At 43.0% G+C, this 111,699-nt stretch overlaps 4 protein-coding genes and 1 long non-coding RNA gene across 9 annotated transcripts in view; 2 read left to right on the plus strand and 3 right to left on the minus strand.

Annotated features, from left to right (window-relative positions):
* Positions 1-2,368: 2,368 nt before the first annotated feature.
* Positions 2,369-18,028, minus strand: LOC124033593 (glucose-6-phosphate isomerase-like). Its single transcript, XM_046345672.1, has 18 exons — positions 17,847-18,028; positions 16,977-17,067; positions 16,719-16,787; positions 16,402-16,521; positions 16,105-16,188; positions 15,803-15,949; positions 15,258-15,329; positions 15,123-15,167; positions 14,954-15,007; positions 11,891-11,951; positions 11,686-11,729; positions 11,437-11,589; positions 10,953-11,082; positions 10,667-10,743; positions 5,084-5,212; positions 4,732-4,807; positions 4,550-4,616; positions 2,369-3,609 (listed from the first exon to the last, which is right to left on the minus strand). The coding sequence occupies exons 1-18, from the start codon at positions 17,963-17,965 to the stop codon at positions 3,486-3,488; spliced, it is 1,662 nt and encodes a 553-aa protein (XP_046201628.1). The 5' UTR covers positions 17,966-18,028; the 3' UTR covers positions 2,369-3,485.
* A 944-nt stretch (positions 18,029-18,972) lies between these two features.
* On the plus strand, positions 18,973-63,453 carry LOC124033594 (granule associated Rac and RHOG effector protein 1-like). Its single transcript, XM_046345673.1, is given in 15 exon segments — positions 18,973-19,033; positions 45,254-46,598; positions 52,015-52,227; positions 54,061-54,201; positions 54,536-54,631; positions 54,757-54,918; positions 55,746-55,811; positions 55,813-55,905; positions 57,290-57,387; positions 57,729-57,854; positions 58,069-59,141; positions 60,215-60,380; positions 60,673-60,810; positions 60,934-61,012; positions 61,622-63,453. Coding segments are annotated over 14 exon segments (3,270 nt in total). The 5' UTR covers positions 18,973-19,033; positions 45,254-46,094; the 3' UTR covers positions 61,937-63,453.
* A 5,861-nt stretch (positions 63,454-69,314) lies between these two features.
* Positions 69,315-72,112, minus strand: LOC124033093. 3 transcript variants are annotated; one of them, XR_006838311.1, is made up of 3 exons: positions 71,851-72,112; positions 70,287-70,412; positions 69,315-69,705 (listed from the first exon to the last, which is right to left on the minus strand). It is a non-coding gene; the product is annotated as an uncharacterized LOC124033093 (long non-coding RNA). The 3 variants fall into 3 exon arrangements; XR_006838310.1 differs by lacking the exon at positions 71,851-72,112 and adding an exon at positions 70,978-71,238; XR_006838312.1 differs by lacking the exon at positions 71,851-72,112 and adding an exon at positions 70,727-70,969.
* A 773-nt stretch (positions 72,113-72,885) lies between these two features.
* On the minus strand, positions 72,886-83,191 carry LOC124033595 (protein LSM14 homolog A-like). Of its 2 annotated transcripts, none has more exons than XM_046345675.1 (9): positions 82,893-83,191; positions 81,067-81,230; positions 80,815-80,962; positions 77,311-77,499; positions 77,012-77,086; positions 76,632-76,811; positions 76,273-76,444; positions 75,854-76,133; positions 72,886-75,633 (listed from the first exon to the last, which is right to left on the minus strand). In XM_046345675.1, the coding sequence occupies exons 1-9, from the start codon at positions 83,011-83,013 to the stop codon at positions 75,613-75,615; spliced, it is 1,350 nt and encodes a 449-aa protein (XP_046201631.1). In that variant the 5' UTR covers positions 83,014-83,191; the 3' UTR covers positions 72,886-75,612. The 2 variants fall into 2 exon arrangements, with proteins under 2 accessions (XP_046201631.1, XP_046201630.1); XM_046345674.1 differs by having other exon boundaries at positions 72,886-75,636.
* A 778-nt stretch (positions 83,192-83,969) lies between these two features.
* Positions 83,970-111,699, plus strand: part of LOC124033596 (transcription initiation factor TFIID subunit 4-like) — a 71,782-nt gene continuing 44,052 nt past the window's right edge. The window contains exons 1-7 of one of the 2 annotated variants that reach the window (XM_046345676.1): positions 83,970-85,269; positions 92,746-92,906; positions 107,125-107,199; positions 107,755-107,913; positions 109,783-109,905; positions 110,538-110,627; positions 111,375-111,572. In XM_046345676.1, the coding sequence (XP_046201632.1) occupies positions 84,003-85,269; positions 92,746-92,906; positions 107,125-107,199; positions 107,755-107,913; positions 109,783-109,905; positions 110,538-110,627; positions 111,375-111,572 (2,073 nt within the window). In that variant the 5' untranslated portion in view covers positions 83,970-84,002. The remainder of the gene's footprint in view (positions 85,270-92,745; positions 92,907-107,124; positions 107,200-107,754; positions 107,914-109,782; positions 109,906-110,537; positions 110,628-111,374; positions 111,573-111,699) is intronic. The other variant, XM_046345677.1, reaches the window with a different exon arrangement.

Here is a 111,699-nt window from a genome sequence, read left to right on the forward strand (position 1 = left end):
CAAACAGTGCAGCTATTCCCTCCGCAAGGCTATCAAACAAGCTAAGCGTCAGTACAGAGACAAAGTAGAATCTCAATTCAATGGCTCAGACACAAGAGGCATGTGGCAGGGTCGACAGTCAATCATGGACTACAAGAAGAAACCCAGCCCAGTCACGGACCAGGATGTCTTGCTCCCAGGCAGACTAAATAACTTTTTTGCCCGCTTTGAGGACAATACAGTGCCACTGACACGGCCTGCAACGAAAACATGCGGTCTCTCCTTCACTGCAGCCGAGGTGAGTAAGACATTTAAACGTGTTAACCCTCGCAAGGCTGCAGGTCCAGACGGCATCCCCAGCCGCGCCCTCAGAGCATGCGCAGACCAGCTGGCCGGTGTGTTTACGGACATATTCAATCAATCCCTATACCAGTCTGCTGTTCCCACATGCTTCAAGAGGGCCACCATTGTTCCTGTTCCCAAGAAAGCTAAGGTAACTGAGCTAAACGACTACCGCCCCGTAGCACTCACTTCCGTCATCATGAAGTGCTTTGAGAGACTAGTCAAGGACCATATCACCTCCACCCTACCTGACACCCTAGACCCACTCCAATTTGCTTACCGCCCAAATAGGTCCACAGACGATGCAATCTCAACCACACTGCACACTGCCCTAACCCATCTGGACAAGAGGAATACCTATGTGAGAATGCTGTTCATCGACTACAGCTCGGCATTCAACACCATAGTACCCTCCAAGCTCGTCATCAAGCTCGAGACCCTGGGTCTCGACCCCGCCCTGTGCAACTGGGTACAGGACTTCCTGACGGGCCACCCCCAGGTGGTGAGGGTAGGCAACAACATCTCCTCCCCGCTGATCCTCAACACGGGGGCCCCACAAGGGTGCGTTCTGAGCCCTCTCCTGTACTCCCTGTTCACCCACAACTGCGTGGCCACGCACGCCTCCAACTCAATCATCAAGTTTGCGGACGACACGACAGTGGTAGGCTTGATTACCAACAACGACGAGACGGCCTACAGGGAGGAGGTGAGGGCCCTCGGAGTGTGGTGTTAGGAAAATAACCTCACACTCAACGTCAACAAAACTAAGGAGATGATTGTGGACTTCAGGAAACAGCAGAGGGAACACCCCCCTATCCACATCGATGGAACAGTAGTGGAGAGGGTAGCAAGTTTTAAGTTCCTCGGCATACACATCACAGACAAACTGAATTAGTCCACTCACACAGACAGCGTCGTGAAGAAGGCGCAGCAGCGCCTCTTCAACCTCAGGAGGCTGAAGAAATTTGGCTTGTCACCAAAAGCACTCACAAACTTCTACAGATGCACAATCGAGAGCATCCTGGCGGGCTCTATCACCGCCTGGTACGGCAACTGCTCCGCCCTCAACCGTAAGGCTCTCCAGAGGGTGGTGAGGTCTGCACAACGCATCACCGGGGGCAAACTGCCTGCCCTCCAGGACACCTACACCACCCGATGTTACAGGAAGGCCATAAAGATCATCAAGGACATAAACCACCCGAGCCACTGCCTGTTCACCCCGCTATCATCCAGAAGGCGAGGTCAGTACAGGTGCATCAAAGCTGGGACCGAGAGACTGAAAAACAGCTTCTATCTCAAGGCCATCAGACTGTTAAACAGCCACCACTAACATTGAGTGGCTGCTGCCAACACACTGACACTGACACTGACTCAACTCCAGCCACTTTAATAATGGGAATTGATGGGAAATGATGTAAATATATCACTAGCCACTTTAAAACAATGCTACCTTATATAATGTTACTTACCCTACATTATTCATCTCATATGCATACGTATATACTGTACTCTATATCATCGACTGCATCCTTATGTAATACATGTATCACTAGCCACTTTAACTATGCCACTTTGTCTACATACTCATATGTATATACTGTACTCGATACCATCTACTGTATGCTGCCCCGTACCATCACTCATTCATATATCCTTATGTACATATTCTTTATCCCCTTACACTGTGTATAAGACACAGTAGTTTTGGAATTGTTAGTTAGATTACTTGTTGGTTATTACTGCATTGTCGGAACTAGAAGCACAAGCATTTCGCTACACTCGCATTAACATCTGATAACCATGTGTATGTGACAAATAAAATGTGATTTGATACCTTAGAGTCCATGTCCGATGAATTAAGGCTGTTCTGAGGGCTAAAGGGGGTGAAACTCAATATTAGGAAGATGTTCTTTAATCGTTTGTACACTCAGTGTATTCTTGCATACAACATCATGGTAATGTACTTGCTGTATTTATGATGAGACATATGTGCATTGCACAGCAAAGTAATCTGTAATGTACAAGCAGAAATTAGGATGAGACATGGTTTGTTTGAAATTCAGAGTATTTTGTTTAATGGAGTTTTAGTCACATATCATAGAGCTTAATGATGATTAAACTGTCTCACATTGAGGGGCCTGCATATCACATGATGTTTTCCAGATGTATTTCTGCCTGCTGTTTGTTTTTCTCTGAGTATGGATGCTACTTAACAGTCTGTGATGTCTGGGGATTTGTGGGGATGGAAAATATAGGAGATAGATTGACCTCTGACCTTGTGTTCCAGAGAATAAGCACAGCAGTGATTTGCTCTGAGGCTGGTTTGGTTTATACTGGGCCAAATCTGGGGTCCTCTAATGCCATCTAGTGATGGTTTGGACATAAAGGAACACTTACATTCCCCTATGAGTAAAACTCATTGGATTTATTGAGAGTGTGGTTTGAAAGTGGTTTCCATTATTCATACATAAATTCATCATTATCCTCTAGGATTGTCTGCAACAGCAAACTTCTGAACAGAATGCAGGCTAGAATCAACTAAGGACACAGACAATAGATTGGTGTAAAGATGTTAATTAAAAGCTTTACTCCCCATAAGTGGAATGGGATAGTCTGGGATGTAGTTTACACTCCCCTCCACAGGCTCACTCTACAGTAGCGTTCCCCTTTACAGTGGTAACCCCATAACTATAAACTGGGTGGTTCAAACCCTGAATGCTGATTGGCTGACAGCCGTGATACATCAGACAGTATACCACGGGTATGAAAAAATATTTATTTTTACCCTTCTAATTACGTTGGTAACCAGTTTATAATAGCAATAAGACACCTCAGGGATTTGTGGTATATGGCTAATATACCACAACTAAGAGCTGTGTCCAGGCATTCCGCGTTGCGTATCGCCTAAGAGCCCTTAGCCGTGGTATATTGGCCATATACCACACCGACTCAGGCCTTATTGCTTAAAAATACAACAGTACGTAAAATACAGTCCGATGTCACAACAAACAGACAGGATGCAGACAGATGATTACAGACATAGAAAGTGCTTCTACTCCTCTGCATGGTGACTGATGCTGCAGTGAGTCTACCTTCACTACAGCCCAGACACCCCCATCAGCAGGGGGGCAGGACAGGGAGGATGGATGATGGTGGTGGGCAGGTTAGGCGTGGTTCTTCTTGATAAAGTTAATGAGCCCGTTGGTGGAGGAGTCGTGAGAGTGGACCTCGTTGGAGCCATGCAGCTCAGGCTCGATCTTCTTACACAAAGCCTTACCCAGCTCAACTCTGAGATAGAGAGGGCCAGAGAGAAAGAGAGAGAGGGCCAGAGAGAAAGAGAGAGAGGGCCAGAGAGAAAGAGAGAGAGGGCCAGAGAGAAAGAGAGAGAGAGAGAGAAAGAGAGGGCCAGAGAGAAAGAGAGAGAGAAGGAGAGGGCCAGAGAGAAAGAGAGAGAGAAGGAGAGGGCCAGAGAGAAAGAGAGAAAGAGAGGGCCAGAGAGAAAGAGAGGGCCAGAGAGAAAGAGAGAGAGAAAGAGAAGGCAGAGAGAAAGAGAGGAGAAAGAGAGGCCAGAGAGAAAGAGAGAGAGAAAGAGAGAAGGCCAGAGAGAAAGAGAGGCCAGAGAAAAAGAGAGGGGGCCAGAGAGAAAGAGAGAGAGAAAGAGAGGGAGAGAGAAGAGAGGGCCAGAGAGAAAGAGAGAGAGAAAGAGAAGGCCAGAGAGAAAGAGAGAGAGAAAGAGAGGGAGAGAGAGAAAGAGAAGGCCAGAGAGAAAGAGAGAGAGAAAGAGAGGGCCAGAGAGAAAGAGAGAGAGAAAGAGAGGGCCAGAGAGAAAGAGAGAGGGCCAGAGAGAAAGAGAGAGAAAGAGAGGGCCAGAGAGAAAGAGAGAGAGAAAGAGAGGGCCAGAGAGAAAGAGAGAGAGAAAGAGAGGGCCAGAGAGAAAGAGAGAGAGAAAGAGAAAAAGAGAGAAAGAGAGAAAGAGAGAAAGAGAGAAAGAGAGAAAGAGAGAAAGAGAGAAAGAAGAAAGAAAGAGAGAAAGAGAGAAAGAGAGAAAGAGAGAAAGAGAGAGAATAATGGACGGAATATAATGTCACCAGAAAACTCACCAGAGTGGACAGAATAGAATGTCAGTGAAACATTTTTTTTGTACAATTTCATAGGATAAAGGCTCTGTGTGTAATATGTCATAGATTACACATTATCGAGAAGCTTGGTTTCAAATAGTCACACTTACCCCCACTGGTCAAAACTGTTGATCTCCCACATAACACCCTGGACAAAGATCTTGTGTTCATACATGGCTGTGAAACAAACACCATACATTGTTACTGGGAGCATAACAAGTAAATACATTATTTTGATCAATATTTGAAATATCATCGGTTGTTGGTTCACAGGTCCATATTCAGCTCTTACCAATAAGTGCTCCCAGTGTGAATGGGTTCAGCTTCTTGAAGACAATAGAGTTGGTTGGCTTGTTTCCTTGGAATACCTTACAGCAGAACAAGAGGAAATTTTATAACCACACAACCTGTTGTAAGACAGTTGTTGCATACTTGTAATTATACAGTGTTGCACCCTGTTTGAAGCTTCTTCCATCCTGATGCAAAACTTATTTTGTCCACTAGGAGGACGCACATCCCTATCAGAGCGACAGAGTCTGCCCGAGCAATAGACACACAATCTCCCCAGTATAACAACAGGATTTAAGCCCAGCCGGACTGGGGCTGTAGTGGACTTGCGCCATGAGGGATCTGCTCTCACTAACTTTGTGTGGCAGAATGGTTTCCAAAGCCTCTCCTGTCAGGCCGCCGGCCTCCAGTTCCTTCTTAGCCTCCTCTGTGGTCTTTCCTTTCATCAGAGCCTCAGTCTGGGCCAGGAAGTTGGCCATCAGGATCTACAGACACAGAGGATACAACAGCTAAGGCATTATCCCATTATCCCTGAGCATTATCCCCAGTATCACACAGCATGAACACTGCATAGGTTCCTTTGTCAGATAAACAGTAAAAGTAGGCATCACTTGAATAACTGAATGATTAGCTCAGTCACTGAATGGGAAGGTATTTACTCCCAGATTATTCCCACTGACACCACGTCATTTCAATGTGGATAATTGGGTAATATTCGGTTGAGATGTTGATCAATTAGATTACAACCTATATTCACCCACTCAAAAAGACAACCAGAGGTTTGTTGAATTTCCAAAGTGTTATCACTCTGCTTTCAACCATCTATATAAAAGCTTAACAAAATTCCAATAGAAAAAAAATCAGTTTTTTGGTTTAGTTGTCACCCAAATGTCTGTCATTGCGCTTTCATCCGTTTAAAAGCACAGGAAATTTCAAATTAGGAATACACTGACATATATTGTGTTTATTTATACAACAGATTAATGTGTTATTACTATGCTTCATCTAATAGCTGAACCAAATGGCCTGGATGGAAGTTGAGACTATTTTAAAAGTGCATGGTGCAAGTGATCAATGCCGTTTGAGATTCTATATAGATTATTACAGCAACATGCATGTTTTATATGATTACATACAGTAAGAAGAAATGTATGGTGACAGTAACTTCATAATGTGGCCTTGGATGTGTTACTCATTTTAAGGTTGAATGTTACATTAGTTTGTAAGAAAGCCTTAACTTTAAGCTATTTACTATATGACAAAAGTAGTATTGAATTTTGTTTGGTTGACAACGCAACCAAAAATCAATATTTAAAAAGGAGATGTATCTACTGCCTGGATAGCGCCATCTGAGCCACTGTCTTAATCCGATTCTTGAACTTTTTGGCTGAGTTGGAGACGAGAATGCAACATTATTTGTTAACTTGTCGACAAGTTAATAATAGGCTACAGTATTTATTGCATGTGAAAAGTGATGTTGAATTGTGTTTGGTTGTCAATGCAGCTTGATATCAACATTTGAATGAGACTTATCTTCATTGCAGATAGTTCCATCTGTGCCACTACTTAGTCTGGCTTTAATTTTTGTTTGTCTACAAATGAATAATTGATATGCAGGATTACATCTCATCTCACCAAAAATCTCAATTAATGAATTGGACTAAATCAAATAAATTCAAACTTTTAATGCTTTGAAATAAAGTTGGATTTGATTTAGTCCTATTCTTTAACTCCAATATATCAATTATTCATTTGTAGACAAGCCAGACTATGTCAATGGCACAGGTGGAAGTATCCAAGCAGAAGGTACATCTCCTTCAAAATGTTGGAAGCGTTGACAACCAAACACAATTCAATATCACTAAATATCATTACATTTGAAATCAACCACTGCTTGAAATCCAAGGCCTATTGTATAGTCTATTTTTAGTTGAATTCTGGATTTGAATTAAAACAATAGCTGTTTAATATTTTGAGAATGCTATATAGTCCTAAATAGCATCATTGATGATATATGAGTGGTAAAGTATGGTCACATTTCATACGCCTCTGTCCCGAAGCAAGAACCAATTAGCCTGGAGCTTGCCTTGCTAGGCCCAATTCCCGGCTAGCCGAAGAAGTCCATCAGACACTCCTTGGGCTTCAATACCTATTTTGCCGATTGGCATGGACCCCCACCGACCTATCACGACTGGACTACCGACGTGATTCGCTCGAGGGGGTCTCTCAACTGGCTCCTCTGTCACGACGTCCCCTGAATGCCCATCTGCTATCCGTGGCCTGCTAGCTGTCTAGAGCACATCAGACTGTTAGCTTAAGAGGCCCATTGGACAAATTCTTTGGCCACTATACCTATTTTGCCAATTGGCCTGGTTTACCACACGGAGCCCTGCTGATCCGTCTGCCGACGTAACAGCACGAGGGGGCCACAACAGACTTTCTTCCGTCACGACGTCCCTCAAAGGCCCTTCTGCTAGCTTGCTAGCCCCGGCCCGCTAGCTTTTCTAGAGACAATATCTCTTTCATCATCACTATGTACAGGTTTACCCCCACTGTATTCACAACCTACCATACCTTTGTCTGTATATTATGCCATGAATCTATTCTACCGTGCCCAGAAATCTGCTCCTTTTACTCTGTTCTGAACGTACTAGACGACCAGTTCTTTTAGCCCTTAGCCGTACCCTTATCCTACTCCTCCTCTATTTCTCTGGTGATGTGGAGGTTAATCCAGGCCCTGCAGTGCCTACCTCCACTCCCATTCCCCAGGCGCTCTCATTTGTTGACTTCTGTAACCGTAAAAGTCTTGGTTTCATGCATGTTAACATTAGAAGCCTCCTCCCTAAGTTTGTTTTATTCACTGTCCTAGCACACTCTGCCAACCCGGATGTCCTAGCTGTGTCTGAATCCTGGCTTAGGAAGACCACCAAAAACCATTAAATTTCCATCCCTAACTATAACATTTTCCGACAAGATAGTACTGCCAAAGGGGGCGGAGTTACTGGGATAGCCTGCAGAGTTCTGTCTTACTATCCAGGTCTCTACATGTCTCTTACCGTTGCTATAGACCACCTTCTGCCCCCAGCTGTGCCCTGAACACCATATGCGAATTGATTGCCCCCCATCTATCTTCAGAGATCGTGCTGTTAGGTGTCCTAAACTGGGACATGCTTAACACCCCGGTCATCCTACAATCTAATTTTGATTCTCTCAATCTCACACAAATTATCGATGAACCCACCAGGTACAACCCCAAATCCGTAAACACGGGTACCCTCATCGGTATCATCCTAACCAACCTGCCCTCCAAATACACCTCTGCTGTCTTCAACCAGGATCTGAGCGATCACTGCCTCATTTCCTGCGTCCATAATGGGTCTGCGGTCAAGCGACCACCCCTCATCACTGTCAAACTCTCCCTAAAACACTTCAGCGAGCAGGCCTTTCTAATCGACCTGGCCCAGGTATCCTGGAAGGATATTGACCTCATTCCATCAGTAGAGGATGCCTGGTTATTCTTTAAAAGTTCTTTCCTCACCATCTTAAATAAGGCTACCCCTGGCTACCCCTACCCCGGTCAACAGCCCTGCACCCTCACTGCAACTTGCCTCCCCAATTCTCCTTCACCCAAATCCAGATAGCTGATGTTCTGAAAGAGCTGCAAAATCTGGACCCCTACAAATCAGCAGGGTTAGACAATCTGGACTCTCTTCCTAAAATTAAAAGCTGAAATTGTTGCAACCCCTATTACTAGCTTGTTCAAACTCTTTCGTATTGCCTGAGATCCAAAAAGATTGGAATGCTGCCGCGGTCATCCCCCTCTTCAAAGGGAGACACTCTAGACCCAAAAAGCTACAGACCTCTAACGATCATACCCTGCCTTTCTGAGGTCTTCGAAGGCCAAGTTAGCAAACAGATCACCAACCATTTCGAATCCCACCATACCTTCTCCGCTATGCAATCTGGTTTCCGAGCTGGTCATGGGTGCACCTCAGCCACGCTCACGGTCCTAAACGATATCATAACCACCATCGATAAAAGACAATACTGTGCAGCTGTATTCATCGACCTGGCCAAGGTTTTCGACTCTGTTAATCACCACATTCTTATCGGCAGACTCAAAAGCCTTGGTTTCTCAAATGACTGCCTCGCCTGGTTCACCAACTACTTCTCTGACAGAGTTGTGTGTCAAATCGGAGGGCCTGTTGTCCGGACCTCTGACAGTCTATGGGGGTGCCACAGGGTTCAATCCTCGGGCCGACTATTTTCTCTGTATACATCAATGATATCGCTCTTGCTGCTGGTGATTCTCTGATCCACCTCTATGCAGATAACACCATTCTGTATACATCTGGCCCTTCTTTTGACACTGTGTTAACTAACCTCCAGATGAGCTTCAATGACATACAACTCTCCTTCCGTGGCCTCCAACTGTTCTTAAATGCAAGCAAAACTAAATGCATGCTATTCAGCCAACCGATGCCCACACCTACCCACCCGTCCAGCATCACTACTCTGGACAGTTCTCACTTAGGTATTTGTAGTTGTCCACATATTCTAGGTGTCTGGTTAGACTGTAAACTCGCCTTCCAGACTCACATTAAGCATCTCCAATCCAAAATTAAATCTAGAATTGGCTTCCTATTTCGCAAACAAAGCATCCTTCACTCATACTGCCAAACATACCCTAGTAAAACTGACTATGCTACCGATCCTTGACTTTGGCGATGTCATTTACAAAATAGCCTCCAACACTCTACTCAGTAAATTAGATGCAGTCTATCAAAGTGCCATCTGTTTTGTCACCAAAGCCTCATATACTACCCACCACTGTGACCTGTATGCTCTCGTTGGCTGGCCCTCGCTTCATACTCGTCGCCAAACCCCCTGGCTCCAGGTCATCTATAAGTCGTTGCTAGGTAAAGCCCAGCCTTATCTCAGCTCACTGGTCACCATAGCAGCACCCTCCCGCAGCACGCACTCCAGCAGGTAAATTTCACTGGTCACCCCCAAAGCCAATTCCTCCTTCAGCCGGCTTTCCTTCCAGTTCTCTGCTGCCAATGACTGGAACGAACTGCAAAAATCACTGGAGACTCACATCTCCCTCACTAGCTTTAAGCACCAGCTGTCAGAGCAGCTCACAGATCACTGCACCTGTACATAGCCAATCTCTAAATAGCCCATCCAACTACCTCATCACCATATTGTTATTTATTTGATTTATTTTGCTCCTTTGCACCCCAGTACCGCTACTTGCACACTCATCTTCCCTACTTGCACACTCATCCATCACCCCAGTGTTTAATTTGCCATACTGTAATAATTTCACCACTATGGCCTATTTATTGCCTCACCCCTCCTATCCTACATCATTTGCTCACACTGCATATAGACTTTCTCGTATTATTGACTGTATGCTTGTTTATTCCATGTGTAACTCTGTGTTGTTATTTGTGTCGCACTGCTTTGCTTTATCTTGGCCAGGTCGCAGTTGTAAAGGAGAACTTGTTCTCAACTAGCCTACCTGGTTAAATAAAGGTGCATTTTTTGACAGCAACAGTAAATCTAATTAGTTTTTAAGAGGAGATCTCTCAACAATCATTCTCACAATAGCATATTGGTAATTGTCCATAACAAATATCATAGCTAAGCTGTGCTGGGCTTGATTAAAACCCTGGATGGGAGGTCAAAGGGTAGCTGCAGGTAGATGCATTCTCCAGTAGGAGGGGCTGCCCAGCCTATTGTTTTGAAGAAGATCTGACGTTGTTTTAAAAAAAGGTACAAATTCAACATATTTTAGATCCAATATATTTTACATGTAGAATACACATCACAATACCTTGACAAATTGACAAATTACATTGAAACATGTTGATTTAACCAGTTGGTTCCCAGTGGGTTGGTAGTGCTGGAAGATGTGTCCTGTAGGGGTAGCCTACCTTATGGTGCTTACTTTCCCTAATGGGGTGCTGTGTCTGGGCAGGGATGAGGAAGTCAGCGGGGACCATGCGAGTTCCTGTGGAGGACACAGCAGTAACACTGCATCTGTGACTAATGACATATTACTCTTCCATAACATACATATTCATCCATTTCAGCTGACCATTAATCAATATGTTGAAGAGCTTATGGACCAGTCAGCAACATTATTTGGGTATGAGTTAAGAGAATATGAACTTTTAAAAGTCAGATTTTAACTGGACAGTTCCTTTAAGGAGGCAGTACCTTGGTGAATGAGCTGGTAGAAGGCGTGCTGTCCGTTGGTGCCAGGCTCTCCCCATACGATGGGGCCAGTATGGTAGTTGACACGTTTGCCATGAATAGTGATGTACTTTCCATTGGACTCCATGTCACCCTATAGACATCACATGAATTGAACATCTTCGGTGTTCCGTTTCTGTTCAATTTAAACGAATACTAAAACAACATTATCATCAGGCTATTTAACCTTGACTTAGTATGCACAGTAAAACACATTTCCATTTGATCAATACAAATCTGACAATATATCCGACCACAGCCTACCTTCAGGACAAGGAGTGGGTGTATACATTTTGATAGTATTTATCGTAAATTGCCAGTAGACTGACACATTCTTCACTGTGTTTTGCTTTGGCAGTTTACTTATGTTACACTCAGTCATGTCTTAACTGTGGTAGTGACTCTTAACCCTGGTAAAGGCTCTTAACCCAGGTAGTGACTGACGGACCTGCTGGAAGTAGGCAGCGAATCGGTGCATGTACTGGTCATAAGGCAGCATGGCGTGGGTCTCGGCCTGGAAGAAGTTGATGTACCAGACACCCAGCAGAGCCAGGAGCATAGGAGCGTTCTTCTCCACAGGGGCTGTTTTGAAATGGTTGTCCTACAGAAACAACAGGGGGTCAACTCACACGTATTCATCTGACCAATAGAAAAGTTTCCAAGTCTTTGGACAGTGAGAATAATTGGCTGTACTTACCATCCAGTGAGCCCCTTCTAGAAGCTTCTCAAAGTTGTCATAGCCTGGGAAGAAAGAAAAGACCAGAGACTTTGAGTTATACTTCAAATATCTCCTTTTAACAACTGATTACCAAGGTTATTCTACACAGATAGAGTACAGGCAGCTGATCAAAGCATTAGAATATCTAAACCAGGAGAATAAACCTACAACATAATGTACATACCGATGTGCAGAGCAATGGACAATCCAATACAAGACCACAGGGAATAACGTCCACCAACCCACTAAAACACAGAAACAATCTGGTTAGAAATGTGCACAATATCAAGAAACATTTCTTGAGCTTAATCATTTTCACAGTACAACTTTGAATATGCAACATGTATTCCCCCCCAAATGTAGTGACCCTAACACCAATGTTATGTAACTGAGAAACGTGACTCTTACTGAAATTACTTTACTATTTCAGTGCTGTGCATTCTGGTCTATGTATTTTATATTAATTGGTGTCTGGTGGTGTCCTGAGAAGATTCAGAAACCTCAGAGCACTCTGCAGCTTACGTAATTGAAAGTGACACAGAGACGGGGAACTGTGCCCAATCTCACTTGGCCCTACATCTTGCCCCAGAAAGAGGCCCCAAGCCTCTAAAAATGCCATACCATTGTCTTGAAATTCCTTACCATTAACCCTTATCTATCTGTGGTGACACATTTCAGCCCACTGCAGAGAATGAATCCCCCATTGTCACGCCCTGACCTTAGTTATCTTTGTTTTCTTTATTATTTTGGTTAGGTCAGGGTGCGACAAGGGGTGGTTTGTTGTGTTTTTTGTCCTGTCTAGGGTTTTTGTATGTTTATGGGGTTGTTTACTAATCTAGGTGTTTTGTATGTCTATGGTTGCCTAGATTGGTTCTCAATTACATTATTCATCTCATATGCATACGTATATACTGTACTCTATATCATCGACTGCATCCTTATGTAATACATGTATCACTAGCCACTTTAACTATGCCACTGTTTACATACCCATCTCATATGTATATACTGTACTCGACACCATCTACTGTATCTTGCCTATGCTGCTCTGTACCATTCATATATCCTTATGTATATATTCTTTATCCCCTTACACTGTGTATAAGACAGTAGTTTTGGAATTGTTAGTTAGATTACTTGTTGGTTATTACTGCATTGTCGGAACTAGAAGCACAAGCATTTCGCTACACTCGCATGAACATCTGCTAACCATGTGTATGTGACAAATAAAATTGGATTTGATTTGAATTAGAGGCAGCTGTTTATCGTTGTCTCTTATTGGGAACCATATTTAGGCAGCCATATTCCTTGGGTAATTCGTGGGTGATTGTCTATGTATTAGTTGCCTGTGTCCACACTTATTCTATATAGCTTTGCAGTTTTTGTAAGTTTGTTGAAGTGTTCTTCGTTTCATTAAAATAGAAGATGTATTCACATTATGCTGCGCCTTGGTCTCATCTCTATAACGAAAGTGACACCCATATTACACAGCACTTCATTTGGGTAATAATATAATAAACAGTGTGTAATAAGTCACAAATAGCCGGGGAGGCCTATATATGAAAAGGCAGACCCCAACTTCTAAATATTCTCACTTCTCATTATTATTTTCAATGTGAATGCCACCTTTAATCAGTAGTAGTGCATGGGTAAAATTAATGGGAAAGCCAATCCAGAAAAAAAGCCATATTACAATCTATGTGTTGTGATAATTGCGTTTTTTTGCTTTATAATCTGGTAGTTCAAACATTTTCGAACTACTAAACAACTATTGATTTAGAACACAGAGTTACTGCAAGTCGTAAAGAAAACAGGATCTGCCTCCACTATTCCAGCACCATTTCAACTTCAACATCATCGAATCACCTATTCTTAGTATAATAAATTGACAACTAAAAGATACACGAAACGATTAGTCCAATCAACGTAAGTTGATGTCCATGGTGCCCCTGTGACAACAATTTTGGACCCCCATGTGGCCCCCCTAAATGTGGAGTATGACATAATTTTTACATAACTAATTTTTACTATCGTTGTGTTATTAGACAGTGGCAACGATGATGATTATGAACATGGTCTTTTGCCTGCTTATGCCTGCAATGCAGTGAAGAAAACAAAATGACAACAATAACGTCTAATGTAATTGGCCCCTCTAACAGTACAACTGGCCCCAGCTGCCCCCCCCCTCCCCCAGTTGAAATGGTCTAGAACCACCACTGGTGTGTGTGTGTGAGTATAAAAAACATGTTGACTCACCTTACGTGTTGAGAAACGCTAATGCCATCCTCCTCTTTTATGTTGCCTAAGCAGTCTATGACAGTACACGCTTTTAGTTTGTTGTCCTAGGCTACCTAGCTAACATACTTGCTCACTAGCCTAACTTCCTTTCATGGGCAACGATATGCCAGGCCAGCTAGTTAACATTACCATACTACATCTAGCTACATGTTGAACTTCCATCCTCTCAGGCCATGGGAACAATGTATGAATTTATGATTGGGTCAGAATGGCTGTTATAGTCATTGACCAGAACGGAAAATTAAGTAAAACCACAAGTCCAAATCCCTATTTTCATCGATGGCTAATTTAGGAAAGGGATGATTTTACCTAGCTATCTAGCCACCAGAGGACAACAGGACAATGAGATGCCACAATTCAAGATTTTTCAGAAAAATGCTACACATGCTGAGACAGAGGGGGCGCTGTTTCGTTCACTCGGATGCTTTCTCAGCCTCTTGCAAATTGAAGGAAATTTATGAAACAAAGAGTAGAGTAAATATTTTCTCTTGGTCCATTTTTGGGGAAGCCTGGCTTCCCTTGGCATCCATGAATACACACCGCTGCCTTTTATACATATTACTTCTGAGAGCAAGCAGCTATCTTTACTCAGACGTGAAAGGGCACGGCATGTTAGAGCCGTTACCCTTTAAATACCAACAATGTAACTAAATGTAGCTTTCTGACCTTTGATGTGACCCAGCCTTTACAGTAACCTCTCCAAGGGAGAAGGTCGCTACCAATAATATAATACTCTTTGAGGGCAGAGCTGGAGAGTACGGCTTCTGATTACCCCACAGCTGCCAGCCTGTGAGCCCAGGCACCTACTTCACAGGTCAGAAGTCTATGCTATTTATAGTTGTTGCCTAAGTCCCCCGTCAAGAGCCGGTGATTGCAGGAAGAGCACTGTACTACCCCAAATGCACTGCACACATGACATATTCTGCATCATCAGATAACATGCACTCACATCCCAGAAGCCAAACATGTTGTCAGGATCAATGCCAAAGGCCTTCACTAAAGGCTGCAGAAGAGAGGAGATAGAAAGAACAGAATTAGAATGTTATTTTATTTTACAGAAACACATGCAGAGCATATCACTGCATTTATGATGGTGTGTTGCAAAAATAAGAACTTACGCCGGCAGTGGAGAGCGCCACAAAGTGCTTGGCAACAGCAGATTTCTGTAAAGAAGACAGGGTTTAATTTAACATACTTTGCATTCATCTTCGGTAATAGAATTCAACTCCTTTCCCTGTAAAAAGGTTACCCACATCTTTAGCGTGCTCAATGAACCATTCCTTGGCAGACTCTGCATTGGTGATGGTCTCTTGGGTGGTGAAAGTCTGAAAAAGGACAGAGAGTTAAACCACTACAGTAACACCAAAGACATTGCATTTCTAATGTGTGTTTAGGCTACTGTGTACAGTACTAAACCACTAGCAGTTCATGCTAATCTCTCCACCCAGTCTCAGGGCTGGGTGACAACAGGAAAGCCATTCAGACATAATTTTGGCTACCACTCTACAGAGGCATAGGAGAGAAGGCACGACATGGCATGCAGCACCACTGATCCCTTTGTTTCAATGGAAACATCCATTGTATCAAACAACTGTTGCTGCTATAGCTGAATGGAACTTTAGGAGTTTACATATTATCAGATGCAGTTTCTTTGCTCTTTGTCAATGTCTTTTTGTATGTCTTTCTTGTAATTTTTTTAGACCAATATTGAAGAAGAATATCTCTCTCTCAAGTGTTCAGACAAAACAATAAAACCAGTGAATGCACTGGTATGGTAAAGACAATTAAAAGCAGGCACCTTGGAGGCCACGATGAACAGGGTGGTCTCAGCATTGAGCTCAGCAAGGGTTTTGGCGATGTGTGTGCCGTCAATGTTGGAGACAAAATGCACACGGGGACCTCCCTTGGAGTAGTTCTTCAGAGCCTCAGTCACCATTAGAGGACCCTGGCAAAGAAGACAAACAAATACACAGTGATGGCAGAGGTAGCTTTCACACCTAATAGTGAAACATCATATTGCCTAGTTAAATAAAGGTTAAATAAAAAATATAAATAAAATATTGACACTTTAACAAATGATACGTTGAAAATTTTACTTACCAGGTCCGATCCACCAATGCCGACGTTGACAACGTCTGTGATGGACTTTCCAGTCCAGCCCTTCCACTCGCCACTGCGAACTTTCTACACCAGACACAAACGTGTAGACCATTGAATAAAGTGCCTACACAGTTCAGTCAAATTTAATTTGTTATGCCTTGAATGCCACAGGGAGATAGCTAGCAATTCTATGTATAAGCGGTGCTGTAACTATTCAAATTGGAAATACAAACGGTCTCACTAAGCGATTTGGGGGATTGCTACGAAATTGAGACCCTTGGGTCAGCTCCCACTCACGTGGCAGAAGCCCTTCATCTTCTCCAGGACTTTGTTGACCTCAGGCATCACATCATGTCCATCAACCATGATGGGATGGTTGGAGCGGTTCCTCAGAGCCACGTGGAGCACAGCACGGCCCTAACCAAACAGGAGGAGAAGATACAGTAAGGACACACACACTGATATAAGAATTACAGCAAATGTATGTAGTGCCATTGATTTGTTTCAAGCCTATTTGTGAGGAGGTGTCAGGTGTGTTACATTTGGCCATTCAGTATCACAATGATAATAACATTGATAATAAACCACGCTCAGGCTAAAGCTCAGATACGCACCTCAGTGAAGTTGATCTTGTCTCCATGGAACATCTTGTCCCTGGTGGCCTCAATCCCCCTCGACTTGCCCTAGAGAAAACATATATACATCTATTGGTGGGCAAATGGGCCTTCCATGTCAGAAAGGTTGATATGGTACTGGACGCACAGCAGAAGAAGACTGTTTTTATAATGACTGTAGGTAAATGCCAAATACAGTATGGCTATTTGTAATTGTTGTGTTATTTGAATCATAATGATAGAGAAGCAGTGATTTACCAGTTCGACCAACATCTTCATGACATCCTCAGTGATGAGATTCTTAGAGTAATCAATCAGAATGTCTCCATGATCTGTCTTCAGCGTTGTGCTATTCAGACAGAACATTTGACAGGGTGAGTGATCTGTTTCCACAGATATCCTATTAAATGAGGGATTCTATATGTAATTCTGTCTGTTTCTGGATTTAGGCAATTAACTCAATAACCTTTTGCCCACAAGTTACAAAATCAAACAGTCCTTTACCACGAAACAAATATAAATCTGTTCTGTTTCACCACAAGCATTTTGTAGTGAATTTGAGGGGTAGCCCAATCGAAACCTGAAGCCACTTATTTCTAATTCCAAGGCAAGCAGGGTATCCCAATTCTACTGTTTGCTTGTGTATGTGGAAGTGCTTGTAATGCACTTAAGGTTAGGGTTATTACAAGAGACAGCAATACAGACAGACATCAGACAACAAACCCGCACATCACTAGCAGTACATGAAGAGAGTTCAGAGTTCACATGTCTACATACAGTGACAGTGCTGTGCATTTTTTATGGTGTGGAAGCCCATAAGCTACTCTGATAAAAGGCACTACTTCATATTTTGGGGAAGGAGACAGTTGCACCTGAATGAATTGCAAATATCTCAAATTGTATGGTAGTTTTTTATTGGCAGTGGCATCTGTTTATGATGACACATTATGTGCTTTTAGCCTATGTCTAAAGATAATAGCCTGAAGTGAAGACAACATTTTCTGATGGACAGCATTTAAATTTAAATCAAATTTTATACTGGTAATGTTTTTGAGAATAAGGATACTGTGTGTATCTTCAACAAATTAACACTGACAATTTCAAAATAAATGCCAACCATAAAGATACCTGAATTTGTGGAATCTCTCCTTGTCTTCCTCAAACATCTTCCTCATGTTGAGGTGCAGAGCATGTTCATGGTACCATTTCTCCAGTTTCTGGAAGTTTGGGTCGTGTGTGAGTCCCATGGTGTCGAGATGTGTTGGGCGCGGTCCTTTCAGCTCAACTACCCTGGTTGAGTGAGACCGGAAGGTGCGAGAGGAGAGGCTTTTGAAGGGCAACCAACCCGCTACACTTGCCCCTCCTATAATAACACGATACCTCGGATCGTGCAGCACAGCCACACATACTGTATCAGTAATGCAGCGATCAAGACTATGTTGTGTAGCTAAGTCCATAACATTACCAACCGACTGAACTTACAATTCATGGCATAGAGTAACAAATTCCATGACAAAAAAACGTCACACTGTCATTTATAAAATGGAGTGACAACAGTATCAATGAATAATTGAATACAACTTCTAAAGTTACATAAACGTCAGTGCACACCATTAAAATCGATTAATAAACTCTAATTGCCTCCAGATGTGATCCTATTTTTTTGAAATTATGTTTTTAAACATAGGACCAAGGGAAATCTCAATTCATGCTGAATATTGTAGCTCCGGGTGATAATTATATTATTAGAACAGCATCAATGTGTGGACCACCTTAAGTGCGTCTCGTCCAGTGGGAGACATGTTAGTGTCGAATCTTTGTCGCACGCTAGTGTTTGATAAGTGATACTTCACCTATTCAGTTTAAAAAGACCACTAGAGGGCGGATAACTCCACGGAAAATACATAAATATTCCTTGTGCGACAATTCGATTCTTGTAACAAAAACATGTTTTACTGTTTCAGTGGGATTGTTTATAAATACACCTAAACGATTAAAATAATGATAACGTTAGTTATGAAAAGCGTAATGTATTGTTCTTCCATACTTGAATTTGTAACTGATGTCATGCCATATTATCTACATAAAACATAATCTTTGTGATGAAGTAATGATGTTATAAAAATATTTGTATATCTGACGCTTTCATTTTAGCATTCACTTCAGATCGAATTCGAGGTTTTGAGTGTGTCTGATCCGTGTGATCAAGCGATGTTCGTAGTTAAGCTCACGCGCTCTGGTTTTTATAGAGAAACGTCACATCCGTTGTATACAGACTTCATTCGCTGTCAAGAGGGTGGATGCCTAGCTAGCTGGTAAGTGATGCGCTTATCAACTGCACTTTGATTAAAAACGTTTTTATCTGAAAGCTCTTAACAAATTTACTCCCTTCACGAACAACAGTTGTTGTAACAAGGAATAGTATCCTAGTGTAACAGTTGTATTAGGTTTGTTTTTTTGTGTTCTAGCTTTTAAGAAATCGTGTCGCAGAGCGCTAGCTACAGTACCTATATAGCTAACGCTTACATTGGTTGTCAATAACTAGCTAGTTCGCTGTGGTCTTTGGGAGTTATGTGACCGTTCAGTAGCTACTAACCAGAAACCTACAATTTAGTATCCGTTGCAAGAAGTTCTAAGACATTCAAACTATGAATGCTTGGTAGTGAACTGGCTTTTAGTATTTATTTTAAGATATCCCTGAAATAATATACATGTAGACTAGCTAACGTTACCTAGTGTGATATGATTGATTGGTTTTGGGACATTATTTTTGCAAATATGCTGTTTGCCCTTCCAGCGAGGCAATTTAAGTTAGTGTCTTTCGAGGGTCAGGGTAACTAAGATAGGTAAACTTGTCTAAGGAGGGGGCAAACGTGTTTACAATGGGTATGGAACCCTTCTAATAGTCTATGGTACTCTGACAATTCACAGCCTACTAGTTACTTGGCTGCTAACGTTAGATCTTTGGGTGTGGCTTATGGGGGTTAGTGGTTAGCGCGTTGGGCCAGTAACCGAAAGGTTGCTGGATCGAATCCCCGAGCTGACAGGTTAAAAATCTGCCGTTCTGCCCCTGAACAAGGGGCAGACCCGGGTAGGCGGTCATTGGGTAGGCGGGCATTGTAAATAATAATTTGTTCTTAACTGACTTGCAAAGTTAAATAAAGGTAAAATAAAGCATGCTTTTCCAAACCGAATAGCGTTTGTTACAGTGATATTCTCATGTATTTTGTGTAACTATGTTGCCGAACTTTTTCTCCACTCGAGCCTGACAGGCGATTTCGTTGTAGTTTAGGGCGTTAAAGGGCCGTATTAATAGCTTGCAACATAGTGCCCCGTGTTGTCTGCATGAGTTTCGATGAAACCGGCGTACTGCGCTTGCGGAGATTATGTTGCACCTTCCTGCTAAATAGTGATCAGATTCATAAATACTAGCCTACGAGCTACGTCTATGCATTTTTCTATGCTTCAAAGGTGGATAACTCGGCTCACTTGAACTGACCACACAACCGACTAGTACCAAGCTGGTCGGATTTGAAAGAGGATCACCGATTTATAGTAGGTAAAATCTAGTGTAATTAGCGAGCCGGGTGGGCAATTTTGCGACCTCTTTACTTGAAAAAAAATCTACCTCCCACAACTGGTCTTCCGAGCTCATATCTGCTTACTGTAGTTAGTTATCTAGACTTTATGCTCGTGATCTATCGGTATTTAGACGTGCTAGTATATCTAGGTTGCATTATGTTTCGCTTTCATCAACATTTGCTTGTGTGTTATAGCAAGCTAACCAGTGAGGGACAGCCGGAGCAAGCTTGCTGCATCCTCAGAACGGGAGTAGCCCTTACTATCCTTTGCATTTGGTCGCTTGCTTGATAGATGACATCAATAATGCTGCACCGTTGTTTTCGATATTCTACATTGATCTGGGTATTGCATGATTAGTTGGATTGAGAATTTGGCAAATTTTGCAAAGATATAGGCCAGTAGTACAGTATCGAAAAACTGGAATCAAATCGTATTTGTCACGTGCCAAATACGACTTTACGGTGAAATACTTGTTTGCTTAGGAGTCCTTCCCAACGATGCCGTTTAATAATAAAATTATAAATAGGAATCAAATACACACGAATGTCGATACAGTATTTACAGGGAGTACCAGATCAATGTGCAGAGAGGTACGAGGTATTTTTGGTAGATATGTACATGAAGGCAGGGTAAAGTGACTAGGCATCATGATGGATAATAATAAGAGTATAGAACAGAGCAGCAGGAAATTATGAGTGTTTAAGTGTGTGTGGGGGAGGTTTTGTGGGAGTGTCAATGTAGTGTGCGTGCTTGCGTATAGGGTCAGTGCAGATAGTTTGGGTACCATTAGTTGGCTATTCGGCAGTCTTATGGCCTGAGGGTAGAAGCTGTCTCGGAGCCCGAACCGATGCTCTGGTACCATTTGCCCAACGGTAGCAGAGTGAACAGTCTGTGGCTTGACTGCCTGGACTGCCTGGAGTCTTTGCCAATTTTGCATTCCTGATATAGTGGCCCTGGATGGCAGGAAGCTCAGCTCCAGTGATGTACTAGGCTGTCCACACCACCCTCTGTAGCACTTTGAGGTCAAGGGTGGTGCATTTGCCATACAGAGTGGTGATGCAGCCAGTCAAGATGCTCTCGTTGGTGCCGTTGTCGAAGGACCCGAGGGCCCATGCCCAAACCTTTCAGCCTGAGGGGAAGGGGTGCTGCCTTGCCCTCTTCGTGACTGTGTGGGTGTGTGTGGGCCATCCTTAGTGATGTGGCCGCCAAGGAACTTGAAGCTCTCAACCCGCTCCACAACAGCCCCGTCGATGTTCATGGGGGCATGCTCTCCCCTCTTTTTATGCATTTATTTAACCAGGTAGGCCAGTTGAGAACAAGTTCTCATTTACAACTGCGACCTGGCCAAGATGGAGGAAAGCAGTGCGACATAAACAACAGAGTTTATCCCATGTGTAACAAACGTACAGTCAATAACACAATAGAAAAACCTGTGTACAGTGTGTGCGAATGAAGTAAGGAGGTAAGGCAATAAATAGGCCAACAGTGGCAAAGTAATAAAAATGTAGCACTTTACACTGGAGTGATATGTCCAGATGGAATGTGCAAGTAGAAAAATAACGGTGTGCAAACGAGCAGAAAAAGTGGTTGCATGGGATATTTACAGAGGGGCTGTGTACAGCTGCAGCGATCGGTAAGCTGCTCTGACGGCTGATGCTTAGTTAGTGAGGGAGATATACGTCCAACTTGAGTGATTAAATGTGTGTGTGTATTTATATTTATTTTAAAGTTTCAATTCGTTCCAGTCATAGGCAGCAGAGAACGGAAAGGAAAGGCGGCCAAAGGAGGTGTTGGCTTTGGGAATGACCAGTGAAATATACCTGCTGGAGGGCGTGCTATGGGTGGGTGTTGCTATGTTGACCAGTGAGCTGAGATAAGGCAGAGCTTTACCTAGTAAAGACTTATAGATGACCTGGAGCCAGGGGGTTTGGTGACGAATATGTTGCGAGGACCAGCCAACAAGAGCATACAGGTCGCAGTGGTGGGTAGTAAATGGGGCTTTGGTGACAATGGATGGTACTGTGATAGACTGCATCTAATTTACTGAGTAGAGTGTTGGAGGATATTTTGTAAATGACATCGCCGAAGTCAAGGATCTGTAGGATAGTCAGTTTTACAAGGGTATGTTTGGCAGCATGAGTGAAGGGTGCTTTGTTGTGAAATAGGAAGCCAATTCTAGATTTAACTTTGGATCGGAGATGCTTAATGTGAGTCTGGAAGGAGAGTTTACAGTCTAACCAGACACCTAGAATATGTGGACAACTATAAATACCTAAGTCAGAACCGTCCAGAGCAGAGATGCTAGTCGTGCGGACAGGTGTGGGCCACGATCGGTTAAAGAGCATGCATTTATTTTACTTGCATTTAAGAGCAGTTGGAGGCCACGGAAGGAGAGTTGTATGTCATTGAAGCTCGTTTGGAGGTTAGTTAAGTGTCCAAAGAAGGGCCAGATGTATACAGAATGGTATCGTCTGCGTGGAGGTGGATCAGAGAATCACCAGCAGCAAGAGCAACATCTTTGATATTTACAGAGTAAAGAGTCGGCCCGAGAATTGAACCCTGTTGGGACCACCATAGAGACTGCCAGAGGTCCGGACAACAGGCTCTCCGATTTGACAAACTGAACTCTGAGAAGTAGTTGGTGAGGCAGCTATTAGAGAAACCAAGGGTGTTGAGTCTGCCGATAAGAATGCAGTGACAGTCGAAAGCCTAAGCCAGGTCGATGATGACGGCTTCACAGTACTGTCTTTTATCGATGGCGGTTATGATATCGTTTAGGACCTTGAGTGTGGCTGAGGTGCACCTATGACCAGCTCGGAAACCAGATTTCATAGCCGAGAAGGTACGGTGGGATTCGAAATGGTCAATGATCTTTGTTCACTTGGCTTTTGAAGACTTTATAAAGGCAGGGCAGGATGGATATAGGTCTGTAGCAGTTTGGGTCTAGAGTGTCTCCCCTTTGAAGAGGGGGATGACCTCGACTTCTTTCCAATCATTAGTAAGGTTGAACAGACTAGTAATAGGTGTTGCAACAATGGCAGCGGCTCATTTTAGGAAGAGAGGATCCAGATTGTCTAGCCAAGCTGATTTGTTGGGGTCCAGAATTTGCAGCTCTTTCAGAACATCGGCTGTCTGGATTTGGGTGAAAGAGAAGCGGGGGGGTCTTGGGCCAGTTGCTGCGTGGGTGCAGAGCTATTGGCTGGGGTAGGGGTAGCCAGGTGAAAGCATGGCCAGCCGTAGAGATTCTTATTGAAATTCTCGATTATCGTGGATTTATCTTTCTCCTATAGTGCACGATCATCGCCTTGGTCTTATTGAGGTTGTTGTCTTTGCACCACACTGGAGGTCGACCGATTAATCGGAATGGCCGATTTCAAGTTTTCATAACAATCAATATTTTTGGGCCCCGATTTGCCTTATTTATTTAAAAAAATAAGTTTTTATATATACCTTTATTTAACTGGTCAGGTCAGTTAAGAACACATCCTTAATTTTTACAGCGGCCTAGGAACGGTGGGCTAACTGCCTTGTTCAGGGGCAGAACGACAGATTTTCACCTTGTCAGTTCAGGGGTTCCAATCTTGCAACCTTACAGTTAACTAGTCCAACGCAATAACAACCTGCCTCTTTCCCGTTGCACTCCACAAGGAGACTGCCTGTTACGCGGATGCAGTAAGCCAAGGTAAGTTGCTAGATAGCATTAAACTTATCTTACAAAAAACAATCAATCATAATCACTAGTTAACTACACATGGTTGATGATATTACTAGATATTATCTAGCGTGTCCTGCGTTGCATATAATCTGACTGAGCATACAAGCAGGCAAGTATCTGACTGAGTGGTGGTAGGCAGAAGCAGGCGCGTAAACATTCATTCATACAGCACTTTCGTGCGTTTTGCCAGCAGCTCTTCGTTGTGCATCAAGCATTGTGCTGTTTATGACTTCAAGCCTATCAACTCCTGAGATGAGGCTGGTGTAACCAAAATCAATTTAGCCTCAAATAAATAATGAAACATGTTCAATTTGGTTTAAATAATGCAAAAACAAAGTGTTGGAGAAGAAAGTAAAAGTGCAATATGTGCTATGTAAGAAAGCTAACGTTTCAGTTCCTTGCTCAGAACATGAGAACATGAAAGCTGGTGGTTCCTTTGAACATGAGTCTTCAATATTCCCAGGTAAGAAGTTTTAGGTTGTAGTTATTATGGGAATTATAGGACTATTTCCCTCTATACCATTTGTATGTCATTAACCTTTGACTATTGGATGTTCTTATAGGCACTTTAGTATTGCCAGTGTAACAGTATAGCTTCCGTCCCTCTCCTCGCTCCTCCCTGGGCTCGAACCAGGAACACAACGACAACAGCCACCCTCGAAGCAGCGTTACCCATGCAGAGCAAGGGGAACAACCACTGCAAGGCTCAGAGCGAGTGATGTTTGAAACGATATTAGCGTGCACCCCGCTAACTAGCTAGCCATTTCACATCGGTTACACCAGCCTAATCTCGGGAGTTGATTGGCTTGAAGTCATAAACGGCACAATGCTTGAAGCACAGCAACGAGCTGTTGGCAAAACACACAAAAGTGCTGTTTGAATGAATGCTTACGAGCCTGCTGGTGCCTACCACCACTCAGTCAGACTGCTCTATCAAATCAGACTTAATTATAACATAACACACAGAAATACGAGCCTTAGGTCATTAATATGGTCGAATCCGGAAACGATCATCTCGAAAACAAAACATTTATTCTTTCAGTGAAATACGGAACCGTTCCGTATTTTATCTAACGGGTGGCATCCATAAGTCTAAATGTTCCTGTTACATTGCACAACCTTCAATGTAATGTCATAATTATGTACAATTCTGGGAAACTAGGTGGCCCAAACTGTTGCATATACACAGACTCTGCGTGCAATGAACGCAAAAGAAGTGACACAATTTCACCTGGTTTAATATTGCCTGCTAACCTGGATTTCTTTTAGCTAAATATGTATGTTTAAAAATATATACTTCTGTGTATTGATTTTAAGAAAGGCATTGATGGTTAGGTACACATTGGAGCAACGACGGTCCTTTTTCACAAATATGCACTGCATCGATTATATGCAACGCAGGACACGCTAGATTAACTTGTAATATCATCAACCATGTGTAGTTAACTAGTGATTATGATTGTTTTTTATAAGATAAGTTTAATGCTAGCTAGTAACTTGCCTTGGCTTACTGCATCCGCGTAACAGGCAGGCTCCTCGTGGAGTGCAATGTATTCAGGTGGTTAGAGCGTTGGGACTAGTTAACTGTAATGTGGCAAGATTGAATCCCTGAGCTGACAAGGTGAAAATCTGTCGTTCTGCCCCTGAACAAGGCAGTTATCCCACCGTTCCTAGGCCGTCATTGAAAATAAGAATGTGTTCTTAACTGATTTGCCTATTTAAATAAAGGTGTGTAAAAAAAATATTTAAAAAAGTTGGCAAAATCAGTGTCCAAAAATGACAATTACTGATTATGAACTTGAAATCGGGCCTAATTAATTGGCCATTCCGATTAATTGGTCGAACTCTACTTAACAGTAGTTTGTTTTACTGCAAGCAGTTTGAAGAAATCTTCCTCTATGGAGTGACTTGACTTTAACCTTGTTTTTATGCAAGTAAAGTCTCTGTATAATTTAATCAAAATAATCATAACAGCTGTGATGGAAACAGGAAAGTTAGGTACAATTGTTTGACATGGTGACATGATGCTGTAAGTTTGGCACACCTCTATTTGGGGAGTTTCTCATTCCTCTCAAGCTCTGCTAGGTTGGATGGGGAGTGTTGCTGCACAGCAAAAAAAAGTTTTTACATTTTTTTCAGGTCTGCTGTTCGATCCGGTTTGTTGCTGGGCCACTCAAGGACATTCAGAGACTTGTCCTGAAATCACTCCTGCATTGTCTTGGCTTTGTGCTTAGGGTTGTTGACCTGTTGGAAGATGAACCTGAGTGCTCTTCATCAAGGTTCTCTCAGTACTTTGCTCTGTTTGTCTTTGACTCGATCCGGGCTAGTCTCTCAGTCCTTGCCGCTGAAAACATCCCCACAGCATAATGGTGCCACCACCATGCTTCACCGTAGGGATGGTGCCAGGCTTCCTTCAGACGTGATGCTTGGCATTCAGGCCAAAGAGTTTAATTTTGGTTTCATCAGACCAGATCTAGTTTCTCATGATTGGTGGAGTGCTGCAGAGATGGTTGTCCTTCTGGAAGGTTCTCCCATCTCAAAAGAGGAACTCTGGAGCTCTGTCAGTGACAATTGGATTCTTGGTCACCTCTTTGACCAAGGCCCTGCTCCCCGATTGCTCAGTTTGGCCGGGCGGCCAGCTCTAGGAAGAGTCTTGGTGGTTCCAAACTTCTTCCATTGAATAATGGGGGGCCACAGTGTTCTTGGGGACCTTTAATACTGCAGAAATGTTTTGGTACCCTTCCTCAAATCTGTGCCTCGACACAATCCTGTCTCGGCGCTCTATGGACAATTTCTTCGACCTCATTGCTTGGTTTTTGCTCTGACATGCACTGTTAGCTGTGGGACCATTTTTATATAGACAGGTGTGTGCCTTTTCCATGTCCAATCAATTGAATTTACCACAGGTGGACTCCCAAGTTGTAAAAACATCTCAAGGATGATCAATTGAAACTGGATGCACATGAGCTTAATTTTGAGTCTCGTAGCAAAGTGTCTGAGTAATTATGTAAGGTATTTCTGTTTATTTTTAATACATTTGCAAACACATCTAACCCTGTTTTGTCATTGAGTTTTTTTCAATTTTATTTAAAACATTTTAGAATAAGGCTGTAACGTAACAAAATGTGAAAAAAGTGAAGGGGTCTGAATACTTTCCGACTGCACTATATGTGAAATGTCACCATGCGCTGATTTTTATCTGCATCAAGTCAGTTTGGCGGAGACACTACTGGGTGAAAATGCAGTCGTTTTCTTTATGCAGATTTTGGCAATTGGCCTAATAGTCACCTGGATTTGTTTGCCTGTAGAGAGAGGACTTTGTCAGACTGCGTCTTTCTAACACTTACTGAGAAGCTCTGGTTTGTTGCATCATGTTTGTTGCATCATGTTTGACATAGATAAACCCTCTTATCGCAGATATCCCTGTTGATTTATGTCACAGCTCTGTTGCTATGGAAAGAAATGCATTGCTCTGCAGATGTCTGTGTACACTCCCTGACCACTAATCCAACTCCTGACCAGCCCTGTCCCAGACCATGGACCAGTTGTTAGTTTTTGTTGTCAGTGTAACTAATGTATTGATCAGCAGATCCCTTTTTAATTTTGTTTCCTGTAACATGTGAGCAAGTCAGCCCATGAGCCCAATAGTCACAAGATGATCTATTTTTGACTTTTGTCTCATGGCTTTGTCTATTCTTTCAACTGGACGAACCAGAGTGATATTTCCATTAACAAAGCATTCTAGTGTTGCTCATGCTGCAATGCTTAGAATATGCTGTTCTCTCAGACTCTCATCAGAGTTTAGAATGTCACAATGGAATCTTTGATGGGGGAGGGGGGATGTAATGAATCCCAGATGAACAGGAATGATTCTAGTGTTCCATGGTTTTTTGTTTTCACCTAATTCTGGCTATGAAATATAGACTACCACTACAATGTAAGGTAAGCATGAAGAGGTTTCTGTGTTAAGTTTGATGGCAGCTTTTAGCAAAAGTGGCAGGACTTGTTTTGCAATTTTTCACTGGAGTGTCTGATTGATGGCCCCTGAGGGCTAGTTTCTCAGATAAATTCCTAGATCCTGAGGGAAGCAGCACTCAAGAATGTCATAGAAAAAACAGGTGTAGCAGGAAGGAACAACTAATGCTACCCAGGTTTGAACCTCTTGAAAACTACCCCTAGAAAGACAGTAACCAGGTCCCATTTCAAACCGCATTCCCTTCCCCTTGGGTGTTCACAGATCTGCAATAGCTTGATAGATGATTTGTTCCATCTAGTCCCTCCAATCAGCTAGGTTGAGGGTCTGACAATCATTCAACTTCCAATGTCTTTCAGACATGTGAAGGCTGGGGCTTCTGGGTCAGAAATGAAGCCATACAAGTGCAATTTATCCTCACTTGCTTCATCCTGTATTTCTCAATGACATATATTTAAACCTCTGCCCTCTAATCAGTGCTAACCCTAAATTAGATTTATCTGGAGACCAAACAATTCATTTTTGCTCTATTCCCATATAGTAGGCTAAGTAGACTACATCAAATTTAACTGTAATAGTATTTTTTTGTCAGGAGAATGATTTTCATACATAATCTGTGCTTCATATTTGTAGATAATTAATGTTAGGCATGTCCTATACATGGTACTGTGTATTTGTGGCTTTTCTGTTTATTGGCAGAAAAATCACATTGAGGAATAGGCTGCATGCATGCCACAGCCACATTGCCTAGGCTCTGACAGTGGCAGTGCCAATAACAACTTTCAAAATGTCTGAAAGAGAAGTCCTAGGACTCTTTTTGTGGAGGTTATACGTAGGCAGAGTAAGTGTCAACAACATCCCTTCCTTGGATATTAACAGTTTCCTGACACCAATACAGATGAATTAGGCCTATTCCTAAACAGCTTATACTTATACCTTTTGAACAATAAATCTTACTTCATGTGTGTCTGGGCATCATTCCAGCTATTGAAAATCAAAGGCTAGAGCTGTCATTCACTTTCAGGTCAGGCTTAGTACAAGATGCTACAAGGCTATTTTCCCCCTTTGACTTACCCATGGACTGTTCAAATCTAGGCCAAATAGAAGGTACAACATTTGCGTCTCAGGAGGAATTTCCATTTGTCAGACACACAGCTAGTCTTGACCTGATAGCTTTCTTGGTCTTAAATTTAGCATTCTTGGGGGAATTGATCATTCATTGATGTTTTTGATACATTAGTCTAGCTAGTAGCAGGGAATCTTTCAGAATGCACAAGCAATTTCCTGAAGGTTCCATATCAAGCGAAATTCATGATTCCCCAATTACCTTTTTTGTAGTTACACATACTTAAGATGGTTACATAACACAAATGTACAGTGGCAAGAAAAAGTATATGAACCCTTTGGAATTACCTGGATTACATCAAATCTTATCTAAGTCACAACACTAGACAAACCTAGTGTGCTTAAACGTCTTAGGGATCAAATCCTGTTAACGGGATCGATTTGACAACATCCTGTGAAATGGCAGAGCGCCAAATTCAAATTAAATGAGAAATATTTAGCTTTCATACAGTCACAAGTGCTATACACCAAATTAAAGCTTTACTTCTTGTTAATCCAGCCACTGTCAGATTTCAAAAAGGCTCTACGGCGAAAGCAAATCATGCTATTATCTGAGGACAGCACCCCATCAAACAAACACCAGGCGTGACACAAAACTCAGAAATAACGATATAATTCATGCCTTACCTTTGAAGAGCTTCTTCTGTTTGAACTCCAATATGTCCCACAAACATCAAATAGTCCTTTTGTTTGATTAATTCCGTCGTTATATCTTCAAAATGTCCATTTATTTGGCGAGTTTGATCGTGAAAAACACTGGTTCCAACTCGTGCAACATGACTACAACATATCTAGGTTACCTGTAATCTTTTGTCCAAACATTTCAAACAACTTTCCTAATACAAATTTGTTTTTTAAACGTAAATAATCATTTAAATTTAAGACTGGATAAACTGCGTTCAATAGCTGATTAAAAACAAAGTGGCGCGAGCTTTCAGGTCGCGCTCCCCAACCACAACAGTATACTAGATTCGACCATCGTTCTAAACAGCCCTACTTCATTACACAAAGGAAAAACATCAACCAATTTCTAAAGACTTGACATCCAGTGAAAGCGACAGGAAATGCATAGTGCCTTAGTACATAGAAAAGCATAGTACATAGAAAACACTGTCACCTCAAAAAAAAAAAAATCCTGGATAGTTTGTCCTCGGTTTCACCTGCCAAATAAGTTATGTTATACTCAGACGTCATTCAAACAGTTTTAGAAACATCAGTGTTTTCTATACAAATCTACTAATAATAATATGTAGAGTGGGGTAAAAAAGTATTTAGTCAGCTACCAATTGTGCAAGTTCTCCCACTTAAAGATGAGGCCTATAATTTTCATCATAGGTACACTTCAACAATGACAGCCCCATGCTTCACAGTAGGTATGGTGTTCTTCTGGTACAACTCAGCATTCTTTGTCCTCCAAACACGACGAGTTGAGTTTTTACCAAAAAGTTATATTTTGGTTTCATCTGACCTTATGACATTCTCCCAATCTTCTTCTGGATCATCCAAATGTTCTCTAGCAAACTTCAGACGGGCCTGGACATGTACTGGCTTAGGCAAGGGGACACGTCTGGCACTGCAGGATTTGAGTCCCTGGTGGCGTAGTGTGTTACTGATGGTAGGCTTTGTTACTTTGGTCCCAGCTCTCTGCAGGTCATTCACTAGGTCCCCCCGTGTGGTTCTAGGATTTTTGCTCACCGTTCTTGTGATCATTTTGACCCCACGGGTTGAGATCTTGCGTGGAGCCCCAGATCGAGGGAGATTATCAGTGGTCTTGTATGTCTTCTATTTCCTAATAATTGCTCCCACAGTTGACTTCTTCAAACCAAGCTGCTTACCTATTGCAGATTCAGTCTTCCCAGCCTGGTGCAGGTCTACAATTTTGTTTCTGGTGTCCTTTGACAGCTCTTTGGTCTTGGCCATAGTGGAGTTCAAACGGGTTCAAACAGGTGCCATTAATACAGGTAACGTGTGGAGGACAGAGGAGCCTCTTAACCCCTTCAACCTATGGGGGCGCTATGTCATTATTGGATAAAAAAACGTGCCCGTTTTAAGCGCAATATTTTGTCACGAAAAGATGCTCGACTATGCATATAATTGGCAGCTTTGGAAAGAATATCTTTGCAGTTTTGAAAACGTCAGTGTTTTATCTGTGAGTGCCACAGAACTCATGCTACAAGCGAAACCAAGAGGAAACTCAAACAGGAAATGAGCAGAATTTTTGAAGCTCTGTTTTTCTATCGTCTCCTTATATGGCTGTGAATGTGCCGTGAACGAGCTTACGCTCTGCCGTTCGTCCAAGATGTCTGCAGCATTGTGACGTAATTGTAGGCATATCATTGGAAGATTGACCATAAGAGACTACATTTACCAGGGGTCCGCCCGGTGTCCTGTGTCGAAATTATTGCGTAATCTCTAGGTCCATGTGTGTTCCATTTCTTCAGAAGAGAAAGTCAACTGCCACGATGGATTTATCGTCGATAGATTTGTGAAAAACACCTTGAGGATTGATTCTAAACATCGGTTTGCCATGTTTCTGTCGATATTATGGAGTTAATTTGGAAAAAATAACCCAAACGTGATGGAGAAAACGGAGAGATTTGTCAACACAAATAATATTTTTGTAAAAACTGAACATTTGCAATCTGAGAGTCTCCTCATTGAAAACATCTGAAGTTCTTCAAAGGTAAATTATTTTATTTGAATGTTTTTCTGGTTTTTGTGAAAATGTTGCCTGCTGAATGCTAACGCTAAATGCTACGCTAGCTATCAATAGTGTTACACAAATGCTTGTTTTGCAATGGTTGAGAAGCATATTTAGAAAATCTGAGATGAGTGTTGTTATCAAAAATCATCTAAGCTTGAGAGCTAGCATATTGATTTAATTTCATTTGTGATTTTCATGAATAGTTAACGTTGCGTTATGGTAATGAGCTTGAGGCTGTATTCACGATCCCGGATCCGGGATGGCTCGTCGCAACAGGTTAAAGAAGAAGTTACAGGTCTGTGAGAGCCAGAAATCTTGCTTGTTTGTAGGTGGCCAAATACTTATTTTCCACCATAATTTGCAAATAAATTCATAAAAAATCCTACAATGTGATTTTCTGGATTTTTTTTCTTATTTTGTCTGTCATAGTTGAAGTGTACCTATGATGACAATTACAGGCCTCATCTTTTTAAGTGGGAGAACTTGCACAATTGGTGGCTGACTAAATACTTTTTTGCCCCACTGTATATCCTAGCTTCTGGGCCTCAGTAGCAGGCAGTTTACTTTGGGCACGCTCTTCATCCGGACGTGAAAATACCGCCCCCTTGCCTAGAGGTTAAACTAATAACGCACAAATTATTGTATTCAATATAGACAAGAAAAATACATACTTTTTACAACCTACACTGAATGTTTAAATTACGTGAACCCCTAGGCTAATGACTTCTCCAAAAGATAACTGGAGTCAGGAGTCGGTTAACAGTGAGTCCAATCAATGAGACGAGATTGGAGTTGTTGGTTAGAGCTGCCTTGCCCTATAAAAAAAACACTCAAAATTTGACTTTGCTATTCACAAGAGGCATTGCCTGATGTGAGAACCATGCCTTGAACAAAATAGATCTCAAAATACCTAAGATTAAGAATCGTTGACTTGTAACCCTTTCCAGCTTTATACAAAAGTATCTCTAAAAGCCTTGATGTTCATAATTCCATGATAAGAAAAATAGTCTATAAATGAAGTTCAGCACTGTTGCTTCTCTCCCTAGGAGTGGCCGTCCTGCAAAGATGACTGCAAGAAAGTAGAATGTTCAATGTGGTTAAGAAGAATCCTAGTGTCAGCTAAAGACTTACAGAAATTTCTGGAACATGCAAACATCTTTGACGAGCCTACAATACATAAAACACTAAACAAGAGTGGTGTTCATGGGAGAACATTGCTGCACGTCTGAAGTTTGCAAAAAGTGCACCTGGATGTTCCACAGCTCTACTGGGAAAATATTCTGATGAAACTAAAGTTTAGTTTGGAAGGAACAAACAACACTATGTGTGGAGGAAAAAGGCACAGAACATCAACCTCATCCCAACTGTAAAGTATGGTGGAGGGAGCATCATGGTTTGGAGCTGCATTGCTGCCTCGGGGCCTGGACTGCTTGCTATCATGGACAGAAAAATGAATTCCCAAGTTTATCAAGACATTTTGCAGGAGAATGTTAGGCTGTCCGCCGATTTGAAGCTCAACAGAAATTGGGTGATGCAACAGGACAACGACCCTAAACACAAAGTAAACCAATAGTATGGCGTCAACAGATGAAAATACACCTTCTGGAGTGGCCCATTCAGAGTCCTGACCTCATCTCGATTGAGATGCTGTGGCATGACCTCGAGCGGTTCATTCTAGACATCCCAAGAATATTGCTGAACTGATAGTTTTGTAAAGAGGAATGGTCCAAAATTCTTCCTGACTGTTGTGAAGGTCTGATCCGCAACTACAGAAAATATTTGGTTGAGGTTATTGCTGCAAAAAGGAGGGTCAGGTCAACCAGTTATTAAATCGAAGGCTTCACATACTTTCCTCACCCTGCACTGTGAATGTTTACACTGTTTAATGAAGACATGAAAACGTATAATTGTTTGTCTTATTAGTTTAAACAAACTGTGTTTATCTATAGTTGTGGCTTAGATTAAGAAAATATACAATTACATTTTTATTTATGCAGAAATCCAGGTAATTCCCAAGGGTTCACCTACTTTTTTTGTGCCACTGTAGCATTGTAATATGTCTCAGACACCTCAAATCCAGACTGTTGCGCAGTCAGTCTCTAGTATGGGGGATGGTGAACTGAGGGTAATGGACTGTCATAAGGGGCTTCCAGAGGGGAAATCTCAGCCTGCTGAATCCTGGGAAACCAGTGCAAGCCTGCTCAGCTATTTTCCTCCCTGTGAGTCTGTCAAGAGGGGCTAAAGTTCTTCGGCACTGCGACTGATTTCCTTCATATGGATTCTGGAGAGGTCGCTTCTTTTGTAGATGACATAGAACAACCATGCTTCAGTATGTAGTGTGTGCGCTGAACTGACATCCATGATTGTTTCTGACACTCCATTTTTCAGATGAAGGGTTATTAAATTGTCTAAAATGCTCAACTCAAACAGCGCTGTATAGCCTACTGTTGCGGCTGGCGATGTAATTCAAAGCCTGTACTTCATCACTCAGGATGTGACTTTCCATTGCTCCTGTTTTTACCATGTAATGTTATTAAAACAAAATCCGACAACAGTTGACCTATTTACCTAGTCTGCTTGTGTGTTAGAAATATATTATTCTCAAGGTGCATTCAATTTGCGTGAGCCAAAGGGAGGGAAACATGTATTCTGACAAGCAGTCATTGTACAACAGTTCTTAATGCAATTGCGGGAAGACACTTTTGAATAAGTTTTGGCCTTTGTTAAAAGGAGGGGGATCCCATTTGCTACTATGGGTGTGAACGTTAGAAGGAAATTGGGATCCTTAATGTTAAAAATCCCAAACTGAAAAACAGTTTTTATTATTAATTGAATTATTAATTGCAGTGTAGTTATCAAACCATATTTTCCATGTTAGTCTAAGTAGACGATAGGCCATAAAGGCCTGGGGAAATTTGAGGACCAGAGGAAGAGGTGAATTTTAGGTTACTTCAGTGAATGTGTGAGTCAAGCAAGACCAATTTGACCAAGATGAGCTTTATATACAAAAGTATGTGGACACCTCTTCAAAATAGTTTATTAGGCTATTTCAGCCACACCCGTTGCTGACAGGTGTATAAAATCGAGCACATAGCCATGCAATCTCCATAGACAAAAATTGGCAGTAGAATGGCCTTACTGAAGAGCTTAGTGACTTTCAACGCGGTCCTGTAATAAGATGCCACCTTTGAACAAGTCAGGTGGGCAAATTTGTATCCTGCTAAAGCTGCCTCGGTCAACTGTAAAAGTCCTATTATTGTGAAGTGGAAACGTCTTGGAGCAACAACAGCTCAACTGCAGAGTGTTAGTCCACACAAGCTCACAGAACGGAAGCAACGTTGGCACAAAAATTGTTCGTCAGCTTAATGAAATGGGTCACCATTGCCGAGCAGCCGCACACAAGCCAAAGATCACCATGCGCAATGCCAAGCGTCAGCTGGAGTGGTGTAAAGCTCACCGCTAATGAAACGCGTTTGGAGTGATTTTAATCACTCTTCACCATCTGCCAGTCCGACGGATGTATCCGGGTTTGGCGGATGCAAAGAGAATGCTACCTGCCTGAATGCTTAGTGCCAACTAAGTTTTGGAGGAGAAAAAAAAGTGCCAGTGAAGTTAAACCTTAACGCTACAGTATACAATGACATTCTAGACAATTCTGTGATTCCAAGTTTGTGGCAACAGTTTGGGGAAGGCCCTTTCACTTTATCATCATGACAATGCAGAAAGTGAGGTCCATACAGAAATGGTTTGTTGATCTGTGTAGAAGAACTTGACTGGCCTGCACAGAGCCCTGACCTCAACCCCATCGAACAACTTTGGGATGAATTGGAACGCCAACTGCGAGCCAGGCCTAATCGCCTAATCGTTGCTTCATGATTCCAAATGTGTATTTTTTTCCATTAGTTTTGATGTCTTCACTATTCTACAATATATAAAATAGTACAAATAAAGAGAAACCCTTGAATGAGTACGTGTGTCTAAACTTTTGACTGGTACTGTAAGTATTCAGACCTTTCCTATGGACCCTGAAATTGAGCTCAGGTGTATCCTGGTTCCATTGCTCATCCTTGATTTTTCTACAACTTGATTGGAGTCCAATTCAATTGATTGGACATGATTTGGAAAGGCACACCTGTCTATATAAAGGTCCCACAGTTGACAGTGCATGTCAGAGTAAAAACCAAGCCGTGAGGTCCAAGGAATTGTCCGTAGGCCTCCGAGACAGGATTGTCGAGGCACAGATCTGGAGAAGGGTACCAAAACAACATTTCTGCAGTGTTGAAGATCCCTAAGAACACAGTGACCTCCCATCATTCTTAAATGACCAAGGCTGGCCAAGGCTTTCAACTCTATCAATCACTACATTCTTCTTGGCAGACTCATCAGCCTTGGTTTCTCAAATGATTGCCATGCCTGGTTCACCAACTACTTCTCTGATAGTTCAGTGTGTCAAATCGGAAGGCCTGTTGTCCGGACCTCTGGCTGTCTCTATGGGGATGCCACAGGGTTCAATTCTCGGGCAGACTCTTTACTCTGTATATATCAATGATGTTGCTCTTGCTGCTGGTGATTCTCTGATCCACCTTTACGCAGACAACACCATTCTGTATACTTCTGGCCCTTCTTTGGACACTGTGTTAACAAAACTCCAGACGAGCTTCAATGGCATACAACTCTCCTTCCGGGGGGCCTCCAACTGCTCTTAAATGCAAGTAAAACTAAATGCATGCTCTTCAACCGATCACTGCCCTCACCTGCCCGCCCGTCCAGAATGACGACTCTGGATGGTTTTGACTTAGAATATGTGGACAACTACAAATACCTAGGTGTCTGGTTAGACTGTAAACTCGCCTTCCAGACTCACATTAAACATCTCCAATCTAAAATTAAATCTAGAATTGGCTTCCTATTTCACAACAAAGTATTCTACACTCATGCTGCCAAACATACCCTTGTAAAACTGACTATCCTACCGATCCTTGACTTTGGCGACGTCATCAATAAAATAGCATCAAACGCTCTACTCAACAAATTGGATGCAGTCTATCACAGTGCCATCTGTTTTGTCACCAAAGCCCCATATAATACCCACAACTGAGACCTTTATGTTCTTATTGGCTGGCCATCGCTTCATACTCGTCGCCAAAGCCCTGCCTTATCTCAGCTCACTGGTCACCATAGCAGCACCCACCCATAGCACGTGCTCCAGCAGGTATATCTCACTAGTCCCCCCCCAAAGCCAATTCCTCCTTTGGCTGCCTTTCTTTCCAGTACTCTGCTGCCAATGACTGGAATGAACTGAAAAAATCACTGAAGCTGGAGACTCACATCTCCCTCACTACCTTTAAGCACCAGCTGTCAGAGCAGCTCACAGATCGCTGCACCTGCACATAGTCCATCTGTAAACAGCCCATTCAACTACCCATACTGTATTTATATATCTTGTTCCTTTGCGCCCCAGTATCTCTACTTGCACAGTAATGTTCTGCACATCTACCATTCCAGTGTCTAATTGCTATACTGTAATTACTTCGCCACATGGCCTATTTATTGCCTCCCTTATCTCATTTGCACTCACACTGTATATAGATTTTTATTTTTTACTGTGTTGACTGTTTATTCCTTGTGTAACTCTGCATGTGTCGAACTACTGTTCTTTATCTTCGCCAGGTCGCAGTTGTAAATTAGAAAATGTTCTCAACTAGCCTACCTGGGTTAAAAAATGTAAGAAATAAATGGAAGTAGTTTGGAACCACCAAGACTCTTCCTAGAGCTGGCCACCTGGCCAAACTGCGCAATTGGGGGTGAAGGAACTTGTTCAGGGAGGTGACCAAGAACCTGATGGTCACTCTGACAGCTCTGGAGTTCCTCTGTGGAGATGGAAGAACCTTTCAGAAGGACAACAATCTTTGCAGCACTCCATCAATTTGGCCTTTATGATAGTGGCCAGACGGAAGCCACTCCTCAGTAAATGACACATGACAGCCCGCTTGGAGTTAGCCAAAGGGTACCTAAAAGGACTCTGACCATGAGGAAACAAGATTATCTGGTGAAGCATGGTGGTGGGGATGTTTTTCAGCGGCAGGGACTGGGAAACTAGTCAGTATCGAGGGAAAGATGAACAGAGCAAAGTGTAGAGATCCTTGACGAAATCCTGCTCCACAGTACTCAGGACTGCAGACTGGGGTGAAGGTTCACCATCCAACATGACAACGACCCTAAGCACACAGCCAAGACAACACAGGAGTGGCTTCAGGACAAGTCTCTGAATTTCCTTGAGTGGCCCAGCCATAGCCCGGAGTCGAACATCTGTGCTTCAACAAAGTACTGCATAAATGGTCTTTAATACTTGTGTAAATGTCACATTTCAGTTTTTAAATGAGCAAATATAAAAAATACTCTCTTTTTGCTTTGTCATTATGGGCTATTGTGTGTAGATTACTGGGGGGAAAAAACTATTTAATCTATTTTAGAATACGGCTGTAATCCAAAGGCAGTGTGTGTCTTTTAAACGGTAAACTTATTAAAAAATGTAATTTGGCACATCCCTACCGTTACCGCATTTATTTCTTTGCTCTTAAAATTGCTTGCAGCATCATTATAAAAATGCAGTTACAACCAGAGGTTTAAGCATGGTTTACACATTGATCACGCTGATTAGCATCACTGCGCAAAATGGTACACAGCATCTGGATATCTGTGCAACAAATGTTCAACATTCACCTTCTGCTACCATTTCTGTCCATCAGTCTACGCATGCAGTTTGACGCAGCGTATGCACCACACAGAACGCACTGCTGCTGCAAGGCAAACAGTGTTCCAGACTCTGTCGGTGTGATCGAGGTGTTAGGCACAGCGCTCTTAAATTACATACTTAATATGTAATTAGAAACCCATAAAATGTATTGGAGTGAATAAGAACAGAATATGAATATGTGTGCAATGGGTTAAGTAGAGATGGATAAGACCCATGCTTCAGCCTATGTATTTATAGCCACTATGCTGCATCATTTGGGCTACAGGTGATAATGTTTATTGCTCATAGCATGCATGGTCCAATATGTTAATGTATATATTTTAACCAATATGTTATTGGGCTCATTTCTGGAGGGGGAAATTCAATTTTAGATGGTGTTGACATTTAATTTTTATTTCCATTCTTTGGAATATGTCCTTTTTAAAGTCTCTAGAACTGAGCTCAGCAGTCCTCCTCCGACATACAAATGATCACAGGAAGGACCCTGGACACCCTAAGGAAGGAGACTAGAGTTAGTCAAACTCGCAGTTTCATACATGTACAAAATTATGCACTTTCCCTAAAAGCAGGATGTTTTTATGGGAGGTTTACATGAAAGGGGAGGTTTACATGGTCCTAGACAATTGATCTGAGACCGACTTAAGTTTCATTCATGTATGTTTTGTTTTTTGCTTCATCCCCAGTGTGATGCATGGAAGTGTTGTCAATGAAGTTACTCACTGTTAGTATGTACATCATGTACAAATTTAATGGCAGATGTTTGTCATCTGTAAATCATGGTAGGTAACAGTTGTGAGAAGGGTAGTATTGGCTACATAAGTATACGGTTTATTTACCAAAGGGCAGTAGGTTTCTCATTCTGTGTAGTAAGAGGAATGATATATCAGATTTTTCTCAATGGGAAATCTGTGAAAGTCAATAAATGGGCTCTGTTTCCATAGGAACCCCATATCCTGTCCACTCCTGGAGTTAAATAGAAAATCTTACTTTTGTCCTGGCTAAAAAGAAAATGGTGTTTGGCAAATCATAACCTTTTGACCTTACTCTTTTTAAGTGAGCCATTTGTGTCTTCCATGGTATGTCTTGAATGGATATGACATCCAATTTTGTGCTTCTGTAGCCTTCAAGTTGTGCCATTTTACATATGGGGATAAAAGTAGCTTCATGTGACACACATTCCCCCTTTTTTAAGAATAACATTGCCTTATTCAAGGAGGCTTACAGATGTCATGCTGCTTATGTAGAAGAGAAACTCAAACTCCATCCGCTAGGCTAGCCAGCAGAACTCCCTCCAATGCTGTGCCTCGAGGTCTGTGAAATGTGAGCCCGTTCGCTATTGGCCTGTTGCTGAAACGGAGCTGTAGTTAGAAGGCTTTGAATAGGAAGCTGCTCGAGTCAGGAGGTCACTGTCGTCTCCAGGACAGGGCTAGGTGTTGTGCTTCTATCTATGCCCAACACAGTTCATGAGCTTTACTCATGACTACCATTGATAAGAGCTTTATCTGAGCATGCCTCAATTCGGATCTTTGTTTATTTTTATAACTCAGTTGTAGTGAACTGTAGGAATCCTTTTATAAAGTAATTTTGGTTTCTCCATACATCCTGTAAGTAGTTGTTGGGTTGAAGTTGCCTCTGACCGCTTGTATGAATTACGTTTGCGTTTTGCCTTCAAATAGTTACCCAAGCCACCTATACCAGTTTGTCAACATTGTGAAAGGGAAGTTCCGGTATGTGTGAGACGGTAGGACATTTTTAGTTAACAATTTGAAAATGAGCATCTCCTTATTACTTGTCTAGGAAACGATTAAACACCAGGGCCAACATTTTGTCCTTCGAGCTACATAAACAAGTGCACTGTTGGCGACGGAATGTAAGATTACATAGTTAGGAGTCTCAGACCTTTTTGGTGTCCAAGCATATCCCCTCCTTTGTTTCAGCAGCCAGCCTGCTATTGTTACAGGCATAAACTTATTATATCACATGTTATAATATCTAGGCCTACTAGCGTACAGCCAGTTAGCCAACCTCATTTCAGAATGGGACTCTCCCGTATACTACGTATTTTGAAGATAAACATTCAAATCATAGACTGTATTTTGCCCTTTTTTCTTAGATAATCCTGCTGCAGCTGGCTGGGACTCTCCCGTATTCTACGTATTTTGAAGATAAACATTCAAATCATAGACTGTATTTTGCCCTTTTTTCTTAGATAATCCTGCTGCAGCTGGCTGAGGGTGTTATTATTTTTTGTTGTGGTGGTGGTATGGAGGAGGCCGGTGCTTGCCACAATGCCCTCCTTGTGTTTTCTGGGCAGGCAGAGCCTGACTCTGCTCCTGTCACACAGTTGCTTGCAGCACTTGTCCTGCCACTTGGCTTGACATTTGACCTGTCTGCTGCCACGGAGTCTGGGGCTAGGCTACCCCATATCCCATCCATCTACAATGTGACTATGTAAGAATGTTTACCTACAAAATACTAGTAATATCTTCTATTTTATTGGTTCCTGCTCATTTTAATTGTTGTAGAGCAATTTGTGCTTATTGCTTTTTTTTGAGAAATGTTTCCTTGTCATATTAGTTGCATATTTAGGTTGATACCCATTACCTTAGATACTATAAATGTTTGAAGTAGAATCTCAATGAAATGGGGCACATACTTATTAAAAGGGTACAATGGGATTGAAATGGTCGCTCTACCTGTTTTTAAAGTGTTCTTCTTTGAATCCACATAAGAACATTCTGGGGGAAAAGCATTCCTTTGCTTCATTGGCAACAGATGTAGAGAGAATTTTTGAGCTGAAACTTTGAGTCCTAAAAGCGGTATGGTACTGTCTAGTGTATGGCAGCTGTTTGGCCGAGTAGGCTGAAATAGACCTCATGAGCGGAGACTGAGGGGTTGTCTAATGGTGGCCATGTGGTTGTACCCTGCCTTCAGTGGGCCTGGTGCCTCAGTGGCAGAAGGAGCTGTCAGCTTGAGGAACAGCTGCCCTGTCCACCACCATGAGGCTACCTTTAGTCGTTGATGTTGAAAAGAGTAATGGATACACATTTGTTATATGCTGCATGTGCCATTATTTTACATTTCAGTTGACTTTTTATTTTAGTGCTGACAAATTCCTTGAAGATCTATGACAGGTAACTCATACTTGGGAGCTCATTTTGTATCTGGCGACAGAGCTTGCTTCAGGAAACCTAAGCTCCTTGTCCAAGTAGCAGCAGCTGAGATACACAGTGAGGGGTGGAGGCGGCACTAACATTAGCCCTGAGTGCACCCTGCCAAAGGAAGGACATTAAACCGGGCACTGAGCCAGCAGCACAGACTGGGGACCCTCCTATTACGTGTTTGTTTGGGTGTATGCTCTAATACTTTCCGCATTGGAACAAGAAGCTTGGCTGCCAATAGAGAGGATAGTGGGACGGGTCACATCAATATTGATGCCGTGCCCGGCCTGACCTGCTCATCTTAGCCAGACCTTAGGCAGGCAGGTCAGCAGTGTTTCACTTGGACACAAATGTAACTTTTTGTTAATGTTGTGATGGCTGGCTGGGCGTCTTATCTTGTCAGCAGGACACCAAGACCCACAAACTCACTTTTTGGAGTCAGAACAACAAACCTGACAGCCTACACTTCATGGTTTTATAAGTCAAAATGAGAATATCAGAGGCAATATTGGCTTTGTTTATTCATCACAATACTTGGCGGGCTCTGCCTCCTTTTGTTATGACCTGAGTCCTACTGTATTTCACAACAGTTTCCTTATTGGATTCATAGACCTCTGATGTAACTTCCCTTTTCTGTTGAGCAGTTTCTAGGATTTAGGACCTTTTTGGGCTGGACCCGGCTAGTCCGGTTCCTGTTTCCTCCGGTAGCCTTAATATCCTTATTTTAAGCAGCAGGGAGTGTGGGGCATCTGGCAGTTACCGCAGTCACTGCAATCCATGGGATTTTGCGACAGGAGAGACTGCTCATTTCACTAGTTAGACTACCTCTCTCAAAGCACCATGTTTGAAGTAGACTGCTCGTCTCTTTTTTCCAAAAGAAAACATAAGGAGCTAAATTTGACCTTCGGTTATAATGAGAACTGTTAGGTGTAATGGTTTTTGGAACCAGTTTGCTCACTTGGAAATTGAGGTACTGACCTGTTTCATCCTTTATAACCTCTGTGATTATTATTTGACCATGCTGGTCATCTATGAACATCTTGAAGAATAATCTGGCTTTAATGGCCATGTACTCATAATCTCCACCCGGCACAGCCAGAAGAGGACTGGCCACCCCTCAGTCTGGTTCCTCTCCAGGTTTCTTCCAAGGTTCCTGCCTTTCAGTTTTTCCCTTGTCACCGTGCTTCTACATCTGCATTAGACTGATTTTTATGATTTTTCAACGCTGATATTTGTTTGTAATAATGACAATTACAACAATACTGAATGAACACTTTAACTTCATATAATACATCAATAAAATCAATTTAGCCTCAAATAAATAATGAAACATGTTCAATATGGTTTAAATAATGCAAAAACAGTGTTGGAGAAGAAAGTAAAAGTGCAATATGTGCTATGTAAGAAATCTAACGTTTCAGTTCCTTGCTCAGAACATGAGAACATGAAAGCTGGTGGTTCCTTTGAACATGAGTCTTCAATATTCCCAGGTAAGAAGTTTTAGGTTGTAGTTATTATGGGAATTATAGGACTATTTCCCTCTATACCATTTGTATTTCATTAACCTTTGACTATTGGATGTTCTTATAGGCACTTTAGTATTGCCAGTGTAACAGTATAGCTTCCGTCCCTCTCCTCGCTCCTCCCTGGGCTCGAACCAGGAACACAATGACAACAGCCACCCTCGAAGCAGCGTTACCCATGCAGAGCAAGGGGAACAACCACTGCAAGGCACAGAGCGAGTGACGTATGACACGCTATCTACCTAGCCATTTCACTTCGGTTACACCAGCCTCATCTCGGGAGTTGATAGGCTTGAAGTCATAAACAGCGCAATGCTTGACGCACAACGAAGAGTTGCTGGCAAAACGCACAAAAGTGCTGTTTGAATGAATGTTTACGCACCTGCTTCTGCCTACCACCGCTCAGTTAGATACTTGTATGCTCAGTCAGATTATATGCAACACAGGACACACTAGATATCTAGTAATTTCATCAACCATGTGTAGTTAACTAGTGATTATGATTGATTGTTTTTTATAAGATAAGTTTAATGCCAGCTCGCAACTTACCTTGGCTTACTGCATTCGCGTAACAGGCTGTCTCCTTGTGGAGTGCAACGAGAGAGGCAGGTCGTTATTGCTTTGGACTAGTTAACTGTACGGTTGCAAGATTGGATCCCCCGAGGTGAAAATCTGTCGTTCTGCCCCTGAATGAGGCAGTCAACCCACCGTTCCTAGGCCGTCATTGACAATAATGTGTTCTTAACTGACTTGCCTAGTTAATACTAGAGTGAAAGATGTGCAAGTAGAGATACTGTGGTGCAAGAGGTTAAGGTCAGTGGAACATTGTAGATACAAACAGTGGTGGAATGTTTGTGGTTGATAAAGGCCACGTACAATGCACAGGCTGTCTGAGCAGCACACAATGACGGGTGTCTTGGTGTTATCCTGAGGAAAAGCTGTGGCTTGTTTTTTTTTTTCCACGAGTTGCTCCCTCATCCCCAAACAACATTGTAGCTGTAAGCATGGGGCTGAGTGATAACTCAGAGCGTTCCACAACAGAATTAATAAGAGGCCTACACAGTGGGGCTGGCCTATCCAGTATGATTTACTTTTATTTTTGCCATTTAAGGTGTGATCTCATCAGGGGATTCTAGTATCAAGAAACAGTACAGCAACACCCCAGATAACAATTGTAAATGTTTTAGTATTGCTTACCAAATTGCTTTTGTCTGAATTTCCTAGCCTTATGCTAGCTATGGCCTACATCTAGAAAGGAAACGGGTACATTTCCAAGTATTGACATGGACATCTCTCCACTACTGTGGCGTATTATCACCATTTCTTTCTCATGCTAGGTAATGATACATGCTGGCATTTGTTTCTCCTAAACATGCAAATAGGATTATGCTTATTTACATAATTACATAACTACCAAGGAGAGAAACCGGTTTCTGTTGACAATTTGCTGCTTAGATTTTGAAAGGGGATATTGTTAACTCCCCCGTGTGTGTGTGTTCCATTAAGACAGATCACCACTGTTTTCCAACAATGAGCGCTTGCAGACATTTGTCTGTGGCTGTATTTCCTTTTGTAGAGGAGTTATTAGTGAGTGAGGTACAACGTTAGTACCAGTCTAGAAGTGTTGCTTGTGTATGCAGGGATCTACAGTGCGGTCATGTCTATCATTTATTTATGAAGGCTAATATGAAATTAGTCTAATGGGATAAAGAATTAACACCTGATTATGCGAAACCCTCAATTTTCTGTTTTATCTTGTTCGGTTTTTTTGGCTGTTGAGTTGGGCTACTGTAAGTAGTTGCACAATATTGTCACAACCTAGTGTAATTCATTAGACTAAATGCTTACTTGAGTTTATAAGCATTCACAATTATTTTTATTATCTTCCCAAGAACTGCTTCAACTGCCATGTTTTATTGGAAAAAACAGAACATTTGAATCCTTCCTCTGAAATCATTGTTACTTTCTTTTTGTTTCTCCTTTTTCCTCCCTTAGGAAACGACCTAGAGGCCTTACAGATACATTTGTTCTTTTGTCGCTCTTCTAATCTGCATTTTGTGGAGGAGAAGCGGCGAGATCTGGGAGCACATTTTTGTTTCCGCAGTGATTAACTACCTCAGCCAGCAGAAGGAAACGGCGAGGACGTTGAGGAGGCCGGCAAAGTTTCCAACAGCAGTCCTATCAGCTGGCTTCCTTTTAACCGCCACAGACAGTGTGAAGAGAATCTCTGACGGACTGGTTGTCTGCCCTCCACTCTGCTCCATACACACAGAGAGGAAGTGAAGTGACAAGGCACCATTGTCCTACTGGATAACAGATTTTGTCTCTCTTTGTCAGACTCCTTGCTGTTGACCAGTGCCACATTTCTTTTCAGATTCTTTGCTTTTTTTGCTTACAGCTTTTAAAGATTCTAACTATATATGTTATACAAAAGTACATTTTCTGCTTCTATTTGAAGGAATTGTTATGCACATGAATCTTGTCTTGGAATGAGAGAATCGTGGAGTGTTTTCAGTTTTTTGCACTGTCCTCTCATAAACCATTGACTCCTTTTGAGTCCAATTCGGGAATTTGCATTTCTACCTTTTTATTTTTGCTGGGACTGTCCACCGTGACCTGCAGCAGGGCTGCACATAAACATCACACTTAGTCAACAATTCTCTACCCTGCATCACTCTGTTAGTTACAAAGCATTTTGAGATGAATTTCTGGTAGATGGAGCCCTTAAGTTGTCTTTTTACATAAATTCCAGGACTATTGGTTTGTTGTATTCTATAAGAGAGAGAGAGCTTCTGGTTGGCTGAAATCCGGAGCTTCCAGAGTCAGCCTGACACTTATGTATTGTTGTAGTGCGCAGGAAAGTAAAATGGACTACAAGCGGCGCTTTTTGCTCGGCGGGTCCAAGCAGAAAGTGCAGCAGCACCAGCAGTACCAGATGCCTGAGCTGAGCCGGACCCTCAGCGCCCCCCTGGGCTCCACCTGCTCCCCCATGGGTGGCTCCACCGGGGTGGGTATGCCCGGCAGCTGCCAACCACCTCCCTCCACCCCCAACACCACTGCGGTCGCCGACATCCAGCAGGGCATCTCCAAGTACCTGGATGCACTGAATGTGTTCTGCAGGGCCAGCGCCTTTCTCACTGACCTGTTCAGCAGCGTGTTCAGGAACTCTCACTACTCGAAAGCAGCTATGCAACTTAAGGACGTGCAGGAACATGTCATGGAGGCGGCCAGCCGGCTGACTGCAGCAATAAAGCCAGAGATCGCCAAGATGCTGATGGAGCTGAGTGCTGGGGCTGCCAACTTCAAAGACCAGAATGACTTCAGCCTGCAGGATGTGGAGGTAAGGGGTTGCCAAGGTTACAGTTACTGACCTGGACATACACTGAACACCTGTCAAAAGTAAAGTTATTACATTATCCTGACAATTAGGCCTACCTGTAAAATAACATGATTCTTTTCCATTCCCCTCCTTTCCATTTCCCTGTCAATCGGGGGCGGCTGGTAGGAGGAGCTATAGGAGGAAAGGTTCATTGTAATGGCTGGAATTGGGATGTCAAACGTGGTTTCCATATGTTTGACTGTTCCATTTATGCCATTACAATGAGCCTGTCATCCTATAGCTCCTCCTACCAGCCTCCCCTGCTGTCAATAAGCATGTTTTGCAAAAAGGGAACTTTTTAAAAATACCACATTTTGTTATGAGGGTCTAGACTATAATTTTTTGCAATTTCTTTTGCACTTTTTGCTTTGTTTCTTATGTTCCATTTTTCTAGGGCAAGGCTGCTGCTAAGATGCCCAGCTAAATTCTCTCAGAATGCATTGCTCCTTGATTCAGAATTTCTTGGCTGAAATTAGGTCCTGACGCCCAATGTTAAGCGGGTGCTAGGATCTGAGGGCGAGGTGCGAAAAGCACTGAGAATGTGAGAAGAGGGCAGGAACCATCGTTTATGCTGAGAGAGAGTCTGACTGAGCATGCAGGGTGATCGGTCTGTCTATTACAGGCCAGCAAAGTTGCTTACAGTGAGTGTTTTGATTGGGGAAATAGTAACTGAAATTAGACTTCACTAGTGTTTTGTGGATGAGAAGCCTTATGTGCTCCTGATGCCACAGCTGTGCCTCCTGCCTCGCCAGTCAGAAATGAAGAGGTTACAGGGTAGTGCACTCCTAAATAGTACTCAAGAGAAATGCCAATTTATGTAGTTATTTTTAATTCCTCTGTTTAGGCAGCAAGCAAATTGCCTCTTGTGTAGTGAATGTTTGAGATGTCTATGCTCTCATCCTGGAGATTAAACAGATTTAGGAAGCAAGGCCTCGGTGGCAGACAGTGAGTGAATAAGCTGAATGTTCAGGCCAGGGCTGTTTTATGAGAGGGACTGCAGGGCCTCAGTGGATGTGGTTGTGCCCAGAGCAGGAAAGACTTTTGCACCACAATCTGTAATTTAGACTCTGTGGTCTTGGATATGCACAGATAAATATTAAAGGAGGGGAAGCCCAACTCAGTGAAAGTTCAGACTGCGGCAGGACTGTCTGGCAGCCACACTGACTCACTCTGGCTTCAGCTAGCGTCTGTGAATAACAACAGTGCGTTTGTCAAATAAGTGTGCTTTTGCTCTACCTCTCTTGCCAATATGCAGGAATTGAGGAATGAATAAGATATTCAGACCTGGTTGAGTAGAAGGAATCTATCAACAGACAAAGTCCGAAATGGCCATGTGCATCATAGGCCTACTGTGTACCTTTACTAGACCAGTGAGTTTCACTCTATTCCACAGATTACGGCATCACTTTTTATTCCACCCCCATTTCCTCCATAAGCAGCTGAATATTGTTTATGTAAAATTGCTTTTCACATGCATACATGGTACACCTTCAGATTTGGCCGTTTCAATGCCCCCAGAGATTTACTACATTTGTGACAAAGGACTTTTCCATTTGTGCGTGTTTATGAACATTTATCTTGGCAGTTGTATGTAAAAGATATAATTGTGTGTCTGTATGAAGAACAAAAAAATACATTTTGAGTTGGGAGAATTGTGGAATGTTGAAGGAAGCAGGATAATCCCCCCCCTTCCCTAAAATCCAGAAAGTCCAGTCAGTATGGAAAACAAAATGTGTTTTTATCGGAGCTTGGCTACACTGGCTGCTCAAAGTGTCTCAGCTGCCAAATATGCATGAAAATGTCACTGTTTATTAGGGGGCAGTCTACTGAGTGTATGAGCGAAACCACAGAGGGAGCGAAGGTCAGGCCAGCCAGACAGGAGTCCTGGTTTCGATTGCATACTCCTCGCATCCTCTCTCCTCGTGTCCTTCTCAAAACCCACTGGAGGAGAAGACTAGGAGAAGACGAGGAGAAGACATTGAGATCTTCTCCTGGTTCTGAACATGAGGTAACCATAGTGCAGGCAGGGCCAGGGCCAGAGCCAGGCAGACAACTGCACTAGCAGCACTCTCAAAACACCCCTGAAAAATAGAATGGCAAAAAAAACACTCTGTTTACATGTCGCTTAGGAGTGCATTTCAAACTACTTTTGGATTATGATTGGATTTTAAGGCTCGTATGAATGTCTTATTTTTGTGTCATCACAAATCAACAGCATTATTCTTAAAAACCACTTTAACCAGTAAAATGGCTATTTGGCTAGCTTTTGCTACAGCCTATATCAATGAGCGTTAGCATTATAGCAAACTGATACTTCCAAAATTAGTTATTTTGCAAAGATCACCAAATATATTCTTAGCGACTGTTTATGCAAGAGTCAAAACGTCATAAGAGTATGAAAACCCTGAAAAGTTTTGTTTAGAAGTAGGCTGTCGAATGGACACAGATCGCGATGGTTTTCTTACCTCCGCCAAGACTCTCATGCATCTGTACGTGACATCAGTGTGTCGTGTACTGGAAAAGGGTCTATAGATGTTACCTTTGGAAATGCCCATCCTACAGAAGACAGGCTAATATGTTGCGGGCTACTCACTAACAGCACTAAAGAGGTATCTTAGACAGGAAGAAAACATGAAACACGAAGGCATCTGGTTTTTATTCTCACTCCTGGGATAGATGATTTCCCCTTCAAGAAGACAATAGATGTGTCCTCGCACTACACGTGCCCTTAGTTAATGGGGAAGATGAGTTTTTTGATTCATTCTTACTGTTTAAGCCTGCCTTTCAGCCTTGTATGCGGCTAAAAGTTGGCTTGGCCCTGTAATTTTATTCCTCATATTTTCCATGAGCCAATTTGAAATTTCATCTTATCCCCATGTGTGATTAATCATCTTTTGTTGCAACCTTTACATTTTTCTTGCTACATAATCATGTCCTTTTGTAGTTTGTCTGTTCTGTCCTTTTTATAGTGTTCTGTGCAGCTGGTCCAAAAATAATAGTATTAATGGTATTATAAGCAATTTGACATCACTTTTCAGAATGCAGAGCTATTCATGACCTTTTTTGCCTCTTCGCCTTTGGACAAGTAGGACTGATTTTTATAAAATTTTAACCAAAAGCGTAAGTCACTTAAAATAAATAAATGGTCTTTAACACCATTTTACATCATTGTATGACTTTGCAAAAGAAAATGCATTACTATATTTTTAACCATAGAGAATCAGACACAAATGTTGGCTACACTCTATTGGCTATTCATATTCAAGCCTGTCTCAAATGGTTGGCCACCTTTTGGTAGCCTATAAAATATTGCAACATTACAATTACAACCAAATACTTTTTATGTCTTTATAAAATAATTCCCTCCAGGGCTGGTAATTAAGGGCACATTTTTGTCACTGGGACGATCTAGGTCTACGTTTCAAAACAGACACTGGGACAGTTCTGGGATGACACATCCAAAATCCATACAACCACTGCACTTAAAAAAGCAGAGGCTGATCAGACCATTTTTAGATTAAAATGTTAACTTTTTTATTTCTTCATATTATAAGCTCAACAATGCGCACATGGCTGTTTTGGTGACGTGCAAATGTTCCAAAATGCAATTAGCGGAAAACCACCGGGAAAACACTGTTCTCAAAATATGTTGGAAATGAAGAAAGCATTGACATTGTGTAACCATAATCTGTAATAATAAGGCTTTTGTTACATTCACAGAGATTTTATGTTAAACAATTCGCCACTCAATTCCGTGACAGCCTACAATTTGTTTGATAGTCTGCATTAGGAAAATGAGGGAAGAGGGACCATCTCATATCATTATTAATTGAGCCAGTGTTTGGTATGCATTAGTCATTTGAGAGTGAGGTGTTACCAGTGTTTATACTGTGATTAGCAGTCCAACATAAGCAGCACGTGTTTCTCACCCTCATAACTCTTGGTTCAGAACCAATACTGCATGTTTGACCAATTCCCTTATGTTAACTGTTATTTGGTCCTATTTCAGAATCAGAGCTGAAGAGGGCTCTAAAGGGTTTGGACCTAGCCTTGGAAATGGTCCGTAAGTGTATAGGCCTAGTCTGTGTCTGTGCCCCCATGATGTGGTGTTAAAGAATGAGGACATCCCAGCCTTGTTGTTCCTGTCTACTTTTAAACAGGGTGGCATATTTCTGTCCTTAACAGCTCAGCCAAATTATATTTTCAGCACGTACCTGAAAAAGAACCCTGTGACCACAGTGAGCCGGCTGTGGTGTCCGGTTGCTCTTGTTTTGCTCCTCTTTTTGCTAACTGGACAACAAACATGTCTGACTCCTACAGCTTTACAATTCTTTCCTTCACTTATGTAAATGTGAACCTTATTGTTTATGTGAACCTTATTGTTTATATGAATTGCCCGTTGCACAGGGTCTGGGACGGTGCCATCATGATGTGGAAAAATCTGCTCCACTATTAAGTTGAAGGAGAAGAGCGAACTTTGTTTCCAGTTGTAAGCATTGCTTGTTGTGCTTTACAACTACAGTGCTAGGCCTTGACTCTCAGAGTAGACTGTGTTATAAAATCAAACTGAGATTCCCAAATATGGTAGAAAGTTATTTGCTTGGGTAACATTGCACTGTAGACTGGTGTTGTGTGGAAAATGAGAGGATGTGTTATCAAGCGGCACAGCAGAACATGGCCTTGATATAGAGACATTTTTTTTATTTCATCCTGCCACAACTTGAGCTGTTTTTTTTTTGTACAATGTTAGCCTGTCAAATGTTTTCCATAATGTTCTAGTGATATGAACCAGTTGAAATTGAACTATTAAATAGACAGTGCTCTTCAGTGACTCGGTGTAATGCAGCCTTTATCCAGCCTTGAACTGTTTTTGGGTTATAGCCCTTCACAATATACTTTCTTACAAGTTGTTTTTGTGGGTAATAATGTCATGTTCTTAAGCTGGGTTTTCCTCAAACAAGAGCATCTTTAAGCAGTAAATTGATGCAATACCTGTGACTCTATTTAGGACTGATTTAAGAGGACTCTGAGGGTTATCAAAGATGTAATTGTTTTTAAGGAGAATTTTAAACAACCAAGTCTCTGAAGCTAACATCACTTAAGTAACTGTCTGAGTAATGAAAAACAAGGAATGCCAAGGCCATATGCTTTGAGAACTAGTGTTCTTAGAAAACAATGATGAATGATCAAGGCTCCCACTAATTTAATCTTGTCAGGGGTGTGATTTTTTATTGTTGTTGATATTATAGGGAATTCCTGCTTTTCTGCCGTGTCTCTCTTCATTAATCATTGACCTTGACCAATCCCCCAAACCAATAGGCTAGTGTTCTTGATTTTCTATGTTGTCCTGATCACCTTTGAATGTTGTTCTCTCTAGGTGCTGGGTCGTTGCTTCCTAACAGTGATGCAGGTGCACTTCCAGTTCCTATCCCAGGCCCTGCAGAAGGTGCAGCCTGTGGCCCAGTCGTGCCTGGCGGAGGCCCTCGCCCAGGCCCAGGAGCGACGCAGCAATGTCCGCTCCCAGAGCTCCTGTCCTGGGCCCCTGACGGAGCTGGAGGAGGCTTCACGATCATGGAAGGGTGCAGCCGAGGTATTTGGACATGGAGGCCAGGGCGCCCCCAGGACTCACCAAGGAGCTTCCTGGTGTGACTAGCTGGTGGAAATAGGCTGTGTTCAAAACGTGACAAGCTGACTGTTATACATTCCTATGAAATGCAGTCAGCTACCATTCCAGCCTCAATTTCCACTTAATTCCTGTTGAGAAGTTTGTATATACAGTATATGAGCCTGTATTGATAGTTTTCCCTCCTCCACTTTAAGATAGGCCTACACATCCCCAAACAAACCCTAGCTAACTGAAATGGAGGCTGTTTTGTGAGAGGAGCTAGCTGGCTAATCCCGTAGCTAGTAACAGCCCCCCCGGCACATTTGGAGCTTTGCTCTGTACATTGGAGCCAGAATGGAGAATCGTGAGTGGCCTGATTGATCTGTTAAGCCCTGGCATGTGGGGTGTTAGCCCTGGAGGGAACGGGGCTGGATATCCTGCTGGAATGTGCTGCTGCGATATGGCCGGGCTGGGCCAGGCCGGGCCTCACTGCACTGTTGGGCAGTTTCCATAGAGGGAGGCGGTCGGTCTCCCCTCTATAGAAGCAGTTATTCACAAATCTAGGCCCAACACTGTTCTGAAATGTACAATCTACCAGATGTGTAACCAAGTCACTATTATTGTAGTCACAAGCCAGTCTAAAGTCAAGGTCCGACTCTGAAATAGTCACAAGTAGAACGGGTCGCGTCTCAAATCAAGTCCAAGTTGTGCGTTCTAAGTGCGAGGCGAGTCAAGTAAAAATATGTAATCTATACATGCAATGACTTGTTCAAATACGAATATGTCTGTTAGAGGCTACCAGGGAGCCCTTTTCATTAGTTTGTCTACAACACACTTTGATTATATAATAATTAATTTGAACAAATTCCAAATGCAAGCTTCATAAATAAATGACACATTTCAAGCAATTTTGACATGGCCAAAAGACCAGTATGACATACCGAAAGACCAGTACGTCTATGCTCGTAATTAATGCCTGCAAAGTAAACGGTTAAATTGTTTGGTGATCAAGGATATTTATGGAAATCCGCTCTCCATACAGTTTGACATTTGCACTGCACCCAATCCTATAGCGCTACAGCAAATCGTTAATCTGTTTGTTGGCTCATTGGTTCTCAAACTTTTTGACCCGCAACCCCCAAAAAGCAGTGGTTCAAAGCTCGTGACCCCACGCATGTACATGCACGCACAATTTCTGCTCCAATGTAGCCTGTCATTACAGCCATAAACGTTGATGCCGTTTCAAACGCAACATATAGAAATAAGCTGTGTTTTACACATTTTGCATTTGTAGCTGAAAGTCATTGTTAGCAGCCAATATCAACTAGGTATGGATGTCATGTCACTTCTCTAGAGTCCAGAGCAGAATCATACTGCTGCCCTGTATGCAGCGGGGTTGCAGGATTGGATGGAAAGCATGGTCTGTCTGCACTGCACGCTATCACTTTGGAGAGCCGCCTACGGTATTGCACTAAATTGCTCGTTGCCAACTGTCAAGTAAACTGCCCTTTTCTTCCTCACAAATACCGTAATTAATTTGCCAGAATGTTATCTTCATCCCATAATATTGAATGCAGTGCGACGTTACAGCCATCTTTTAAACATGTAGCCACCCAAACTAGGCCTATCTGAAATATGAAAATGATCAATGAAAATCTCCATGTCGCCTGTTATTGTTCTGTCAAATATGCCTCTGTAGTAGATTTCTAAACTGTTTTATCTGGATAATACAAACATAGGCCTACTCTGTTTTTGTCTGGTCATCAATCAATGCTGTGTGTAAACTGCTATGTGACCTGAGACTGTGCTGTGTTCCAGGCCACGGGACGTCTGAGGGAGAGGGGACGTGACGGCTGCCTGGCAGGCATCCAGGTCCAGCAGCTCTTCTGCTCCAACAACCCCAACATCCCTGATCACCATCTGAAGGAGCTCAACATGAAGATCGACAATGCCTTACAGGTAGATGGCGCACGCAGCAGGACCACCACAGCCTTGGTCAATGTCTGAAATGACACCCTATTCCCCAATATAGGCTTGTGCACTGCTTTTGACCAGAGCCTTATTCCTGGTCATTTTCCCTGTAATGTGCAATATTTTTAATCAGGGCTCTGGTCAATAGTATTGCACTATATATGAAATAGGGTTCCATTTCTGACTGGGTCAATAGTGCCCTACAGCACAAGGGCTGCTTCAAATCAATGTGTTGATGGCTTGGATATGAAAGGACTGGATGAAGCAATTGCCAGCCTGACTTACATGTTTATACAAATGATTTTGTATTTTCTTTCGCCAGGCTTATAAAGCAGCACTAGAAAGTATGGGCCACAGTGAATATGCACTGAAGGCTGGCTTTCACCTCAATCCCAAATCTGTGGAGGCAGCTTTACAGGTATGTTTACTCTAAGCACAGGATGTATTATAGCTCATTAGGAATGGTAAAGCCTTTTATTATAGTGGCTGTGATAAGGGAAAAACCCAGTCTCAAACCTATCTGTCTCTCGCTCTACTATGTAGGGTTGCTGCAGTGAGGCAGAGGCCCAGCAGGCTGGCAGGATGCAGACCATCTCCCAGCCCATTCAGTGTGAACTGCCCACCATCCCTGTGCAGATTGGTGCCCACTTCCTCAAAGGAGTGTCCTTCAACGAGTCGGCGGCTGACAACCTCAAACTGAAAACGGTATTCCCTGCGGTCTGTTATGGAGGACTTGACGTTATAGAATGTTCAGATATTGCATAGAACATATATGATAGTCTCATGTTAAATTGGGAGTCATCAGCTCAGGAGTCGTATTCAGTTCTTTTTAATACATTTCTATCTGCAACATTGTGAATACACCCCTGGCATTGGCTCGCTCTCAACCTGGCGCTAGGCTACTGTGATGGGTGGTTTCCTAAGTCTTTCATAGTCCGACCTTGCTGACCAGAATGGATCACTCTGCTCTCTAGGAAGTGAGTGCCGCTTAGACGGTCATTTCAACCACTGATGACTTACGTGGTTTGTGAGTCTTGTATTTGGCAAGGCTTTAATGTTTTGATGTGGATGTCTTAACACTTATTCCATGGTACATTTGATGCCTTGGGTCTGGATAGAATCAGCATCTGCGTCGTTAGTTTACAGATGGATTCTCCTCCAGTCTGTGGGACAAAACTAACTTGTGTGATAATTGCACACACTATCTATCTGTCAGTTATCTGACTCACCATTTACCAAATTCAGAAATAAACAGCACATTCATCATCAGGACCCTTTGAACTAGAGAGCCTAGACACTTTAACAAGAGGGGACTTAGTCCCTGGACTTTGTAGTTGTTACTGTTTCCTGTTCTGGTGATTGTTTGTGTTTTAGAAGAGATGAATAGGACCCACACTCAATATTGCTCCACCATGCCTTTATTTGGCAAAAAAAAAAAGTTTAAATCCGAAGTGGATCTTTGTCAGATCCACATTATTGCCTTGCAGAAGAAGTCTTGTTTTCACACCGGCCACCCTGTTTTGTATCCTCAGCACACCATGTTGCAGCTCATTAAAGAGGCAGTGGGGCAGAACGGAGTGACTCCCCGGGACGACTCCCCCCGTTACTGAGGTCCTCAACCAGGTCTGCCCTTCCAGCTGGAGAATGGCCTGCAAGACTGCCGTCCAGTTACTGTTCGCTCAGGCGGGACTGGTGAGTACAAAGCACTTAAGATGTCAACAAGGGCAGCAAATGCACCCAGATTAAAATACTTGTCTCATTAGATGTCAACAAACTGTTGTCTCAACTTAAATTAGCTGATGGATTGTTTTGATTTAGCAGTACGGCCATGTGGTTCAACCAACTTCACTTATTTTATGAAAAGGTAAAGGAATATTTAATTCGATAGAGGTCCCTGCCTTGGGCAGATTCACTATAACTCTACAGCCTCTGCTTAGTGAAGCCTCTACATTATAGCTCTGGGCCTGGCTGCAAGTTGTAGTCTATTGTAACCTAGAGCCCCTTTGTTTGGGAGGTGTGTAATCGAGATGATGGGAAGGTATGTTGGGTTCCTTTGAACGTCCAAGAGGTGTAAACAAACTCGTTGTAGACACACAGTGAAGCCAACATTCCTGCAGCATCTGGGTAAAGGATGGGGTCATCTGGTTGGATCTTCAAACAGATCTCTGGCTGTTCACTTTGAAACGAGTCTCCCCCAGCCAACAGAGAGAAAGCAGCAGTCCTCCTACTCTACTTTATTTCCTCAGTGTGGTCTGTAATATTTAGTGCGTCAGGCCTGGGGAGTGTTCTTATCCACCCAACAGCAGCGCTGTGTGTAAAACAAACCCTGGTGGTGGATGGGAGCTTTACATGAACTCCTTATCTGGTTATGAGCTCTGAAGAACAGACCACCTTCTCTTAACATTACTTATAGAGCGGATCTGCCAGACAGTGAAAATGACTTTATTATTTCTGGGATGTTAATTTTCAAGTTCTCAACAACTAAATTGGCCAATTTTCCTTTTTTGGGAGCCTATGCTGCTGCATCTCGCTCTTGTTTTTCTCTCTCTTTGCCTGTGACCTTGTGAGTCTGAGACCTGGTGGGTGTGGTGGTATGTTTCTCACAGGCCTGGACTCAGCCCTCTGACTGCCCAGAGGTCCTGAGGATACACCTGCTATATAAATGACAATAGGCTGACTTCCTGTGAGACAGGAAGGAGGGTCCTCCCTCCCCATGACCCAGTTGCATTTGCCTCTTTTTCAAAGAACTACTGGAAAATATTGGGCTGGATACCTGAAAGCGTGGATATTTGTTGTTCACCCAAAGTAGCTTACATTGCCTTTGCCCACATGCTCTGACTATGGGCAGAGTTAGTACTAGATCTTATTTCATTATATCCATTTTCTATTTTAGAGGAGACTGGTGTGTTATTGTGGACAGATTGGTACTCTATCTGCTTTGCTTACAGTCAGAGTCCAGATAAAAAAGGGCCAATATAATGCTGTAGAATTGCTTGCACAAGCGTAACTGGCTATGAGGGAATGCATTCTATTAGAAGCTGTGCTGATGCAGCTCTCTGAATGACTGTGTGGACAGGTGGTTGTTGATACTGCTCAGATGGAGAACAAGGAAGCCTATGCTCCACAGATTGCTCTGGAGGGCTCCAGAGTTGTGGTACAAGTACCCTCCACATGGTGAGTAGGATTATTCATATTTGTCTCTTCTGCCCTCTGTGGAAAAAACAATCTGCTTGCTTTACATGTCCAAAAAATAATTTGGCTAATAAATACATTTAGCTTGCAGCTTAAAGCTTGTAGCTTTATCTTAGCAAGGGAATTCCAAGTGTTCAGAACCCTTTGACATACAATTGGCTAAATCGGCAAACTACATACTTTCTATCCACATAAGCCAACACTGGACTCAATCAACTATCACATTTGGACAGTAAAGTGAAGTATTAACAGACCTTCTATAAATATATTTGTGTTATGTTGGACATGCCAGTCGTGCTGTGTCCTGACTGTCCTGTGTGTAGGTGCCTGAAAGAGGACCCAGCCACCATGTCTCTGTTGCAGCGGAGTCTGGACCCAGAGAAGACCCTCGGCCTGGTGGACGTGCTATATACTGCCGTCTTTGACATCAATAGGTGGAAGGAGTGCAAGTGAGTGGATGTGTATTGTCCAAGGCATTTTCACATTTGCATTTTTAATTCCGAGAAAAAATCAACCTGCTGTGTGTTTGCATTGGTTGACAGAGGTGTAGCTCTCATTCTCAAGCTTCAGTTTACATTTGCCCTGAAAGAAAATCTTGAAAAAGCTAGCTAGCTATTGTAATTTTCCATGCCATTGAATGCTTATTATCTTCTCCCTCCACAGAGAACAGGCCTTGCCCACCATTCAGATGCAGTTACAGCGGGAGAGCCCTGACTACGGGATGCAGGTAGACCTGCCTCCTGGAAATGGCTCCAAAGCCTCCAGTGGACTGCCCAAAACTATCTCCAAGCTAACTTCCAAATTCACAAAGAAGGCCTCTTCCAGCTCTGTGTCCAGTGGGGGGGGTGGTGGTGGTGGTGGGGGCAGCTACTCCATTCCCAGCACCCCGTCCCATAGCATGCTCTCTGGCAGCAGCTCTGAAGACAAGCAGTTTAAGAGCCTGGGCCACGCAGTAGACGGGAGACTGCAGAGCATCTTACAGCTGGGCAACCTGTCCAGCAACCCAGACCCCACCCAGCCCCAGAACGGTTCAGTGTGTGACGACCAGGGCATGAACCTCCCCACGGACCAGGAGATGCAGGACGTCATTGACTTTCTCTCAGGTTTCAACATGGGCAAGTCCCAGCAAGCCTCCCCACTGGTCAAAAGGAGGAACTCTGTAGCGTCTGCCAACGCCGCCGAGCTGAAGCCCCCGAGCGGAGCCACCGACCGAACCCCCATCTCCCAAGCGGTCTCTCACAGTTCACTGCAGCCCCCTACCCAGAGTATGCCGCAGCAACAACAACAACAACAGCAGCAGCAGCCACCACCACCACAGCAGCCCTCCCAGCAGGCACTGCAGTACTACCAACACCTCCTCCAACCTATTGGTCAGCAGCAGCATGCTCCACCTCAGCTGCCCTCCCAACAGCCTCCACCCCAGGCTCTTCCCCAGCAGAGAATGTCAAGCAAGTGGCTGAGTGGTTCCAGCCAGCAGCAGCCTCCTCTCCAGGGCCCCCCTCCCCCAGCAGGGCTCTCCCCCCTTGGGCCCATTGGCCAGTGGGGCTCACCTGGCCTCCCAGACCTGAGCTCGGACCTGTACAGCCTGGGGCTGGTCAGCACCTACATGGACAGTGTCATGTCTGAGATGCTGGGGCAGAAGCCACAAGGTCCTCGCAACAACACCTGGCCTAACAGGGACCAGAACGAGGGAGTGTTTGGGGTGCTGGGAGACACTTTGCCCTTTGACCCTGCAGGTGAGTAATTTTTCTAATGTGGGTGGTGTTCAGTAGGGAGTTAACATTTTGGAACAGAGTGAAACGGGGGTATACTACGGTGTTCCTCACTGAACATAACCTAGGTGGTTGATAATAACACTTCAGAGCAGTGTGTGACCTGCATATTGTCATGTTGAAGGATGCAGTCAACTACAAAGGCTCCATATAATAACAATGAAAGTTGGCTCCTTCCTGCACATTGTTGGTCAAAGTGTATCCAGGGTGAGATCCAGTGTCTTGACCTCCGATAAAGAAAAGTAGCCTCCTTTAGGACTGTGTTAAATCCCCCTCCCTCCCCATTATCAGTAGGTTGTCTGGGTTGTGGTGGTGAGGCAGGCAGCTCACAGCCTCCAGGGATTCCATGGTAGGAGAGAACTGTGTCAGCAGTGTGGCTTGGAGCTGTGTTGACTGGGCTGTTTCACAAAAGACTGAGAAGGAAAAATGAGACACTACTGTTTAGCACTGCAGTCATTATGCCTGGAAAGGATAGGTTGCTTTTGATTTCTTGGGGTTTTGTGGTTTGGAGATGTGCTTACATAATCTCATTGTAACCATTAAAGCCATTTTGGGGTGTGATACTTCTCTGACAGAAAAGTATATGATCTAGTTTCTGTGATTTCCATATGATTTCCTGAATGAATAGTGGCCATTATCTGGTGCAACCTGAGGAGGAAGTGAAAATCCTTCATAGCCACATCTCTCATTCAGATACATTTTCAAAAACTTTAAACTACAGGACCTTACTAGAATCTCTCCAAATGCACTGTAAATGTAGGTTGTTGTCTGACAGTGAGCCCCCCCCAGCATATCTGATTTGTCATTTTAAATGATATGCTGAATTTACAATGTGTCAGTTGCTGTTTTTACAGTGCAGCAGACTCTTTGAGTGGAGGCCATTGTGTTCATCTGACTTACGGCTATTGTGCTTTTTCTGCTATGGTAGACAGTCTGGCTGAATGGTTTGAGCTGTGGAGTGCGAACACGCAGAGAAAAGCTGAGGATGTCAAACTGAACTGTTTTTTTTGTGGGGGTTTTCTCCCTTTCATATGCAGTTGGCTCTGACCCCGAGTTTGCGCGTTACGTTGCCGGAGTCAGCCAGGCCATGCAGCAGAAACGGCAGGTGCAGCAAATCCGTCGACCCAGCAACACCCGCGGCAACTGGCCCGTCTCTGATGAGCAGCACAGGACCTGGTCCCACCCAGAGTACTACAGCGAGGGGTACGTTCCCCATTCATAATCAATACCTAACATCTCTGCATATGACATAGGGCTCTATATAGTCTGCCCAAAGTAGTACTACATAGTTCATTCAAGGCTCTATACACCACTCCATCTCACATGACACATGCCTACTAGTACAATTTATTCACACCTCTATGTATATAACATCTCTCTATAAAGTATGCCAATCAATCTTACATGCCTCTTAGTGATGTTCGATTTGTAGAATGGTAAGAACAAGATGTTCAGTGTTTCAAGTAGTTCTGAGAATGCCACTTACGTGAAACAGGGAGGCGGTCAACAGCAGCTGGTCAGCCAATCAGGGAGACTCTGCCAGCTCCAGTGATGAGACATCCTCAGCCAATGGGGACAGCTTATTCTCCATGTTCTCTGGACCTGATCTTGTTGCCGCCGTCAAACAAAGAAGGTACAACTGAGTCACCATAGTGTATTACTGTTCTTTTGGTTTCCCTACAACCTGTTTTGTTATTCATGAAGTGAACTATTGATATTGTGCTGTAGAGCTTCATGTCTCCTCTTCTGCCTGTAGAAAACACAGCTGTGGTGAGCAGGAGGTGTGTACCCTTCCCTCTCCTCCCCTCCATCACTTGGGAGATGATAATAACCAGGTAAGGAAAGTGTGTACTTAGGAGTCTGTGTGCAGCACAGTAATTGGGCCACAAAATGTAAGCCTCTATCGTTCACTATGTGTGTGTGTGTGTGTGTATATGCATCTGTATGATTATATATATATATATATATATATATATATATATATATATATATATCTATATATATATATATATATATATATATATATATATATATATATATATATATATATATATATATATATATATATATATATATCTCTGTATGATTATATATGTGTATATATATGTAATAATATATAATATGCCATTTAGCAGACGCTTTTATCCAAAGCGACTTAGTCATGTGTGCATACATTCTACGTATGGGTGGTCCCGGGGAACGAACCCACTACCCTGGCGTTACAAGCGCCATGCTCTACCAACTGAGCTACAGAAGGACATGTATATATGTGTGTGTATGTATGTATATATGTGTGTGTATGTATGTATGTATGTATGTATGTATGTATGTATGTATGTATGTATGTATGTGTATATGATATGTTATATTGAATCGCTTTTTATTTATTCTTGCTAAAGATATTGTATTGATCAACTCCCATTTCCATCCATTCTACTCCACAGGAAAGCAAAACTAAAACTTGGCCTCCAAAGGCCCCATGGCAGCACTCCGCTCACACTCAACACAACACCATGCCCAATCCAAGCTCTTCCCTGTACCAGATGAACATCCCTTCCAGCCAATGGAGTGATTCCATGCAGATGTTACAGTCTCCGGTGTGGTCCACTGCCAGTGACTGCCCTCCCTCCACCGGGATCTCCTCTGGCTTCTCTCACTACACCCAGCAGCAGCAACAGCAGCACAAACCCATCAGCAAGGGCTTTAAATCTTTCCCCATCAAACATGAGCACAGGCCCTCCTACCTTCACCAGTACTGATACAGACCAAACAAATGAGTCCATTGGCATGATAGAGTAGCTGTATTTCTGAAGCAAGTTCCGCTGCGACCATTATTAATGTTGCCCTTTTGGAATAACCATTCAATTGAAAACATTAGTCTAAGTATGTGTTTTAAGGCAAAATTACATTGTTCATACTGGCTTAATATTTTGTATGTATTTTTCCATTTCAAATGCCCCCTATTTGAAAGACATTCTATACTGCCATGTTGTAAGCAATGCATGTCATGCTGGCAGCAGTTAGTCTGCCTGATACATTTTATACTGTGTTTCCTCAGACAAGAGCTTGAGACATGCATGGCCATCATCCACTTTTCTTCTTCTGAAAATGTGTATGGGATAAGATTTTAGGGGGTGGGCTCTAAATGAGGCACTCCAGTTTTCCCCATAATTATATACTGTCTACATAGCTGTAACTGCCAAATCTCATGTAAAATGACTGATTACAGCTAACATCTACTGTTCCATAGCTTGTAAATTACTGAAGTTGAAATATAAATAATAATTTACTACTTTTTATTAAGAGGCTTTGAGCAGGCTCAGCATACATAAATCATTGCAGAGGTGTAATTGAAAAAAATATAGCAGTAACTATGTGCCATGTTGGTATTAATAGCACTTTCACAATATTATTTTCCAACCAAAGCGTTGTTCAGAAGATAAATGGTGCTGAGAGAAGTAAGAATATTATATTGATCATTAATAAAGTTAAGAGCCCTAGTGATAGTCTGATCAAAAAGCGCATTCATTTCCTTTTCTTTCCCTGATTTGGCAGTTCGCTTCAGAATGACTAACTCAAACCTAATGTTTGTTCCTTTTAAAATACAATATTTTCTTGTACAAATATTGACAGTATTAATCTTATTTTTGTATTTTCTAACATGTTATATACCATATTACAACCGCCCCCCCCAAGATGTGAAGGCACATTAATTTCTTTAGTACAGAGTTTAACTACACCATATATCTAAAGGTTACCAAATATGCCATTAAACACTAAAACATTGTGAGTAGGGTATTTTTTAGCCATGTTTCTATGGCTACGGGCTGTATTTAAAATGCCCAGAATGTTACATTTTTGATGTTTGCGGATGCCAATGTTGCCTGTATTTATGAAATGACACCATTTTTTCTGAAAACTAACATACTTACCATGTTTACACAGATTTGTTTGCTGTATATACATAAATATATCTTTTTATAGTTCTGTGCTTTGCACAATCAAAATATAGGGTGTGTTGCTTTGTCTGTTCCCCTTTTGCTGCCTTTTTTAAAAACATCTTTATAGACCTTGGACTGTAACCATTAGCATCTTTCCGCTGTGTCAAAATGGTTTACTAGTGGCATCTACAAAAAAAAGAATGTTACCCTGACAGAAGGTATGAAGGGGGACTGCTTGGCTTATGTTGCTTATTGTTCTCTTGAGCTGGCAACTGAATCTTCCTAAGTGTACCAGCAATGCAACAACAAAAAAATAATAAAAATGACTAGCAATTGAATGTTGGTATTTTCTATGACTTCATGCTGTCACAAATTACAGTATGATCCTTTGAGGGGTGACAGGCTGTTGCAGTTCAGTGAAATCCTTTGTCAACATGATAGTCATTGTCCGAGGCTACCCGTAGTAGTGTATTTCAAACTTTACAATTCTGGGACCTAATGCTGGTGGTGATTTGTTCACGAACTGACCTGTTGGGAGTAATGATATTCTGCGACAGCTCAGTATGCCCAAACTACACTGCTCAAAAAAATAAAGGGAACACTAAAATAACACATCCTAGATCTGAATGAATTAAATATTCTTATTAAATACTTTAATGTGCTGACAACAAAATCACATTATGAATGGAAATCAAATTTATCAACTCATGCAGGTCTGGATTTGGAGTCACACTAAATCAAAATGGAAAACCACACTACAGGCTGATCCAACTTTGATGTAATGTCCTTAAAACAAGTCCAAATGAGGCTCAGTAGTGTGTGTGGCCTCCATGTGCCTGTATGACCTCCCTACAACGCCTGGGCATGCTCCTGATGAAGTGGCAGATGGTCTCCTGAGGAATCTCCTCCCAGACCTGGACTAAAGCATCCGCCAACTCCTGGACAGTCTGGTGCAACGTGGCGTTGGTGGATGGAGGGAGACATGATGTCCCAGATGTGCTCAAAAGCATCAATGCCTTCCTCTTGCAGGAACTGCTGACACACTCCAGCCACATGAGGTCTAGCATTGTCTTGCTGTAGGAGGAACCCTTGGCCAACCGCACCAGCATATGGTCTCACAAGGGGTCTGAGAATCTCATCTCGGTACCTAATGGCAGTCAGGCTACCTCTGGCGAGCACATGGAGGGCTGTACGGGCCCCCTAAAGAAATGCCACCCCACACCATGACTGACCCACCGCCAAACCGGTCATGCTGGAGGATGTTGCAGGCAGCAGAACGTTCTCCACGGCGTCTCCAGACTGTCACGTCTGTCACATGTGCTCAGTGTGAACCTGCTTTCATCTGTGAAGAGCACAGGGTGCCAGTTGCGAATTTGCCAATCTTGGTGTTCTCTGGCAAATGCCAAACGTCCTGCACGGTGTTGGGCTGTAAGCACAACCCCCACCTGTGGATGTCGGACCCTCATGGAGTCTGTTTCTGACCGTTTAAGCAGACACATGCACATTTGTGGCCTGCTGGAGGTCATTTTGCAGGGCTCTGGCAGTGCTCCTCCTTGCACAAAGGTGGAGGTAGAGGTCCTGCTGCTGGGTTGTAAGCCCCCTATGGCCTCCTCCACGTCTCCTGATGTACTGGCCTGTCTCCTGGTAGCGCCTCCATGCTCTGGACACTACGCTGACAGACACAGCAAATCTTCTTGCCACATCTCGCATTGATGTGCCATCCTGGATGAGCTGCACTACCTGAGCCACTTGTGTGGGTTGTAGACTCTGTCTCATGCTACCACTAGAGTGAAAGCACCGCCAGCATTCAAAAGTGACCAAAACATCAGCCAGGAAGCATAGGAACTGAGAAGTGGTCTGTGGTCCCCACCTGCAGAACCACTCCTTTATTGGGGGTGTCTTGCTAAATGCCTATAATTTCCACCTGTTGTCTATTCCATTTGCACAACAGCATGTGAAAGTTATTGTCAATCAGTGTTGCTTCCTAAGTGGACAGTTTGATTTCACAGAAGTGTGATTGACTTGGAGTTACATTGTGTTGTATAAGTGTTCCCTTTATTTTTTGGAGCAGTGTATATTAAATGCACCCCATGTTACTTTACAGCACTAGGTCAGGAAAGAACTCCTGGGCAGAAAAAAAGAGCAAACGTTATTTTCAATAACAAAAGATGTGAATCAATTCAGAGGAAATGATTACCCATTTTGTATGATGGCTTTATATCTATTCTGGGCTGTCAATGTTGGTGCCTCTCCATTGGTGGGGATCTGAAAATTGGAATCTGAGTCCATTTGCAACCCGTCACTGGTTAACATCGACAAACAATTGAAACAGTCAAGCAATGAATGCATTTTCATTGAGGGACAAAACATACATGTTTGGCTGGCATCTGCTATGGTTCCCAGGTAAACAATATTGCGGTGCAAGATTTGATGATATCTGGTGGAGAAAAGTTGTTTACGGTATGTTAGTTAACACGGCAGGGTGGCCAACCCTATTCCTCAACGGGATTTTGTTCCAGCCCTACCATAATTATTTACTCATCAGTAACTTCAAATACAACAGGTGTAGACCTTACCCAACAATGCAGGTAAAAAAATAATAGCAAGGCTATATATACAGGGGGTACAGGTTAATCGAGGTACTATGTGCATGTAGGTAGGGTTAAAGAAAATATGCATAGATAAAACAGCGAGTAGCAAGTCAGTTAAGAACAAAATCTTATTTACAATGACGGACTAACCCGGACAACCCTGGGCCAATAATGGGACTCCCAATCAAGATCACCTGTGATACAGCCTGGATTTGAACCAGGGACTGTAGTGACATCTTGCTACGCCACTCTGAATCAGGTGTGTTCGTATAGAGCTGGTTAAAAATCTGCAAACCCAATAGCTCCAGGAGAAGGGTTGACAACTCTAGGGGAAATAAATAGATATGGATGAAGTTGAACTTACTATACACATTCCATTGAAGGTACTCTGATGCACCTTACCAGCTGTTCATTTTCATCCAGCAACTGAAAGTTGGAAAATATTTTTTTAAACTGTTACAGCTGGCAACTTGTTTACCAAAGCTACCACCTTGTATGATATGTAGGCCAAAAAGCAAACCAGCAGTACTGCCACGAGGTAAAGTTGGTTTTATATTCAAACATTCGCCAAAAGCCATTTAAAATTGTAAAAATCAATAACTAATTCATTGATTGTCACAGTAACATAGCAATGGTTTATTTTATAAATGTCTAGCATACTTTTACAACTTTTGCTTTGATAGAAACATTTATAAAAACCAAACGTTTTCACTGATTATGACAGAAACATCTAACTAGGTATGAGTTATTCTATAAATGTCTGGCATAGTTTTACAACCTTTGTTTTGATTTTATACATCAAATCTATGAAATGCCATTTAAAGCGGTATAAAACTCAGTCACAGTTTGTTACAGAAACATCAAACTAGGTATGATCTATTCTATACATGTCGAGTATACTTTTTTTTAAATTCCAGTTTTGATTTGATAGAGGGCATGTGGTCAAAGTTTCAACAAGTCAGTTATACTTAGACAGGACCTGGTAAAAAATGCTGCATCTTCAGTCATATTAAATTAGATTACAGGGAAAAAACTATGGGATGAAGGGGTAATGCAATCTTTGGAGAATAAAATTGATGACCTACGCGCAAGATTAAACTACCAACGGGACATTCAAAACTGTAATATCTTATGCTTCAAGGAGTTGTGGCTGAACGATGACACTATCAACATACAGCTGGCTGGTTATAGGCTGTACCGGCAGTATGGAACAGTGGCGTCTGGTAAGACAAGTGGCGGCGGTCTATGTATTTTTGTAAATAACAGCTGGTGCACGACATCTAAGGAAGTCTCGAGTTATTGCTCGCCTGAGGTAGAGTATCTCATGATAAGCTGTACAGTTGTGGTGAAAACTTTTGAGAATGACACAAATATTAATTTTCCAAGTCTGCTGCCTCAGTTTGTATGATGGCAATTTGCATATACTCCAGAATGTTATGAAGAGTGATTGATTGCAAAGTCCCTCTTTGCCATACAAATGAACTCAGTCCCCCAAAAACATTTCAGCCCTGCCATAAATGGACCAGCTGACATCATGTCAGTGATTGTCTCGTTAACACAGGTGTGAGTGTTGACAAGGTGCTTGGAATCATTTTTCTTCCTCTGTCAACAATGGTTACCTGCAAGGAAAAACGTGCCATCATCATTGCTTTGCACAAAAATGGCTTCACAGGGCCTCCCGGGTGGCGCAGTGCCACCAGAGACTCTGGGTTCGAGCCCAGGCTCTGTCGCAGCCGGCCGCGACTGGGAGGTCTATGGGGCAACGCACAATTGGCCGTCGTCCGGGTTAGGAAGGGGTATTCTTGTCTCATCGCGCACGAGCGACTCCTGTGGCGGGCCGGGCGCAGTGCGCGCTGACCAGGTCGCCAGGTGCCCGGTGTTTTTTCCGACACATTGGTGCGGCTGGCTTCCGGGTTGGATGCGCGCTGTGTTAAGAAGCCGTGCGGGTTAGGAAGGGGTATTCATTTACATTTACATTTAAGTCATTTAGCAGACGCTCTTATCCAGAGCGACTTACAAATTGGTGCATTCACCTTATGACATCCAGTGGAACAACCACTTTACAATAGTGCATCTAAATATTTTAAGGGGGGGGGGGGTGAGAAGGATTACTTTATCCTATCCTAGGTATTCCTTAAAGAGGTGGGGTTTCAGGTGTCTCCGGAAGGTGGTGATTGACTCCGCTGTCCTGGCGTCGTGAGGGAGTTTGTTCCACCATTGGGGAGCCAGAGCAGCGAACAGTTTTGACTGGGCTGAGCGGGAACTGTACTTCCTCAGTGGTAGGGAGGCGAGCAGGCCAGAGGTGGATGAACGCAGTGCCCTTATTTGGGTGTAGGGCCTGATCAGAGCCTGGAGGTACTGAGGTGCCGTTCCCCTCACAGCTCCGTAGGCAAGCACCATGGTCTTGTAGCGGATGCGAGCTTCAACTGGAAGCCAGTGGAGAGAGCGGAGGAGCGGGGTGACGTGAGAGAACTTGGGAAGGTTGAACACTAGACGGGCTGCGGCGTTCTGGATGAGTTGTAGGGGTTTAATGGCACAGGCAGGGAGCCCAGCCAACAGCGAGTTGCAGTAATCCAGACGGGAGATGACAAGTGCCTGGATTAGGACCTGCGCCGCTTCCTGTGTGAGGCAGGGTCGTACTCTGCGGATGTTGTAGAGCATGAACCTACAGGAACGGGCCACCGCCTTGATGTTAGTTGAGAACGACAGGGTGTTGTCCAGGATCACGCCAAGGTTCTTAGCGCTCTGGGAGGAGGACACAATGGAGTTGTCAACCGTGATGGCGAGATCATGGAACGGGCAGTCCTTCCCCGCACGAGCGACTCCTGTGGCGGGCCGGGCGCAGTGCACGCTGACCAGGTCGCCAGGTGCCCGATGTTTTCTCCGACACATTGGTGCGGCTGGCTTCCGGGTTGGATGCGCGCTGTGTTAAGAAGCCGTGCGGTGTTTCGGAGGAAGCATGGCTTTCAGGTCGTCTCTCCCGAGCTCGTACCTCTGTCATTGCCAACAAAAACTTTTGTTATTGACCAAATACTTATTTTCCACCATAATTTGCAAATAAATTCATTAAAAATCCTACAATATGATTTTGTCTGTCTGTTGAAGTGTACCTATGATGAAAATTACATTACATAAATCATCTTTTTAAGTGGGAGAACTTGCACAATTGGTGGCTGACTAAATACTTTTTTGCCCCACTGTATATTAACTTGACTAACCGGTGCCCCCACACATTCTCTGTATCCCCTGTATATAGCCTTGTTATTATTTTACAGAATGCTCTTTAATTATTATTTTTTTTACTGCATTGTTGGTAAGGGCTTGTAAGCATTCACTGTAAGGTCTACCTACACCTTGTATTTGGCACATGTGACAAATACAATTTTATTTGATTTAAATAATTATCCAAAACGGAATTATCCAAAACGTTTATTGCATGACTACTTAGTAAGTACTGCAGCCAATGTTAATTGGTGATGCGTCCCAAAATAATTGATATTAAAGTTTCTGACAGGATTGTCCATCAGCAAAAAAAAAGTTGTGTAGTGAAAGTTTTCAAAAACATTTACAACCAACCAGAATCAATTGGACACAGTAATAGATAATGCAGCTTTAATATTTTAATACATGTATGATTTCTTAGTGGGTAAACTGAGCATTATGCAAAGTAGTTAAGTCATGTATGTCAAGGGACTATGTTACCATAAATAAATCTTCCAGTAAATATGGACATTTCATTTACATGAAATGTAAAAAGACACTGTAGTTGGTACATAGGTCGTGGTGCAGAAAGTTTAGTGGAGAAGCACAAGTGGGACTTTGAGTGAAGTAACTGAGGGCAGAAAAGGATATCAGGGTGCCCAGGAACTTGAAGCTGCTGATCATCTCCATGTTAATGTACAGTAGGTGAGAGAATGGTCAAGTATCACCATCTACTTTGTTTTGTTTACGCTGAGACTGACGTATCACCCCTATGTCAGGTCCGACAGCTCCATTCTGGGGATACACATTTTTATGATAATGTAAAAAAAATCAACATTTGTTATTACAGGATTTACACCCAGAACCCTGAGTCTGCTAACCAGTTTGTGGGTCAGGATGGCGTTGAAAGCAGAGCTATAAAATAAAATGCACTCTGACGTATCAAAAAATGTATAATTGACATTTGTTGTGACAATAGGCAAACTGGAGTTGTACATTGTGCTACACAATCTATTGTTAAAAAGCATCGATATCATGGGGCCCTTTCTTATAACTTCCTTTCCCGGTACAGACACTGCAGTCAAATGCCAACCAGCGGCTCTCCGTCCTACAATGGCTGAAGACGTTTTGCCTGACGTCAAACATTAACAAGAGTGTCAGATTGAAGTGTCTGGAAAAAATGTACTTTTCTCATCTTTACTGGCACAGTTTTAAAATATCTAATTGTAGTCACTTTCAATTGATTCATTGACTCCCAAGAACCATAGATTGTTTGTAGTTCATAACATTAACACAACTGACAAACGCTGCTTGACTGTATTTGGGACACATGTTTTAATAACATTGGCTATTTGATTGGGCTTAATGTTGCATACCTTGTGTTGTGCATGCCTACCAGGTGAGAATCACCTGAATGAATTGATACTTGATGAATCAGGTCTTCTCTGTTGCTTTATCAGCCTCTCCCTTGCCCACTCCAAGCTCCTCTTCATGGTTCCCTTCTGCAAGACACAATTGTGTGAAAATAAAGCGGAAGGAATGGGAACCCTGTTCCTTTGAAGAAATACTGGGTATATGCCTGAAGTTATTTTACCCAAATAAGCTTCGATGGAATATAAATATTCAAAAAGTGAACGTGCACATTAAAGTCTACTCTGTTCAAAAGCTGACATGTAACGTTAGCAAAGGTTTTACAAGGTTGTGACTAGCCAAATGTGCTTTATGTGAGCTTTTCTGTGTTCATGCTAATTCTCGAGCTAGCGCAGCTAATGCTAGCATTTAAACGAAAGCCAGCCGGTCTGAAGAAGTGGCCTACCTTAAGTTGTTGTTTTACTTAAATACAAGGCTTTGGGCTAAAAATGTAACTCAAAAACATGTCCTGCTTCGGGACTAGCCGATAAGTCACATTTAGGAAGCTTGTCTTCCTTAAGTCAAGTCAATGATAAAGCAAAATAAAGACAATAGTCCAAAAATGGAGAACTACCTAGATTTTGAGCATCTCCGTTGTCTAATCTACGTATGCCTGGCCCTGCATTCAAGTAACAATCTTGCTAGTATGTAATTTACCTTGATAGTATTGTAACAACCCTGAATTTATAAGCGCGGAAATCGACTCTGCCGCCTGAGCATGCTTTTACTTCGAGCCCTCGACCTGCTCCCTCCCTGTTTCATTACAGTACTAACACAGTATTAACACGTTTCCGTGGCTGTTATAGTTTACATGTTTTTTCAGCAGGGCTTTTAATAAAACACAAGACGGTGACGTTCACTGCGGCTAGCAGTATGACCGTGCAAAGTTTGAGGCTAACTATATGATATTGTAGCGACCCGCACAGACAGCTGTGTGTTATGTATTAGGTTATTAGTTGGTTGTGTTGTACTTAACAGTACCAAGTGTTTGCAGGGTCCGACATGCCAATCAACCTGCTATCTGCCAATCATGGGAATGTCTGGAATGTTCTGATGCTGGGCATCCTGGTGGTTGGCGGAGTGGGGTTTGGCAGGGGAATGGAGCATTGGAAGTTAAGACCAGGTTTAGCCGTTGTTCTTTCTCTTATGTCTGGGCTTCACAAGAGAAGGTCACGGTTGATTTGTGGGGTATCCTTCATTTATTTTGCGTGGGCTACGGCTTAACAGTAGCCTGTGTGAAGTTGGGTTAATAAACCGTCAATTCGTGAAATTAATCCTCTGTCTGGACAATTGTTCCTTTATGATCTAGTCTGGTCATTACAATATAATATGGCCGGAGTTCGAAGCTATCGGCGTTAGCTAAATTAGCTAGCAATTATCTGACTTAGTTTATGCTAAACACTGCTGATCCTGGTGCTAGATTAACGTTAGCTGCATTTTATAGCCAGTGATGAGAAACCGATCCTTCCACTGTAAACTAGCTGATAAACTTTACGATTCAGTAAAAAATGTCAAAGACAAAACCGTTACCTTGTAAAGTTTCAAAATCTGTTTGCAGTGGAAAGGGAAGTTCCTTCAAATTGTGAAATTTGTTTGAAAGGAGAAGCTAGGGAAATTGGCTAGTAAAATTGCATATTAAAGAACGCGTTAAATTAGCTTGTGTGGATGTATATTTAGCAGCTGTAGGCGTTAACTTGACGTGCGCAGGACCGCTTGCAGACGTTTATTTAGCACATGTTAAACCGCCTGCAAGCACATTTGCACGCCCTTCTTTGACGCGTGTAGGCGTTAATTTACCGCATGGACCTGTTTACTTTACACACATAGCATTAAAGAGATCGCGTTTTGACCACGTGCTTTAAGACCAAAACGGTGTTCCACATTTTAACCTCACCGCTAATATTATGCCTATCCGAACCTTAAATTATGACCCAAAGGCCAATTTCTGTTCATGATTTTTACGATATAGCCATCCGAACTTTGTGGCTACGGTAACTAGTGGAAACAGGGATTTCGTTCATTTTAGTCGAACATTTGCCCGTTCAATTTCAATCCAGTCCCTTGTCTTTACCCTGATATACAATCCTGCTAATCTATGGATTGACTAATTGATGCTTCCTGCTATATCAAGTTCATCTATCCAGTTGTTTTCGACAGGAGTAGGACTCACGGTAGGACGAGAAGTAGCTAGGGAGCGAAGTGAAAAAATGTCCCGTGCCCGTGCTAGTGCGCATGTCAAAATCTAATGAAACTTCAGAAAAAGTCAACCCAATGCTTTCCACAGAAGCATGTCTATAAAAAAATATAACTTAAATACATTTTCAAACTACATATACATGTTCCCCCTTCTCTAGAAAATACCATGACCATACACATATTTTAAATAGTAACTGAAAAGCCCTAAAAAGTCATAAAACAATGACATACACAAATGCTATGAGCCTGGAAGGTTTGCTAGAAGGCAATAATTACATTTCGCCTAAAATCTTGAAAAATATGTGAACTGAGTAGTGTCTACAATTCTTGGAAGGCAACTCGACTGTCAATATAATAAAAACAAGGAGATGGCTATTGAACAATTGTTTATTTTTATAGAGTAAAAACCTGTCTGCAGAGGGTCGGCCCACTTGAAGTACACCATGCTGTTCAACTGCCTTATTTAGAAACAATATCTGGCTTTATTATTCCAGAGGTCGGAAGATGTAACTAATGTAATCAAAACTTTACAGCAATATGTACTGTTTGAAATCTCAAATTAGCTCTGGACCTTACACCGATGTGGTTATTGCAACTGCCCAGGCTCCTGTGTATAAATCCTTGTTCGGAGTCATTATTTTGTGTTTTATCACAAGGTAAGGCTGCCATAGCCACATACAAGCCATCCTGATCTCACGAGCTCACAGATCAGGATGATTCGTACGAGGCTAAGGCTGCCATACATTGCTCTGTATTATCAATCTGTACAACAATTCAGTCAAACTGCACATTTATGAACTACAGGATATATTGGCCTAGCTGCCCAACATTTATGTTCTAGATCAGGTTTATCTTGTAGTGTTTTCAAATAGTACAGCTTACATAGTCATCATACTGTAGGTCAATTGAGAGAAAGAAATGCATAACCCTCCTAGCACTCCCAAACATACTGACAAAAAGTGAGAACAGTTGAAAAATCCACCCCCTTATCCACTGGTCTCAACATCCAGTTCACATCCCTTTATCTTATTTAAAAAAATATCCCATTAAAAAAAAATCTGAATCGCCCCAAGAGGTATGATTTTATGGACAATCCTCCAAACTGCAAGTGCTGGAAAATAGACAGTGCTCAATAGACTTCCCCAAGCATGGGGAAAGGGACAAACATTGCAAGCTTAAAGCACCGATGCGGTTTATTACAAATGCTGGAATTGGATCACTAGGAATTCTTCCAGAAGCTTAGTAGATTGGTTTTAAGGCCTGGAGTATTCACTACCTTTCATCTAACTTCTTCCAACAAGTGAATTTGTTTCCATCAACCTCATGAAAACTTAGCAGTTGGACTTAAAATAAATCTATAAATGTATACTCAAACCTAGTTGTGCAGAATATTATCTCTGATGGCTGAAGATTTTTCCCAAGTTATACAGCCCTTACTATTCCCAACATATTGATGTTATTTTTTCAGGACAAGCTTACGCTAGAATCACTTGTGTGCCAGGCTACTACACTATCAATACAGCTGGTGAATTATACTATTATTCACTGAAGTTACATTAGTGGGACTGAAAAACAAAAAACACCAGCATCTTTGTTTCGAGTTGAGCACACCAGGTTGTTTTTTCAGATGCAACACCATACAAGTGGCAAGCATGAAAATAGACCATCAGGCAAAGCAAGATTGTCTGCTAGAAAAATGTCAACATACATCAGTAACACTGGTTGAATTGCAAATTGTTTTTAAACAAACAGAATAAGTAGCCCAATGCTCCCAGTTGTATTCCATACTGGGGACAAGATTAATCTGGTTACACAGCTGTCTAGGCCAGAAGCAGCCATCTTCTCTTGCAGGGCAAACATTTAGAGGTCAACAATGATTTAATACCATAGACACTTGTTAAGCGGCTGGTTAAAACATGGCAGTTATTTCATATTCAAGCGCTGGGGAGACGAGGGCTAGATAGACATTTCTAATGACTGATGCTCCAAGTTCAGCCATGATAGTTGCAGAAAAGCCTCCGTTGACGACATCCGACTACACAAAAAAAACGCAATAGTCACCAAAAATATGCCAGAGCAAATATGTGCAGCACACCCCATCACTGAATCACAAGGACTGCAGTCCTTCCCAACATGACCTGTAGTTGGTGACCAGCATTAACAGGTGTTGGGAACCACAGGGAATGCTTAGGGGTAGAGAAAACATCCCAAAAGCTCAATCAATTCATTCATATGCATTTCTAAAACCAGAAGTTAAGTGGCAACCACAAAATATCTTTGGGGCAGAAATAACAGCGTGATGCAGTAGAAATACATTCATTCAATATTCAGTAAGATTATAAAACAAATGACCCCGATTAGTGAAAACGCTCCAAAATGTTTTCAGGATGTCTGACCTACTCCGATCTTGTATAAATAGCTTAAAGGTCTGAACTGACTACCTTAATTAGAAAGCAGGATCTCTACACCATCTACTTGATGTACCCCAAGAACATTTACATTTTAGCCTTTTAGCAGGAACACTGAAACAATCGTTTCTAAGAAACTTGGCAAAGTACAGCAGAACGTCAAAACACGGAATAAACGGCTACTAAGAAATAGACTAGGAAAATATAAAAAACAAAAACTGTGACCCGACAGGCTATGTAGGATTTTAGTGCTCCTAAGGTACATTGCAGGATATATCCCCAAAAAATAAAGCTATTTTTCAGTGATCAAAGTACTCACAGTATCAGCGGGATTCTGCATACATCTTTACACAACAGAACATTATCAAATACAATTTTAGTAAGAAAGGAACTCAAATAGATGCAAAAATACTGAATAATTCCACTGGAGTACAATATTTACACAAGTTCTTTCCCCTCTGATTACTGTATAATATCAAACAATGCTCAAAAGCACATTATAATCCTTTGTTGTATTTTTGGGAGAAAAAAATGAAATTGGTAAAGAAACCGCATTCACACCCGTTGAAATCAAGCCGTCAACCCCAGTGCTGGTGGGAAATTTACAGAGTATGTCGTCAATCGTTTTGACAAATATTTCTGGACCATGAAGGGCTACAATTCTTGGTGGATCCATCTCTCTGGTGCACTACGCGGCCACTTTGTTATCCTTCTGGAATAAAGCAAAACATGTTTAAACTTGAACACACATCCAGCCTTTAATAATATCGAGAAAGTCTTGCATCATATTGAACTTTACTTGCATTATAAGTGTGATGTTGGGTTGTCCTGTCCTTTGTTGCGAGTGTGTGCTTATGTACATTTAACTTTGGAATAATAAAATATAAAATCACCAATATTTTTTACATGTGTTGTAAGGAATGATTTACCCTGTATTCATATTCAACAAACTCCCGGCCACCTCTGCTGCTTCCTCGGAATCCTCCCCTGAAGCCGGGTGGGGCCCCACGGGGGGGTCCAAAGGAACCTCTGCTCATGGCACGCCCTCTGCCCCCACGGAAGCCCACGCCGCCACGACTTCCTCTGAAGCCTCCTCGGCCTCGGTTGTGCCTCAGTGGAATGCCAAAGGTCTCCGAATTCATCCTCCTCTCCTCAGCCCAAGTCTGCCTTCTTGGGAATCCTGAACTGCCAGATCGCTCAGCTGCTTTCCTGTAAATACAAAATGAGACCTTTAATGCCAAAGACGAACCTACCGACATGCTTTGGATTTCCATTAGTATGAGACTATCAATACCACAAAGCACAAATAAAAATACAAAAATAGTTTAAGAGAGCAAAAGGGACATGCCTTGTATCATCAGAAGAGATGTTATCAAAGAAGGACTTAGTCTTGTCGTAGTAAACGTTGGCCACCACAGGTTCCTCTTCCTCAGCATTGCCTTCACTGTTCTGGGTCTCCACTCCAGAATCTGCCTTCTCATCTCCATTAAGAGCCTTCTCTGGTTTATCAGGCTTGTCATCTATGTTAGACAATTAAAAAAGGGGTACAAGATTTCTTCATAAACTTGGATTAAGAGGATAAAAAGAGTACACAAAAATGTACAAGTTCCAAGTCAACAGTGTTTGCCTGGGAATTTAGGTAGGAACCCAGGCTAGCCCATGACATTACTGCTGCATGGAATATGCTATAATAATTACAAATAGTACCTTTCAGTTTGAGTTTGCTCTGAAACTCTTTTTCAATCTCCTCCTTGTTGAATTGAGCGTTGGCAGTCTCAAAGTCAAAGTCTTGATCAAACTTCATGGGACCGTCCCTGTGTGGGTTGAAACGGCCTCTTCCACGGTGACCACCTCCACGACCACGGCGCTGAGGGGGAGGACCACCGACTGGGAAGACAAGATAGCAGAGTCAGACAAACAATAGCAAAGCAACCTTTAAATTATATTTAGTTTGAATGCGTATAGATCTTATTTTGACAGAAAAACATGGGCACATTAACACTAGTAAGCCAGAGTACAACAGAAGCTAGGGCGAGAGCTTAAAACAGGTTAACAAGTACACTGGTATTTCATGAGAACCAACTCACCACATTGACGGTGATTCCGGTTGTCACCACCACCTTGCTCGGAATCTGTTCTGTGTATTTTCTGAACCTCAGGGCCTAAATAAAGCACAAAATAAAAATACAAACTCGCAATTATTTTGGCATATCAGTCAAGAGCAACAATATTCTAAACTAGAAAGCCATATGGCCAGGTTCTTCACTTAGAGAGATAGGCAATCAAGCAATTGTTCTAAACAGGCAATGTAGACTAGTCTGTGTGACAGCAGTGTATTGTGGACATTCAGGCCAAGCCTGGCTACAGCCTCCCCTGCCAGCCTCACCCCTCCTCTGTTCCAGGATGTCTGGAGGCTTCTGGTTGCCCAGGGTAGTGATGGGCCTGGCTGATGGGCCAGCTGGGCTCCTTTGTCCCACTGGTGCAGGTGCAGCAGGGGCAGTGGTGGGGGACGTCTGCACTGCCTGCTCCATGGAAGGGCTCTTCCTCAGAGTGTCCAGCTGGGGACTGGTGCGACCTGGAGGACAAGGCAGGGGTTAGCCCAAGATGTACTGTTTACCTCTTGGGGCTAGAGGGCAGTATTTTCACATCCGGATGAAAAGCATGCCCAGAGTAAATAATAATAATAATAATATATGCCATTTAGTAAACTGCCTGCTACTAAGGCCCAGAACCTAGGATATGCATATTATTAGTAGAGTTGGATAGAAAACACTGAAGTTTCTAAAACTGTTTGAATGATGTCTGAGTATAGTAGAAACCTGACAAATCCAACCACGAAGTGGGAAATCTGAGGTTTGTAGGTTAACCTGTTAATCCTACCCCCTACTTAATCGCGCAACATTTCAGCGCCCTGCTACTCATGCCAGGAATATAGTATATGCATATGATTAGTATGTGTGGATAGAAAAAACACTCAGACGTTTATAAAACTGGTTAAATCACGGCTGTGACTATAACAGAACGTGCGTTTCATCGAAAAGCGCAGGAAAATCTGGTCACTGAAAATGGAAATATATATTAATGCGCGACTTGAACCCATTGATAAAGGTGAACCACATTTAATGGGGCTGAGGTTGCAATACCTACAGCTTCCACACGTTGTCTAGAGTCTTGTCATTTGCCTAGGCTTTGTTTCTTGGTCAAACAGACGCAAGGAAACGCATTTCCTCCGGTCTCCGACCGGATATTTTGGTTGAGAATTAGACGGACATTTTTTCCAGACGGACAGCTAAAGAATATACTTTGCCTCGTGATCAATTTGATCACTTATTAACGTTTAATAATACCTAAAGTTACATTACAAAAGTATTTCTAAGTGTTTTGTGAAAGTTTATCGTCAACTTTTTTCATTTAAAAAAATGACGTTACGTTATAAGACGCTATTTTTTTCCGTTTATCACACAGTCTTCATAGATCGATATCTAGGCTATATATGGACCGATGTAATCGAAAAAAGACCCAATAGTGATTATGGGACATCTAGGAGTGCCAACAAAGAAGATGGTCAAAGGTAATGAATGTTTTATATTTTATTTGTGCGGTTTGTGTAGCGACGACTATGCTAATAATTTTGTTTACATCCCCTGCGGGTCTTTTGGGGTGTTACATGCTATCAGATAATAGCTTCTCATGCTTTCGCCGAAAAGCATTTTAAAAATCTGACTTGTTGGCTGGATTCACAACGAGTGTAGCTTTAATTCAATACCCTGCATGTGTATTTTAATGAACGTTTGAGTTTTAACTAGTACTATCAGCATTTAGCGTAGCGCATTTGCATTTCCAGAGCTCTAGATGGGACGCCTGCGTGCCAGGTAGGACCAAGAGGTTAAGTGATTGCCTATCCAATATCCAGTGTAAATGGGGTCAGATTGCACTTCCTAAGGCTTCCAGTAGATGTTAACAGTCTTTGGAAAGTTATTTCAGGCCTCTATTGTGAAAGGCGAGAGAATAAGACCACTCCGAGTAAGAGGCTCAGCTGAAAGCCATGAGTTGTTTATCACACGTGGCGTGAGCTCCGTTCCGTCTAATGACAATGGAATTGTCCGGTTGGAATATTATTGAAGATGTATGATAAAAACATCCTAAAGATTGATTATATACATCGTTTGACATGTTTCTGTAAACTTTAATGGAACCTTTTTGACTTTGTCTTGACTTAGTGCCCACGCTTTGTGCATTTGGATTTGTGAACTAAACGTGAACAAAAAGGAGGTATTTATCAAACAAAACAAACATTTATTGTGGAACTGGGATTCCTGGTAGTGCATTCTGGTGAAGATCAAAGGTAAGTGAATATTTATAACGCTATTTCTGACTTTTGTTGACTCCACAACTTGGCGGGTGTATGTATGGCTTGTTTTGGCGGCTGAGCGCTATACTCAAGAATATCTCATGGTGTGCTTTCGCCGTAAACGCTTTTTTGAAATCTGACACAGCAGTTGCATTAAGGAGAAGTTTATCTTCAAGGAGCCAACTGTTACCTCTTTAAGGTCCAAGGACATTATATGATATATTTAAAAGGTAGACTGGCTCTGGCAGCCAACACAGCCAAATAAGCAATATATATAAATATATTTAAAAAATATATATATATAAAAAAAATATATATATATAAAATATATAAAAAATATATATATATAAAAAAAAAAATATATACATATATAAAAAATATATATATATATATATTATTTTACGCAATTTTCTCCCCAATTATTCGATCTTGGTTCATCGCTGTTGCTCCCCAATGGGCTCGGGAGAGGCGAAGTCATGCGTCCACTGAAACACCACCTAACCGCGCTCCTTAATACCCGCCAGCTTAACCCGGAAGCCAACCGTACCAATGTGTCAACCTCCACTGTTGGAAACCTGCATGGGTGGTGAGCCTGCAGGCACCAGGCCCACCACAAAGAGTCGCTAGAGTGCAATGAGACAAGTAAAGCCCCACTGGCCAAACCAATCCCCTAACCCGGATGACGCTGGGCCAATTACGAGTGGTCCTATTGGACTACCCGACCACGGCCGGTTGTGGCACATATGAAGCTGGGACTGTAGTAACACCTCTAGCACTCATGCAGTGCCTTAGACATCTGCGCCACTCGGGAGCCACAGATACTCAATTTAAACATGAAATTGATTATAAATTGCAATACGGTTCTGGAAACTAATCCCTTTACTTTCAAAATGATTTCACAAGTGCAAAATATACACTTCCTGTACACTTTTAACCAGCTTTCTCACAGATGAAGCAAACAGTATTTTTCAGTGTCACATTTCTGGCAACAGTCTACAGTTACACACAGGTGTTTGGAGTATGCTAGATAGCTAATTAGCACAAGTAGTGCCTCTGTTTTCCATAATCACACGCTGTAACATGGAGATATGGCCATGTGGGAACACTAACCCAATAAAAAAGGTGTATCACTTAAATTTTATTTAATTATTATTTCTCACTGATATTAAAGATAAGACCATTATGCCTCCAAAACCAAGTGACATGTTACTGTTCAGAGCGAGCGCTGGGGCTCTTAACACAACTCCCCCCCATATAGAAGACACCTTAGTCCAATTACTTATGTAATGCACTGATCAAAGGCAGGTTGTGTGATTATAATAATGCAAGTGCAGTTCTCCACTGATGTTAACTGCAAGCAAGATACTGCATAGAACATAAGATTGCATGATATTGAGAGGTAGATATGCTAAAGAAAAAAGTACTAGCTCCAACAGCATTGCATTACACACTGACAATACAAGAGCTTTCAAGATCATTCTTCATTTCAGACATCTCAGAGATGATAGAATGGCAAATCAACAAGATGAATGTACCAACCTCCACCGACAACTCCAAACTGCTGGGACACCAGGGGGCTGGGGTTAAACTGGCTGTAAGAGGGGACAGGAGCCCTGCCGCTAAAGGGTGCATATGAGCCCACAGACTGGAATGATGGGGGTGGAGCATTGGTGGATCCAATAGAGGACTGGGGAAAACAAAATGTTAGACAACCATATACAGAACTATTAAATATGTAAACAGCAAATAAATTTGCCAATGAATCATTGACTAGATCAATGTCCTGCTTACTTGAACAATGGCAGGGTCCTGAGGCAAGGAGCTGGTGGCTTTTGGTGGCTCGCAAACAGTCAGGTCCTTGATGTCACTCCCTCTGAAGATTATGTACTCGAAGACTTCATCCCGTGGTGGAATTGGCCTGTCAGTAGGGCGGTCCTCAGTGCCAAATGAGCGGACTGTTTGGATAAACAAATGCAGAGACAAATTACATTGATTGCCTGCCAGATCATCCACCGTTCATTGTACAGTCTAGTATTGACAAAAATGAAAAGACGTGCAGGACGTAAACAAAGAACGCATGCACATACTTTTCAACCGATCGCTGCCTGCACCCGCATGCCCGACTAGCATCACCACATTGGATGGTTCCGACCTTGAATATGTGGACACCTATAAGTACCTAGGTGTCTGGCTAGACTGTAAACTCTCCTTCCAGACCCATATTAAACATCTCCAATCGAAAATCAAATCAAGAGTCGTCTTTCTATTCCGCAACAAAGCCTCCTTCACTCACGCTGCCAAGCTTACCCTAGTAAAACTGACTATCCTACCGATCCTCGACTTCGGCGATGTCATCTACAAATTGCTTCTAACACTCTACTCAGCAAACTGGATGCAGTTTATCACAGTGCCATCCGTTTAGTCACTAAAGCACCTTATACTACCCACCACTGCGACTTGTATGCTCTAGTCGGCTGGCCCTCGCTACATATTTGTTGCAAACCCACTGGCTCCAGGTCATCTACAAGGCCATGCTAGGTAAAGCTCCGCCTTATCTCAGTTCACTGGTCACGATGGCAACACCCATCCATAGCACGCGCTCCAGCAGGTGTATCTCACTGATCATTCCTAACGCCAACACCTCATTCGGCCGCCTTTCGTTCCAGTACTCTGCTGCCTGTGACTGGAACGAATTGCAAAAATCGCTGAAGTTGGAGACTTTTATCTCCCTTACCAACTTCAAACATCAGCTATCTGAGCAGCTAACCCGAATGCTGCAGCTGTACATAATCTATTGGTAAATAGCCCACCCATTTTCACCTACCTCATCCCCACAGATTTTATTTATTTACTTTTCTGCTCTTTTGCACACCAATATCTCTACCTGTACATGATCATCTGATAATTTATCACTCCAGTGTTAATCTGCAATATTGTAATTATTCGCCTACCTCCTCATGCCTTTTGCACACATTGTATATAGACTCCCCTTTTTTTCTACTGTGTTATTGACTTGTTAATTGTTTACTCCATGTGTAACTGTGTTGTCTGTTCACACTGCTATGCTTTATCTTGGCCAGGTCGCAGTTGCAAATGAGAACTTGTTCTCAACTAGCCTACCTGGTTAAATAAAGGTGAAATAAATCAAAAATATATTTAAAAAATACCAGTGCAAACTGGCAGCTAGCTAGATGCCACTGGAGGAACAACAATAGAACGGTCGCTAGTTAGCTAACTTGCACTTTCTAGCCATCAAATTAAGGTCAACATCGTTAGCATTTTATCTAGCCGATTTCCCGTCCACATTAACCGCTAACGTTTACTATCTAATCGTGAAGTGCTAAACCGGTCAGCTAAGCAATGCACCAACAAAGCATGAATGAAACAGGCCAGAGCGTTTGCAGTGAAACGGGCTAGTTAAATTACCTCTGCTAACTTAAACTAGCCTGCCACACGCATGATTACGCATTCGACAAAGCTAGCTACTAGCTATGCTAACTAGCATTGTGAACAATTTGACAGTGACAGACTAAATGCCTGCACCTCATTGCTAGTTTAAAAAACGGTGTTTTCAATTTATCGACTTATTTGATTGCAAGGTATACGTTTTAGCTTACCTTTGGCGAGGGCAACAGTCGAATTTTCGGTGTCAATTGTGTATAAAATTCCCTCATAGCGAATCTCGGCCTTCGAGATTAGGCTAATTTTACTCCCGATGTAGGGTGTCCCTCCACTCATACCTTCTTCCTTTTTATTTGAGTGTGGGAAATAAATATATATCTTCCAAAAGTATATGGAAAGTAGCTAGCTACGTTATTTAGTCCTGTTTGCACACTTCTAACAAAGATTATTGTTCGTTCGTTCTTCCACCAATTTGCTAGCACAACGACATGGCCGTTTTCTTATGATGCATTGCCTCACCGCAAAGAATGGTGGGAAATCCTCTCTGTAAACCGTAGATATCGCGAGTTTTCACGGGATCATTGCTACCTTTCAAAGATTACTGATCTGAGGTTAGTTTTGTGTTTCTCTCCCTTCTGAATACTTTCTGGGATTGGGAGAGGGCAAACTGATCCTAGATCTGAGACTGCCAACTACAGTTTATGTACATTTTCCATCGCTGCCACTGGATACCTTATCGCCCATCTCTCTCACCCCCCCGTATGCATACAAATACATAAAAAGACAACGTTTGTTTAATTAAGCAGTTTCCACACGTGTATCATGTATTTTCATGTAAGCTGCAATAAATGCAAGGGTGCAGTTGCAATCTGCTTCATCTAACAAAATGTCCTTCCAGCAATTCTAACAAACCAGCAGCCAGCCAGCCACAGCTAGCCGAAGCAACAAACCTTGATAGGTGAAATTAGGTGAAGGTGAAATTATTTATTTGGTGCAGAAAGTATTTCCAGTCGTGTCTGTGGCAAGTGTCAAAATAAAATCTTTATGACAAATAAAATATGTCCTAGGGACCATATGCTACTCTCCCAGACTAAAGCCTATTTTCATTGCCATAATAAAATGTGAGGTTTCTGAGTTTCTGTGAGAACTCCCACTTTATTACGTGCTGAAATGTAACATGCTAAACAATTTTTGTTTAGTAATACATTTATTAATAAATGAAATTTGAAAAAAACAACCATAAATATAGGCTCTTTGACGTCAGATTAATTCCCACAATGCCTAGTAACACGCATGCGCATTTCACTCATCACTCATGATCAAAGATGGCGAGCACCTCCGACCCACTGGAAGATATGTTATTTTCTGAGGTGGATGAAAAAGCTGTGAACGATTTAGTGGGCTCTTTGGAGTCACAACTTGTTGGACAAAGCAACTCTGCAGATACTCAGTCGGAAAACAGAGATGCTGGGTGTACATTCACTGCAAACCATCACTTAGGGAAAACGCTACCAGCCCAAGTGGGTACTACATTAGTACAGCAGCAACAAGGACAACATAAAGCTGGGATGCACCAGGATATAAACTCTAAAGAAATTAGCTTAGAGAAAACTGTTACATCTTCTTCGCTGAGTTCTATTCCGTCCTTTGAGGAAGCTTCCACCACTTCGGGGACTGGAGTAAACGCTACCAAGAGCGGTTTGCAATCACATGGAACATCATCTATCACAACACTACCTACATTTGGCGGTGTAGCAACTTCTCCGCTTGTCAACAGCACCACCACCAGCCGAGGTTCCGCTCTGGCTTCAGGTCAGACATCAACAGACATTGTCGATCATCCAAGAAAACGTATAACTGCATCGTTACGGAGTGCATCCGCGGGAATACAGAGTTTGAACGGTACCGGAGGAGCGGTAACGTCAAGGAATAATCCCCCTGCAGCGGGAACTGCTGCGTTGATTAGCAGTGCAAGTGCAGCAAACTCAAGTCGGACCGTTGACGTTACATCTTGTGTAAATACGACGAATTTGACTTTATCTAACTCTAGAATTTATTCAACTCAATCAGCGATTCCCCTGGATAAGGGGACTCCTACTATTGCTTTGCAAAGACTACCAAGTCACATTGTAGCGAGCATCGCGCATAATGGAAATGGCACTACCGTCTCGGCCTTGGTTAAACAAGGCGCGATAGGATCGATCACTTCTGCAGCAGCTTCGCAAGTGAACCACAAAAAAGAGGGTTCTGAAGCGAAGTCGGACGCTCCCGTACAGTCCAAAATAGTCATGTCCAGTCCGTTAGGTGTTGTCAATTCCGTAATAAACTCTGTTTCCTCTCCCTCTGCCGTTTCCAACATAGCAGCGGCGACTACTGCAAGTCATGTCATGGCAAAGCCTGCTGTCAATGTTGTTGGACAAACAACAACTGTTGGAATGGTAAGGTCACCGGCTGTGGCCACAGCTACACAGCCTCTGCTTCGACCGGGAGTCCCAGCATCTCAAAGGACTGTAGCCCCCCAGCTGATTGTCAGACCCCCCCAACAACCACAGACGACCATTCAACTGCCTCCTGGGTTTACCATCCCACCCGGTAAGGTGTTAGAAGGATGAATTGCTCTTCTCTTCAAATCAGAGCGGGGGAATCTGCTCATATCAAAACAATGAAACTGGGCAGGTCTTTTTGAGAGCCCTGTGCTTTGTCATTACATCAGTTGTGTACTTTAATGTAAATCATTACCTGTGATGTGTTCCTTCATCATTTCCCTGTTCACTTCCTGAAGATTCCCAAAGACGCAGCAGATTCTGAATGTGCTTTGGGCAAAGTAGCATTCATTTGATAAAACACCTGTCAATACAGATTACATCTGTAAATTCTATACAGATTAAAGGAGAAGTCGTTTTTACAACAAAATCTCTATTTCTGATGTAAATGTCATCTTATAGCAGGGTCCAGACACCTTTTGTGTGATTTCACATGTTTTTGAGAAACTTGCCCCAAACAGCAAATCTCTTCTCCTCGTTGTGTAGTATAGGGGCCCTGAAAAAACACGAACAAAGGCTCCAAAAACAAATGCTTCCTTTTTTGTCAGTATAGTGATGCAGGTCTTTAGTTGTTTTACATATGAAATTGTGCCATTCCGAACTTTGTCCGCAACATTATAGACACTTTGTTGCGGCTCGAGCGATACATTTCTGTCCATTTTACAGGTAACCGCCAAAATAAAGGAAACACTTGAGTAAATGATGGATACAAAGTGTACTGAAAGCATGGGTTCTTACACACAGGAAGTTCCAGGCCCTTGTAGAATCTATGCCAAGGCACATTGAAGCTGGTCTTGCTTCTCGTGGTGTCCCAACGTGCTATTAAAATGCTTTATGTTGGTGTTTCCTTTATTTTGGCAGATACCTGTAGGGGCAGGCTACATGGAGAATGGAACAGCTGGATAGAGGAAACAGCTCGAGTTGTGCAAAAGGGAATATAACATTGCGGATAAAGTTTGGAATGACAATTTGTGTACAACATCTAAAGAACTGCGTCACTATACTGATAGCTTTGTTTTTTTCTTCTAAGAGGAAGTATTTGCTTGTTTCTGGAGCCTTTGTTCGTGCTTTTTCTGGGGCCCCATATTACACCAAAAAGATGAGAAAGTGATTTGTTGTAAGTTTCTCAAATATGTGAAATCACAAAAAAGTTGTTTGGACCCTACAACATCCAATTTCCATTTAAAAATAAGATATGGTTGTAAAAACAAAAAAAAACATATCCTTTACGTTTGTATTGATTTTAGGTTAATTCTGTATAATGTTGTAGAAATATCTGAAATTGAATAAAGTTATTACATGATTCATGACACCCACTATCAACGCAACACAAAGATCACAACCAAGACTGCATGTGAGCAAGATGTTCGCTGCTCAGTTGGTATGGTGACAAAAATGCCTACTGGTATACTGAATATAATATACAGTATATTTCAATGGCATTGACAATATGACAGAACACAGTACAGAATGGCATGCATCATTCCAGTTCTAAGAAAGTTCCACGCATCTGTTTGATATCACCCAATCAAAAAGATTTTTCTGACATCACAAGCATGTACATACAATGGGGGAAAAAAGTATTTAGTCAGCCACCAATTGTGCAAGTTCTCCCACTTAAAAAGATGAGAGATGCCTGAACGTTTCATCATAGGTACACTTCAACTATGACCGACAAAATGAGGAAAGAAAATCACATTGTAGGATTTTTTATGAATTTATTTGCAAATTATGGTGGAAAATAAGTATTTGGCCAATAACAAAAGTTTATCTCAATACTTTGTTATATACCCTTTGTTGGCAATGACAGATCAAACGTTTTCTCTCAGTCTTCACAAGGTTTTCACACACTGTTGCTGGTATTTTGGCTCATTCCTCCATGCAGATCTCCTCCAGAGCAGTGATGTTTTGGGGCTGTTGCTGGGCAACACAGACTTTCAACTCCCTCCAAAGATTTTCTATGGGGTTGAGATCTGGAGATTGGCCACTCCAGGACCTTGAAATGCTTCTTACGAAGCCACTCCTTCGTTGCCGGGGCGGTGTGTTTGGGATCATTTTCATGCTGAAAGACCCAGCCACGTTTCATCTTCAATGCCCTTGCTGATGGAAGGAGGTTTTCACTCAAAATCTCACGATACATGGCCCCATTCATTCTTTCCTTTAAACGGATCAGTCGTCCTGGTCCCTTTGCAGAAAAACAGCCCCAAGGCCATGATGTTTCCTCCCCCATGCTTCACAGTAGGTATGGTGTTCTTTGGATGCAACTCAGCATTCTTTGTCCTCCAAACACGACGAGTTGAGTTTTCCCAAAAAGTTTTATTTTGATTTGATCTGACCATATGACATTCTCCCAATCTTCTTCTGGATCATCCAAATGCTCTCTAGCAAACTTCAGACGGGCCTGGACATGTACTGGCTTAAGCAGGGGGACACGTCTGGCACTGCAGGATTTGAGTCCCTGGCGGCGTAGTGTGTTACTGATGGTAGGCTTTGTTACTTTGGTCCCAGCTCTCTGCAGGTCATTCACTAGGTCCCCCCGTGTGGTTCTGGGATTTTTTCTCACCGTTCTTGTGATCATTTTGACCCCACGGGGTGAGATCTTGCGTGGAGCCCCAGATCGAGGGAGATTATCAGTGGTCTTGTATGTCTTCCATTTCCTAATAATGGCTCCCACAGTTGATCTCTTCAAACCAAGCTGCTTACCTATTGCAGATTCAGTCTTCCCAGCCTGGTGCAGGTCTACGATTTTATTTCTGGTGTCCTTTGACAGCTCTTTTGTCTTGGCCATAGTGGAGTTTGGAGTGTGACTGTTTGAGGTTGTGGACAGGTGTCTTTTATACTGATAACAAGTTCAAACAGGTGCCATTAATACAGGTAACGAGTGGAGGACAGAGGAGCCTCTTAAAGAAGAAGTTGCAGGTCTGTGAGAGCCAGAAATCTTGCTTGTTTGTAGGTGACCAAATACTTATTTTCCACCATAATTTACAAATAAATTCATAAAAAATCCTACAATGTGATTTTCTGGATTTTTTTCCTTCTCATTTTGTCTGTCATAGTTGAAAAGTAACTATGATGAAAATTACAGGCCTCCCTCATCTTTTTAAGTGGGAGAACTTGCACAATTGGTGGCTGACTAAATACTTTTTTTGCCCCACTTGCCAATGGGCAAGTTTAATGAAATGGCAGGACATAAAAAACACCAGACATGATGTCCTCTATTGGTATTCATCTCTCAAAGTTGTTACAATGAGCTGCATGAGGCACGTGAAAGAGCAACTCAAGTTCTTCAAGAAAAAATATCACTGTGTTGGCCCAGCAGATGGATAGGCCTACTCATGCATTTTGTATGCACGCATTATTTTTTATATTTTTTAAAATTTCACCTTTATTTAACCAGGTAGGCCAGTTGAGAACAAGTTCTCATTTACAACTGCGACCTGGCCAAGATAAAGTAAAGCAGTGCGACAAAAACAACACCGAGTTATACATAAACAAATATGCAGTCCATAACACAAAATAAAATAAAAATAGAAACGTCTATGTACAATAATTACAATTTAGCATTAATACTGTAGTGATAGATGTGCAAATGATGAATGTGCAAGTTGAGATTCTTGGGTGCAAAAGAACAAGAGGGTAAGTAATAATATGGGTGTGCTATTTACAGATTGGCTATGTACAGGTACAGTGATCGGTAAGCTGCTCAAACAGCTGATGCTTAAAGTTAGGGAGGGAGATATAAGGCTTCAGCTTCAGAGATTTTTGCAATTCGTTCCAGTCATTGGCAACAGAGACCTGGAAGGAAAGAAGGCCAAAGGAAGTGTTGACTTTGGGGATGACCAGTGCAATATACCTGCCGGAGTGTGTGCTATGGGTGGGTGTTGCTATGGGGGCTTTACCTAGCAAACACTTATAGATGGCCTGGAGCCAGTGGGTTTGGCGATGGATACGTAGTGAGGGCCAGCCAATAAGAGCATACAGGTCGCAGTGGTGGGTAGTATTTGGGGCTTTTGGTGATAAAACGGATGGCACTGTGATAGACTACATCCAGTTTGCTGAGTAGAGTGTTGGGGGCTATTTTGTAAATGACATCGCCGAAGTCAAGGATTGGTAGGATGGTCATTTTTACGAGGATATGTTTGGCGGCATGAGTGAAGGAGGCTTTGTTGTGAAATAGGAAGCCAATTCTAGATTTAATTTTGGATTGGAGATGTGAGTCTGGAAGGAGAGTTTACAGTCTAGCCAGACACCTAGGTATTTGTAGTTGTCCACATATTCTAGGTCAGAACCGTCCAGAGTAGTGATGCTAGTCGGGCGGGAGGGTGTGGGCAGCAATCGGTTGAAGAGCATGCATTTAGTTTTACTAGCATTTAAAAACAGTTAAAAGCAGTGGATCAGAGAATCACCAGCAGCAAGAGCGACATCATTGATATATGCAGAGAAAGGAGTCGGCCCGAGAATTGAACCCTGTGGCACCCCCATAGAGACTGCCAGAGGTCCGGACAACAGGCCCTCCGATTTGACACACTGAACTCTATCTGAGAAGTAGTTGGTGAATGAGGTGAGGCAGTCATTTGAGAAGCCAAGGCTATTGAGTCTGCCAATAAGAATGAGGTGATTGACACCTCGACAGCCTTGGCCAGGTCAAAAGCCTTGGCCAGGTCGATGAAGACGGCTGCACAGTACTGTCTTTTATCGATGGTGGTTATGATATCGTTTAGGACCTTGAGCGTGGCTGAGGTGCACCCATGACCAGCTCGGAAACCAGATTGCCTAGTGGAGAAGGTACGGTGGGATTCGAAATGGTCGGTGATCTGTTTATTAACTTGGCTTAAAAACTTTGACTCAGTAGAGAATAAGAATAGGGACTATTAAAAAAATATGAAAATGATCGACACCGACAATACTGATCACTTATCGCAGGCATTTTGCTGATATTGTTCATTACTATAAGTAGCCTATATTAGAGAAATGTGAAGTTTGAAATGAAATACGTTTACTAATATGGGTGATTGTTAATGGGACAATTGATGGCTACAACCATCAAACTAGTAGTAGTTTAGAGGATGATTTTTAAAAAACTGACGCACATTAATGTTATTAACTTATAGGTTTATTTATCGTTATCGCATCAATTCAGGCAATTTATTGCAATATGGATTTTATGTCCATATCGCCCAGCTCTAGTGGAGATTAGACTTGCCACTGTCATATAATGCTCTCAAAGTTACACATTTTAAAATAAACAAATAGCAGGATATGCATACCTCTGATATGATATATTCTGATTTACAGAATAATTTGAACCTCAGTTCAATGGAGAAGAGAAGGTTCATGGAGTGCAGGGAATTCCTGGCCCAGAACACATCACTGTCTGACAATTCATGAGTTTATGAGCATTTCTCACCCGCTAGACCATATTGCATCTCATCTCACCAATACATGCCTGAAGACAATCCACTGTGAGTGCTGCATATGTGCTCAGCGTGGCGCATGATTAGGTCTCCATGTGTTTTGCAAGCGCTAAATGAACAGTGAATGAATCCATGCAAAGACTGGAATGGAATTGATGGAACGGGTTCAAACACATCAACCAAATGGAAACCACATGTTTGACGCCATTCCATTTATTCAATTCTAGACATTACAATGAGCCTGTCCTATTTTAGCTCCTCCCACCAGCCTCCTCTGATGTACAGGCTTCCTTATTTTCACTCTGTCAATTAGGTTAGTATTGTGGTGTAACTACAATGTTGTTCGTTCATCGTCAGTTTTCTGCTATCACAGCCATTCAACTTTTACTGTTTTAACGTCTGCTTTGGCCTCATGGTGAAATCCCTGAACAGTTTCCTTCCTCTCCATTAACTCAGTTAGGAAGGACGCCTGTATCTTTGTGACTGGGTGTATTGATACACCATCCAAAGTGTAGTTAATAACTTCACCATGCTCAAAGGGATCTTCAATGTCTGCTTTTTAAAAATCTTTACACATCTACCAATAGGTGCCCTTCTTTGCGAGGCATTGGAAAAACTCCCAGGTCTTTGTTGAATCTGTGTTTGAAATGCACTGCTCAACTGAGGGAACTTACAGATAATTGTATACATGGGTACAGAGATGAGATAGTCATAAAACATCATGTTAAACACTATTATTGAACACAGAGTGAGTCCATGCAACTTATTATGTGACTTCTTAAGCACATTTTTACTCCAGAATTTATTTAGGCTTGCTATAACAAAGGGGTTGAATACTTATTGACTCAAGAAATTTCAGCATTTCATTTTTAATTAATTTGTAACATTTAGGAAAACATCATTCCACTTTGAAATTATGGGGTATTGCTTGTAGGCCAGTAACAAAATATCTACATTGAATCTACTGTATTTGAAATTCAGGCTGTAATTATGTAGTGTGTGTGTGTGTGTTGGGGTGTAGGTACAATATGTATGATTGTGTGGATAGAGTCCAGTGTGTGTGTGTAGAGTGCAAGAGAGTTAGTGCTAAAAGTGTCAATGCAGATGATAGAGCTTTTATTACAAATGTAACTATATTATACTACAATGTTTTCACTAACACACAAAAGCTAAAAATATCAGGGCAAAAACCAAAAACCAAAACGTGCACCTGGGGGACCCCAGGACCGAGTTTGGAGAACCCTGCCTTAGAGGAATTTGATGTGAAAGGATCTGATGTGATTGGGCAAAAGACCAATTCGTGGAAAGCATTTCAGAATTGAGCTTCCTGTGTAAACACAGCCAGAGAGTCAGGACATCTGTTTAACATCCCATCCAAAATTCTGCACCCTACACAGGGCAATGTCCCAAATCACTGCCCTGGGGCATTGGGATATTTTTAAAACCAGAGGAAAGAGAGGCTCTTACTGGCCCTCCAACACTATCTGGTATCCCATCCAGGGACTGACCAGGACCAACCCTGCTTAGCTTCAGAGGCAAACTAGCAGGGAGATGCAGGCTGGTATGTTGCAGTTTCAGTTGTTCCTCCGCAGAGATCTACACATTTTAAGTCACATAGGGCCTACTTGTGTCTGGACATTACTCTTATAGCATACACATTAGCCTACCCAAAATGTTCAGTGATTAAAGTAGCTTTTGTGTGTTAGTGAAAACATTGTAATATAATATAGTTAAATTTTCTCAGAGTCTCTGAGTTAATCTAGAGGAGGCTTATGGAAATCTGTTTGAGGCATTTATGTTGAGTAACAGATACACTGTGTAATAAAAGCTCTATCATTTCTCATTCTATTTGATTCTGATGTAAATGGAATGTACTGCTCTCATGGGCAGATTGAACATGGCATTAAGAAATCAGAATGGACATCAGAATTGATTCTACTGTTTCATCAATCCAACGTGATCTCCTTGTCACTGGTCTCCTTGTCACTTTCTAGGGTCACTATGTGACTGTAATAGGTGCATTTCATTGACAGCCAGTCCAGGTGCCTTTTATGTCAGTGTAATGACTTTGACTGAATATATTGTGTGTGATTGCTCTGTCTGCACTCTAGGAATGGTGTTAGTGCGCACTGAGATGGGTCAGCTGGTGATGGTCCCACAGCAGGCCCTTGCCCAGGCACAGGCCCAAGCCCAGGCCCAGGCCCAGAACAACATCTCCCCCCGAACTGCCACCCCCACTGCAGGGGCCACCTTCAGAGCAACTACCCTACAGGTAAGAGTTACTACCCCACTGTCACTACCACAGTGTGACATGCCCTTAGTTGTTCAGTGGATCAGTTATACAGAGGGATATATTAATTCAAACAGATGGATTTAGTTCATTACATTGAAAAAACAGTTGCTGAATGTATATAGCCGCTAGCTTTTGGGAAACTCATCATTTGATATTCCTTATGATGGAAAGGCCTGTATTGCATAGGATGTTGAAGAGGTAATCTATTTCATAGAAGACTAATCTACACACTGGGCTGCTCTAGGTAGCTAGGTTCTACCATTAGGTATAGTAGTAAAGAATTTGACTGTCAAATATATGCAGACACATTCCCTGAGGATATCAAAAGAGATGAAGTGGTTATAGCCTGCCACCTAGCTGTCTCTATAGTCTCACTTTACATTACTGAAGCCTCTGAGACAATTGGAAGAGATGTATAGTTGTCGTAACACTTTACATTATGTCCTACTGGTAACTGTAATTGCTGTAATAACAACATTGTATGCGTATAATGTAAACTGTCAGCTGAAACTAGTGAACAAAATATAATCTACCTGATTTACATTATGTCAGTTTAGGCATGTTACATTTGTCAGGTCTTTTTTTAAAATCAAGCTTTTATCCAGACTGGTCTGTATTTGACCCAAATATTTTACATTAGTATTGTGTTTTATGTGTAATTATATAGTATTATTTTGATAGAGCAGTAGATCTGGATTAAGATCCTTATTTTAATGACTCTTCTGGGTCTCCTATTATCAAATTTAAAGAGCTGCTAAATATTTCATAGAAATGTGCTTATTATCACCAGTGGAAACATTATTCATTGCAGTGGTGATTTTAGCATGTAAATCCTGGTGGGGCAAATTCATTTAATTTATTTTTTGCATGACAGCAAAGCCACTACAAAACAATAAACAATACATGAATTGCACTACAATGGTGACAAATGGTGCCCACAAACTGTTAGGGCCCACATAAAGCTGCCCCAACAGCAGAGCTTTCTTTTCAGCACCATGAATCCTTAACACTGCTACACCATCAGCAGAACCTTGTCTGGGAAATGGAACAGTTCATTCAGCCTCATTTACTGCCTTTTTTTAAAACACTACTGTTCAAAAGTTTGGGGTCACTTAGAAATGTCCTTGAATGTCCTTGAAAGAAAAGCTATTTTTCTGTCCATTAAAATAACATCAAATTGATCAGAAATACAGTGTAGACATTGTTAATCTTGTAAATGACTATTGTAACTGGAAAAGGCAGCTTTTTAATAGAATATCTACATAGGTGTACAGAGGCCCATTATCAGCAACCATCACTCCTGTGTTCCAATGGCACATTGTGTTAGCTAATCCAAGTTTATAATTTTAAAAGGCTAATTGATCATTAGAAAACCCTTTTGCAATTATGTTATCCCAGCTGAAAACTGTTGTTCTGATTAAAGAAGCAATAAAACTGGCCTTCATTAGACTAGTTGAGTATCTGGAGAATCAGCATTTGTGAGTTTGATTACAAACTCACAAATGTAGAGTGCAAAAGAACAGAGACACTGGACAGAGGAAGTCTGCCTAGAAGGCCAGCATCCCAGAGTCGCCTCGTCACTGTTGACGTTGAGACTGGTGTTTTGCAGGTAATAGAACTGTTTGGCCATAATGATCATCGTTATGTTTGGAGGAAAAAGGGGGAGGCTTGCAAGCCGAAGAACACCATCCCAACCGTGAAGCACGTTGTTGTGGGGGTGCTTTGCTGCAGGAGGAACTGGTGCAATTCACAAAATAGATGGCATCATGAGGATGGAACATTTTATGGATATATTGAAGCAACATCTCAAGACATCAGTCAGGAAGTTAAAAAGAAGGACATTTCTAATTGACCCCAAACTTTTGAATGGTAGTGAAGCTCATATGGCTGACTTGCATAAACAAATGTGGTTTCTACTGACAATTGAGATGTACAAACTATGGCATAAGGGAATGATAAGCGGATAAGAGACAATCCGTTATTTCGATTAAGACATTAATGAGCGAGCTAAGACGACCATAGTCAATATAACTATTTGTTCATCCCCTTTGAAATGTACAGCGTCAGAATTAAGAACATGGGCCTTTCTTACAGTATTCTCCCTGTACACCAAGTCAGAACCGTAGGATAAATGAAGGGGGCATATAAGCAGACAATGAAATATCTTACAATGTTCAAGGATATTTCTCAAAGACAGGCTATAGGCTACATGTATTAGGGTGAGAGGCACACTGTCTGCTAGCAGCTTACTACACAACATACACTTAGTATTACTTTCTTAGCTACAGTATACATATCTCGCTGTCATATTACATAATTTATGCAGCAGCATACAAGACATTTCTGGACTCACCATTGTTGTGCTGCTCACTTGAACAGGAAGGTTGCGCAGCGGTCCTTCTTGTGGGCAAATTTTGTCATAAAACTTTGTCATCAAAGTCTGGCATTCTCTGGATTTATGGTGCTTTCAGGACAACTGGGAACTCTGGAAAAAAAACAAGGTTGAATCATTACATCAGTGATCTTCAGGTCGGAGCTCTAGAAAGAGACCCAGTTTCCCGACTTGGAATTCTGAGTTGGATGACTGTTAAAAACTACATCATGTAAATCTATGTCAGCATTTCAATGGCTGCCCTTCCATGACAGAAAGCACTGAGCTAGGCTGAAACACCTGCACTTTGGAGCTGCCTTACTCAAGAAAGCAAAAAAGAGACCATGTTTGTATGCAGATTTATTCATTTTTTAAATTATTGTTTTTACATTGTTTGCAAACCGATATATGACACGTCTTAATGCTAAAATAACATGCCAAACAGGCAGCTAATTTTTTTGTCGCCTCTGATTCATTGTGAAGCGTATTGTATTGAATCCAGAATGTGGTAGGAGGACTAACATGTTTCACAACTCTTGTTGGACAACTTGTCAGTAGAGGTGTCTGCTGAACTTGACTGTGCTTGACGAAAGTTGATTTTGTATACTCTGTTGTCGAAGTGTCTACTTTGAACAGAAAGGGTTTGTAGAATGTCAATTTGACGAACCAAAATGAGATATCAGGGGAGTTTTGCCACCAAATTCCCATATACAGTGGGGCAAAAAAGTATTTAGTCAGCCACCAATTGTGCAAGTTCTCCCACTTCAAAAGATGAGAGAGGCCTGTAATTTTCATCATAGGTACACTTCAACTATGACAGACAAAATGAGAAAGACAAAGAATGCTGAGTTGCATCCAAAGAACACCATACCTACTGTGAAGCATGGGGGTGGACACATCATGCCTTGGGGCTGTTTTTCTGCAAAGGGACCAGGACGACTGATCCGTTTAAAGGAAAGAATGAATGGGGCCATGTATCGTAAGATTTTGAGTGAAAACCTCCTTCCATCAGCAAGGGCATTGAAAATGATACGTGGCTGGGTCTTTCAGCATGACAATGATCCCAAACACACCACCCCGGCAATGAAGGAGTGGCTTCGTAAGAAGCATTTCAAGGTCCTGGAGTGGCCTAGCCAGTCTCCAGATCTCAACCCCATAGACAATCTTTGGAGGGAGTTGAAAGTCCATGTTGCCCAGCAACAGCCCCAAAACATCACTGCTCTAGAGGAGATCTGCATGGAGGAATGGGCCAAAATACCAGCAACAGTGTGTGAAAACCTTGTGAAGACTTACAGAAAACGTTTGACCTCTGTCATTGCCAACAAAGTATTCAGATAAACTTTTGTTATTGACCAAATACTTATTTTCCACCATCATTTGCAAATAAATTCATTAAAAATCCTACAATGTGATTTTCTAGATTTTTTTCCTCATTTTGTCTGTCATAGTTGAAGTGTACGTATGATGAAAATTACAGGCATCTCTCATCTTTTTAAGTGGGAGAACTTGCACAATTGGTGGCTGACTAAATACTTTTTTGCCCCACTGTACTACCCACCACTGGGACCTGTATGCTCTTGTTGGCTGGCCCTTGCTTCATATTCATCACCTACCTGGTTAAATTTGTACCAATTTGTAAGTCGCTCTGGATAAGAGCGTCTGCTAAATGACTTAAATGTAAATGTAAATAAAGGTGAAATAAAAATAAAATAAATATCCTGTCTGGTTCCTGCAGACAATAACATATAAATACCACCAGGGGGCAGCATTTCATTGACCTGCACACTTCAGCTGAACAAAAATGCATTGCACTTCCTTTGATTACCATTGGGTGGCATTATGCCAGTATTTAGCCTCTAATTCTGTGTGATTGCAAGTCAATAGATTGTTACTCATTTGTAAAATTATACAATTCTAGAATTATAAAAAATATATACGTTACAATGTAAATGGTAATTGCATTGTAATAACCTAAGTACGTGTTTGTTACTGGAGGACTCAGCACCACTAGACACTGGTACCAGTAGGCTCAGACTTATTTTCATATGAGCCGTAGAAATTAAGACGGTTATCTTTGAGTTGCTGAACTTGTTATCCTTCTTCCTACCTGCTCATCCTGAGATAAACACTGTAACAAGGTATTGCAGAGTTGGTTGTAATAGTGATTTAGGCTCAGAGTGAATCGAAGGTTCAACACTGTCACTGATAGCAGATTAGTGAGCTGCCAGCATTGACATAAACATCAACACTTGAAAAGAAGAGGAGCTGGAATATGAAAGGGAATGGTGTTTATTCCTGTGCTCCTCTCCTCTCTGTCAGGCTGTCTGTCTCTCCTGTGACCGTGAGGAAAACGGAAGGCATTCCGAGCCGAGCTCCTTCCTTCGACAAGTGTTAAATCATTCATCATCCAACTGCCTGATTGGTTTAAAAAGCTAACAAGGCTTTAGCTGGTGAATGAGAATGTGTTATGAATGTATGGCTGGTGGGGCGATGCACTCCCCTGCTCTTCCCCCCTCGTGAGCCCCATTCTCTTCCCACCTAACTGCACATTCTTTGAGCCCACAAAACGTTCTGCTAAGGAGAGACTCGGAGGGAGGAGCGCTCTTCATCTAACCCCTTTCCCCTCTTCATTTCCTCCTTCATTCCCCCCTTTCCTGTCTTCCTTCTCCCCTTTCTCGGCTGTGTGTGTCTGTGTGTGTGTGATATTTATATATACACTGCTCAAAAAAATAAAGGGAACACTAAAATAACACATCCTAGATCTGAATGAATTAAATATTCTTATTAAATACTTTTTTCTTTACATAGTTGAATGTGCTGACAACAAAATCACACAACAATGATCAATGGAAATCAAATTTATCAACCCATGGATGTCTGGATTTGGAGTCACACTCAAAATTAAAGTGGAAAACCACACTACAGGCTGGTTCAACTTTGATGTAATGCCCTAAAAACAAGTCAAAATTAGGCTCATTAGTGTGTGTGGCCTCCACGTGCCTGTATGACCTCCCCACAACGCCCGGGCATGCTCCTGATGAGGTGGCGGATGGTCTCCTGAGGGATCTCCTCCCAGACCTGGACTAAAGCATCCACCAACTCCTGGACAGTCCTGGACAGTCCCAGATGTGCTCAATTGGATTCAGGTCTGGGGAACGGGCAGGCCAGTCCATAGCATCAATGCCTTCCTCTTGCAGGAACTGCTGACACACTCCAGCCACATGAGGTCTAGCATTGTCTTGCATTAGGAGGAACCCAGGGCCAACCGCACCAGCATATGGTGCGATTAATCGGAATGGCCAATTAATTAGGGACGTTTTCATAACAATCGATAATCGTCATTTTTGGACACCGATTATGGCCTATTACATTGCACTCCACGAGGAGACTGCGTGGCAAGCTGACTACCTGTTACGTGAATGCAGCAAGGAGCCAAGGTAAGTTGCTGGCAAGCATTAAACTTATCTTATAAAAGACAATCAAATTTGACATAATCACTAGTTAACTACACGTGGTTGATGATATTACTGGTTTATCAAGCTTGTCCTGCATTGCATATAATCGATGAGGTGCCTGTTAATTTATCATCGAACCACAGCCTACTTTGCCAAACGGGTGATGATTTAACAAGCGCATTCGTGAAAAAAGCACTGTCGTTGCACCAATGTACCTAACCATAAACATCAATGCCTTTCTGAAAATCAATACACAAGTATATATTTTAAACATGCATATTTAGTTAATATTGCCTGCTAACATGAAATTATTTAAAAAAGGGAAATTGTGTCACTTCTCTTGCGTTCTGTGCAAGCAGTCAGGAGATATGCAGCAGTTTGGGCCGCCTGGCTCGTTGGGAACTGTGTGAAGACCATTTCTTCTTAACAAAGACCGTAACTAATTTGCCAGTATTATACATAATTATGACATAACATTGAAGGTTGTGCAATGTAACAGCAATATTTAGACTTAGGGATGCCACCCCTTAAGATAAAATACGGAATGGTTCCGTATTTCACTGAAAGAATAAACGTTTTGTTTTCGAAATGATAGTTTCCGGATTTGACCATATTAATTAGTGAAGTCTCGTATTTCTGTGTGTTATTATATTATAAGTAAGTCTATGATTTGATATTTGATAGAGCAGTCTGACTGAGTGGTGGTAGGCAGCAGCAGGCTCGTAAGCATTCACTCAAACAGCACTTTCGTGCATTTTCCAGCAGCTCTTCGCTGTGCTTTAAGCATTGCGCTGTTTATGACTTCAAGCCTATCAACTCCCGAGATTAGGCTTGCAATAACATCCAATAGTTCAAGGTATATGAAATACAAATGGTATAGAGAGAAATAGTCCTATAATTCCTATAATAACTACAACCTAAAACTTCTTACCTGTGAATATTGAAGACTCATGTTAAAAGGAACCACCAGCTTTCATATGTTCTCATGTTCTGAGTAAGTAACTTAAACGTTAGCTTTTGTTACATGGCAAATATTGCACTTTTACTTTCTTCTCCAACACTTTTTTTGCATTATTTAAACCAAACTCAACATGTTTCATTATATATTTGAGACTAATTGATTTTATTGATGTATTATATTAAGATAAAATAAAAGTGTTCATTCAGTATTGTTGTAATTGTCATTATTACAGATATATGTGTAAAAAAACGTCCCATTAATCGGTATCAGATTATTTTTTGGTCCTACAATAATCGGTATCGGTGTTGAAAAATCATAATCGGTCAACCTTTAATCTATATATATATATATTCTCCCCCCTCCTGGTGTTAAGCCTGGAGGGGAGAGAAGCCTGATTCAGGCTGGCAGATTGGGCTGTGTGCCCGTAGCGCCATGGGGAACCAGTGTGTTAGTTAGTACCCAGCACTCCCACCAGCATGGTACTGTGTTAGTTAGTACCCAGCACTCCCACCAGCATGGTACTGAGTTAGTTAGTTCCCAGCCCTCCCACTAGCATGGTACTGTGTTAGTTAGTACCCAGCCCTCCCACTAGCATGGTACTGTGTTAGTTAGTACCCAGCACTCCCACCAGCATGGTACTGTGTTAGTTAGTACCCAGCCCTCCCACCAGCATGGTACTGTGTTACATAGTGCCCAGCCCTCCCACCAGCATGGTACTGTGTTACATGGTGCCCAGCCCCAGCCCTCCCACCAGCATGGTACTGTGTTAGATTTTTCCCTCCCACCAGCATGGTACTGTGTTAGATTTTTCCCTCCCACCAGCATGGTACTGTGTTTGTTAGTGCCCAGCCCTCCCTCTCACTGTCTGCCCTGGTGCTGTGAAGAGAGGCTTCTGTCGTGACAGTGGGTACAATAATCTGGATTGTCTAGTAAAGGACTGTACTGTGTTACTGTGTTGCAGCGATGAAACAAGACTGTAACTACCAATACGATACCACGAAATTGGGGAGAAGAAGGGGTTAATAAAAAAGACAACATTTTAAGGCCACTGATTCATTCATATTAGTTGTGACCCTCATTGTCATGCAGGTGAAAGAGGACCCAAACGCGACTTAACAGAAACAGAGTTTATTAAAGTCCAAAACGGAATAACAGAAATCCTCTAGACTTGTAGAGGGGAAACAACTGGAGAAGCGGCCACAGACTGCAGGTCGCTTCGGGTAGGCGCAGGCCGTAGTCGACTGAGACACCTGCTCACACGCAGCATCTGATGAAGGCACAAAACACGACAGGACAGGGTGATACACAATCACGGCAAAAACACGACAGGACAGGGCGAAACGCAATCACAGCATGGTGAATACAATACAGGGAACCGACGGGACAGGAACGGAACACAAAGGAATAAATAGGGACTCTAATCAGGGGAAAGGATCGGGAACAGGTGTGGGAAGACTAAATGATGATTAGGGGAATAGGAACAGCTGGGAGCAGGAACGGAACGATAGAGAGAGGAGAGAGAGGGAGGGGGAGAGAGAGGGATAGAAAAAGGGAACGAACCTAATAAGACCAGCAGGGGGAAACGAACAGAAGGAAAAGCAAAAATGACAAGATGATATAAGACAAAACATGACAGTACCCCCCCACTCACCGAGCGCCTCCTGGCGCTCTCGAGGAGGAACACTGGCGGCAACGGAGGAAATCATAGATCAAACGGTCCAGCACGTCCCGAGAAAGAACCCAACTCCTCTCCTCAGGACCGTAACGAAAACGATAAAAAGGGAAACTAGGGTACTACTCTAAAAAAAAAATGAGAACTAGGGACAGACTGAGACACAGCAAGGGCAGGAACAAGAACAGGAGAGATGCGATGGCAGGGAACAGACTGAGACCCAGCAAGACCAGGAGCAGAAGCAGAAAAAAATTACCAGACTTCTTCTGCGCGCAGTCTGAACACGCAGCCACGAAACGGCGCGTGTCACGCTCCTGAGTCGGCCACCAAAAGCGCTGGCGAATAGACGCAAGAGTGCCTCGAACACCGGGATGACCAGCTAACTTGGCAGAGTGAGCCCACTGAAGAACAGCCAGACGAGTGGAAACAGGAACGAAAAGGAGGTTACTAGGACAAGCGCGCGGCGACGCAGTGTGCGTGAGTGCTTGCTTAACCTGTCTTTCAATTCCCCAGACTGTCAACCCGACAACACGCCCATAAGGAAGAATCCCTCGAGATCAGTAGAAGCCACAGAAGAACTAAACAGACGGGATAAGGCATCAGGCTTGGTGTTCTTGCTACCCGGACGGTAAGAAATCACAAACTCGAAACGAGCGAAAACAACGCCCAACGAGCTTGACGGGCATTAAGTCGTTTGGCAGAACGGATGTACTCAAGGTTCTTATGGTCTGTCCAAACGACAAAAGGAACGGTCGCCCCCTCCAACCACTGTCGCCATTCGCCTAGGGCTAAGCGGATGGCGAGCAGTTCACGGTTACCCACATCATAGTTGCGCTCAGATGGCGACAGGCGATGAGAAAAATAAGCGCAAGGATGAACCTTATCGTCAGACTGGAAGCGCTGGGATAGAATGGCTCCCACGCCTACCTCTGAAGCGTCAACCTCGACAATGAATTGTCTAGTGACGTCAGGAGTAACGAGGATAGGAGCGGACGTAAAACGTTCTTTTAGAAGATCAAAAGCTCCCTGGGCGGAACCGGACCACTTAAAACACGTCTTGACAGAAGTAAGAGCTGTGAGAGGGCAGCAACTTGACCGAAATTACGAATGAAACGCCGATAGAAATTAGCGAAACCTAAAAAGCGCTGCAACTCGACACGTGACCTTGGAACGGGCCAATGACTGACAGCTTGGACCTTAGCGGAATCCATCTGAATGCCTTCAGCGGAAATAACGGAACCGAGAAAAGTAACGGAGGAGACATGAAAAGAGCACTTCTCAGCCTTTACGTAGAGACAATTCTCTAAAAGGCGCTGTAGAACACGTCGAACGTGCTGAACATGAATCTCGAGTGACGGAGAAAAAATCAGGATATCGTCAAGATAGACAAAAACAAAAATGTTCAGCATGTCTCTCAGAACATCATTAACTAATGCCTGAAAAACAGCTGGCGCATTGGCGAGACCGAACGGCAGAACCCGGTACTCAAAATGCCCTAACGGAGTGTTAAACGCCGTTTTCCACTCGTCCCCCTCTCTGATGCGCACGAGATGGTAAGCGTTACGAAGGTCCAACTTAGTAAAGCACCTGGCTCCCTGCAGAATCTCGAAGGCTGATGACATAAGGGGAAGCGGATAACGATTCTTAACCGTTATGTCATTCAGCCCTCGATAATCCACGCAGGGGCGCAGAGTACCGTCCTTCTTCTTAACAAAAAGAACCCCGCCCCGGCCGGAGAAGAAGAAGGCACTATGGTACCGGCGTCACAGACAAATAATCCTCGAGAGCCTTACGTTCGGGAGCCGACAGAGAGTATAGTCTACCTCGAGGAGGAGTGGTCCCCGGAAGGAGATCAATACTACAATCATACGACCGGTGAGGAGGAAGGGAGTTGGCTCGGGACCGACTGAAGACCGTGCGCAGATCATGATATTCCTCCGGCACTCCTGTCAAATCGCCAGGTTCCTCCTGGGAAGTAGGGACAGAAGAAACGGGAGGGATGGCAGACATTAAACACTTCACATGACAAGAAACGTTCCAGGATAGGATAGAATTACTAGACCAATTAATAGAAGGATTATGACATACTAGCCAGGGATGACCCAAAACAACAGGTGTAAACGGTGAACGGAAAATCAAAAAAGAAATAGTCTCACTGTGGTTACCAGATACTGTGAGGGTTAAAGGTAGTGTCTCAAATTTGATACTGGGAAGATGACTACCATCTAAGGCAAACATGGGCGTAGGCTTGTCTAACGGTCTGAAAGGAATGTTATGTTTCCGAACCCATGCTTCTCCATGAAACAACCCTCAGCCCCAGAGTCAATCAAGGCACTGCATGTAGCACCCCCGGTCCAGCGTAGATGGACCGACATAGTAGTACAAGATCTAGATGAAGAGACCTGAGTAGTAGCGCTCACCAGTAGCCCTCCGCTTACTGATGGGCTCTGGCCTCTTACTGGACATGAATTAACAAAATGTCCAGCAACTCCGCAATAGAGGCACAGGCGGTTGGTGATCCTCCGTTCCCTCTCCTTAGTCGAGATGCGAATCCCTCCCAGCTGCATGGGCTCAGTCTCAAAGCCAGAGGAGGGAGATGGTTGTGATGCGGAGCAGGGAAACACCGTTGATGCGAGCTCTCTTCCACGAGCCCGGTGACGAAGATCTACCCGTCGTTCTATGCGGATGGCGAGAGCAATCAAAGAGTCCACATCTGAAGGAACCTCCCGGGAGAGAATCTCATCCTTAACCACTGCGTGGAGTCCCTCCAGAAAACGAGCGAGCAGCGCCGGCTCGTTCCACTCACTAGAGGCAGCAAGAGTGCGAAACTCAATAGAATAATCCGTTATGGACCGTTCACCTTGGCATAATGAAGCCAGGGCCCTAGAAGCCTCCCTACCAAAAACTGAACGGTCAAAAACCCGAATCATCTCCTCTTTAAAGTTCTGGAACTTGTTAGAGCAATCAGCCCTTGCCTCCCAGATAGCTGTGCCCCATTCTCGAGCCCGGCCAGTAAGGAGTGAAATGACGTAAGCAACCCGAGCTCTCTCTCTAGAGTATGTGTGGGGTTGGAGAGAGAACACAATCTCACACTGCGTGAGAAAGGAGCGGCACTCAGTGGGCTGCCCGGAGTAGCAAGGTGGGTTATTAACCCTAGGTTCTGGAGGCTCGGCAGGCCAGGGAGTAACAGGTGGCACGAGACGTAGACTCTGGAACTGTCCAGAGAGGTCGGAAACCTGAGCGGCCAGGTTCTCCACGGCATGGCGAGCAGCAGACAATTCCTGCTCGTGTCTGCCGAGCATGGCTCCTTGGATCTCGACGGCAGTGTAACGAGCGTCTGAAGTCGCTGGGTCCATTCCTTGGTCGGTTCCTTCTGTCATGCAGGTGAAAGAGGACCCAAACGCGACTTAACAGAAACAGAGTTTATTAAAGTCCAAAACGGAATAACAGAAATCCTCTAGACTTGTAGAGGGGAAACAACTGGAGAAGCGGCCACAGACTGCAGGTCGCCCGGGTAGGCGCAGGCCGTAGTCGACTGAGACACCTGCTCACACGCAGCATCTGATGAAGGCACAAAACACGACAGGACAGGGTGATACACAATCACGGCAAAAACACGACAGGACAGGGCCGCAATCACAGCATGGTGAATACAATACAGGGAACCGACGGGACAGGAACGGAACACAAAGGAATAAATAGGGACTCTAATCAGGGGAAAGGATCGGGAACAGGTGTGGGAAGACTAAATGATGATTAGGGGAATAGGAACAGCTGGGAGCAGGAACGGAACGATAGAGAGAGGAGAGAGAGGGAGGGGGAGAGAGAGGGATAGAAAAAGGGAACGAACCTAATAAGACCAGCAGGGGGAAACTAACAGAAGGAAAAGCAAAAATGACAAGATGATATAAGACAAAACATGACACTCATTGCATTAGAGGAACTTATTTAGTCCTTCCCATTGAATAGTATTACTGTACCTCACCCTCGGCATCAGCATCACAGTGTTTTCTCTTCTGTTCATCTCTGGATCAGACCAGATCCTCTCTGTTTCATCCTGTAGATCCACAGTGATTTACTGTCACTTCCTACTATAATGACCTTTCTCCTCCACGTCTTCAGGGCATGTTGCACTTCTCCTTCTCCTCGTCTTGAAGGCACATTGCTTTTGTGTTTTCTCTCTGCCCCCTCTCTCTTTGTCATTCTCTCTCTCCTTCTTCACCCTCCCACCTCTGACCCTGTCTCTCCGCCCCTCCTCCTATACTGATCCTGTCTCACCCCCCCCCCCACCTCTGACCCCGTCTCACCGCCCCTCCTCCTCCTATACTGACCCTGTCTCACCACCTCCCCACCTCTGACCCTGTCTCTCCGCCCCATCTCCTATACTGACCCTGTCTCACCACCTCCCCACCTCTGACCCTGTCTCACCGCCCCTCCTCCTATACTGACCCTGTCTCACCTGCCCCTCCTCCTATACTGACCCTGTCTCACTGCCCCTCCTCCTATACTGACCCTGTCTCACTGCCCCTCCTCCTATACTCACCCTGTCTCACTGCCCCTCCTCCTATACTGACCCTGTCTCACCACCCCTCCTCCTATACTGACCCTGTCTCACCACCCCTCCTCCTATACTGAGCCTGTCTCACCTCCCTCCTCCTATACTGACCCTGTATCACCGCCCCTCCTCCTATACTGACCCTGTCTCACCTGCCCCTCCTCCTATACTGACCCTGTCTCACCTGCCCCTCCTATACTGACCCTGTCTCACCGCCCCTCCTCCTCTACTGACCCTGTCTCACCTGCCCCTCCTCCTATACTGACCCTGTCTCACCTCCCTCCTCCTATACTGTCCCTGTCTCACCTGACCCTCCTCCTATACTGACCCTGTCTCACCTGCCCCTCCTCCTGCACTGACCCTGTCTCACCGCCCCTCCTCCTATACTGACCCTGTCTCACCGCCCCTCCTCCTATACTGACCCTGTCTCACCACCCCTCCTATACTGACCCTGTCTCACCGCCCCTCCTCCTGCACTGACCCTGTCCCACCTGCCCCTCCTGCACTGACCCTGTCTCACCTGCCCCTCCTGCATTGACTCTGTCTCACCTGCCCCTCCTCCTGCACTGACCCTGTCTCACCACCCCTCCTCCTGCACTGACCCTGTCTCACCTGCCCCTCCTCCTGCACTGACCCTGTCTCACCTGCCCCTCCTCCTGCATTGACCCTGTCTCACCGCCCCTCCTCCTGCACTGACCCTGTCTCACCTGCCCCTCCTCCTGCACTGACCCTGTCTCACCTGCCCCTCCTCCTGCACTGACCCTGTCTCACCGCCCTCCTCCTGCACTGACCCTGTCTCACCGCCCCTCCTCCTATACTGACCCTGTCTCACCGCCCTCCTCCTGCACTGACCCTGTCTCACCGCCCTCCTCCTGCACTGACCCTGTCTCACCGCCCCTCCTCCTGCACTGACCCTGTCTCACCTGCCCCTCCTCCTGCACTGACCCTGTCTCACCGCCCTCCTCCTGCACTGACCCTGTCTCACCTGCCCCTCCTCCTGCACTGACCCTGTCTCACCTGCCCCTCCTCCTGCACTGACCCTGTCTCACCGCCCTCCTCCTGCACTGACCCTGTCTCACCGCCCCTCCTCCTGCATTGACCCTGTCTCTTTTTCTTTCTTTCTGTTTATTTTCTGCAGTCTCCTGTGACCTCTCAGGCTATTCGGCCATGCCCTCTTTTCCAGGCCAAGATGGTGCCGTTTCCCTCTCCCACTTCTAGTCCTGTCCTCCAGATCTCCTCCTCCACTGCCCAACCTTCTGTGAGCAGACTCTCCACTTCAGAACTTCCCATCTCTCCATCCTTCCATCCCTCTCAGACCCTCCTCCTCTACCCATCCCTTCATCTTGTTCCTCTTCTTCCTTCTCCCCTTTCTCCTCCTTTTCGTCGTTGTCCGCCTCCTCTTCCTCCTCACCTCTTTACCAACACAAACCTACAAATTTTCTAATCTGGGCGCATCCCATCTGACCCTTTTAACAGAGTAAAGAGTTAATTATTGAATGATAAATTCAGTCAAAATTGAATTATTTGTCCATTGCTGGAACTTTACAGAGTTTTGTCCAAGACCAGTGGGGGGACACAGGTGGGGGATTACTGGTATGTTTAGGGTTTTCTAGTCAGGTACATCATTATTGGGAGGAGCTGTTTTGCTTGAATGTCCCCTCTCCTCCCCTCCTCTCTGTTCAGCAATGTCCACAGAAGTCAGGACACCCGATGTGACAGGAACGCGGTGCTGTTTCCCTCCTGTTCTCTGTGGCCTTGCTGGAAGCTCCCTTCACGTCCTGTTTATCTCTCTGTCTGCTCCTTGCTCTTCCAGAAGGGCCCCATGGCGCCGGCTGTGGCAGTGACGGCTCCCCAACAGGCCCCCGTGGTAATGGCCCCCCAGGTCCAGGCTGGGGCCCAGGCTGCCTCACAGCCAGCCCTGCCCCCACAGACCAGCGTCCCTGTAGCCCCAGGAGCCTCTGTCATCTCCCAGGTCTGTACTCTGCTCTGCTCCAGTCTGCCGGCATCCTCTGGGCAGGTTAGGCTCCTCAAGCCCCAGTGCTGTCACAGCTGCCAGCAGGCTGGCTGTGTCTACCATGGCCATGGTCCCACACAGCTGGGCATATTGGGCATAGCCTCACACACAAACACATGTACATACAGTGGGGCAAAAAATGATTTAGTCAGCCACCAATTGTGCAAGTTCTCCCCCTTAAAAAGATGAGAGAGGCCGGTAATTTTCATCATAGGTACACTTCAACTATGACAAAAATCCAGAAAATCACATTGTAGGATTTTTTATGAATTTATTTGCAAATTATGGTGGAAAATAAGTATTTGGTCAACAACAAAAGTTTATCTCAATACTTTGTTAAATACCCTTTGTTGGCAATGACAGAGGTCAAACGTTTTCTGTAAGTCTTCACAAGGTAAACCCACACTGTTGCGGGTATTTTGGCCCATTCCTCCATGCAGATCTCCTCTAGAGCAGTGATGTTTTGGGGCTGTTGCTGGGCAACACAGACTTTCAACTCCCTCCAAAGATTTTCTATGGGGTTGAGATCTGGAGACTGGCTAGACCTCTCCAGGACCTTGAAATGCTTCTTACGAAGCCACTCCTTCGTTGCCCGGGCGGTGTGTTTGGGATCATTGTCATGCTGAAAGACCCAGCCACATTTTATCTTCAATGCCCTTGCTGATGGAAGGAGGTTTTCAATCAAAATCTCACGATACATGGCCCCATTCATTCTTTCCTTTACACGGTCCTGGTCCCTTTGCAGAAAAACAGCCCCAAAACATGATGTTTCCACCCCCATGCTTCACAGTAGGTATGGTGTTCTTTGGATGCAACTCAGCATTCTTTGTCCTCCAAACACGACGAGTTGAGTTTTTACCAAAAAGTTATATTTTGGTTTCATCTGACCATATGACATTCTCCCAATCTTCTTCTGGATCATCCAAATGCTCTCTAGCAAACTTCAGACGGGCCTGGACATGTACTGGCTTAGGCAGGGGGACACGTCTGGCACTGCAGGATTTGAGTCCCTGGCGGCGTAGTGTGTTACTGATGGTAGGCTTTGTTACTTTGGTCCCAGCTCTCTGCAGGTCATTCACTAGGGCCCCCCGTGTGGTTCTGGGATTTTTGCTCACCGTTCTTGTGATCATTTTTACCCCACGGGGTGAGATCTTGCGTGGAGCCCCAGATCGAGGGAGATTATCAGTGGTCTTGTATGTCTTCCATTTCCTAATAATGGCTCCCACAGTTGATTTCTTCAAACCAAGCTGCTTACCTATTGCAGATTCAGTCTTCCCAGCCTGGTGCAGGTCTACAATTTTGTTTCTGGTGTCCTTTGACAGCTCTTTGGTCTTCGCCATAGTGGAGTTTGGAGTGTGACTGTTTGAGGTTGTGGACAGGTGTCTTTTATACTGATAACAAGTTCAAACAAGTGCCATTAATACAGGTAACGAGTGGAGGACAGAGGAGCCTCTTAAAGAAGAAGTTGCAGGTCTGTGAGAGCCAGAAATCTTGCTTGTTTGTAGGTGACCAAATACTTATTTTCCACCATCATTTGCAAATAAATTCATTAAAAATCCTACAATGTGATTTTCTGGATTTTCTTTCCTCATTTTGTCTGTTATATTTGAAGTGTACCTATGATGAAAATTACAGGCCTCTCTCATCTTTTTAAGTGGGAGAACTTGCACAATTGGTGGTTGACTAAATACTTTTTTGCCCCACTGTACACTCACAGACTCTTCCCCGGTGTCCACTCCGATCCACAAACACTGAACGATAAAGTGTCCTACATATTTATTGATAAAATCATATCTTTACATGCTTATTGAATTTGCAATTTCCTAGGAGATGCAGGAGAATGTGAAGAAGTGTAAGAACTTCTTGGCCACCCTGATAAAGCTGGCTTCACACAACTCTCCGTCGCCTGAGACCTCCAAAAATGTCAAGTCACTGGTCCAGGATCTGCTGGTGAGTCTCACTACCGTAACTCATTATTTACATCTACATTACCACATCATTACATTATTTCTACATTATCTCTACATTACTGTGTTATCAACAGAGAAACATGGAAGGCTACTTTCTTTGCCCTACACTCTTAGAAAAAAAGGTACTATATAGAACCGGAAAGGGTTCTTTGGCTGTCCAAATAAGATAACCCCTTGAAGAACCCTTTTGATTCTAGGTAGAGCCCTTTACACATGGAACCCAAATGAATTCTACCTGGAATCAAAATGGTTCTCCTATGGGGAGCCTAAGAGTGGAGGAAGAATATTTCTGACGTTGACAGGTTGTGTGATGTAATGTATTTCTTCATCTGTAGATGGCAGCATTAAACTCTAACATGATCCAGAGTGATGCTGTTGTTTAGGACATTATTTATTCAGAGTTGTTAATGAGATGTTTCCCAGGGGGATGTTAAAATGTAAATCAATATGAACACCGTCCATGAGGTGATTTCACCTCATCTCAATGTGCTCAGAAATCACATTGCACATCGCCTCAATCACATGCTCTGCTCTCTGTTGTACAAGTGTGTCACATCACATAACAAGGAGCTGACGGGGTTAATAAACCTCCCTCTCTTCTCCTGCTCACAGGATGCTAAGATTGAGCCTGAGGAGTTCACCAACAGACTGCAGTCAGAGCTCAAGTCGTCTCCTCAGCCCTACCTGGTCCCCTTCCTCAAGGTTTGTACTGTATCTACTCAGGATACATTTGGACACTCCTCGTCATGGATGTAAAAGCATTGGTTGGTGAAAACATTGTCTGGAGGGAGTTTCTACCATTGTAAAATCAATGTAAGAAAGTGTGCAAGTGTACCCTTCAGGAGAAAGGTGGAGAACGTAAAACAGCCAGAGTGGCAGTGGAGAGGCCAGCACATGTGACCCAGGTAGGGGCCGCTCCCCTGGCCTGACTTCAGACTGTGTGTGACAGTGGCCCCTGCAGCTGTCTGTGCCAGTAGCCAGCAGGCCTCTCCAGCCATCCGTGATGAGTGTCACATCATGCCACTGCCACCCAGCCCTCCCTCCCTCCCTGCGCAGAGCAGAGCCAGCCAGCCCTCCCTCCCTCCCTGCGCAGAGCAGAGCCAGCCATCCACAAACACAGTCATGTTGTCATGCAATGTTAGGACGTTTACATCAAAATATGCCACAGACCAAACATTTTTCAGGTCTACTGCTGGAGTGTTTGTCCCAAATGTTTGGCTAATGGATGAGCACTTGTCCATTGAGCATACATGTCAAGTATAATATACGTCATTTTAATATTCACGATTTGGGAGAATTATTTGTTATAATGATATCTATATTTGTACAACAATGTAATAATAATTTGCACATTTGCTAATTTAGAAGAAATAAAAAACATTTAATGGCTTGTTTCTACTATGTACGGTATGTTAATACCCCTGTTGTGTGTGATCTGCCTGTCAACAGAAAAGCCTCCCGGCCCTGCGGCTGTCTCTGCTCAACATTCAGCATTCCCTGATCCAGCCTCTGCCGCAGGCCAAAGCCACCCCCACCACAGGCACCAGCTCTGCCATCATGGCCGTCCCAGCTGTCCGCGGCCGCCTCCCCAACAGCGGCAGCACCACGGGGGCCAGTGTCGGGGCCCAGGGACACACAGCTGCCCTGGTAGGTACAGTACACTCACAGTCATAGCTGTCCCTACACTCACACTTCCAGTCACAGAGATCAGCCACAGTCATACAGTCCACTGGCCCAAACATAGATGACCCCTGGTTATGACTCCCTGTGGAAG

The sequence above is a fragment of the Oncorhynchus gorbuscha genome, linkage group LG04, assembly GCF_021184085.1.
Source record: "Oncorhynchus gorbuscha isolate QuinsamMale2020 ecotype Even-year linkage group LG04, OgorEven_v1.0, whole genome shotgun sequence".
Classification (NCBI taxonomy): domain Eukaryota; kingdom Metazoa; phylum Chordata; class Actinopteri; order Salmoniformes; family Salmonidae; genus Oncorhynchus; species Oncorhynchus gorbuscha.

What these genes read in the sequence shown, in the direction of transcription:
- LOC124033593 (XM_046345672.1), bottom strand. Translation starts at nt 17,965, where the DNA reads ATGGGACTCACACACGACCCAAACTTCCAGAAACTGGAGAAATGGTAC. An exon ending in CTACCAGCTCATTCACCAAG is followed by an intron (nt 10,744 to 10,952) that starts GTACTGCCTCCT and finishes TGTCCTCCACAG; the next exon opens with GAACTCGCATGGTCCCCGCT. An exon ending in GGGAAAGTAAGCACCATAAG is followed by an intron (nt 5,213 to 10,666) that starts GTAGGCTACCCC and finishes CTGTGTCTGTAG; the next exon opens with ATCCTGATGGCCAACTTCCT.
- LOC124033595 (XM_046345674.1), bottom strand. Translation starts at nt 83,013, where the DNA reads ATGAGTGGAGGGACACCCTACATCGGGAGTAAAATTAGCCTAATCTCG. An exon ending in AGGACCCTGCCATTGTTCAA is followed by an intron (nt 80,963 to 81,066) that starts GTAAGCAGGACA and finishes TGTTTTCCCCAG; the next exon opens with TCCTCTATTGGATCCACCAA. An exon ending in TTGTTGAATATGAATACAGG is followed by an intron (nt 75,637 to 75,853) that starts GTAAATCATTCC and finishes GCTTTATTCCAG; the next exon opens with AAGGATAACAAAGTGGCCGC.